General features: G+C 41.0%; 2 protein-coding genes across 3 annotated transcripts; one reads left to right on the top strand and one right to left on the bottom strand.

Annotated features, from left to right (window-relative positions):
- Positions 1–13,485: 13,485 nt before the first annotated feature.
- On the top strand, positions 13,486–88,991 carry LOC142138576 (blood group Rh(D) polypeptide-like). 2 transcript variants are annotated; one of them, XM_075195348.1, is made up of 10 exons: positions 13,486–13,857; positions 50,624–50,810; positions 51,258–51,408; positions 54,120–54,273; positions 71,944–72,110; positions 75,930–76,067; positions 79,021–79,151; positions 79,381–79,460; positions 81,298–81,371; positions 86,166–88,991. In XM_075195348.1, exons 1-10 carry the CDS (start codon positions 13,719–13,721, stop codon positions 86,190–86,192), a joined length of 1,248 nt encoding a protein of 415 aa, XP_075051449.1. In that variant the 5' UTR covers positions 13,486–13,718; the 3' UTR covers positions 86,193–88,991. The 2 variants fall into 2 exon arrangements, with proteins under 2 accessions (XP_075051449.1, XP_075051450.1); XM_075195349.1 differs by lacking the exon at positions 50,624–50,810 and having other exon boundaries at positions 13,487–13,857.
- A 9,474-nt stretch (positions 88,992–98,465) lies between these two features.
- Positions 98,466–105,729, bottom strand: TMEM50A (transmembrane protein 50A). The gene is made up of 7 exons (XM_075195350.1): positions 105,602–105,729; positions 104,192–104,295; positions 103,834–103,946; positions 103,472–103,539; positions 102,550–102,642; positions 102,101–102,161; positions 98,466–98,753 (listed from the first exon to the last, which is right to left on the bottom strand). The coding sequence occupies exons 2-7, from the start codon at positions 104,282–104,284 to the stop codon at positions 98,708–98,710; spliced, it is 474 nt and encodes a 157-aa protein (XP_075051451.1). The 5' UTR covers positions 104,285–104,295; positions 105,602–105,729; the 3' UTR covers positions 98,466–98,707.
- Positions 105,730–144,179: the final 38,450 nt, after the last annotated feature.

Below are 144,179 nucleotides of genomic sequence, written 5' to 3' on the forward strand. Positions count from 1 at the left end.
GATTGCTACTCTGTCGAAACCAGGTTAATGCTGGTAAAATAAGCTTCAAAATGAGACTAAACTTTTTACCTTTTAGGGGACCTGAATCATTAATACCTTTACTATAGTTTTATCTATGTATAAATACTTTCTAAAACATTTTACTAATAAATAAATGTGGATTGGAACCTTAATAAATGTATGTTATTTACAAGTGTAAGTGCAAATGTAATTGTGTGTTATTAATCCGTGTGACTGCATCATAACACGTGGTGTACTAATCAGAATCGCACAGTAAAACAATATTAATTAATTTGGTTTACTTCATCCAATTATTTGACTTTCACAAGCATTTAACCTTTGTGCTTTTTTATTATAACATCTTTCTGGCGGAGTTAATTTTGCCTCTCTGCAATGGTGTGGTGGAAGTGAAGAAGAAATAATGCGCAAGAGTCTAATGCAGAAGCCGTACTATTACAAGGTACCACCTGACCTCTGTTTATCTGTCATACACTAACACCCTACTTATACCGGGGTGCCACATCTGTCTTGGCATCACAAACAGGATAAAGCAGAGACCAAAGCAAGCCAAGAAAGCCCAGATAATATGTATCACCAGCAGACAATGTAAGGCAACATGCAGAAAGAAACTTACCAACTGTGAAGGAAAATCCAGTTATGACTGCCACTAAATCAATCACTATGCCATACTAATTTGAGGTCACTTGGCTCCCAAGCTACTCAGGTGGTGTTTACAGTCCTGAGACTGGTTCCTTTAGTGAATTTCAGGCCAAAATGCAATCTATGTTCCGCATGTATCCATTAATTGAACAGTAAATAGCAGAGATCAACATCAGTCAATTGAAAGACTTGTACTTAGAGTAGTCAATTTGTGGCCTGCTGCACAGAAAGAGACTGCCGACTGTATATTTCAAAAACTAGCTATCATCTACTAAAACCGCATCATAATTATGGATGCTCTTCTACAGCAGATACCAGGAGAGCCACTCCGCAAATTTGCGCTCAGTTTACTGGAGACGCTTGTCATTCAGGCCCGCAACCTCAATGATGTTCACCATGAGTATGAGACCCTGGTCAACCAGTTCAATTAAGGAGCCCACAGACATGCCGTGAAAACACAGCTGACATTCTCCTGCTACCTCTTTTTTAGAATTCAAAGAAATTGCTATTATAATAGTGGGGACCAGTCAAGTCCAATAAAGCTTTTTCCCTGAACTGCTGGGATATCAGGACAAAGTATACCTTTCAGAAGCAAATTCAAAAGGGGAGATGAACACCCTTGTACCGAAGGAAGCAGCCATTCAAGATGTGCAAACTCACGTGTCCGATCGAAGGTATGTGGTAAAGTAACTAGTTGCCGAGTTGACTCCGGGCCTAAAGGAGTTATGCCAAAAATTACTAAGTCTCAAGAAGCAGCAGGCACAGGAACAAGAACAAACAAAATGACATTTTGAGAGAAGGCAGCAAAATTATGCTTGGCAGGAGCTGCCACAAACACTGGTAAACACTACTCTGAACAGTTTGATTCATAAGGGCGACCTAACTGCCAACATTGTAATAGTAGTGGTCATGTTGAGCGTACATTCAGACAACTGGAGCCTTTAAACTTTGAGACCCCAAGGCCAAGGACAGACTTTTTGGAGGATCACCACCAATAGGTCTGCTCCCAGGATAGTCTTGGCCTTAATACGTAGGGAGATGCCCCACTATAAAATTCAGATTAATGAGATTTCCATATCAACCCCACTTGATACGGGCACATAAGTCACCAACTAGCAAGTTCAAGTAGAAATGTAGCATACTGGGGTACACTTACTTGCCCATAATGGACTATACATCACGTACCAAGACTATTGGGAAGCTGAACTAAAAGTTGGCCAAGCAGTGTTACCGAAACAAAACTGTATCATTACTGATGTTAAAGATGAAAATGTGCCTCCGATAATAGTTGGAATGAATGTTCTACGGAACAGTCCGGAAGATCTGCAGTTTTTTAGAGAGTGATGGAATATTGTCTGGGTCACAAGGATTTTGAAATGGTGCTCCTGTATCTCGATGACATCATAATTTTCTCCAGAACATACCAAGACCACTTGAAGCACTTGGGAGAAGTGTTCAAGCACCTTGCCAAGTATTGGCATGTCCTGAAAACAGTGAAGGTAAGTAGATTCCTTGGATTCATAGAATATTACAGGAGATTTGTGGAGAACTTTGCAAAGGTAGCTGCCCCTTTGCATTAACTGTTGCATGGAGAGCCTGGGAAATGGTAGCGAAAGAATGCTTCCATAAAGTGGACAGAGCACCATCGAGTCTCATTTGAGCAGACAAAGACTCTTCTATTGAAGCCTCATAATTAGTTTACCCTACTACGAGAAACCTTTCCATGTGTATACTGATTTCAGTAGAAGAAGCTTAGGAGCAATTTTAATGCAAGTCCAGGAAGGACATGAAAGAGTAATTGCTTATGGCCATAGAGGCCTCAGAAAGACTGAGAGAAATGATGAAAATTACAGTGACTTTAAGTTGGATCTCTTGGCGTTGGTGTAGGCTATCACAGAAAAATGCAAAGACAAACTGCCACTTCTTTTTGTAGTCTTCACAGATAATAATGTGTTGGCACACCTGCATTGACGCACCTCAATTTCTCGATGAGCAGTCTGACTTCTTAGCCTCTGTATTTGTCTCAGGACAACTGCGCACCACTGGTGCACCCCCCAGATGCAGAGATATGAGGCTTACAGGCCCATAAACACTCCATTTGAAGCCTTATCACACTACTGACAATGTGGAAGCTGCCATTATATAATGGGGAAGCACTCCACTATTCACCCCACGGAGTGATCCTGCTACACCAGCCACCAAGCACCAAGGCGGGAAACTTGGTCGCTTGCCAAAACTGAGTCCCTGTTAAGGGAGCTCTTCACTGTTCTCAAACAGTATCTTGTCTCACATTTACACTTACCTACAAGCTTCCTACATGGCAGTCCTTTTTTTTTTTTTTAACAAATGTTTATTGACGGACAGATAATATTCACAGTGAGAATCAAATACATTTTACATCATGTAGAGTGCATTAGTTATTATCATTATTATTATTAGTCACAAAATTTCCGCAGCGCCGTACAGAAAACAGACAGTGGACCATACAGGGTAGTACAATACAGAACAGTAAACAAAGATACCAGTACTTCAAAAGCTCCTAACTACATAGTGGAGTTGGAGGAGAAGAAAAAGGTAGAGAGACAGGAGGGAAGAAGGCCCTGCTCATAAAAGCTTACATCCTAAAGGCAGGGAAACAGACGGAGGCACAATAGGGACAATTAGCCTGAGAGGACAGAAATCAGATTATTTCTGTCATCTCCGTAAACCGGAGAGGACAGAAATCAGATTTTTTTAAAGGTATGGAAAAAGGGCGACTTGTGGTTTTCTTGAATTAAGAAAGAAACAGAGCAACAAAAGGAAGAGAGAAAGAGAGGAGTAAAGAAGTAGGAAATAAGAAAATAGATAGGAGGGTGGTGTGGCAGGAACCACCCCGGGGATAAGAGGGGTAGGAAGTAGGATTGAAGGGGGAAGGGGTGGATGAGAGGAGGGTGGGACCTAAGTAAAAGGGGAGTGGTACTGGAAGTAGGACATCCAGGGACCCCAGACTTTGTTAAAGGTTTTGGAGGAGTTACGTATAATACTGGTCATGTACTCCATACGGTGAGTTTGTCATATTTTGTCACAGCGGTGAGGGAGGGGGGAACAACCTGCCTCCACTCAATGGTGATGTGACATGTGGCAGCAGAAATAATGTGGCGAGCTAGTTTATATTAATGTTTAGTGGCTGAGGGGAACCCAAGGGGTAGAAGAAAAAATTTCGGATCAATGGGAAGGTAAATTTGAATCACAGATTCTATCAGAGATTTAACCTCATGCCAAAAAAGGATCAATTTTGGGCAGTCCCACTATATGTGTAGAAATGAGCTAACACCAAAGCATAAATGCCAACATCTGTCAGAGGATTCGGGTAATATCTTATGGAGGCGGGTAGGGGCATAGTACCAGCGAAAGAGGAGTTTATATATGTGTTCTTTTATTCAAACACAAATTGAGCAAGAGGTGGCATTGTCCCATATTTTCGACCAATCCTCGTCAAGGGGGTAGCTCAGGTCCCGCTCCCATGCTATTTTGTGAGGGTCACGAGGAGGAGTAGAAGGGGAGGTCAGTTTAGATAGTGAAGATGACACCTGGCATTGATGTTCAGCGTAGACACAATGTCTCAATGGTAGTGAGTGGACGAGAGGTAAAACGAGATTTGACGGTAGAGTGGAGGTTGCAAATTTGTAAGTATTGCTAAAACTTCTGTATAGGCAGACCAAATTTCATTTGGATAGTGGCAAATTGGAGGAATAATGCGCTGCGAGTGATGTTGTTTAAGAACCGTATCCCTCGGGTGCGCCAGGGAGAGAACGAGGAGTGGAGCAGTCCTGGAGGGAACTCAGGATAGTTGAAAAGGGGGACTAATGGGGAGGGATGTGGGAAGAAACCATGCAGTCTGGAGGATGAATCCCATATAGCCAGAGAGAGGGAGACTGTGGGATGAGTCAGGGCTTTTTGGGGGCGACGTGCCCTTGGGAGCCATAGAAGCGAAGCAGGTGTGAACAGCCCCAGACTCTCAGCCTTGAGAGTCACCCAAACTCTAACAGATGTAGGACCATTCCATAAGACACATTGAGCGAGTTGGGCAGAAAGGTAGTATCTATTGAACTCCAGGATGACCAGTTAGGGGTAGGGGTTGGAGTAAGGGTTAGAACTTCAGGTTAAGACCCCTATCCCTACTCCTAACCCTACCTCTAACTGGTAATGTAAAGCTAATACTTACCTGGTTCTGTGCGTTCCCGCTCGAAATTCGGAACTGTAAGTGACGTCATTTACAACAGTCACGATCTCCTGTCTTCGGATTTAATCTCTGTCTTTTTACTAGTAAGTAGTTATTTTTTCTTCGTCGCTCTGCTCAGTATAGGAATAATTGTGGAGGATTAAAGAGTGTCAGTGTTTACAGCACCAATCACTCGATTACCACCGACAAGTGCGGATCCGGAGTACATGAAGGCAGAGTGTCTGCACTCTGTCTGCCCCACAGTCCATGCCTCAACCATTGTCATTAACTGCTGTTAATGGTAATCGTGTCACCGATGGTTCTGTCACCAGCATTACCGGCCCTGTGTGGCTGCAGATAGGAGTTCTACACTCAGAGTGGATTAGGTTCCTGATTATACCCCAATCTATAAATCCCATCATCCTGGGGTTACCTTGGTTGAGAACCCATTCCCTGCAGTTCAATTGGCATAATGCTCAAGTCACCTCCTGGGGACCTCTCTGTAGCAAGCATTGCCTCTCTCCAGTACTTTGAAATCCGGGTACCATGCCTCACCCTCTTTTCTAAACTGGCTCTTTCTGACCCTTACTCCTCCTTCTGCAATGTATTCAGCAAGGCCGCCTAAGAGAAGCTTAAAATACCCCTAGTCCCTGTCGGAGACACAAGCCATGTCCTAAAACATCTCTAAAAACCTACAGCAGGGATTCATTCAATAATAATCTGCTACAGCGGGAGCATTAAGAAGAAAGATGGTTCTTTGACCCTGCATTGATTTTTGCCAATTAAATGCTATCATGGTTAAGAACTGCTATTCGCTACCCCTCATTTCAGAGTTGTTTGACCAAATCCAGGCAGCAAAGATCTTCACCAAACTTGACTAAAGGGGCGCATATAACTTCATTCGCATCCCTCAAGATGATGAGTGGAAAACTATGGGAAATAGTAACGGCGCTGGAAGAGTAATAACTCCCAAGTAAAATAAATATAAATGCAAATTTAATAAATCACAAATGACAAATACAAAAAATATATAAAAAAATATCTCAACACAGATCAGATGATTGATGACGCAATCCCTCAATATTTGCTATACTTGAGGAATAAAGAGTATAGTATAAGCATAAACTTCTGGATCCAGATGGTAAAAATATATATACACACACGGACTGTCCAGAAAGGCACATATGCCAAGATCCCAATCACGGGGAATAGGCACAATATTCCTGAAGGGTTAAATATAGGCAATTCCTACTAGGCAGATGACAAGAAGGTAGTGAAGCTTGTCCACACAGTAGGTATAGGTATTAGAAAGTTCCTCCGGCAGAAATAAATAAATAATGCGGCTCCTTACCAGGTCTGTTGGATGTCCTTGGACCCCTCAAGGGGTAGAGCGACTAAGTCCACTAGGTGTGAGTTTTGTACGGAGTAATCCGCTGTGTAGACAAAGTATACTCACTGGTCACCTCCGTGGGAACTTTTCTCTGGCTGTACGTTCACGCAGGTGCACCTGCTAACTCCGTCGGGTCGGAACTGAGTGTAAGATGGAAAGTTCCTACTGTCAGCATTCCTAGCTTCACTAGAAATTACAATCCGGACACTAGTGCCACATCATTGGATTCCTGCTGACGCGTTTCGTCTCCTGGATGGGATGAGTGGAAAGCTGCCTTCAATACACGGGATGGTCATTATGAATACTCGGTGATGCCCTTCAGTTTGTGTCGTTTTTTAGGAATTCATCAATGAGATTTTCCTAGACTTACTTTATCATTCCGTGGTGGTTTACCTTGACGACATCTTAATCTTCTCCCGGGACTTGTCCTTCCACCGAACATGTTAAAGATGGGCTCTCGATTATGGCTAAACCATTTTTAATGCAAGCTTGAGAAATGTCTCTTTGAGTGCACCTAAGTGCCCTTCCTAGGTTACCTAGAGTCTGGCTTTGGGCTGCAGATGGAGATGGAAAAAGTTGAGGCAATACTCAAATGGCCTCTACCTACAAGTCTGAAAGCCATCCAACAATTTAATGGCTTTACCAACTACTACAGCCAGTTCATTATAGACCAATTCACTTCTCACACAGGAAAAAGGGCTCAAGCCAGAGTCTGGCCTCCTGACACCATCAATGCCTTCAATTCCTTGAAGAAAGCCTTCACCACAGCCCCGATGGTAGTACAGCCTGACCAGCACAAGCCCTTTTTTCTGGAAGTAGATGCTTCCTCAGTGGGAATTTGAGCTATTCTATCTCAAAAAAGATATTCTGGTACCCATATTCCATATGGATTCTTCTCTAAAACGTTTTTTCTCCCAGCGAGAGGAATTACGGCATTGGGGACAAGGAACTTCTAGCGACCAAACCTGTTCTGGAGGTCACAAGAACCTCAATTAACTGCAAACTGCACAGTGCCTTAACCCTCACCAGTCCTGTTGGTCCTTATCCTTTTCTTGGTTCCGATTACTCCAAACCTTTCATCTGGGCTCCAAGAATTCAAAGGCTAACATTCTCTCTAGACATTTTGATAATTCCAATAATCCCCCCCACACCCAGGGTTATTATAAAACCACCAACATTGTGGCTTGAACAAGTGAAGATACCACCTGTTGGTCGCTCTTTCTTGGCTCCTCACCTCCACAGTACAATCCTACAATTGGCACATAACTCCAAATTTGCAGGACATGCCGGTACCAAGAAGACCATATTGCTTCCTTTTGCATTATTACTGGTTGCCAGGGCCGCTGAGAGGAGGGGGGGAGCGGGTACTAATTACCCGGGCCCGGCATGTCAGGGGGCCTGGCCCGGGCCCTTGCGCTGCTGATTTCTTTTTAAAAAAAAATAAAAAAAATTCAAAACGTTTTTTTTTCCTTTTCTTTCTTTTTTGCGGCGGGGGGGATGCTCGGTCGTTGGTGGGGGGAGCAGGCTAGTTTAAAAAAAGAAAAAACATACTCTACTGATCGCGGAGCCGGCATCCCTCCTCTCTGCTGCTCTGTGCTCTATTCAGACTGTCTGAATGCCGGGTGTGATGTCATCATGTCATGCCCAGCATTCAGTCAGTCTGGAGCAATGGAGCACAGAGCAGCAGAGAAGACCAAGAAAGGAGAAAAGGTAAGTGAAGGGAGGAAAACGAGGGGGGCACAGAGGGGTTAAAAAACGGGGGAGGGGGGCAGCATGTCAGAGGGGTTAAAAAATGAGGGGGGCATAGAGGGGATAAAAAACGGGGGAGCAGCATGTCAGAGGGGTTAAAAACTGAGGGGTAGCACAGAGGGGTTAAAAAACGGAAAAGCAGCATGTCAGAGGGGTTAAAAAATGAGGGGGGCACAGAGGAGTTAAAGACAGGGAGGCAGCATGACAGAGGGGTTAAAAAATGAGGGGGCCACAGAGGGGTTAAAAAACGGGGCAGCATGGCACAGTGGGGTTAATAAACAGGGGTCAGCATGGGACAGTGGGGTTAAAAAATAGTGGACAGAATGGCACAGTGGGGTTAAAAAGGGGGGAGGCATGGCACAGTGGGATTGAAAAAGGGGGGGGAGCAGCATAGTATAGTGTGATGAAGGGGAGCCAGATGAAGGGGGCAAAAGCAGCATGGAGGGCGCAGTGTGATCATAAGGCATGGTGATGATGAAGGGGCACATTATTGTAATATTGGAGCTGGAGAAAGGCCTAATTATTAATCGTGGATGGTATTGATTTAACGCCAGGGTTGTTTGGAATTATCTAAATGTAGCTCTTTTTTTCCAAATAGGGCCCCCAGCATTCCAGGATCCAGACAAGCCTCAACTAGAGAAACATGCAGCAACAGGTGGTGAAAGTGAGAAGAACAGGTAGGAGAGAGCAGGACAGTATGTGAAATGTTGTGATTCTAGTAGGGACAATGTCAATTTTTGGTGAGTGTTGTGCCCAATGTAAGGTGGAGGCCAAGACTGAACTCTTTGTGTACACACTGCATTTTTTCTATACTACATTTTGGTGCTAGATGTCCTGAAAGTCAGGAGTGCTTGGACATATGTGACGCTCGGGTGAATTGAGAGCCTAGTGATTTTGATGTGTTAGCCACACCCCAATGGCGCATTTTGCCACACCCCCAAATGCATGACCACACATGCATTTTTTTTTTACTATACTCAACTATGAGGGGGGCCCCATGAATTTATTGTATCGGGGCCCTGAAATCCTCTTGGCAGCCCCGCTTGTTGCCCATTCTTAACTCAGCCATACTCAAATTTCAATTTCAAGCTTGTAACATCTACACCCGGCACAAGACCCCTCGACAATCTCCTTCTGGTCTTCTTCTCCCTCTCTCTGTGCCAGATTCCCCCTGGTCCAGTATATCTATGGACTTTATCACAGAACTATCTGTGAGTCAGGGAAACAACACCATCTGGATTGTGGTGGACTATTTCACAAAAATGGTATACTTTATTCCTTTGAAGGGACTACTATCTGCATCCGAATTTTCTTCTCTGTTTATTAAAAACTTCTTTCGTCTCCCCTCGTGAGATCATCTCAGACAGTGTGCAGTTCGTTGCCAAGTTCTGTAGAAGCTTGGGAATTGTTACACTCGGGGGTACACTCAGTCTAGAGTTGTGCAGGCCTAGCAAGGCGCGGAGTCTAACAGCCCCCTGGTCTTCACCAAGTACCACTGCAAGGTGGGATGGGCTAGGCTGCAAAGGGACTGCAGGTCGCGGCCCCTGGTTTGGCCCCTAGACGTGAGCGGGACAGGTGAATGTGACAATGTGAATAGAAATCAGAGGTACTTTGAGGGGTGCGATGCAAAATCACTGCTCAGATGACAGATGGCACACTGGACTGAGCAGGAGAGTAGTCTGGTCACAAGCCGGGTTCGGTACATGGGTCAGATGCCAGCGTTACACAGGACTGAGCAGGAGAGTAGTCTGGTCACAAGCTGGGTTCGGTACACAGGTCAGATGGCAGCGGTACACAGGGAAATCCACGGGAGCAACTAACAAGGAAACCAAGTCTGGTACACGGGATAAACAGCCAAGAGTGAGATGCTGGAACACACATGCACAGAGTCAGGAGGACTAACCTGTTGATCTGACACAGATGGACGTGAGATCCTCCTTTTTATTTGAAATCCCCGCTGAGAAGTCACGTGATCCTCTTCACTGCGAACCCGGAAGTACGGTTGACATCGTTGGATCACGGGCAGGTAAGAGCTCTTACAGGGATAAACCTGAAATTCTCTTTGGGACACCATCCACAGACCAAGAGCCAAACCGAGTGGGTCAATCAAGACTTGGAATTATTCCTTGACTACTACTGTTCTGAGCACCAATCCTCTTGGAGTGATCTCTTCCCCTGGACAGAATTCGCCCATAACAACCACCTCCATAAGTTTACAGGTATGCTGGTATTTCGCCATTCTTCACAGTTTTTGGTAAACATTTGCTCCTACCTACTTTCACTCCTATTTCTGACTCTTCGGTCTTTGCTGTAGATGTGGTGACACATGTTTTTTCTTGTATCTGGACTCAGACTCAAACCAGACTCTCCAGGACTTCCCTGCGGTATAAACAGTCTGCCGATCAGCGACCTAGGTATCTTCCTGTGCTGTCTACTTGGAACCTGAAACTCCATGTACCTTCCATGAAACTGGCTCCATTCTTCATTGGTCTCATTCACATCACCCAGGACATTAATCCAGTCTCCTATAAACTACAGTTACCCCTTCACCCAAATTCCATAACTTCTTCCATCTCTCCTTATTAAAACCCCTAGTCCTTAATGAGTTCTTCAAGGAACCCTCTGGGCTATCTTCTATCAAGATTGTTTCTGGAGATAAATATGAAATGAAACATATCTTGGACTCTTGAAACTCCCAAGGAAAGGTTCAGTATCTGGTTCATTGGAAAGGTCACAAAGAGATCCTGGGTTTATGAAGAAGATCTCCATGCTTCTTGTCTCTTGGTTAGATTAAAAGAAAAATTCATAGAAAGAGGCGCTTGAGGCTCTCTTCCGATGAGTAGGAAGGGAGGGAGTACTGTCAGACTCCATCTCTGCACTCCACCCACTGCTCAGGGATAGCTGCCTTCTGTCCCTGGCCCGGCTGGCCCAGGAACCTTCACGAATGAGTGCCCCATTGCCAGACAATAGGATGTGATTCTCCTGTCCTCGGTGGCAGTTAATGATATCCCTGACCACTGGGTCTGTAATTGAGATCCCTATATAAGGAGTACTCTGGCACCATTAGGGTGCTAAAGTATTGGAAATTAAAGCTCATCGAACCCTCAGAGGCCTCCACTTTCTCCTCGTTATCCTCCTGGAAAGGGCCCCCAAACGCGGAGTGGTCCATCACTTGATTATCTTTTATTGCAATCATTGGCTTTTAGACTACGAAACCCTTTTTGTTATCCACTTGCTTATTCAATGCTTTGCTGCTCTTCACTACCCGATTAGATGGCTTACATTTAGAATTTGCATAGTTTATATGTTATAATTTCTGGGTTTCTAACCATTTAAGGACATTAGGCCTCTCCTTGACCATTTATATGTTTTGACTCTGTGCAAGTTTATTTAACTCCCCTTAAAAAAATAGTTTTAGCTCTTTTTGTACATGTGAAATTCCTGTCTTTTGCTCTTTATGTGATTATTTGCCTGTTAGATTTTCTTGGGGTGGTTGCTTTGCAGGATACCAGGAGATAGGATGTTTTGTTCTCATATGATTCTCTGAGATCTCGGACTCTCACACTCTCCCTAAAGGTCTACAACTGATATGTTCATACTTCTTAAGAGAGGCACTTTGTTCCCTGGATAGATTATTTCTTTCTTTGCTCCCCCTGGTGGCCTTGCACAGCAGAGACACCTGCACCCCTTTCCATTATCAATAAGATCTGGTAAGTCTACCACATGGATATTATTTCTAGCATCATATATATAACACTCCAACTAATGTGGCCATTAGAATGAGTAATACGAGGCCTCTCCTCCATTACATGATTAACCTATTCTCTCTAATCTTTTTGTAACAGCAGTGACTTCCACCTTTTCCTCTACCCCTTTTTCTCTTTTTAGATTTCACCCCCTCTTATTACCAGTGGCAGTCAATACTGTGACGACTGAAAATCCAACAACAGTTACAGCGAAATTAATATGTCGATTGCTGTAATTCCAACATCAGGGAAATCCAGACTTTATGCAAAAGTGACAGAGAAGAATTTCCAGGAAGGCTGCTTTAATCCGCGACAGGAGAACATGTCGGCACTTACAGTCCTGTCACTTAAAATGGTGACAGTTACATATTAAGGGGACAATGCGAGGACCCAACGGCTCTACAATGTTTTTTAACAAGGGTTGGACATAATACAGACGCCGGGTCCTCGCATTGCCCCCTTAATAGCAGCAATGTAACTGGCGCCATTTTAAGTGACAGCATGTTCTCCTGTCATGGATTATAGCAGCCTTGCCAAAATTCTTCTCTGTCACTTTTGCATGAAGTCTGGATTTCCTAGATGCCAGAATTACAGCAAACGACATGTTACTGTCGCTGTAACTGTTGTAAGAATGTCCATCATCGGCAACTAGTACCACACCCTTTATTACTTCCTGATTATCACAATGCTTAAAGTTTTATGTATTGCAAATGTATGGAAGAATCCAGTGACATGTCCATTTTAAGAGGTATTTTGTATTTTGAATTAACCCTCCCCCCTTTCTCTTTCCTGTATCCTCCCCCTGGTTTTTTCTGTTTATAAAATATTTGAAAACTAAAAAAAAAAAAAAGTCATATATTCATTTATTCGTCATACACTTTGTTGAAGGTTATGTGAAATTAGCGAAATAATTATTTGCCATTTTATTCTTGTTGTAACATTTTAATCAAATAATTATGTTTTAAAAATCTGAGTGTGGTTCACCATGATCACATCAAGTTGTGCACTTCGCAATCAAGAGAAGACTCAGAGGAGAGAAGGTTCACCCATGGCAGAGGGCGTCTCCATTACTAAATCATCAAAATCCTTTTGACCTTGTAATACCCAGGTTTTGGCCTGTTGTATCTGACTTATTGTGAAGTATGAATCGTCTTAAATTTAATTACTTTAAATTCTTCTACATGCTGTTATGACTCCTGTGTCAATTAGTTGCTATGTTGACAGGAAGGAGAAAGGGAGGGAATGGAAGGAAAAGGAAAGTGAAGGAAAGGGGAAGAGAAGTAAGGAAGACATTTTGACTGACAGAGTTGCAAAGGCACAAGGCTGAAGGTATGAGGGGCTTCTGCCTCCTTTTGCAGATACTATTATAACTTTATTAATGTAGAATGATATTTACTCACTGATTCAAGACCTAGCAAGGTGAGTTGAGGTGGTACCGATGCCCAGAAACCCCCCTAAGAGCATAACTAGGACAACTGAATTTTAGTTGATTTTTTGCAAAATGTGCAAAATAGATCATAGGGCGACCTGTGTTCTTTATATTGTCACAGAACTCATCAGTGACTTTTAATATCCTTATTATTTACAGTAGGGGTTACATTATCCTAAATATATAAAAAGGCCTTTTTTTCCCTATAAAGTTAATGATAGTTTCATGAAATTAGGCGTTTCTATTATGAATTTCTACACATTTTCTCTTTCATTTACTACAGACATTGAAAAGACAAAAAGGCAACTACAAGAACCAATTGCTGGGTTATACAGGAGCCTTACTTCAATTACTTTTCTTCCTTTCCAAGTTTATCTGAAAAGTCAGTTGTTGACAAAATATGGCACACAGATAATTCTAAAGCCTGCAACAAGATAAGACCTCTCATCATTTGGTTACACCCATCAGCCTCACTCCTTCTCATATGCGTTTGGTAGTTGCAGAGCAAAGAATTTTTTTTTTTCCCCTGTGACACATTGAAAAATGCCACCAAGATATTCAGACACCTTGAGAGGACGCCTACCATGGGTGCTTCTTTTATTGGAAACAATATTTATACTAGTTTTTTTGTTCCTTTTTCCGCAAGACTACAAATTCCAGGGAAGTCTTCAGTTGTATCCAGGTAAGATTGTGTTCTCATATTGTCTTAAAAGTAACTAAACAGCAGGAAGAAAGTGCGTTTGTATTTCTTAGTTTTATTAGAGTTTTTCATGTCTTGTTATGTTTTGAAAGTAGTAAGGTTCATTTTATGAGTACATAATTCTGTTGAGGCATCTATATATTTTTATGTTAAATTAGAAAACAGAAGTAAATTTGCCTTGTGTATCAATGCATTGTTATTTGCCATTCACATTTCCATTAAAGGCACATTTACTGAGGCATTACATGTTTTAAAAGGTTATGTTTGTACAGCCCTTTTTTCTGCATAAGACAAGGCATATTACCCTTGTCTGAGCATGTAGAGAATACGGTTATACTTGTATGGTTCGGTGAAGATTTATAGAAGAATTATGTGAATAAATATATATAATTTATATCTTTTTCCAGCTAAAGGGCTAGACTAAGTCCTGATCGGTAGTGATGACAGTCTCTTATGCATGCTATAACATGTGTTTACAATCACGAGCAACTGTAAAAATTTATTTTATTTTCAGTAGACATTGACAACATGCTAATAAATGTTATTCATGGAAAACAGTTTTTTAACAGTTTTATCATTAATGCCTATATTATTAACAGGTGACATTAATTCAATATTTGTTTTTCCTGTGTGTTCTTTGGCAAATTTATGATCCACATAGGTATTGGACGTATCCTGCAGCCTTTTGTGTAGTAGAGCACAACAGACCTGCCTCTAATTTTAGAAGCACACATATCTTGAGATCCGTGCCTTGATGAATTTTGGAGTGCGCAAAAAGCCTAAATCCGTGCTTATAATACTAAATGCGGGTTGCGCTCAGAATGCAAGCCTTGATGAATCAGGCCCCTCCTCTCACCTCCCTGTAACAGCTCATTCACCCCTCTCCCCTCCATAGCTAATGCAGCCACTAAAATCTCCAAGCTATTAAAATGTATTTATTTTTAATTCAGGTAATTTTGGGATATCTTATTCTGCTGAGGAAAGTCAGTTTTTCCCATTCATGTTTTTTTAAAAAAAGCATTTCAATGGGTGCAGAAAGCTCACTGAAAAGCATTGCCCATAGAAACTATTGGGAATAGCTCAGCCAATCACAAGCATTGTTTTCATTCTAGCGGCTTGTAATTCACTGAGCTGATAATGACCTCCAGCCCCATTGAAAAAAACAGGGATAGCACCAAAGCAACTAAATACTATTGCGGAATTGCTCTAGCGTTGTCTGGACTAGTAGTTCCACAATAGTATTTAATCTTTTTTGAAAAAAAATATTTAGTGCTGCGTTTTCCTATTTATTTCTATTGGGTTTTTGCGCCCATTGAAATGTATTGTCCATTGAAATAAGTGGGAAATCTTGTTTGTCTGAAACAAGTAAAATTATTATTAAGGATTTCCACTTCAATTTTTCAAATCACCCTTTAATAGATCGCCCCTGGTTTACACTTCACAATGCAAAACTCAATGATTTATATCATTGTGAGATGTATAAAGACATTTTTTTAGAAGTTTGAAAAAGTGGAGATTTACATGTTGATTTGCATTCAATAGTTTAGATGAATTGCAAGTCGCCAATAAATTAGTTGAAATGCAATTCGCCATGTAAATCACTAAAAAATAGGAGACTTGGTCAAAACTGACCTTTGATGGATCTCATCTTAGGGGCCTATTTATCATTGAGAGACCAATTTCAGCTGTAAGTACACACTGAAGAATGTTCCGACCAATGTGTTATCTACAAGGATTGTACCTACGACTGAAGGTTCGATCGCTCGGTCAATTTATGTGTACATACTATATACGTTTTAAACAATTTATGCACGACCATCCGTCCGGGCAGAGATTTTTGGCAGGCAAATCATTGCGATTCCATACACACTGAAACAATATATAGTTTGTCTGCAGCGATATGCCAAATAAATTTAAATAAAGGACTAAACATCACCGAAAACCCCCAGAAACTCAGATTCAGGAATAGGTAATACGTCATTGTCATTCATTCTTGTGTATAGCAGTGGTTCCCAAACTGTGCGCCGCGGCTCCCTGTGGTGCCTCAGCGATCTCACAGAGATGCCTCCGCCAGGGCTTGTGGTAAGCAAAGCAGGGAACTATTTGGTAATTATTTTGGCTTAGGGGTACCTTGAAAAAATTATGACAACCCCAAGGGTGCGTTGAACTGTGAAACTTTGGGATCCACTGGTGTATAGTGTACGTTCGTTCGCTACTGTACTTTAACAATTTTTTTTAATATATTGGGTACTGTTGAACTACAGTAAGCTCGTGGTCTTTTGCTACTTGTCAAGAAGACTGCAAGCACAGGTCCTGGAGGGAAAGTAGAAGAAAGAATCGGTCTTGTTGGACCAAACAGTGGTTCCAGAGGAGCGACTCCTTTTCTCATATGCCCCTGCTACAGGAAATACAGGGCAACAAACCTGATGATTTCAGGAATTTCCTGAGGATGAATGAGACCACATTACAGGAGCTGCTCCAACTAGTCACCACTCTCATCCAATAGGAGGACACCCATTCAAGGAAACTGATAGAAACTGGTTGCTACTCTGTGATTTTTGGCCACAGGAAGGACACTGGCAGATCTCAAATATGGCACAGGAATCTCACTGCAAGATCTGGGTTTGATCATACCTGAGACCTGTGATGCAATAGTTCAACTTCTGCATGGTCAGCATATGAAGGTTGGTAAAAGAAATATTCTGGGGTTTTTTTAATTAAAAAAATAAATAAAATATATATATATATATATATATATATATATATATATATATATATATATATATATATATATATATTTATTAAAATAGTAAGTATACAGATTATATACAAATGGTGCAATACAATAAAAACAATTAAGTGGTTCACAGCTGTTCATAGTGCAAAATGTCACTGTTTTCCATTGGGGATGGACTCCCTGTATACTCTTGCATACTTGTGCCCATAGGTGTGGAAGTCATGTAGAGTTGCGGGGTAAATGATTGTCTTCCCATAATTGGATGTTGCATGTGGAGTGGCCGAAATGTAAATGATGGTGCATGTCTGAAATGTCCTTGCTCCTGTGTGTTGTTGGATGTTGCTAAAACAGTGTCTGGTGGCAGATCCTCCCTGGCTGCCATACAAATTTACGCCATACACCAACCGTTCCATCTGTATGCGCATTAGTCTGCTAGCACTTCTCATTTTGCTTGCAAGCGTTGCTCTTAGCAGATCGAAGTCACCTTGTCGAGGTATTTGGAACAGCACTCTACAATTTAATCTGTTAGCACATCACTATGCTTGAGATCACATACTCTTTTTTTTTTTCCTCCTTTGACCACCTTGTGGCTGTGTTGGCACATCTATCATGTCCTGGCTGTCTAGTGTCAGCTGGCTGGCATGCATAGGTGTATCATGTGTGATAAAGTACGGCAAACACTGCACTGCTGAAACAATCTTGCTGTTTATTTGCGAAATGTCAGGATATCATAAACAGCATTTTTATAACAATTTCTCCCGAAACCCTACATCTGGCTATAGAGTAGTTCCCTCACTATTAACCAACCACTAACTGGCATCGGTGACCCAGCCCACAAATACAAACAGTGTTTTTATCCTCCACCCCAGCACTACAAATCAACCACAGCAAACAACACATCAATTACAAACACCTGTGTATTTATGTGCTGAAAGAGGAGACCAGGGAAAATGTTACCCTGTCTGTAGCCTGCTCCTGTAGACTAGCTGGGTTTTTGTACCTATTTCCCTATAGGAGAAGTATGACTTATAAGTCTCTTCGCCACACATTTTACTCTGCCATATCAGAGATTACTGTTTCAGATAGGACAACGGGCTGTGTAATGAAAACAAATTGTAAAGTAACGAGTATAACATTACATGCATGTGCCAATTTAACATTTAAACAATCTTTGTCTTTTAGTTTCCTGCAACGGTAGAGCAATGGCAAGTTATTGCAGAAGATTTTGAAAATCTTTAGAATTTTATAAACTGTTGTGGTGCTATTGATGGCAAACATGTATGAATGATGCCACCCTCAAACATAGATCCTATTATTACAACTATAAGGGATTCTTCAGCATTATTTAATAGCTATAGTGGATGCCAACTATGAATTCCTATTTGTGGACATTGGAAAAATGGGAAGGTGTCAGATGTTGGCACATCTGCTCTAGCAGACTCCTTTACATGAGAAACTTTGTTTTTATGGCAGATGAAGTGTTTGCGTTACACAATAATGTATTGAAACCTTACACACAATGCAATCTCTCAACAGAAAGAAAGAACTTTAATTATAGGTTGTCAAGTGCTAGGTGCATTGTGGAAAATGTGTTTAGTATTTTGAGCAACAGGTTCAGAATTTTTCATTCAGCTATAAATCTACGCCAAGACAAGTTGGACAAAGTAGTGATGGCTAGTTGTGTCCTACACAACTTTCTTAGACGTAAAAGCCACACTATGTGCAGTCTACATACCAATATGGACAACAATATAGAAGTAGCGGAAGTTGTTGTGTTGACACTAGAGTCAGTATTATCAAAAAAGAATAGAAAAAGGATTGTGCTAATTGGGGCACTCAGCAATCTAGTTATAATAAAATCAAAATCTTTATTGATACATATAAAAGTATATTACTTCCCTACCCATTCGAATAGCAAAATATTTAAAATACAATAACAGTGATTAAAGTGCAATAGTGAATTAAAATAGCAAAATTTGCTATGCCTCGCTACTTGATATATATCAATTAATTCTTATATTGAGTTCCATGATAATCAAAATTATATATATTGTCAATAAGCTACTCCAATAAAAACTCACTTCCTTGTTATAATAAAAATAACAACTTGTCTAGCTTGATTGTTGTTGTGGTGTCCTTATTATAACTTGCCTCCTTACTATGATAAAGAGAACAGATTGTCTGGCTTTCTTATTATAATGGCTTCCTTGTTAGCGGTCCTATTACTATGAGGAACAGGATAGCTGTATACTGAATAATTATTATGGGGTCATGCTCATGACTGAGAGCATAGATGCAATCCCTACATAATTGACTCAGTATAAACCCAGTCTTACTAATCAAATACAAAGTCACATTTATATGCTTATATATATTGTCTCTCCTTAACAGATATTACTGAGGATTTATAAGTAGGAGTATATTCTTAAGACAATCATAATCTTTATACACTTGATACAAAATGACTCGATATTAATTGATTGTCAATTAAGGAGTCTTCCCTTTGTAAAGAGCAATTCAACTATTCACACTCATAGAGACTAGGTTAATATGTGATAAAAGCACTAAGAGGCAAACTAACAGCTTTCGTTATTGTATAGCTGTTCAGGGGCAAACGCAGGATCTGTAGAGGGGAGTTTCCACACCATGCCACCAGTGGGCATGACCAGCATGCATGGGGGAGTGGCTATAATTATAGACAGTGCTTGGCTGCTCTCCAACTCTTCCTATCCCTATAATATACATGGGCAATGCTGCGTGCACTACTGTTAGGTGCACGCAGCTCTCCCTTTTCAAGCAGAGCTGTGCGAAGCGGGGCCAGGGGCCAGCCACCTCAATTATACAGTGCCCCAGGCTTGGAGGGGGTTTCCAGGCACTAAGAAACCCCCCACCCCTCAGTTTGCCTATGCTGTTTGATAGTATATTCTGAGTAATTTTGCCCTATTTTTATAGAGAATCCTGTCTTTTAAATTCATTCATACAAGGTAATTCATTCATACAAGGTAACCCTGCCACACAATCATATACGCTAGCATGGAAGCCCTTTTCCGTTAGGAGTCTTGGTAAAAAATATGATTTGTTTGGAAATCAATAATTATTTGAGTAGATCGTTTCAGTAGCGCGTTACGCTACTCACTTTGTCAAGGAAACCAGATATACATCAAGTAGCAAATTTTGCTATTTTATTTCACTATTGCACTTTAATCACTGTTATTGTATTTTAAATATTTCACTAATCGAATGGGTAGGGAAGTAATACACTTTTACATGTATCAATAAATATTTTGATTTTATTATAACTAGATTGCTGAGTGCCCCAATTAGCACAATTCTTTTTCTTTTCTTTCTTTTTTCTTCTCTTCTTTTTTGATAATATGTATATTTATGTGTGGGTGTACCATCTGATCGAAATACTATTGGGGAGATAATTATCCTTCAAAGAGAATTAATTAATTGGAATAGCGATTACCTGCTGCGGTGGTAATTTTCTATTTTCTACCACTAGAGTCAGGCCAGATGAGAAATGGCAGTCACATGGCAAAATTAAAGAGGGAGGCCTATATACAATATTTTAATAGTGAGGGTGCTGTGCCATGGCAGAATTATATTATGTGATGTTTGGACAGCAGCATTGTATGCTTGCAATCTCTATTGTGTGGTTCATTTAAGAGAATAAAAAATGTAAGCATTTACAATGTTTTATGTTTCATTTACTTTTCCACTTGGCGGTATGTCATCTGTTTGCAGTTCTTCAGATGGGGAACTACTGTCCGTCTCCATGTTGCAGGTAGACTGTCTAGCAATTTCCTCATCGTGGGCAAAGGGAAGAAGGTGATTTTGTTCTAGACAGGATGGAGACAGGTGCCCAGGTTCGGACTTGCCCATCGGGGGACCGGGCTATCCACCGGTAGGCCCCGACCCTGAATCGCTCCCCTCTTCGTTGGTGGGGGAGTGAGAAACTTTAAAAAAAAAACGTGACCGCGGCGCTGGCTCCGTTTGCACTGAATGTCGGGCGTGACGTCATCACGCCCGACGTTCAGTGAGGAGCACCGGCAAGACAGAAGACAAGAAAAGGAAGAAGCAAATAGAAAAGGTAAGTGGCAGAGTGAAGGGGGGAGCATGGCAGAGAAGGGGGAGCATGGCATAGAAGGAGGAGCATGGCAGAGAAGGGGGAGCATGGTACAGAGAAGGGGGGCATGGCACAGAAGGGGGAGCATGGCACAGAGAAGGGGGAGCATGGCACAGAAGGATGAGCATGGCAGAGAAGCGGGCGCATGGCACAGAAGGAGGAGCATGGCACAGAAGGGGGAGCATGGCACAGAGAAGGGGGAGCATGGCACAGAAGGGGGAGCATGGCAGAGAAGGGGGAGCATGGCAGAGAAGGGGGAGCATGGCACAGAGAAGGGGGAGCATTGCACAGAAGGGGGCGCATGGCACAGAGAAGGGGGCGCATGGTACAGAAGAGGAAGCATGGCAGAGTGAAGGGGGAGCATGGCAGAGAGAAGGGGAGCATGGCAGAGTGAAGGGGGAGCATGGCAGAGAGAAGGGGGAGCACAGACAGCATGGCAGAGTGTGAAGGGGGGCCAGGAGAAGGGGGGAGCAAAAGCAGCAAGGCACAGGGTGATGAAGGGGGGCCAGGAGAAGGGGGGAGCAAAAGCAGCATGGAGGGCGTAGTGTGATCATAAGGAGGGGCACGGTGATGAAGGGGCACAGTAATGTGTGTGTGATGGCACAACGGGCTTGTGGAAATGTAATGTGTGTGTGGTAGGTGGTGGCTAAATAATGGGTGCTATTTTCTTTGTAGGGTAAAGATGGGGCAATTTAATTTTATAGTGAGGACTATTAATTTAAGATGGGGTGGTTTGGACGCTATTAATTGAATGCAGGGCTGAGTTTGAGGAGCATGAAGTCTATTTATTAAATGTGAATATGAATTATTGAATCGCAGTGACGGTTGCTGGAAATAGGCATATTATACGTAAATGTGATTAATTTATTGCAGGGGCTGTCTGGAGGGAGGGAAAAAGGTTTATTAAATGGGAATACTATTACTTTTATGTTGGGGCTGGAGGAAGGCCTGAGTATTAATTGTGTATTTTAATATGCAATAAAAAATTTGTGGCAAACACCAATGTATACTTAGTATTATTCCCAAATGGCACTAATGACAAATGGAGGCAAACAAATATTTTTTGTTAATGCGCTGTAAAAAGTACACCAGTTGAGATAGCAAGCAAATGTATTGTCTATGGATTTTAACACATACTTTATATGGTAAATGACATGTGTAGAAATATTGAGTTTAGTTTATGTACGCTTTATCTGTCATTATATTATTTATTATACTCATGTTTGTTATATCTGTATGCAACCCCTGGGGATGCTGCAGTTGGACTTGAGCACCCAGGGGCTAATAATCACAATTGCATCAGTAAGAAAAGAGATGCATATAGCTATTTACCAGTCAAGGAGAAGGAACTACATCTCCCAGAAAGCTGTTATGAAGAGGGGGCGGAGCCTAAGAAGACTGAGAAACCAGAGGGCGGAGAGAGAGAGGGAGAGAGGAGCATCCTGGGAGAGACTGAGCTGTGTGACCAGTTCAGATAGGTGACCCTAGGCAGAAGGGCACTGGATGAGTGATCTGAGCAGAGAGAGCAGTCTGCAGAGATATCAAAGCTCGGTGCAGTTCTGAACAGAACCTGCTGGAAGCCACAGTTTGAAGCTGTAGGAGGAGGTTTGCATGCATCTCTGAAGAAGGACATTTTACAAGTCAGCCATCTTGGAGTATAATCAAGTTCAGACCTGTGACACACTGGTGCAGATAAGTTACTGGTTATTTTTATCTATCTGTTGTTGTTCAAGTGGGGTTTGGACTATATCTGGCCACAAGGGCTGAAGAGTTAGGGATAGATGGGTGGGCAGGTAAATATGCACCAAGTGTGTGTCTAATCAGCACTTGTGGAACTACAAGTCCCAGGATACAAATTAGAAAGGATTTTACAGTTGTTGCTAGAGGAGGGTCTGCATACTGTGACTGCTGTACCTCACTGCAAGTGATTTAAAGATCTCCAAAATCTGCAAACTGGACACATGATGTTTCCATGCCATGCTGCATACATACAGAAGGGCCCCAACTTGCAGTGCACTGCTCTATTTGTGTGGTGTGTTTGAATACTGCTGTGTGTGTTTGGCAGTACATTGTAGGGCTATAAGGGAAAATATATAAATTCACCCTGCAAGATATTCACAGTATCAGGAGCAAGTAAGATATCTGATATATTTTTTCATGTGTATAAAGCTGTGACAGTTAATGGTTATATTGTTATATATTATATTATATTGTATGCTGTTATTGATTTATTGCGAGTTTTTGTGTTAACTTGGTGTGCATAGTAAGAAGTGGTGCGCCACTTTCATCCACACTTGTTTTATTACTGTATTGTATTGTTTGCACTATTATTTCAAATTATACCAAAGTATATTTTTCTATAAAATTACAAAGCTGCATTTAGGATTTCCATTTAAATAAATGTGCCTGGCTGGCTTTTGCAGCACACATTTTGTCACAGAGTGTTAATACTGGGCAGGGGGTTTCCCGAATCTTCCCCTGGTGTATCTTTTGAACACCCCCCAGAAGAGAAAGCAGAGATTCGGGTGGAGGCACTGAAAACCAAGTACCAAGGTGAGAAGCATCTGCGTGGTTCAATATATATATATATACCCTCACAACGCTTAATACACAAGGGGGTGTTACATGTAAGATGACTGTCTGGCGCTACTGATGTGTGGCGCCTTACAAATAAACCATGATGACGATGAAGGGGGAGATGTAAACAAGTGTGCAATTTGCACGATGGAAAAAGCCTATGCAAATCTATTGGACTCAGAAGATTGTGATAAGGCTATAAGAATAACTAAGAATGATGTATATTAACCATGTGTGCACTGAATAGAAGTGAAGATTAGTATAGTCAGAGGCCAGGCTACTGATATGTCATCGCTCACGTCACAAGTCACAATCACAAATAGTAGCATTCACAGATGCTTTTCCCTAGAACATTGATGGGCGACAGGCAGACCTGTGGCTGCATATGGCCCGTTGAACCTTCACTTGTAGCACGCAGCTCCTTCCTGCTTTATTGTTAGATTTGTTTTTTATAACTGTTAACACTTATTTAAAATGCCTGCTGATTTATTATTACAGATAGGTGTCTCTTTCTTTGATAAAATGTATAGTTTTAACTTATTACTAAAATTAAGGGTAAAATGCGTCCCTTTTGAAGGTTGAAGGCCATGCGGCCCCTGAAGTGTTTAACATTGCCCTAGAACAATCCAGGAAGAATGCCTTATGTGTATGAATGTGCTATGTCCATTGAGATAGATGTTTGCCCCTTCATGATCAGGCTATACTGCACTTTTTAAGATGTATCAATTTACAAGGTGTCGTGAACATAGAGAGCTTGCAGTTATTTATAAGGGATAATTCATAACTGCAGTGTAAATAGGTTGTATCAAATGAATCCATTGATAAGTTAGTGTAACAGTTAAAGACACAGGGGTAAATGTATGAACCTCCGGATTCTTCAACTCCAGCGAGTTCAGCGTCTTCAGCGCTTAATTTTAAAGTGGCGCTGCCTTGTAAAGGGAGACTTCCCTTTACAAGGCAGCACCGCTTTAAATTTAAGCGCTGAAGATGCTGAACTCGCCGGAGTTGAAGAATACGGAGGTTCATACATTTACCCCACAGAATCTGATGTAATTGTGTTTGATGGCTTTGCACACCCCAGTGTGAACAGATAGAAGTGTCACCTGAGGGCAGTTCAAAGGACTCCCGGGGTGAGATCTAGACTATTTGTGACACTTGAATAGACTTTTAGGTACTGCTCAGCATATGGTCTGGCTCAATGAGGCCATGTGCTAACATAGCCTATATGTAATACTGTATAGACAAAAAGAATTCAGTTTTAAAATATGCCACTTAAAATCAATAAAAGTAGTGATCAACCACATATTCCTCAATAGCATGATGAAGGGCAGCTCATATGTTAAATTAAGAATTCTGCCCCACAGAGAAATGAAGAAAAGGAGTGTAAGCTCTGCGAATGCCCTGTACTTAGGCATGTTTGATATGAAAAGATGGACAAAGTCATAGGGAATTTATTAATGATAAAATTGGATCCATGTAACGCTGTCCAGGAAAAATATATCACATAGTAGAATTGGTAAGTAAATCAGGCAACATGTAAATTTGGTTTGAAAAAGTGTCCTAGGACACAACCCCCGATTAGCATTAAACACTGCCCCCGTGAATACCGTCCCATTTGAGTTTGCTTAAAAACCTGTGTCTGGAGGGATAAAGTGTCAGACTTCTGGGGAAATCAAGTTACATTGATAAGCTGTCCATCTTCCTAGCCAAATTCCCCTTGGCCAGATGCAATTCATGTAAGTGCAAATCTGAATGTAATCCTTTTTATTTTAAACAGTTTTTGCTTGTTATGTCAAATTTATTAATTGTTATTCCTTATTTTTGTTATCTGTATGCCCTGTACTTTTTGTATATTAAATCTACAATTTAATAAGTTGCGTCCTTGATACTCCAAAGAATCCATAGCCTGTTTAGAAGAGATTGCTTGTCCAGGTTACCCTGTGTTAGATTTGTTGATACATTTGTTTAACAAGCTGTGTGTGCTTGTAGTTACATTTGTGTAACAGTCTGGAGGTGTGAAGAGTTAACCCTGTGTGTGCTGGTGTGAGTCTTGCTAGTTTGTGGAACTAGAAGCCTGTGTGCCAGTGTGGGACAATATATTGTGGTCCTATTGCCCGTACCCAATAGGTGGTGGCTGAACCTTGAAGTGTCTGGGGGTGTGAGAGCGCTGTGTTTGGGGGCGATTCCGTAGGTCTAGAACCTGTGTGATATGTGAGAGAGACTGCGGGCTGAAATCGTGTGTGACCTCATACAGCAAACACCCCAAAGTCACGGCAGCTGGGAGCATGTTCGTGACACAAGGGAATATCATTTTTTGCTTCCTAGTCTGTCTGAACAAGTTTTATGTTGTTTTTTTTTTTTACTTTTTTTGGTAGCACATTTGAACAAATTTTATTTTCTATGCATTACTTAGGGGACAGTAGGGAATTTGGTAAAACATACCGTTTTTCATGTTTGTTCTAATAGCTACTTTTATGTAATTAATACAGAGCCTTAAATGTACCCCACAATGCAATTAGCTAGTTTTAGTGAATACAGTGATACCAAATGGATATTTTTTTTTTTAATGTAGCTGAGGGATGAAGTAATAAAATTACAAGTACAAGAGTCTTCAAAGACTCTTTATTTATTACATTATAATTTTGTGTTACTACAGAGCTTTTCTGACTGCTTAAGATGTGTTTCACTGTGATTTCTTTGTTGTATTGCTTAAGTGGTCATCAATATGGGCAGCACAGTGGCTAAGTGGTTAGCACGTCTGCCTTACAGTACTGGAGTTCAATTCCTGACCATGGCGTTATCTGTGAGGAGTTTCTATGTTCTCACCGTGTTTGCGTGGGTTTCCTCCGGGTGCTGCGGTTTCCTCCCACACTCCAAAAATTGTCTGCTAACAAAATTGACCCTAGTCTGTGTGTCTGTCTGTTTGTCTGTATCTATCTATCTGTATGTTAGGGAATGTAGACTGTAAGTCCCAATGGGGCAGGGACTGATTTGAGTGAGTTCTCTGTACAGCGATGCGGAATCAGTGGCTCTATATAAATAAATGATGGTAATAATAATAATAATAATAATAATACTAATAATAATCCTCACAAATGAATTATTTGATAAGGTGGGTATATTCAAACATCAATGAATTAATTCAGCCTGGGTTACTACAATGGTAAGTTAGGTGGAAAGTTCAGGAGCAGAGTTTTTTTCTAAAGGGTGAAAGCAGTCATGTTGACAGAAGGCCTGGTCCCTGTTTTTTTATTTAAGAAGTATGGGAGGCGGACATAGTATTTTCTGATGTGGTCATTATATAGTTTTCTGTTTACGTTATTTGCCTGACAACTATATAGATTTTAATTATCTAACCCATTCAGTCCCCATCACCCGCTCTCACCTGTGTTTCGGCTGTCATGGCAACGGTCAGGATGCTATTACAGGCAGTGCCACATCTCGGGATATGGGACAGCCTGGCCTAAATTAATTAGGCGGCCTCCTGGGGCTTATTAGGTACTTGGCCCTTATTGGACAGTCTGATTATTTAAGGCAGGGAGGGCTTAGCTTCCCTGCCGGTTATAGTGTTCATGTTGTGGATTGCTGACCTGATCTGTGGTTACTCTGCTGAACTTCTGTTTGACCTTTGTTGTGACCCCTAGCTTGACTATGGACTCTGCTTCAACTCCCGTGCCCTTTGATCTCGGCATGTTTTTGGATTACTTGTGTTTGTTACTTGCTCTGACTTCTCCTGGCTATCCTGCTTACCTCGACCCTTGGACTGTCTCTGGTATCCACCTTTAGTATTCCGGTAATATCTACCCGGCGCTACGGTTTGCCCTGATAAGCTTCTACTACTATAGAGCTAAGTCCTGGGGGCATCCGAGTACCTCTGAACGTATTAGTTCTTGGGGAAAGGTGGCTGCTATAGGAGAAGATCTCTACCAGTCTTGTTCTAGAAGGTGCGGCTCATAACACCAGGTTAAAGTGGTACATACTTTACCTGAGTCCCCCTGCACTCACACAAAGCTTGAATATACTTAATCTTTATAGCATTGTTAACATAATATTGTTTTATCCTTTAAATATTCAGTGGAATATATTTTCGTTACATGCATAAGAATGTGTACAAGTGAATAAAATCATTTGAGACGACAGCCAAGGACAAATAAGGCCAATGTGTTTGTGCAAACAAAAGAAAAATGTTGTCCGGCGCTCAGAAAGAAACTATGTATAAATCACTATGTGTCTGCATATACATAAAGGAGAATTTTGTGCACAGTATAGCTATATTGGGATATAAGCTCACCTGCCACGTTAAGGCAAATCATGTAGGTGAGACCCTAGCCAGTGAAATAAATATATATTCCGGGTGTCACATTTAAAACCTTTCCTGAATCTCCATTTTCTAAAGCATGCAGCACCTGCTTACACTTACACATTGATCTTAATTGTCCTTGGCTGCCGTCTCAATCGATTTTATTCACTTGTACACATTTCATTAATTTAAAGAGGCGCGCCTTCTTCTTTTTCACTAATTTCTACAGGTACTGCATGCTTTAGAAAATGGCATTTCAGGGAAGGTTTTAAATGTGACACCCTGAATATATATTTGTTTCACTGGTTAGGGACTCACTTACAGGAGATGCATTGGTTGTTTGATAGCAATGAATGAGCTGCAAAAATTGATAAAAGCTTTTTATTGGAATCGAGAGTCCTTCTTTTTGGAGTTCCAAAAATTGTGGGAAAGTACAAGTTCACTCTAGGAATTTAGAAATTGCATTCTAAATGAAAAAAGGGACTGGAGGGATGAGTACTGCAACCTGAAGGGAAATGGGTTATACCAGAGTGAAGAAGCATTCTATTGTACACAATGGAAAAGCTGTATTGTCAAATAGTAACTTTTAAAGTGTGGGATGCCAGACTCCTCTTGCCTTGGGTCAGCTTTTGTAAGAGAGTTTTATCTGAGGTCATTTTCCCTTCCAAATGAAATGCGACGTGAAATGTTGAAGGAACTTGAAGGCGTTTGGAGGGACCTGAACTAATAGCATTTGAAATAAGTAGAGGAGCCTGGGTAGCATATTCATTTTAATAGAGTTGATTATTCCAAACCAGGAGATCAGTAAGCCCCTTCTACCCAAGAATGGAGGTCTGTTTTCATTTTGGCCTATAAAGCCAATAAGTTTGTTAAAGCTGGTAATAGTGTTCTATTGTATATATATGTTGTGGTACTGTAGCTTTTGGGTTTGCCAGTCAAAAGAACAGTTTAATTTAGAGCGGATTTTATGTCTTGCAGGATATAGAAATTGAGGAATCTAATGCTTTCCAGAGATTTTGGAAGGATGATTGGGGATTTGCGACTGAGAACATTCATTGAGTGGGATTTTGTGCTCCGAGTGGCCAGAGTTGATTCTTGAGATGACAGAGTTATAAGAGGTTTTTACAGGAAGGGGTTCCATGAGCAATGCAAATATTTATGGTGAGAGATGGCAGCCTTGCCTTGTGCCATTGGAATTGCGAAAGAAGATATTATGCCTATTGCCATAATTTTTGCAGAAGGCATGCCACTGATGATAAAAATTAACACATTTAAATGTCCATGAAATACGCTTGAATGCTTTTTTGGTGTCAGTCAACAGAAGGGCAGGGCACATCTGAATATGCCACCGAGGTAGCACGGTGGCTTAGTGGTTAGCACTACTGCCTTTCAGCACTGGGGTAATGAGTTTGATTCCCAACCATGGCCTTATCTGTGTGGCGTTTGTATGTTCCCCCCTTGTTTGTGTGGGTTTTCTCCGGTTTCCTCCCACACTCCAAAAACATACTGGTAGGTTAATTGGCTGCTATCAAATTGACCTTAGTCTCTCTCGGTCTGTGTGTGTGTATTTTAGAAAATTTAGACTGTAAGCTCCACTGGGGCAGGGGACTGATGTGAGTGAGTTCTCTGTACAGCGCTGCGGAATTAGTAGTGCTATATAAATAGCTGATCATGATGATGATATGGATATTGTGGATAAAACTGATCATGCTTCTTGTGTTGTCTGATACCTGTAGTCTGGAATAAATCTGGCCTGGTCCATTTGGATCAGGTGGGAAAAAAGTTTAGACCAGTAGCCAAAATTTTATCATGCATTTTAAAATCAACATTCAGCAGTGAGATGGGTCTGTAGTTTCTGCATAAACGTGCCTGCATTTGGGAATGGTGATGATGTTGACGTTCATGGTGGTGGAGTCAAAATCTGACCCCTTTAGGATAGTAATACATTTATAATATTGGGAGATGAAACCGTGAGGGCCAGGTGCCATATCTGATATCATAGACTTAATAGCTTGGAGAGTCTCTTCTATGGAGATTTCATTGTTAAGGAGGACTAAGCTGTTGGAGGTAACTTTAGAAAGATTCCCTGTGGATAAGTGTCTACTGTGTTATTGAGGACTTTGCATGACTGGGGAGGTTTGGGAAAGTTAGAGAATCAATGAAACACTTCTATTATCTAAAAAAGGTCATAGGTGGATGAGTTTTAATTTATTTTAAATACTGTTTGTTGAATGCATCAGGCACAATATAAATAAAGGTTACAATGATATGAGAAAAGTAACAAGACTTAACTCAACAATCAATCAATCCAACTTGTAACCAGAATATGTAAAGATTGTCACGATCTGCCTGCAGCATACTGCTTTGCCTGGCAGCTCCTGCCTCCTGGACTATCAGACTTTATTATTTGTGTTCATTTTATGTGTTAGCAACAGTACCTCTGATCACCAGAGGTGCTGCTATTGTGCCTGCTCCTAGTTCCTTAGGAGTTAACAATGCTTCACTCATTATCCCATTCACCTGGGTGTGTTCCATTTATACCTGTCTCTCCCAGCATTCGGGGCTGGTTATTGTTGTCCCATCCTGTTTTTGCATTCTGTTGCTCCTACTGTCTGCTGTGCTTGTGGTTTCATGCTGCCTGGATCTCTCCATATCACTGCTTACCTGCTATCTGGGATCTCTCCATATTACCACTTACCTACATCAGCCACCTACATCAGCCATCTACCCAGTATTTATTCCTGCATTTTCCTGTATATTCAGTATTACACCATCAGATTGTTATTCCAGCAATAAACTTTGTGTGTTTTCACCTCATTATTGGCTCCTGAGCTGCACTTTGTATTTGAACCGTGACAGTATAACCAGTCTAAAAAAAAAACAGCTTAGGAGTCGTGTGGAAGATATTTATTCTGGGACCTTTTTCTGCAATTCTTTTTTCATTTGTTTTTTGCAACATGCCTGTTTCACCAATCTTGGAAATGCCACTGCTACAAACTTTACAGATGGACATTATCTTGCTACGTTCTCAGCTTTCTAGATTTTCCGCTTTACTTGTGGACCCTCTCAGGAGACTCTCTGATTATGTCTCTCCTAATACAGAAGCTGCTGGTCTGTCTCAATCCACCTTTACTGCTGCTGAACCTGTGCAAACAGCACCTCTTATTTGTGCTTCTACAAATTTGCTGTTTAATAAGAACTATGGGGTAACTAATTCCCAGTTCACAGGTGGTCCACGCCCCCATCTGACCGAAGAGGAGCGACGGAGCAGAATAACAAACAAGTTGTGTCTCTACTGTGCCAGCAATGTACACTTCTTACAGGACTGTCCTCTCCGCAGACCACGACAATTTACTGATCCATCCTCTGTTGTTTCCTCTCTGCATTCCAAAATTGTTAATGCTCCCTCATTTCTGTTCTCGGGGATGAGAACCAATCTGCCAGCTCCAGCCGCATGTCCTGAGGCGCCGGCTCCAGCCGCCTGTCCTGAGGCTCCAGCTGCCTATATCTCCTGTTGCGAGGTCCCAGCCTCTGTCTCCTGTTGCGAGGTCCCAGCCTCTGTCTCCTGTTGCGAGGTCCCAGCCTCTGTCTCCTGTTGCGAGGTCCCAGCCTCTGTCTCCTGTTGCGAGGTCCCAGCCTCTGTCTCCTGTTGCGAGGTCCCAGCCTCTGTCTCCTGTTGCGAGGTCCCAGCCTCTATCTCCTGTTGCGAGGTCCCAGCCTCTGTCTCCTGTTGCGAGGTCCCAGCCTCTGTCTCCTGTTGCGAGGTCCCAGCCTCTGTCTCCTGTTGCGAGGTCCCAGCCTCTGTCTCCTGTTGCGAGGTCCCAGCCTCTGTCTCCTGTTGCGAGGTCCCAGCCTCTGTCTCCTGTTGCGAGGTCCCAGCATCTGCCTCCAGCTCCGAGTCTCCTGCCGTTGTGTCCAGTTCCGAGTCTCCTGCCGCTGTGTCCAGTTCCAAGTCTCCTGCCGCTGTGTCAAGTTCCGAGTCTCCTGCTGCTGTGTCCAGTTCCGAGTCTCCCGCCGCTGTGTCCAGTTCCGAGTCTCCCGCCGCTGTGTCCAGTTCCGAGTCTCCCGCCGCTGTGTCCAGTTCCGAGTCTCCTGCAGCTGTGTCCAGTTCCGAGTCTCCTGCCGCTGTGTCCAGTTCCGAGTCTCCTGCCGCTGTGTCCAGTTCCGAGTCTCCTGCCGCTGTGTCCAGTTCCGAGTCTCCTGCCGCTGTGTCCAGTTCCGAGTCTCCTGCCGCTGTGTCCAGTTCCGAGTCTCCTGCCGCTGTGTCCAGTTCCGAGTCTCCTGCCGCTGTGTCCAGTTCCGAGTCTCCTGCCGCTGTGTCCAGTTCCGAGTCTCCTGCCGCTGTGTCCAGTTCCGAGTCTCCTGCAGCTGTGTCCAGTTCCGAGTCTCCTGCCGCTGTGTCCAGTTCCGAGTCTCCTGCCGCTGTGTCCAGTTCCGAGTCTCCTGCCGCTGTGTCCAGTTCCGAGTCTCCTGCCGCTGTGTCCAGTTCCGAGTCTCCTGCCGCTGTGTCCAGTTCCGAGTCTCCTGCCGCTGTGTCCAGTTCCGAGTCTCCTGCCGCTGTGTCCAGTTCCGAGTCTCCTGCCGCTGTGTCCAGTTCCGAGTCTCCTGCCGCTGTGTCCAGTTCCGAGTCTCCTGCCGCTGTGTCCAGTTCCGAGTCTCCTGCCGCTGTCTCCAGTTCCGAGTCTTCAGTCGCTGTCTCTGTTCCTGAGCTACAACCTTCTCCAGAGGGGGCGCTGCACTTGAAGCTCGCTCTAGAGGGGGTCCTGTCCCTCCAGTCTGCTCCAGAAGAGTTGCCTGTCCATGCGGTTCAGCCCGAGTTGCCTGTCCATGCGGTTCAGCCCGAGTTGCCTGTCCATGCGGTTCAGCCCGAGTTGCCTGTCCATGCGGTTCAGCCCGAGTTGCCTGTCCATGCGGTTCAGCCCGAGTTGCCTGTCCATGCGGTTCAGCCCGAGTTGCCTGTCCATGCGGTTCAGCCCGAGTTGCCTGTCCATGCGGTTCAGCCCGAGTTGCCTGTCCATGCGGTTCAGCCCGAGTTGCCTGTCCATGCGGTTCAGCCCGAGTTGCCTGTCCATGCGGTTCAGCCCGAGTTGCCTGTCCATGCGGTTCAGCCCGAGTTACCACTTGGTGCTGTCTGCTCTGAGGCTTCTCACAGCGCTGTCTGCTCTGAAGCTTCTCACAGCGCTGTCTGCTCTGAGTCTGCCCAGTCCGGGCCTGCTGCCAAGTCTGCCGCCCAGTCCGGGCCTGCTGCCAAGTCTGCCGCCCAGTCCGGGCCTGCTGCCAAGTCTGCTGCCCAGTCCGGGCCTGCTACCAAGTCTGCCGCCCAGTCCGGGCCTGCTGCCAAGTCGTCTGCCAAGTCCGAGCCATCTGTTACCGAGGGTGCCCAGTCTGAACCGTCACCTTTCTTTGAGGGGTATCCTTCCCAATTTAATGCCCTTCTGAGGTTTTTTGCTTCACAGATCCTCTCCGTACCAAGCCTTGTTAGTAGCCCTAAGAGACGGGTACTATTCCTAATATCCCATTTAGGGGAGAGGCCTTGGAATGGGCAAACCCATTTATTGAGATGGATCATCCCATCTTATTGGACTTACAATCCTTACTGAGGCCGTAATTAGAAAGTTTGTAACATCTCCCGCTTGTCACTCACCGGACTGTGAGTGCCATTTCTCCTGTGTTCAGGAACCGTGGCCGTCCGCCATCCTGAGGGTCTGCGCATGTGCAGCCCTTATGAAACCTTCAGTACCTGTTGCTTTTAATTAATTGGATGATCAGGCAACCCTCCCTATTTAAAGCACATGTGGTCAATACCTCGTTGCCTGTGCTTGGAGTCTCATTCCCCATGAGCCTCTGAAGGTGTTCCTGTGTTTCTTCGTGTATTCAGCTCCAGCTGATTCCTGTCTTCTACGATTGTGGTTTCCAGACCACTTCAACTCTCCTGTGTTCATCGTGTCTGCACTCAGCTGATTCCTATCTGCTACTACTGCCGGATTCCAGACCGCCTCAACTCTCCTGTGTTCAGCGTGTCTGCTCTCCGTTGCCTCCGTTACTACTGCTGGGTTCCAGACCGTCTCTACTCTCCTGTGTTCAGCGTGTCTGCTCTCCGTTGCCTCCGTTACTACTGCCGGGTTCCAGACCGTCTCTACTCTCCTGTGTTCATCGTGTCAGCTCTCCACTGATTCCTATCTGCTACTGCTGCCGGATTCCAGACCGTCTCTACTCTCCTGTGTTCAGCGTGTCTCCCCTCCTCTGCCTCCGCTACTTCTGCCGGATACCAGACAGCCTCAACTCTCCCGTGTTCATTATGTTTCCAGTTTTACTTACTACTGCTTCCTGAGTATTGCTCCTTTGATTACCGGTCACCTTTCGTGCGCTGCACCAACCTGATTACTGCTTCCATCCTCCAGTGGTCTCTCCTCCTGCCGGCGTTCAGCCTTTCAGGTATCCCTGCACTTCTCCTTGACAGCCTGCTCTCCTGAACCGCGTATGCATACTTTCCATTGACTTTGCTACTGTATTGCATATCCGTCTGGACTGTGTTGTGTTCATCTCCGGAGTCTTCCATCTATTGAAGCTATTGTTACTATTGACTTTGTTTCCTATTACCTGGATCTCTATAGTGACTTTGTATACTTCAAGCAGCGCTTGTCAGTTATTATTGTATTGTGGTTATCATCGTGGGATCAAGTTCCGTGTGCCGCCCTCTGTATTCCATTCATCTCCTCGTGCCCCTCCTCACATATATATAGCAGTGGTACAACTTGCTGAACACAGACCACTGACTTCTGTTTCCCATTGGCACCAGTTTCAAGTATCCTCTCACATAAGCAGTGGTACAACTTGCTGTACGCAGACCACTGACTTCCCCGTTACCTACTTGCACCTGGAACCCATTCCTTCACTATAGACAGTGGTACAACTTGCTATACGCAGACCACTGAATTTCACTACCTCTTCTCTACTCCTGGACATTCCTCCTCACTATAGCAGTGGTACAACTTGCTGTACGCAGACCACTGACTCTCCTCACATTTACTTGTCCATCTGGTTCCTTGTGTTCATACATCTAAGTCATTACCAGTTGCTGCTAGTCATAGACTTTCATTGAGCATTCTCTCACCATCTGCTGATTCTCCTGTTCCGTTGTCATCCTGCTACCAGAAGACCATAGTACCAGCTACATACATTACTCTGGTAAGAACATCATCTGGTGATATCCTGGGCAAAGACTCCTAGTGCCCGTGACACCGCTATACCATCTTGCGGGGCCTCTGCATTGTCAGCAATACCACCTATCTCTTCTGGCCAAGAGATACCATTGTGCTCCTCCCAGTTGGCTCAGGTCCCAATCCCGAGAAGTCCCGTAAAAGGGGAAGACGTAAAAAGAAAGGAGGTTCTGCAGTGCTTCAGCTTCCAACTGGCATGGTCTCCATTGCCTCTCCGCCCATGGACGAGGACTTTTCTGCCGGGCCCCCAATTCTGGACTATGATTCAGATGAACTCACATTTTTGGTAATTGAGCGTCTGGAATCCGCCCGTAAGGGAGGGGGTACTGTCACGATCTGCCTGGCAGCTCCTGCCTCCTGGACTATCAGACTTTATTATTTGTGTTCATTTTATGGGTTAGCAGCAGTACCTCTGATCACCAGAGGTGCTGTTATTATGCCTGCTCCTAGTTCCTTAGGAGTTAACAATGCTTTACTCGTTATCCCATGCACCTGGGTGTGTTCCATTTATACCTGTCTCTCCCAGCATTCAGGGCTGGTTATTGTTGTCCCATCCTGTTGTTGCATTCTGTTGCTCCTACCATCTGCTGTGCTTGTGGTTTCATGCTGCCTGGATCTCTCCATATCACTGCTTACCTGCTATCTGGGATCTCTCCATATTACCACTTACCTACATCAGCCATCTACCCAGTATTTATTCCTGCATTTTCCTGTATATTCAGTATTACACCATCAGATTGTTATTCCAGAAATAAACTTTGTGTGTTTTCACCTCATTCTTGGCTCCTGAGCTGCACTTTGTATTTGAACCATGACAAAGATAAACTGGTGATGCAAATTTAATTGAAAATAACAGGGATGACTTGGGGACAGGATGAAGGAGTGGGGGCAGAGCTGGATTAAAGGGGAGCGGTGTTGGGTGGAAAGTGCCCCAAGCCCACCTTTGTCAGATCTCTTAAGGGGTGCGAGTGGGGGACAATGTGGTACTTGGTGGCTGGCCTCTCCTCCGGGACAAGCCTCCTTCCTTCATTTGGCCATGGATCTTATGATCTATTCCTGCAGTCCTTCCCTCACTTCCCCTAAATGTGGTCTGCTCGTGGGAAAAGGGACAGATGTCACTTTGGATGTCCCCCACCTAACAGGTGCTATCCCATATCTGCAGAGTAGCAAGAGAGGCAGGCAGAAGAGTCTGCCTCTCCTACACAGTGTGGGTGGAACAAGATAAGTGTGAGGGAAAGGTGGGGGGCATCCTGTTATAATTTGTGAGGGAAGGGAGTGGGTATCTTAATATAATGTGTGATGGATGGGAGGGGGGCATCTTATTATAATTTGTGAGGGAAGGGAGTGGATATCCAAGTATACTGTGTGAGGCAAGGGAGAGTGTATCTTTATATAATGTGTGTGGGAAGGGGGGTCTTAATATAATGTGTGAGGAAAGTGAGTTGGAGTCTTAATATAATGTGTGAGAGAAGGGGGATCTTAATATAAAGTAGGCTATTAATTTAATTTATTGGTGGAATGTGGGTCAAAGCTAATTTTTTAATGGTGGGTGCTATTAATTTATTTGTGGGGTGATGGTGGCGCTATTTAATTTAATAGTGCGGCCTATTAATTTAAGGTGAGGTGATGGGACCTTTAATGATGGTGGGGTTTGGGACTATTAATTATATGTGAGGAGGAGGGTTATTTATTAAATGTAATTATGAATTATTCAATGCCGGGGATGGTTGTGGGTAATAGTGATATTTATTAAATGTAAATGCTATTAATTTATTGCTGGGGCTGTTTGGAGTGAGGAAAATAGGTTTAAATAGTAAATGTGAATATTATTAATTTAATGTTTGGACTGGTTGGAGGGAAATAGGTATATTTATTAAATGTGTATGCTATTAATTTAATGTCAGGTCTGGTGGGAGGGAAATAGATCTATTTATCAAATGTTAATACTATTATTTTAATGTTGGGGCTGAAGGGAGGCCTATTAAATGTGGGTGCTATTGATTTAGCACCAGGACTCGTTGGAATTTTCTAGATTCCATATATTCCTTTTTTTCCAAATAGGGATCCCAACATTCCATGATTCAGACAAGCAGCATCTGTGCTAAAGACACCAGCAGCCACAGGTAGATAATGAAAAAAGAAAAGGTAGGAGAGAGCAGGACAGTCTGTCAAATGTTGTGAATCTGGTGGGGCAGTCCCAAATTTTGGTGACTGTCCCGTTTAGTCAGTATTTGGTTTGACTGTAAAGACAGTTGGAAGGTATGTCCAGCTTGACACTGTAGTGCTTGTGAAGGCATAACTGCACCAAACAGTAGTGCACACAGAATTGCCTGTATATTTGTCTAAAATCTGTCTAAAATGATAACCATATTACATTATAGGAACCCCCCTGTCTTAAGTGCCTAGGGCCCCCAGAGCCTTAATTCAGCTCTGGATGGGGGCAGTCCCATGTGGGTGAGTGCTTAGAGGGGAAACACTAGGATGAAGGGGTGCCAGATAACATCCTAACAAAGCTGTTATACTTTTCACCAAGATAGGACATACCCACTAAGATTGTCACAAATGAACTCCAGCACAGAGTCTAACATCCCCCTTTGTTCACCAGAGACCCCCACAAGGATATATGGGCTTGGATGCATGTAGAGGACAGGTTTGTGCCCTTGCAGACAGTCGTTAAACAGGGAACTGGTGAGAAAATTTAGAGAAGTAGAAACCAGATCAATACCAGTGCGGGCAGAGCAGGTATTAAAGAAGAAAAAAAAAAGAATCATCAGGAATAGTCAAAGTTATACCTGAATACATATTGTGGTAAAGAGGCCACAACTCTACTGCATAGGGACAGGTGAGGTCCCGAGGAATCTGCAGGGGAAAGCTACATACAGGGACAAGCTCTTACAGACCAAGAACCCTAGGTTTAATACACACATGTGGAGAATAAGGGTGTCAGTGGTGCAAGGTGTCAGAGGTTTTACATTCATGTTGGAATTGGGATCACAAAGGACAGCCAAAGTACAGCTGTCCACCCAGCCTCTAGATGAAAAGTGTTTATAAAGCTGTCAGTTTCAGAGAAAGCAAATATTATGCCTGTGGAGTGACAGAGAGGATCAGTATAACTGTGAACTGTCAGCACCTGTTTTTTTCCAAAGAAAGAAAAGGTTTTGAAATTTGTTGGGCATTGTAGTGCCACACCAGTTGATTAACTGAGCTGTGAGTTGGGTGTGGTCCATAAAAGTTTGTTATATGTCTGTGTGGAAAGCTAAAGCAATTGTTTGTTTTTCAAAGAAAGCAAAAGTTTTAAAAATTGCTAGGAACAGTAGTGCCACACCTTGGTTATTCACTGAGCTGCGAGTTGGGTGTGGTCCAAAGCAGTCTGCTGTTTACCTGTGTGGCAGGCTAAAGCACCTGTTTGTTTTGCTAATTGCCTGTGGAAAGTGCTGGATGTCTGTAAAGACCACAGTTGATGTTTAAAGCTGCAAGAAAATAAAGAGAAATTGTTGCCAGTACAAATTTTCTTTTTTTCAGCCAATATAGTTTACAAACAGGTGTGTCTGAAATTGAGTTCCAGCAGGGTGATTTGGAAAAATTGCAAGAGTTTGCAGCTTGGAAATTAAGTTGTAAAATCTCATGCTCTCTGTGTAAGCCTGGCATTATATCAGATTATGTGGCCAGGGAAGAGTATGATTGCTTAGAGAAAACTTTCATAGAAAATTATGTGGGCATGGCAGAGTATGATCGTATGGAGAAAACCTTTAGAAATCTCCTGGGTAGAAAAAAAAAGTTGAGGGAATCAAAGCAGCAGTATGTTGAAAAGATAAAAGAACCAAAAGCTGTTTCTGAGTCCTTGAGAAATTAATTGTGATAGTCGTATTTAGCAAAAAGAAAACCAGTAGAGACTCTTAAAGACAATCCAGAGAAATTGCAGCAGAGAGAGCAAGAAAATGTGGCCTTGTATATCTAAAAGAGGAGTTAAAAGAGTTGCGGACATTGTATGAAGAAAGAGAAAAAACAGTGGTAGCTCTTAAAGAGATAGCAGTGGAGAAAGACCAGCAAGAGGTGCACAAGAGAGTCTATAAAGGAACTTGTGGAGTGTTAGTTAGAGAGGCTTTATCTGGTTGCGAAGCCTAAAAAGCCTGAACGGTTTCTCCATGAAGAAAAGACTCTTATTGATAAGCATACCGAGGAATGTGACAGAGCTGTGGTGTTGGCATCCTCACTGAGGGTCGTAGTAAACACTATGGAAAAGAGCATCCAATTGTGTAAACCTGTGGTCCCAGTACCCAAGGAGGTGTCTCCCAGCACTGTTCAGTCTGAGCAATCTCCCAGTACTGTTCAGCCTGAGCCGTCTCCTAGCACTGTTCAGCCCAAGTTGTCTACCAACACTGTTCAGATGGTGGAGTCACATAACACTGATTGTTTAGAGATGCTTTGTGGTGTTGCTGTTAGTCGAGGTCCAGCTGTGAAGTTTTCGGACCGGAAGTAGTTCAAGTCCAGACAGCTTGAACACCTTAAAGACAAGTGCATTAGTCCCCATAAACTCATTTGGAAAAAGGTCTGCTGTAAGAGAGTCCAGCTGGACATGCGGGCAACTAAATCACTGTTCGGAAGTCCAGTCTTAAAGAATGTGCCATAAAGGGCAGCCTAATGGTCACCAGATACCAGAAATGTCTTCCTTCAGCCTTATTTTGGTGGCAAAGAGCTCAATAGTCAGGGCGAAGATATCATCCTTGCCTAGTTCCATTACTTACCAGGATGGAAGGGGAAGAACCCGCATTTCACGAGGACCAAGGTTGTGGGATTATGATATAGAGCTCATACTCCTGTGAGTAATATGTTTCGGAGCCCATAGGAGGCAAGAGCTCCCATCATGTTGGGCCATTCAGTCAAAGGCCTTCTCAGCATCAAATAGTGACTGTAACTTGCACTCATTTACATGATCAATCTGGTTTATAATTCATCTTGTGTTGTCCACAGCCTGCCAGTTAGGGACAGAGCACACCTGGTCCAAATGGATGAAGGATGGTAGGATCATGTTCAGCCTGTTAGTGAGGACTTTAGCGAAAATCTTAATGTCTACATATAATTAGTAAAGAGATGGAGTGGTAGCTACAGCAAAGGGATTGATCTTTCCTCTCTTTAGGGATGTCTGAGATCTTAGCTCTAGTTGTGGCAGGATCAAAGGTCCCAACTTCCAAGATTGAACTGAAGAGAAAGGTTAATTTGAGAGCAGAATGTCAATAATTTCTTGTAATAAGAGGCGGAAAGGCCATCAGGACCCGGAGAGTGTAAGGTGTCTATACTCTCCCCATGAGATTTCAGAACTGAGAAGTTTGACAGCTTCCAGGGAGCATTTTGGGTGCTAATTGGGTCCTAATTGTTTTAATTAATTGCTCAGTTGTTTTTTTCTGGTGGTTATTCACTAAGATGGTGTCACACTTATCCACCATCTGCTTTGCATTCTGCTTGCTGCTTAGATCTGCTATGAAGATCAGGTGTGTCTCCCTTTGACTGCTAGTTGGAAGGTTTCACTTTATGAGCTCTCACCAGTCCTGCACTCATTGGCAGTGATAGCGTTACATGCTTGCATCCTGGTTCCTGTATCTGTATTCTGTGTGATTCTGACCTTTCATCAAGCACTTCTGGCTCTGCATTCAGCAGTCTCCTAGTCACTGATACCTGGCTGTGCAGCTTATTGTCTCCTGGTTGCAGGAGTCAAGTCTGCTGATTCCTGATATCTGGTATTGTATCTGAATGCTATTCATTCATATAGCTCTACACAGTATCCTCAGGCATGGACTGCAGTAGTTATCATTGCTCACTCTGCTGGGCATTCGCAGTAAAGACTGTGTATATTTCTGAACTGCTGTAAAGACTGTTATATATACATCACCACTGCTACAGATACAGGGCCTGAGTCATTAAGGAGAGTAAAGCATAAAAAAGGAGTAACTTTGTATCTGGGCAAAACCATGTTGCATTGGAGTGGGAGGTAAATGTAAAATGTGGGGGCCAGATTTATAGTTCCAGTAGGGCATGTCCTAGATCAACTTTAAATTTCAGTGTCCAAATAAAGCTATTAAGTATTTGTGTGCTAGATTAAAAAACAGCTAGTATTTAACTTATGTGCAAAATAATAAACTACTTTGCACCCCTAGCATCGTAACATGGTTTGTCCCAGAGAACATTTACTCCTTTTATTGCCTTACTTTCTTTAATGACTCAGGCCCACAATGTTATGTATCTGCATTCCCATATTTCTGGATTGCTACAAAGACTGTAGTATACCAGCATTTCAGCATAGACAGTGTTATATACCTACATTACTACAAAGATTGTGTTTTATTCATGCATTGTCATTTGTCTGTTTTCTACTGGCAACACCTGATTACTGCAATATCCAGTGTGATTGTGTTCATACAATCATTATATGCACTGCACTGCTATAAACTCCATTATGTTTTTTTGCTATAACTATTTCTATGGATTCCTAACACTTATTGTAAGGTTAATTTGAGATTTGTTAATAAGGCAATTAATAAGTAATTAAATTTTAGCTTCTAAATTAGAAATTTCCTGCTAACATTTTTTTTTATAGAGATCAGAGGTCGCGCTAATTGGAAAGTGTCACAAAACGTGTCAGGAGTGACTTTGTGGGGTGCTCCTTGATGAGCAATGCCATAATGCAGGTGCCGGGGTGCATCCCTGCAGCTATAGGAACTAGTCAGTACAAAACTACCTTGCCAGATCATTGGCCCTATCAGACTAGTATCCGGCATACCTATTCCTATGTGGATCGGAAACAGACTCCATTTGACTACAGTTTGATCGCTGCCTGACAGACTGTTGCAGCTTTTGGTGTTGACCATTGCTTGTCTACAGTGACTGCTGCTCCAGCTTTCAGTCTTGATTATTAGCATCATTGCATAGTTGCTTCTTACTCTGAAGCCCGTTGGTGACTCTACTACTGAAGGAACTGTTTTACTGACTCCTGACCCTCGCTTGCACCATGGTGTTCTTGGATGATGCTGTACCCTGGCTGAGGATTCGGTTTCAACTCTATTACTCCGAGTTATCATTGCTGCTTCAAGGTTCTGTAATCTGATGATGTATATATTGCTTGAGACTGTATTAAATATTGAAGCAAGTTCCCATTTGTTTACAATGCGGTTGATCCTGCGCTGTACTCTGGCTGATTAGATGTTCAGTGAGACCCTGTGCTCAATGCTGTGATCATTTTCAGTGGATTCTACATATATGATGATTCTCAGAACTTTGATTTATGCCTGAACATTATTAGTATTATTAATCTGGAAAACCAGGATTGCTACGTTAGTTTGTATACTGGGCCTCAAATAGAGATTCTCCCATAATTATCTGCGTACTGTGGCTAAAAGTTGCTTGCTGTTTTTTGTTTCTCTCTCTGAATAGTCTGGTCATTTTAGATTTATCTTAAAGAGTATATTATATATTATTACTGCATGTCCTTATCAACTTTAGTCATCAAACCAGATTTGGTGTTCCTGTTATATTTGGAATAGATAGTGAAAGCTATAGCTGTATTTACAGAGACTGCTAATGGGTAATAGAATAGATACCAACCACTGGGGTCTGATCCTGTATGTATCTTTTAACAACGTCCTGACAGAGCCTCTAATAGTGGCTTTGTAAGCCTCCCATATTTTTCTGGGTGCAATATTGTCTGTTGTGTTACGTTTTAAATATTCAGAGGTAGTATCCCTATTCTCCTGGATTACATAATTATTCAAAAGCAATGAGTCATTTAATTATCAGTGAAAATGGTGTGGAGAAAGCTTCAAGCAAATGAGGAGCAAAAGTTCTCTGGAGCGGTCCTTCCAGGATAATGGCATTATCTTTGTGGTATTGATATTTCTGTTTGAACAAAGCAGAGACAAACAGCAGCTCAATATGAGAATACATGTGGTGCAGCGCTGAATAATGAGTATAGTCTCTAGCAGGAGAATTTTTGAGATGCCAGGTGTCATGCAAATAATAAACTGCGAGCTGGGTAGCCAAATTCCTGGATTCCCTAGAGGGTGTCTAAGCATGAGAAAGAGGTTTAGATTTATCTAACTTACGGTACAGAGTAACATTGAAATCCCCACCAAGGATCAAATGGCAATGTGCAATTTGTCTGGTGTCATTTAATAGTATCTTAAAGAATGGTTATTGACTGATTTGGGGCATTGGCAGAGAGTGCCTATTAGAATAATGTTGGGCCAGCTATAGTTCTAAGGTGAGAGAAAGGAACATTTCTGTATATTAAACCCTTCGTCACTGAGTCTAATTTGGCACCTTTTGGGTTGGTCAAATTCCAACATTAATATCAGTAATTTGTACCCACATAAATTATACCTTGTTTTTTTTCCGAATTTTGATATATCAGAAAATACTATTAGTTATAGCTTCTGTCACTGCAAAAAAATCAACCTAAATGGCCTAGAAAGTGTAATTGAAATTGCAAGAAAGTGAACGAAAAGCTAATTTGTGTACTTTTTGATTCTAAACACAACCAAGAAATACCTTTTGGTTTTTGGTATCGCATCAATCAGGGGCGGGCTGGGCCGGGGGGCAGGAGGGCAGCGGCCGCTCAGTCCAACCGTTGTTAGGGCCGCCCCCCCCCCCGATGCAATTTTACCGATGTATTACCTTCGCCCACATCACATGACATGCGATGCGACTGCGTCAGCCCACAGGCGGCCGCATCACGTGACACGCGATACAGCCGCGTCGTCAATTACGCAGCCGCATCGCGTGTCACGTGATGCGACCGCCTGTGCGCCCCCCGGGCTTAAACTTGCCAGCCCGCGCCTGGCATCAATCCACCTTTCCAAAAAAGCAAAAGACAGAATTCTACACACAGTTTTTCATAATAATATCTGTACTTGAAAATTATAATGCATTTTTGTACTAGTTTGCATAAACTTGATTAAAATACATAATATGTATAGGAAGAATATGGGTACAACCTACTGAATCAAATAAAGGAACCCCATAGTTTATTGAAGCCCAGATAGGGCAATTATGGGCATTAATCCCCCCACACATCCCCAGGACTTTTTTTTAACGCTTTTGGTAGTGTTAAGTATTAATGCCTCGTGATCTCCAGAAAATAACTACTACTAATTTAAAAGTGGGGACTCCCCTCTTTCAAATGCAGGTTCCCCTAAGTCTTTAAGTGTCAGGGTGGCAAAAATCTGTGCATTACAATACCCTTTACCACCCTGGACTCCTTAATGTTTTTTGTTGTGTAGGCAGTTATTGTCTGGTGATCACAAGTGCCCCCAAGTTTCTAGATGCCAGGATGCACTTTTAGCACCTTTGTCACTGTCACGGTCATCTGTATTTATCGATTCAATTCAGAACTCTTGGGGCTGGCTGAAGCAGGACTGAAATGGAACCTGGAGGCCTTGATGACCTCTCTGCTCATCTAGAGTACTCTGAGTAGGACAAGCAGCATAGAAGTCTAGGACCAGAGTCTGTGTCTGAGTACGGAACTGGAATCCAGCACAATTACGTTCTGGAACTCTTCGTGGGAACTCAATTGTGGCACCTGTAACCAGACACACTCGACTGGAACCCAGTAATAAGAACTCAGATTGTAAACACACGGAAACTCAGAATAGAACAAATTGTAACTGGAGACAGGAACTCAGAACTGTGAATGGCAAACTCAGGACTGCAGGAGAGCCATAGACCTGGAACCCGCACACAGATAAATGGAACTGAAAATAAGCCCTAGAGACTCAGAATCAGCCACAGCAACAGAACTGGTGATACCGCTAAAGCCACAGGTACTGCAGAATAAACACTGGATAGTGCAAAGTTTTTATTGAGATAAGCACTTTTGATGAATGCAGAATATTGTAGGAAGATGAGCCGCATTGAAGTGCAGAGTACTTGCAGAATGACGAACTCTGGGTAATACAGAATACTTGAAGGAAGATATGCACTTTGGAATTGCAGGAAATTGTAAAGAGATGTGTAATGAGGAACAGTGCAGGAACAACCAAAATCTGGAGCCAAGAACTGCCCTCAGGAGAGAAGTGTGTTGTTCTGGCAATGAACAGATCTCAGCAGCAGGTTTAAATAGGGTGTTCCAAACATCTATTGGCTGTGCAGTTCATGTGATCACAGCTGCTAAATCTGGTTGGTCTGGAATGATCACCTGACTGCATCAAAGATGGCCACGCCCATGTAGCGGAACAAATAGTATGGGCTATATTTACTAAACTGTGGGTTTGAAAAAGTGGAGATGTTGTCTATAGCAACCAATCAGATTCTAGTTATCATTTATTTACTACATTCTACAAAATGACAGCTAGAATCTGATTGGTTGCTATAGGCAACATCTAAACTTTTTCAAACCCACACTTTAGTAAATATACCCCTATGTGTTTGTTTACAAACTAAGATGTGATGGACAGGAATGCTGCAGGCGACCAGGAGGATATGACAGCAGTGGATGTGGAAGTGCTGCTAAAACCCGATGTGTGACAGTCCCATTCCATGACTATTTTTTTGTAGGCAGTGTGTGAGGAAGTGGGGCTAAATGATGTCATAGCAACTACCTCCCCTATCAACCACCAACAGAAAATAGCTGTGGGGGTAGGCAAGTATAATTTTAATTTCTTTGAACCCCCTGTGTGCCAAGGATGAGTACAGCAATTACAACGCCTCTCTTTTTACAATTTGCAATGGCTAAAAAGGATTGGGAAAATTGCTTGCCCCAAGAGGTGTGTTTCCTGCAGGAATGCTATGTCTGCTTTCTTCAGGCACCCAAGACATTTTTATGGAACTTTAAACCATTTACTTTTATGCTGCTGCCCAATAGTAGCACTTTCCCCACCATCTGTCACAACTGTTATTCCACTACCTTATGTATCAATTGTTAAACACACATGCTAGATTGTAAGCTCATCTTTACCTTCAGTTACCTTCAGATTCATGTCTTTGCATATATGTTTGTGCCATGATCCCCACAATCTAGAGTGCTATATAATGTGGAAGCGCTTTATAAATAGAAGATAATAATAATAGATAGAACCTTCAAAGCCATGTTAGTATGAGGGTGTATAGTGCCTCAGTTACTCCATATGATAGTGAGTAATAGCATTGAGTGGGGAGGTAGCACACCCCTGAAGGGGTAAAAAGGAGGTTTAATAAAAAATATGTTAGTAAAAAAAAGGCAGTATCCAAAAGGGTAAAGCCTGATCATGGCCCGACAAACTGATTGATAGTGCTTATGTTGATGTAAGGGTGCTTGGGGGATGGATATGCAAACTGTTTAACCTATACCAGAGGTTGTTCACAGGAGGGTCTGAAACTTCCATATGTAAAGAGTAAGTTGCCAATACTTTGAGTGGGGAGAGATGGAGAACGAGGGGTTGGGGGGATTAAAAAAACAGGAGTGTTAAGTATGTGTAGAGGGCATAGAAAGTAGAGTGGGGAGGAGGGTAGAGAGAGCAGAAGTATAGGTTTTAAGAGCATATACCCATGTGAAAAAATATTAGAGAAAGGAGAGGGGGAATGAGAAGATGGGAATAAACAAGTTAATTGATTAGAGGCAAAATAAACAATAAATGCCATATGCAACCAGTAAAACATACACATTTACAGTTCACACTAAAGGAAGTGAGACCTATCTTCTTTGTATGCAAACATTTAACCTATAATAATGAAAAGCAAACACTAGAACACAACAGGTTCAGTAACTGAAGCAACATTTAAACTGAAAGATGCTAAGTTCCGCAAAAGGTTGCAAAGTGTACTAAAGCATGTATCTTCAAATCCTTGAATCCCAGGTTTCTTGTTATGTCTCAGTAGTTGTGCTTCCAATGATGTAATTTAGACTACAAATATTAGTTCAATTTCCTGTTAGAGTATAGTTGATTCTCACAATAAAAAAAGCAAAAAAATATTAAGAATGTATCTTAAATGTAGAGTAAGATACATCATGTATGAAGAGATCATAAAAAGTGTTGAAGGAATCCAAAAAAATACTTTAGGGGAAGTTTCATCAGTAAGCGGTTCTCTCAATCAGGCTGGAGAGCCTTCTCATGAGGATTTGCAATCATCTTTTTCCCAATCAGGTTGTTGAGTTCTCTGGGGTTTAATGGAAGCAGGTTCTTGTTTAGGGTTGTTGGACCGGGATTTATAAAGGATTCCTAATTTGCATATGATATTGTGCCCTTGATCTGCTGATTTATAGAAGCTGTTTTTCTTTTTGTACTTGTAGTTGAAGTGGGAAACCCCATTTCTATTTATAATTGTGTGCTCTCAGGATTTTGGTCATTCCTTGCATTTTGCAACTCTTTGGAATCATTGGTAGTATCAAGTCTGGAAAAACTTGTATACAGGCGTCCTTGCAGTTGATGAAGCTGCAGTCTCTAACAGCCATCGGGATCTATTGTTTTGTTTTGTAACAATGCAATAAAACTATAATTTTTCTGGGAGTTTGATCTTGAATTGGCTTTGCTTTCAAAGCCCTGTGTGCTCTGTCGAGAGCACAATCTTAGTCAAAGAGATTTGGAATATGCCTGAAGAGACTTAATAAGAATCCTGGAAGTGCCTGAGCATAAATGAATCCTGAGGATACTCTGATTTGGAAATTATTTCTACTGGATAAAATTCTAAAATCCTCCTGTTTTTCTTTAATTAACTTAATTTTCTGCAAACAACAAAGCTCATCCATATTTTGATTTCAACATCATTAGTTCTAGGTCCAAGTGAGGCAGTTTTGCAGTGATGTGTTTACTAAACACGCAGCTAGGATCCACAGGAGAGTGTGCTAAACACGGGAGAGTTAGCTAAACATGGGAATGTTTGCAATCCCAGCAAATCGCTAGAGATGATCAGCGATTTTGAAATATCAGAGAAAAATTGGCAGATTAATACATCTGCAGACTTAGGGACTAAAATTGCTGGCAATCACCTGTGATTTCCTGCGATTTTTAAACAATGAAAAAATTGGACCTTGATAAATTTACCCTCAGGAGATCCTGTCAAATGTATTAACAGCATCTAGAGAGAGCATAATAGTTGGGGATCTCCTGGAGTAGGCAATACGGATGATGTTGATGGCTTGTCTAGTGTTGTCCCTCTCCTGGCGTCCATCAATAAACTGAATCTAGTAGTAATGAATCAGGGAGGGAAGTAAGGCATTCAAATTGTTAATCAAGATTTTGGCATATATTTTCAGGACGAGGTTGAGTAGGGAGATGGGTCTGTAGCTTGCACAATGGAGTGGGGCCTTACCTTCTTTAGGGACGACTACAATCCTGACTTCTAGCATTTCAGGTGGGAAGAGGTCTCCTTTGAGAACATTGTTGTAAAAGGATTGCAGGCGGGAGGCAAGCAAGTCCGAGAATTTCTTATAGTACGCGGCTGTGAATCCGCCAGGGCCTTAATAGTTTGTTGAATTTCTTCTATCGAGATTTCCTCATTGAGGAGTGCAAGCACATGGCAAGAGAGCTTGGGAAGTTTAGATTTGGTAAGAAATTCAAAGATCACCATGGAGTGAGACCAGTACATGGGGGAGCTGGAGGGGGTCATTGTAGAGAGTGGTATAATAATGTTGAAATTCTGCTCTGATAGCTTCGGGGTCCTAGGTTAATTGATTATGGGAGTCACGGATCGAGATAATGTTCCTGTGGGTCCTGGCCGATTGTAGGCGTGACGCGAGTATTTTATGTGTCTTGTCTCCTTTCTTGTAAAACGTTTTCTGGAGCCATTGTAGGCATTTGGTCACCTGTTTAGACAGGAGGAGATCAATCTTTGGTCTTGCGAGGTCCGATGCTGCTTTGTATTGGGCTTCTAAGGTTTGAAGTTTGAGCGACAGCTCATTAGTCTGGGCTAAGGATTCCTTTTTTTTTTCCTGAGGCCATGCTGAGCAATGTGCGCCTTCCAGAGTGTGGGCTTGGAGATGTCCGGGTGATCATTTAGTTCAAAGTATTCATCTAGTCTCGCTCTGAGCTGGGATTATACATCTGCGCTGTGAAGTAAAGAGTCATTTAGAAGCCAAGTCATGGGGCTGGGTCAGGGCAGGAAACAGTGGAATTATTATTATGGTGTTAATCCATAATAATATTCACCCCCATTCATGTTGGAGGTTAAAATATTCAATAAAATATATCAATATGATTACAGAGAGATAAATCTGTGGTATAATCTCAAGAGTTATGATTATATACACTAGTGAAATAGGGCAATGAAAATACAGATTCAAATTATTTGAGATTGAATTAATTAAATACATTGTTTTTCCCTATCAAAGCTTTTTTTTCAGTTGGCTATGGGGAACATTCAGGAACACATCCTTCTTGCAGCGCAGTTAATCCACTCCACTTGTTTACAGACTGAAATGCATATTGTACTCGGAAAAGGAGAACAATTATGCATTTAAACCTGTTTTTCTCCTTTATTTCTATTCTGGTTTATTTTGCCATCACAAAATGGTATGTTATCCGTCTAATGGACCATATGAAAATCAACCCATTCAAGAATTGTATTAAGCAAATAATTAATCACATATATTGTTTCATATTTATTGTGCTATTTGTTTTTAGAAACTGGAGTCAATCTCCTGGATGCAGTTTGCACTTGAATCTTTATCTTCACCACCATATATATTTTAATCTGGACCTACCATACTGTGAAGGGTGGCATGGAATGTGGATTTACACATATTTATTCACTAGGCAGCAAATAGGTGCATGACAAGTGCTGCATCTTAATGGCACCATAGTCACTTTTTGGAAATTGAAAAGATTGGAAAGTGAAAAGGAGAACTGCAGTTCCCCTTTCCTATGATGAAAATATATATCATGATAAGACATCATATCAACCTTACCAACAATGTGAGGATATACGGGTAACTATAGAGAATGGTTTAATGTTTAACAGGGATCCTTCAAACCACTGGAAAAATTGTATGACAGAAACACGGCATTGTATGTGTGAACATCTGATTATTAGTTGCAAATTAAAATTTGCATATTGATAATAAAACACTGCTTAATACGTCTGTGATATAATGGAGTCATGCTGAGTTGGGTGCATAAGCATCCAAAAAGGAAGCTCTAAAAAGCAGCACATAAAAATTGCGTATTTACGCCCATATAAGGAGCTCTGCATCAGTTGCATATACACTAGTAGGGGGTAAATGTATCAAGCTGAGAGTTTTCCGGCGGGTTTGAAAAACCAATGAGATTCCAGCAATCATTTATTTAGTACATTCTACAAAATGATAGCTAGAATCTAATTGGTTGCTATAGGCAACATCTCCACTTTTCAATCCCGTCGGAAAACGCTCAGCTTGATACATTTACCCCTAGATCTACCATCAAGATTTCTAGAATATAAAGTATAAAATAAGAGAGGTTCAAACTGTACTAGTGTTCCACATTAATATGATGTGTAGTGAAGGAGCAAGGTGTTATACTTACTTGGAGACATTTATGAAAACAGATGTCCAGGTGAAAAAAGAGATGATGGAGATATTTTCTTATTGGTCTCAGCATCTTTACCTATGCTCCTCACCACTGTCCATCAGTTGTCATAAATGTCCCTGTTCTGAGATATGAGAAATAAGTAATTCTAAATCCAAGAAATCATTTCTGCATTCTCTGTTACAATGTCTAATCAATAATGACATAATATCCGTTTAACCAGTGTATTTTTCACATTATTCATTAGAAAATACATTTACAATGAGGATATTGCTTTAGTGTTTTAAGATATTTTGTGTTTTTTGTATCTTCAATTTATAGCTTTTCAAGATGTGAATGTTATGATTATCTTTGGAGTTGGATTCCTGTTTGCATTCTTACAAAAGTTTGGGTTTAGTGGAGTCGCTTTTAATTTTCTGATCACAGTGGTTGGAGTGCAATGGGCTATCATTTTGGAGTCTTTACTATTTAATAAATCAACCGACATTCAAGTGATTGGCATAACAAGGTATGGTCATTTTTCCAATTAGTCCTCTTATCTCAGAGTCTTTACTATTGTTCCAGTGACTTCAAATGTATTGTTTCTAATGTAGTGCATGAGCTGTAATAGTTTACTCAATACAAAACTTGACAGCACGTATGTCGAATTACAATAATATAATCCACCTATGTATTACTTACTGTTTATGTTAACATGAGTATTACAATTTTGATTAGGACCACTTGCTCTATAATAATATATGTCATAAAATAGCCAAACTATTAATTTGATGTAGTAAAGATTGATAGATATGCTTCTCTAAATGTATAAGGATACTATTTACATCTGTAGGCACTTAAAGTTCTGGTAGACCAAGAAGTAGATTATCAGCAGAAAACAGATATGCCTGTATAGTTTCTGCTATCATGAGATTAATAAATTGAAATTGCACTTACACCTGCGTCTAATTTTCAGCTTGAGAACAGGACTAATGAGCGTCTTTCCAGTCTTAATCTCATCCGGCGTTGTCCTAGGAAAAGTGAATCCTGTACAGTTGGTTATGATGACTGCCATGGAATTGCCTGTATTTGCAGCAAACAGATATATTATGACAACGTATCTTATGGTAAGGGAAAAATATATGGTGAAAACTATGGCAAACTATGTCTTTGTCTTCACTGACACGTTATACATTCCACTGTACTGCTAAGTAAAATTCTTGAATTTGATGGACACAAGGGCAAACACAGGATTTGTAGAGAGGGGTTTCCAAGCCACACTGCCAGTGGGCGTAGCCAGCATGTATGGGGGTGTAGCTCTAATTTTAGACAGTGCTTGGCTGCTCTCCAATTCTTCCTATCCCCATCATATACACGGGCAATGCTGAGTGCACTACTGTTAGCTGTATGCAGCTCTCCCTTTTCGTGCAGAACCGTGTGAAGCAGGACATACCTCTCAACTGTCCCTACAGTTAGGACAAAGTCCTATTGGCAGACTGTCCTGCTCTCTCCTAGCTGTTCTTGCTGCTTTCACTACTTGTTGCTGCTGCTCATGTCCTAAGCTCAGTTGCTGCTTGTCTGGATCCTGGAATGTTGGGTCCCTGTTTGGAAAATGTACAGGTACATGATATAGAAATCCCAGCAATGAGTGAACACAGTAGGCCTCCCTTCCCCAAAGCAGCCTGATATTAAATCAAAAGTACCCACGTTCAATAGTTAAGCCTCCCATCAACCAACCCGGACAGTAAATTAATGTCATTCACCGTTTAATAAAAGATCCATTTCCCCCCAAACAATCTCAACATTAAATTAATAGTATTTACATTTAATAAATAAACCTATTTCCTCCCAAACATTAAATAATTAGCATTTAATTTTAGGAAATAGCTCTCATTCTCCCAAAACTCAGCCACACATTCAATTAATAGCACCCAAACTACCCCAGCATTAAATGAATAGTCATATCATCCTACCCTCAATAGGTCCGCCATAGCCACACTTTTAAATTAGATATCCCCAACCTTCACCCCACCAATAAATTAAAAGCTCCCACTCTCAACCTACTATGAAATTAATATTTTACACCCCATCCACATCACATAAAATAACCCCTACACTTACATTAAAATCCCTTTTTCCCCCACCACCGCACTTATATTAAAAGTCCCTCCAAGCCTATGTTTACAAAGGAACTATTGTACTTATACATTAAATCCTCCACTTACATTAAAAGCACATGAGAACCACCTCCCCACATTCACAAACTCACCCTCTTCATCTAGAGCTGTGTCTTGTGTCCTCCTGCTGCACACATGAGACATGCAGGCAGTGGGAGAGAAAGTGTCGGAGACACAGCAGGGGAGAGATGGCTGTGAACAGTGCAGACAGAAACAATCTGCACATAAGCTGCAAAGTGGCTGGTCCCGGGGGCAGGGTCCAGCCACCTCAAGCATTCAGTGCCCAAGCAGGAAGGGGGGGGGGGGTTCCAGGCATTAGGAAACCCCCCTCCATTAGCTTATGGGACACTGTATATTAAGTACACATATACAGATCAGATAAAATATAACTAATTGTGCCGAGATATTTAATTGTGATTTGACAAAACTTTGATTAGAAAGCAGTAGTAGTGCAAATGGTTCTTTTTGTGTCATGAAGCTACTTTTGCACAAATACACCCCTTTGCAGATAGGCACATTGAATTCTGGTAAAAATAACAGTGTCTGTGTAGGGGCAAAAGTTTGCACCATCAGATGGTAGGAGCTAGGCAAATTCCTTGTTAAATGTAGATTAGGTGCATGAATGCACCAAGTTTTTAGGCCTAGATTTTTGGAAAGGCCGCATAGGCACAGGATGACTGTGGTAGATTTACAGTGGCGACAGAGTTCATCTTACCCCTTTTCTTTCTTAACAATGTCAGCATAAAAAAATCAATGATCATTTAAATTACTAGAATGTTTTATTCACATATTTTATGGGATATGGTATAATAGGACCATAGAAGTCTGCAGAGATGAATAGTTTGGAGAAGGACTGGCACAACAAATAATGCCAACATCAATTATTTTGTAGTATGGTATTTTTTGAATGAGCTGGTGGTGGGGGGAGGGGCGCGGACAACTCCCTTTTTACAGGTAAGTGCACAGCATTTTCCTCCCCACAAAATGACTTCTCCTGGAGAATTGTCCTCGGGGGCTGGGCTGGAGATTATTAATTTTCATATTGGGATATTGACAGGGCTGTAACTAAGGCTGTGCGAGAGGGGGGGCCACCCAGGGTGCAATGCTGAAGGGGGGTGCAGTTTATGAATATTTTAGGTTAATTTGGTTAAAAATGAAGGCTACGGGGGCAGTAGTTTTCCTTCTAGCCCTTGGCGCTAAAATTGTACGTTTCGGCTCTGGTATTGTTTCTGGGAATGCTATCATGCTGAATTTATCTATTATGTTTTACTATCCAAATCCTATGTCTCAGTAATTGAAATGAGGACTTTTTTGTTTTGTTTTACTGATGGGTTCTAAAAGCTACAATTGTTAAAATATTATAGTCTTCTTACAGAGCCTTAAGCATATCAAAATAAACATATAATAGAAAACAGAAGAGTTATGTGGTAACATTTCTTCATTTATACCCTGCTGAGGAAGGATATTTTGTTTATTTTCATTTTGGTCAAAAGCATCCACATATTTGTTATGGTGACCAAGCATTTTATTCCCAAGATGTATTATATTTTCTGAGTGAAATATCGGTATTCTAAAATAAGTGGTGAAAATATTGCTGTGATCCCTGATGTACATGTGTTTGAATAGATGCTCAGTTTAGGATTTTCTTTTGTACTTTACAGATGAATGATCATATTAGCATGATGCATGCTAGTATGTTTGGGGCATATTTCGGACTGGCAGTATCGTGGGCAGCAATTCCAACTTTATTAGGTAACAAGGCTAGCCAGGAGAACGAGAAATCCGGAGTTACCGCAGAGCTTTTTGCCATGTTGGGTAAGTGACAGCATAAATATCATCATCATCATCCCCATTTATTTATATAGCGCCACTAATTCCGCAGCGCTGTACAAAGAACTCATTCACATCAGTCCCTGCCCCATTGGAGCTTACAGTCTAAATTTCCTAACACACACAACCAGACAGACAGACATAGAGAGATAGACTAGGGTAAATTTGATAGCAGCCAATTAACCTACTAGTATGTTTTTGGAGTGCGTGAGGAAACCGGAGCACCCGGAGGAAACCCACGCAAACACGAGGAGAACATACAAACTCCACACAGATAAGGCCATGGTCGGGATTTAAACTCATGACCCCAGTGCTGTGAGGCAGAAGTGCTAACCACTGAGCCATCGTGCTGCCCCTAATATAGGAATGAGCATAAATATAACAATAGCCATAAGTTTATGCAGCTGCTAAAGGTTCTGTAAGCACAAGGGGCCCAGTAAATACAGGCCCATAAAGTTAATGAGATATGTATAATAGCCTAGGGATTGCTGTGCTATTACACTCTGTTTATCTGCATATACCAGACAAAATTCCTGACACACAAGCACTGTATGTTCTGTGAATGACACAGACATATATATAAAATATGTTTTAGTAAACACAGTAGAGTGGGCCTCCAGTACATCCCAATATAGTTCATCTCCCATTATGTGATACAGAGGTAAACTAGGTTTTTGGGCGCGTGGAGGTTATGTATAACTGTGGTAGTGGTGTGAAGCAAAATTGGTTGTTTAAAATAAGTGGTTGATCTTTATTAACAATCATTCAAAGTTAGGTCATGATAAATACATGCACCAGTTCTGGCCAGAACATGAATAAAAGTTAAATTAGGCTGAAAAATTGGAAACTGTGGCTGATTAACAAACAAGGTTCTCAGCCTATATGAAAATAGAGGATGAATGATATGTCACACAAAGATAAATTATTTGAATGTTCAAAGTGGAAGGTCTCAATATGATAATATCCAGTGGTTCAAGACCATATCAAAGTTAAAAATTAAATTTGTTCGATATTTGTAAACACAGTTTGAAGTACTATATAATAGATGTTTCCAGATACCAGATATTGAAAGAACTTGGCTGTTCAAGTTCATAAAAAGTCCAGATATAAATGCAGGAAATGTTTCCAAAAAAACCTCACATTTGTGTAGCACGATGAGGCTTTTGAGAGCTGTAATGTCTCCCTTCTGTAGTTCGGACACTCCTTTCCTCCCCAGATATGGGTGGTTGCTTTTGCTCCTGACCCTGAATAAAATGTGTAGTAATGGAGGGCGCGCATGAGCAGACCGCCTTGATGTTAGCCAGCATGTTCGGAGATAGTGCGGCTAGTGCTGTATAACCATTTGGCTTACGGGCAGCTGTATGATGGAGTATAGCAGCCTCTCAATGGAGATATGTGGCTGATATCGGGTTCATGAATGTTCCAAAAGTATAATAGTTTTTTGTTTTACCAACGCGTTTTGCCCCTCACAGATGAGTATGGGCTTCCTCAGGGATGTTTGTGCATACAGGTAGTCCATGATGATGTTTACATAAGACAGCCACTGATTGCTGGTGTAGGTAGTCCAAGGCTAATTAATGTAATATGTGGCAAGGTAAAGCAGCTGGATCATGTAAAGACTTAATTGTAATTGCAAACTGCAGGTTCAATGAAAAGTTCTCAATAGTACAAATAGCACAATTAAACAATTTTAATACTGATCCAAATACAATTTCCACAGAGTATGGTGGAATAATGTAATTGTCTCTGCTAATAGACATAAAACAGTGACATAGAAAGTTCATTCATCAAACAATGAATCATGGTGTAATGAATTACATTTCATTGTAAACAGAAAAATATTGCCAAACCATCATGGATGTAAAAGCAGGGGATAATTGAGATTTTGAATAAATAGTGTGTCGCAGGATGATATCATATAAGCATCCATATGGATGGAAATGGTTAGTCCATCCCCTAAAAGCCGAAATAATACGTTATTGTGCATTTTAGGTTATTCTGCATTTTAAAAAATGTTCTGCTAATACTTACAATAAAATTGGGCATGTTCACGGGCATTTGTTGTAAAAATCGCTACATGGATTTTTTTATTTTGGACAATATATATATTCAGACACTTATGGTATGTGACAGTTAGTGCATACAGAGTGCATCCAGTGGTCATATAATACATGGGCTGAAATGGATACTAAAACTGGCAAATTGATATACTTCAGGTATTAAGAAAATAGCCCAGATAAAAGTCTACATTGAGGCCTTTAGGGGTCAGCGTCTTAAGGTTAAAAACCCACCTGGCCTCCTCTTTTGAAATGTGTGCAATGAAGTCTCCCCCTCTCCATGGCTTATGGAATTTGCAGATTCCCAGGAACTTAAGGGTAGATGGATTATGATCATGATATTTAGAAAGGTGGTCAGACACACTATGGTTTTCTAATTGGTTTCTAATGTTCCGCAGATGCTCTGCGATCCTTACGTGTAATATGTGGATAGTCCGGCCAACATACTGGCGCCCACATGGGCACTCTAGCAAATAGACAAACCCTGTGGTGTCACATGTTAGCCTGCCTCTGATCTTATGGGACTCTCCTGTTACATTAAATTGAAAACTAGTAATGGGTTTTGTTCCGCTTTGCCCAGTGATTTTACAGGCCTGGCATCTAGTACAGAAAAAAAAGCCTTCGCTATTTTCTTTCAGCCAGGTTTCTTGTTTGTTATTTCTAGTGTTGGTGGGGATGCATCATTTTACAAGTTGAGGGAGTTTGGCTTCCTATAAATAATTTTCTGGGTTTTTTGGAAAAATTTCTCTCAATGAGTCATCCATCAGTAATATATTCCAGTGCTTCAGGATAGACTTCTCTAGTTCCTTGTGATTTTGGCTAAATTGTGTGATAAAGGCGGATTCAAGTTGCCCCCTGTTTTTTTTTTTTGGCCATGGGTTCAAGAAGAGTTTTTCTGTCTGTCTCCCTGACTTCCTCACATGCCTTTTCTACCACCTCCCTGTTGTAATCCCTTTCTGAGAATCTGGCCTGTTCATCATATAATGTAAGGTTAGTACAGTTGCGCCTGACCTGGGTAAACTGTTCCTTGGGAATGTTATCAAGCCATCTCTTGAAATGGTTACTGGAGGCCGGTATAAAGGAATTGCAATCCACATACTTGAGGTATGTTTTGGTCTGAATTTGGTTTTTGATAATGGAGATGTCGAGATCTAGAAATTCAACCCTTTCTTTGCTAATCTGGGCAGTGAACCTTAGGTTGAGGTTATTAATGTTGCCGTAGTTCAAAAAATCTAGGAGTACTTCTCTGGTCCCGGTTCACAGATACCGGAATAAGCCCAAGATAAACAACAAACTATTATATGTTTTGGAACATTCACTTACCAGATATCAGCCACATATCTACATTGAGAGGCTGCTATACTCACTCATACAGCTGCCCCTATGCCTAATGGTTATACAGCACTAGCCGCACTATCACCGAATGAGCGCCCTCCGTTACTACACATCTCTTTCGGGGCCAGGACTGAAAGCAACCACCCATATCTGGGGAGGCAAGGAGCGCCCAGACTACAGAAGGGAGACATTACAGTTCTCACAAGCCGAATCGCGCTACACAAATGTGAGTTTTTGAAACATTTCTTGCATTTATATCTGGACTTTTTATGAACTCGAATGGCCAATTTCTTTCAATATCTGGAAACATCTATTATTGAATTGCCACTTCAAACTGTGTTTAAAATATATCGAACAAATTGACTTTTTCACTTTGGTATAGAATATCTTGAACCACTGGATATTATCATATTGAGACCTTCCACTTGGATCATTCAAATAATTTATCTTTGTGTGACATATCATTCATCCTCTATTTTCATAAAGGCTGAGAGACCTTGGGGCACATTTATCAAGCATCGGCAAAACTGAAAAATAGTTATCAATCCTTATCCCATGGATAAGGATAAGGATAGTTGCAGAGCGAGCGGTGAGTGACAGGGAGGGATCATGTGATCCCTCCACACATGCGCTGTGCAGCTCTGCTCTTCGGAGCAGAGCTGTCAGCACTGAAAACTTTCAATTATGATAATGTACTCCAGCTTACATTATCAAGACAAGTTTCCGAAAAAAATGTTTTGTCGAGACTAGTTAGATTGCGGCCAGAGCAGTCACCATACTGTTGAATGGTGACTGCTCGCAAAAACGAAGAGGAGTGCAAAGCAGCAGATATCCGATGCACCTTTAATAAATTTGCGGAGGACACATCGGGACCTGATTTCCACGGTAAGTGCACGACAGTGCACTACCGTGCTTTCTTAAATATGCCCCCTTGTCTGTTAATCAGCCACACTTTTCTATTTTTTCTAAAACTTTTATTCATGTTCTGGCCAGAATTGGTGCATGTATTTATCATGACCTAACTTTTCATGATTATAAATAAAGATCAACTACTTATTTTTAACAACCAATTTTGCTTCACACCACTACCACACTTATACATAACCTCCATGCGCCCAAGAACCTAGTTTACCTCTGTATCACATTTATCTTTGGAGGGTGGGGACTCCCCCTCATTACCACATAGGTTCTTCCAAGTGGCTGCATACACATTTGCAAGGAAGCGCGGACTCACCCACAACCTCTGTCTATCATCTCCCATTATGTTCTATCACCTTTCATTATAAAATAGCTCCACCACATGTCACTCCCTTTCCATGCCCTGCAGACAGTGTCGGACTGGCCTGCCGGGGAGCCGGGGTATCCCCCGGGAGGCCCTGTTGCCTGATAACCCCGCCCTCTTTGTTGGTGAGGCAGAGCAGAGAATTACCGAGTTGCGGTCAGTCTACATATGAAACGGAGACTGTCAAACTAATCCCTGCCTACAGCCAGCACGTGAGAACACTTCCTGCTCCTGAGACAGAGAGAGGCAGAAATGCTTCACAGTGACACAGATCTCAGATTACTCCTTCTGTTGTAGTTGCAGGCGTCCTGTAGTCATAAAGTTGCCATCCTAACTGCAGTGTGAGTCCGTGTAATCAGTAAGTAATAAATCGTGCAAACTTCTCTAGAGCTCTCCACTGTGTGACCTCGGAGGGAGGGAGATAAATTAGAATGGCTTCATTGCAATATACGTCTTCAGTGCCTCTATAAAAGGATCCTATTGCAGCTGACCAATGAATGGATTCCTAATAAACTAGTAACCAAATTCACTGTTTATATCATGTACCATGTTTATTTGTTTTCAATCAATTGTGGGACTCTATTCCCTATAGAAGCATATCTTAATCAGAATAAAACACATTCAGACAGTTAGGTCCTTATAGGATTGCATCTGCTATATGCTTTAATATTAATGTTTTGCTTTTGTCCTTTGTAGTGGCATTGGATTATTATTGAGTGTACATTTTGTGGGTAGATCATTTTTTAGAGTCCTGTTTTTATTTGCCAGTGTCTAGAGTGTAATTAGATTTATGTAATATTTTAAATGTGCATATATTTTTATGCTAATAATTTTGTGGTCTCCATAGTGCTTCATGGATATATTAATTTTTAGCATACTTGCCAACATTTTTTTTTTTTCTTCCGGGAGATGCCGGCTGGGACGTGGGCGTGCAGGGGGCGGGGCTGCGAAATCGCGTCATTTTGGCCCCGCCCCCGTGACGGAATGACGCAAATCGCGTCATTTTACAGTGGGGGCGGGGCTAAACGCCGCGATTCCGGGTGAATCGCGGCGTTTAAACTAAATTTTTCCCCCTTCCTATCAGGGAGATTGCCACACTCGTCCGGGAGACTCTCGCAAAATGCGGGAGTCTCCCGGACAATGCGGGAGAGTTGGCAAGTATGATTTTTAGTCTATACCCTTATATTGTGATTTTCATATGATGAATGGTTGATCTCTAGTACTGTAGTATAGCATTTGTTTTCTGTGTACACTATGAGGGGAGAGAACACTAACCACAAAGAATGGACAGCACACAAATAGCTGATGATGATTGATTGTATTCAATTCATCCCTCCCCTTTCCCTGTCTCCCCTGTTTCACACAGTGCCCTCCATGCTGCATTTGCTCCCCTTCACTTACTTTCCTATTGACTTCTTTCTTCTCTTCTGTCTTTTCCTTCGCGGCTCCTCACTGCAAATGTCCTCTTTTTCTTTATGGACCATACTAAGGTGCTATACGTTGTCCTCCATGGCCTGACCCCATCCCCTTTAATGACTGACCACAACCCCTCTTACAGTTGGCCACACCCCATTGTAGTGGGCCCCTACCGCTGCATTTCCCCCGGTGGGCCCTTCATGTCCCAGTCCGACACTGCCTGCAGACACCACTAAAAAGAACCAGATCTGCTTTAACTACATTTCTAGTAATATGCACCAGGTCACTAATAGGCATTAAAGTGCCTTGCCTCTGCTAACTCCTATTGCTTGCCAGAGTTCACAGAGAGGAGTTCACATCAGGTGCCTTATTGCATCGTGCTAGATTCTCCATGGTATGCCCCAAACCACCCATGTCCAGCCAGCTAATCCCAGCCTAATAAGTAAACATCCACTCCCTTCACAGACACCACCATGAAGCACTACCCTGGTGTTGTAAAAAGATGTCCTACTAAAAATCTTAAGCATAATGTTATCATAGAAGAAACAGCATTTGCTCCTCATGGCTGTCCCCAAAGGCTGATCGAAGAGAAGATAGGTTTCAATGTGCATAAGGTTGATTGACATGAAGTTGGTAGGCTGATAAGTAGAGGACTGGCAACAAGTAGAGATGAGATAAGAGTGTTGGTGTATTTTTTATTATAATTGTATTAAATCCCTAACAATTTCACACTACTCCATTTATTTTGTTATGTATTTTCTGCCTTTTTATTGTTTACTTTGAACAGGAAATTAAAAGAGCAATTTCTATTGCATTTGAATTAAAATGACTAGTTTTAATCAGTACATATTTGATTTCCATGCTATTTTATATAAATAGCATGCAGTTTTTTGCAGGGCAGTAAACAGAATTGTTAGAGATCAGTTTTCCAGCGTAGTTGAATCTACAATTTCAGTTTTTGGTAGGATCTTGTCCAATGTCAGAGGAAGCTGGTTCAGAATTTGAATCAGGGACTCCAGCTAGTTTATTGGTAGTTTATTAGTATTATTATTTATTTGTATTATTATAATGTGAGCAGTGTCCTTCGCTGCTGAGCTACTCCTTCTCCCTAACTTTCCTTTACCTTTGCTGTTCATTGATAACCTTATCAATGGAAGCAATTTACTAATGTGGTGCCACTGCAATACAATTGAAACCTTTTTTTAATAAGCATTAATGCCCAATGACCTCAATCGCTAGTTAGAAAAGCCCCATTTTACTGTTATTGGCTAGATTAACCATTGTACTGGTACTAGTAGGATTTCAATGAAGCATAATTAATAATGGTTTTCTTGGCCAATGAGCAGATATTGTTCCGATCTAAAAGATGGTTTACATTCTTTAAATAATCATTTATACAAGATTGGACATTTCTAAGTTATCTAATAGAGAAGCAAATGCTATGTCTAGGGTACTGAGCTGTTAAGACATTTGGGTGGAATTTACTAAAGGGCAGTTTGGTAACAGTATAGAAAATTGACACACATCAGGGGGTAAATGTATCAAGCTGAGAGTTTTCCGGCGGGTTTGAAAAACCAAACAGATTCTAGCTATCATTTATTTAGTGCATTCTACAAAATGACAGCTAGAATCTGATTGGTTGCTATAGGCAACATCTCCACTTTTCAAACCCGCCGGCAAACTCTCAGCTTGATACATTTACCCCCAGGTGTGGTTTTCAGCGCAATCCACAGGATTTGCTACTCTGAGGTTTGGAAGGTGAAACCTCCAACCCTCATCCGATGTGTGATTATTGGCAAGCCCCTACACTGCATGCAGTTTAGGCTAAACCACCTGGTAATACTGTTTGTGAAACATCTGGTTTTACCCCTTACGTTATTTAAGAGTACAATGCTAATCGGCATCGGGCCCGAGCGACTAGGGGGTGCCCAAACAAACAATTGGGCCCCTACACCTAGAGATTTGAGGCCCAATGCTGAGTAGTTCTTGGCCCCTCCTGGTACCCCTTGCTGGTGGTTACCAGGATAATAATGTTAAAATACAGTGCATGCAGTTTAGACACTACAAGTGCCAGTATGCTCCAACAGCCCATGACTGTTCTTGGACTCTGGAGCTTGTAAAACTACAAGCACCAGCATGCACATGGGTACCTGTGTATACTATGACTTGCAGTGCTTAAAAGTAATTGCACTACAAGTGTTGGCCCCATAATAAATTAAATAAAGAATTGTGAAATAATAAAAGAATTGACTGCTAACATGGAGCACCAATGCAAAATTAGTTAATCTCCAGTAAGCTCGTCTACTTAATAGCTGGGCAGCCAATCAGGAGCAGTTTCTTATCCATAAGGGACAGCTTCTGATTGGCTGTCCTGCTATTATCACCCGGGTACCCACCAGCCAGAGGTACCAGGGGGTAGGGCAGAGTTGGTAAGTAATGAGACGGGACTCTTTAGGTGGGAGAGGGGCGATTGTTTGAGTTCCTCTAGAGGGCCCGGCCCGATGTTGAGTAGTCTAGGCTTGTAGAAAATGGAAGGGAGTTTTTTTTTAATTACATTGGATTTTATATTTTTAAACATTCTAACAGGTAAGATAGGTTAAACAACATGCAATTTAATCACATGTTATTTTCACACCCGTCCTCAGGAGACTGTGATAGCCAAATGTTTGAAGGATCTAAATCTGCCTGTACTTGGCTCAGACAATAAATTAGCTCTCAAAGCCCCTTGGTCACAATGAGAGATTCAGATGATTATTCAATAGATAAAGCTCCTGGCCCTGACAGCTACACAAACACATTTTTTACTACATTCCACAGGTCTTGAACAATTATATAACACAGGTCACAAATTGTAGTTATTCCCAAATTGGAAAAATATTCTATGGATTGTGTATAGCAAATAGGCTTAACCCCATTATACCGAATTTGAGGTGAGTTTGTGTCTGGACGCCAACCGTCAGATAATGCGAGGAGTTATACATATCATTGAACATTTAACAAAAGACCAGGGGGAACTGTTGATGCTTCCTCTCAATGCAGAGAAGGCATTCAGCAGACTACACTGAACCTTTATGAGACAGGTTGCTCTTTATGATACCCCTTCTGCTAGGGTGTTCAGTAAAAACATTTGGCAGATAGATTTGAGATCACTAATGGTACTAGGCAGGGGTGTTCCCTCTCCCCTATCTTTTTTGTCTTGGTTAGAAAACCATTGGCTGAAGAAATTAGACTTTCTCAATCTTTTCAGGCTATCACTGTGAGAAATACTTTGCACAAATTCTGCTTATTTTTGCTTATGATGAATTGCTTTTCATCATTGACCCGGAGATATTGCTACTGTCCCTGCATGAGTTGTTAGAGCAATAATGTAATGCTTCTTTCTATAGATTAAATACTTCAACATTTTGCTATCCTGTTCCTAAACATGAATTAAAATGCCCTAGAAACAAGTTTAATGATTTTTGGAAGATATCCTCTCTATCCTATTAAAGCATACAAATTACTCTTAAATTTAATGAAATACTTGACATAAAATTTTCACCCTGAAGTCTTCAACTAACTAATCTTACTAAATCATGGATGTGTTATGAGATTTCAAGTTAGGTAGAATAGCAGCTTTCAAGATGATATTACTCCCGAGGATGATGTACCTCTCCCGTACACTACACTTCCTTGTCCCAAAGAAATTTTTAGACAAACGCCACAAAAGTATGAGTTCATGCATCTGGAAAAACAAGCCTCCATGTATGCTCTATAAGTGAAAGACTCTTAACAAAAAGTTAACTGGCCTTGTGCTAGCAAACCATGCCAAATACCAAGATACATGCCTAAAATCACAGCTTAGAGACTGGTCCCTGTCATCCTATCAGAAACCTTGGGTAGATCTGGAGAGCGCTCATAATCCATACATCATCATTGCAGATCTACTGTGGATTCCTAAATCCTAAAGACCAACTAATGACAGATTACCCACCTTAACTAAGGATTCATTGGTAGTTTGGGATAGAGTTACTGAAACAACCATCTCTCTGTCCAACCATCTCCCTTAAAGCAAGTCTATTCCCCGACCTCAGCCTTTCCTCCTGGCACGCCAGGGGTATTGTTGCTTTAGCCGATTTATTTAACACAGAGGGACTTCTATCCTTTGTGCAGCTTAGAGATAAATTTCACCTATCTTCCCACAATTTGTATAAATACCTTTAAATTAGACACTGGATAACATCCTTACGTAAACAACACTTCTCTTTAAACCGACCCCCTAGTCTGCTCTTAACGAGACTGAACAAGGGAGATGGTAAAGCGGGCTTCACCTTCTGGTACAAGGTTATAATTCTGAGTGACCTTCAGAAATAAACTGAAATAGAAATCAGACCTACATAAAGAATTTTCTTTAGTTGAGTGGGAATCCATATTTATGAATGCTTACCGCATGTACAAGTGCCTCAGCCACATGGAAATGCTGATACAATTGATCAATAGGCTTTATTTAACCACCAGAAAGCTCCATAAAATGTGACCCCTCACGCTAGGATTTGCTGGCACAATTATAATGTGATGGGGGACATTGTCCATATATTTTGAAACTGCCCTGCAATTCAAAACCTCTGGAGGGAAGTTTTCATCATGGCAAGTAAAGTAACTAATAAGCCAATATCTCCCTACCTGAATTAGCACTTCTTCTGCACTACCCCCCGCAAGTCCTATAATGTGATAGCTAAGTTAATGGTCACATTCTAATAGCCAACAGCAATTGTTCAATACTGGAAGAATTTGATACCACCAACAATAAATAAAATAATTTCAAAGGTGCAAGACACCTTTGAGATGGAAACACTAGGTGTGGCATATTCCACTGCGGGCTCCTCACCTGTAATGAAATGGTTCAGTTGCCATGAATATGTCAGGGTTGGTGAAGGATCCCCTCAATCTCAACCTAAAAACCTGATAACTCTGCACCACCTCAATCAGTCAGAAGCACCACAATCATCACAAAACTAGACCTCTATAAGTCTTTTTTATGTCCATAAAATGTTTTGGGCATTGTTGCCTGTAGTAATGCAATTGTCGTAGCCGATTTGACTTTGAAATTGTGTTCACTCTCACTATGTACCCTTCCTCTTTTCTTATGCATCATTTAAGCACTCTTTTATTACTTTTTGCATCCCTTAACTTAGTTAAAAATGTAATAAAATATTGATGTTAAAACAAAAAAAATACTAGTTTATATAAGATATGACCATTAGTAAATCTGTTTCCAAATGAATTCACCAAAAACATCAAGTTTTTCTGAACTGCACTTTAATAAATCTCACCTTCTATTGCTCATTTTAAGCATTTTATGTATTTGTGTGTCTTTTAAAAGCTGTTTAAAATGTATAGAACAAAAAGTTATATATTAAATATATGATCTACAACATAAATAACAATAAAAATAAAATATCCAATTTACTGTACTTTACTGTACTCATTACTGATAATGCAACAAGCATTTCGTGTATTTTATATAACCAATGTGTAAATAATGTCTGACTGTGACACCCAGACTCACTCTGAAAGAAGACCACCCAAAGTTAAAATAATGCTGGTAATGTTCTAATGCTCTGCTCTGTACTCTAACTGCTTGGCTGTTTCATAAAATGCTGAACAAGCTTCAATGGCCCCACCACCATTAAGTTCTTATTCCCAGAAATGTTCGTAAATATGACTTTATATTAACTCAATGAACTCCTCCAATTACAACATGTTAACCTTTTGGTGGCATTATCTTTTCACCAGAGATTTACCCAGTGTAGCACCCTCTTGTCCCTTGTACAAACTATCATATACATTTGTACATGAGTTGTGTGCACTTTAAAAGACAAATATTGTCTAATATTGTTTTGGTTAAGCATCAATAGACTTGCCAATAATGTAAATTACAGCAATTTAGACTTCTGCAGCAAGAAAATTGTTTAAATGGATTGCCAAGTATTGCTACCCCCCCCCCTCCAATATTTGCTGCCTGACAAATGCCTTAAGCCCTTGCCCTTTAATAATAACAACCAATAAATGAATAATGTACACACATAAAATACACAATAACTATGCCTTTAGCTGTTTCTTCCATGCTGCCTTAGTGTATATATACCTCAATTATAAATGAACTTTCACATTTTAATACTTGTAATTTTATCTATTCTCTTTTTTACTGTATTTCCTTCCCCAATTCTTTTTCTGTACCACTTGTTTGCCCCTGTTGTGTTCTCCCGTTGTTTGTATCTTTTGTCTGCCTTCCTTTTGTCTATCCCTTTGTCTGCTCCCCTCATCTTTGCCATCATTGTTGTGTCTGCATACATTGCTCTTCTCATTGCTACCATTGTCTGTGCTTGAGTCCAATGTAATTCTTACACTCCCTGTTCCCATTGTCTTTCTCAGACTCACTACTTCCCATTATAACTTTTTTAATTGTCTGTCCCTTATGCTCCCAATTTTGTTGCATCTGGCTTCACTAGTATTTTGTCCCTGCTGCTCACATTTAGAACCAGTGTGGCGTGGATGTGATACATCACTACATGGATGTCCCACAAGATAATGTAACACCCCCAGAGGCGGTAGTTGAGAGGATCATTCCTCGGTGTAAATGTATTAACCAGCAGTTTTTGCAAATCACCGTAATTTGGCGACTTTGCTGGGAAATTTAAAACGACAGTGGCTTTCAAGGCAAACTTTTTTTTTTTTTTAAATCCAGTATTTTTTATTGGAAATTTTCAAGGTACATACATACCAACAACAAAACAAAAAATAAACAAATACAGAAGAAAGAAAATACAGTCGCAAATATGTCAATATTGAATATAAAATATTGGTTAAATTGTAAGACACCAGTATCGCATAATGATAAGATTTGTACAATACTTAATTAGGAATATACATCGTAAATACTCTTGCATACGTACTCTGCAGAGGCGGGGCTCTGCTTTTTGTTATCAACTTTATTGTTGTTATTATGTAATCCAGGGGAACCAGACCCTCATGTATTCGGGACATCATGACTAGAGGATACAAAATAAAATGGAGACTCCACCCACCTGTACCATATATTCTCAAACTTTGGCAATGCCTGCCTGCTCGTGTAAACAAATCTTTCATGCCCTATAGTGGCATTTACCAGGATTTTCCAACTCTTAATTGTGGGGCTCGTCGAGGCTAACCATAAGCGGGCTATGCTAACCTTAGCCACCATAAACAACTGGGAAATATAAATTTTTGTCAGCTTGTTGACCTTTCCCTTCAGACGGAGCCCAAATAAACAAGTGGCCGATGACCTAAGTGGGACTTCAATTCCCGTTTTTTGAACACATCGTATGACTCTTCGCCAGAAGTTTTGTATACAGGGACATTCCCAAATGAGATGCCAGAAATTGCCATTTTCCGAACTACATTTTGGACATTTAGAAGTGCTATCAGGGCGGAACTTAGCCAGCCTAATAGGAGTCAAGTAGGCCCTATGCAGAATGAACACCTGTATTTGCTGGAATTTTAATGATGCTGTGTAGCCACTAGTGCTATCCATGACCATCCCCCATTCTTTGTCTGTTAAGGGACCAATATCTATTTCCCATTGATTTCTCAGGTCATTCAAGTCATTTACAGTGGATTCATACAAAAGACAGGAGTACATACATGAAATCAGACCCCTGTTGCTCAAAGCCTGTAACTGCTTTCTCAGTGGGGCTATGGCAACCACTGGTGGCTCCCCTTTGAATTGTGTGTACATGGCATGTCTCAGTTGGAGGTAGGAAAAGAACATTGTTCTAGGCACAGAAAATTCCCTGGACAACTGTTCAAAAGATTTAAGAACATTTACTTCATACAGTTGACCTACAGCCACCACACCATACCGGGACCACCGCCTGGACCCCACCACTGTGTCCAACTCCCTCAATCTCCTCGCCCCCCAAATAGGAGTACATGGATCTATATCTGTGAATCCCACCATTTTATTACTGACTGCCCAAATCTTAATTGCCTGAATCAGGAGCGGAGAAGCCTGTGGGCCGAGCCTCCCGGACAACAGTGCCTGCAAGGGCGTATGATTGGCATTGAATTGATGAACTAATATCCAGTGTAGATCCTGGTAACCCGGATCGGAAATCCATGCCTTGAGGTGGGTCAGTTGAGAAGCAATATAGTACAATTTTAAATTTGGAAACGCAAGACCACCACTGGCCCTGGACCTGCACAACGAGCTGAGCTTAACCTTAGCACTCCCCCCTCCCCAGACCAGAGAGGTCAAATAACGGTCAACACTGCGAAAGAAAGAGGGTGGGATATATATAGGTGATTGCTGAAGTATATATAAAAACCTTGGCTGCACCACCATCTTAATTAAGTTTATCCTGCCAGACACAGAAAGAGGGAGCTTCCTCCACACATGTATTTTTGATTTAAGATATTCAACCTGAGGCTGTAAATTTAGTTCCATAAATTCTGAGGGGGTGTTAGTGATCCACAATCCCAGGTACTTAAATTTTGGTGTCCACCTCAGTTGGAGATCTTTTAGTGGAGTAATTGGACATTTCCAACCCACTGGGAACACACTGGACTTATCCCAATTGATTTTCAAACCAGAGAATACCCCAAAATAATCTTCAAGGCAAACTTTTACCTTGAAAGCCATTGCTGTTTTAAATTTTCCCTGCAAAGTCACTGATATTGGGCGACTTGCAAAAAACACGGTTGAAAGCATTTACTCCCTGGATGCGCTTTTTTCGGTCAGGCACGGAAGTGGGACAGAGAACTCCCGAGTCCCCAATACAGATAGGATACCAAATGAATGAAGTGACGTCAAAATTATTATGCAGGAACAATACGTCACGAAGACTGTCTGGACATAGAATTATTAACAAGTACAATCTGAATAAGTTCTTCACAGGCCAGAGCTAATAGAGGTGTCAGTTACTGTACTTTATAGTGCATTTAACTTGGCTGTTGCTATGAGCAACACCACCGGGCCTTACTTCCAGAATAACAAAGATGTCAGGATGAGAGCATAAATCTGATATGATGAAATAGAATATTGAATGTCAGGGCCCAAATATAATATTGCATTGATACATAAATGAACCTGATTTTTAACTCAAATAAATGGTTGACCAAATGTTTTTAAATAGAAAACAATTAGCCCAGTAGGAGGTAATTAGGTTGAGCAAACCATTTTGTGAGGAGACCTGCTTATGATATGCAGATCACAGACATCCGATGTTTTTGATTATGTATTCCACTTCCTAATTGAATTCTTTTCAATAGGTAGTGTAAACACAAAAAAACACTAAATGTAAATGAGAGAGCCATATGTCTAGGTGAAAATCTTAAAGACAAAGGCCACATTTGAAAGCATGTACAGGTATATAGAAATATGGGCTTCAAAGGAAAATGTCTTCATAGTTCATATTTTGGGAAATCCGGGTGCCACTCCATACCAAGGAGCAGAACAGTTATCAAATATCTTTGGAAAAGGTATGTCACCTTGTCATAATCCCATCATGATTGGCATCAAAAGATGGACAAATTCATGGAGGATTTATTAATAACGAAATTGGGTCTGTGTGACGCTCCACAGAAACGTTAGGTCACATCTTCCTTGCCAATTTTCCATGACACAGAATATGCAATTCTTGTAAGTGACACTCTGAATGTAACCCCTTTTATTTTAAACTGTTTTGCTTGTGTATGTTATCTCAATCTACTAATTGTTTATTCATTATTTTTTATATCTGAATGCCCTGTACTTTTGTATATTAAATCTATAATTTAATATGCTGCGTCCTTGATACTCTAACGATTCCATTAGCCTGTTAAGAAGAATATAGTTTGTCCAAGTTAACCCTTTGAATGCCAGTGTCTGATTTGTTGATACATTTGATTAACAAGCTGTGCGTGCTTGTAACAGTCTGGAGGTGTGAGGAGTTAACCCTTTGCTTGCTGGTGTGGGTTTTGCTAGTCTGTGGATAGCTAGAAGCCTTGTGTGCCAGTGTGGGACAGTATATTGGGGTCCTATTGCCAGTATTCAATAGGTGGTGGCAAACCTGAAGTGTGTCCGGATGTGAGCGCTGTTTGGGGCGATTCAGTTGGTCTATAACTTGTGAGATAGGTAAAGAGAGACTGCGGGCTGGAATCATGTGACCTCATACAGCAAACACCCCAAAGTCACGGTAGCTGGGAGCGTGTTCGTGACAAATGACAATAACAAAATTCTCATGTCAATACTTCTATAATGTAAACAGTTTGGTTACAACTATGCTTCACAGTACTCTGAGTACTTTTTGACGTGGCCAGAGACTCAACAGCATTCTGAGCTGCAACCATAATACTCTAACCCTGGATTATGTTAGGTCACATAAACTGTCTAAAATACAATAATACAGTTCTAGTCTCTAATACAATAAAGAACATTCATTTTAAACAATACATTGCATGCAAATTATATCACAGTCAATGAATCCTCCTTAAAGAAGTACATCCTCAACAAAGCTTATTTGCATAAATGTCTTCACTGGCCAGACTTTTGTAAGTGTACACATTAGAACCGGGCAGGAGGCACTTGCAATTATGAGACTCGGTTTTGGTTGAGTGCCCCTGCGAATAATTATAATGACAGTAACTTCTGTATAGTGATCAAAAACAGTCATTACTGTCTCAGGTATAACACAATGCAGTGTGTTACCATATTCAGGTTATGATGGGTTAAAGGATGCTCCCCACTCCAGGGGCTACTTCAGAGTAGTCAGTAGTGATTCAGTTTGTAATTCAGTAATAACTGGGGTCATACTTCAGGTATTTACTGGGAGATTGGGTAATGTACCCCACATTTTAAGCAAATGTCAATGTAAACCTAGCTTCCGGCTCCTAAAATGTAGAGTAAGTGAGTGCGAAAACACAGTCAGTTTGAATACACAGTCCTGTTTCCTGTTGTGTAGATAGGTAGTTTTCAGCTCCAATCTGACTTACTTGTGTCAGCTCTTGTCTTCAGGTCTTTGCACCTACAGTGTTCTGGCTGGCAACACACCTCAGCTCTATGTAGTAGTCAGACTCACAGCAGCAACACTGGCCTCACTTTTCCTCACAACAGCATCCAGTAAAACTTTTCACAATTTCTCCTCAGCAGTCACTCACTCTTTGAGGCTCCTCCTCTCAAAAGTTTCTGTCTCAAAAACCTGGGAACTTTTCAGCAGCCTCACAGCTTGGGTTTTCCCTATGTCCTTTTGTTTCTCCTGTATCACGCTGTAACACAGTCCTGTTCCACAGGGTTCTAGTGCCCAGAAGTTTACGGATATCACAATTTCATAACGTGAAAGTTTCTCTTTGATACTGAACATTTTATCAATGACAAGACTAATGCTAATAAAATGCAATCCATACTGAGGTCACAGTCCAGGCCCTATGTGGATGCATGGGCCAGGTTGTAAATTTGAGATGAAAATCACCGTTAAAATTTAAACAGTAAAATAACTATGTTACACAAACTTTATGGACTGAATTCACACTAACATTTTGTTGCATAATACTGTGTTATTTAATCTTCAGGAACACTATTCATGTGGACATTTTGGCCTTCATATAACTCTGTATTGCTGAGTGATCATAAACAGTTAAGAAACGCCATTTACAACACTTATTTTGCACTGGCTGCTAGCACTGTTACTGTGTTTTCTGCATCAGCTCTCCTCAACCAGAAGGGGAAATTTAAAATGGTAAGTAGTATTTTCTTATATTGACATGCTTCAAGGTTAGGTACTTAGACTTTGCAAAATAGTAAAAGATTTCACATAGGACTCATTAGTAACGTATTTGATAATAGTTATATTAAAAATTCTTCAAACTAGATCAGCTTAATATACACATGTGTACATAAAACATGTTTCAGAGGAAATCACCTTGATACATTGTATACAATCAGTTTGCTGCAAGTGCTGGGAGATAATACAAGGGTGTTAAAATAGTAAAGCTGCAGACAATACATGTTGCATAAAAAAAATAATATAAGCAGTCACAGACAGAAAGAAATCTTATTTTAAATGACAATTTTCTTGTATGATCACAATGACCATTACTCTGATCAGCCTGGGTGAGCTTTCAAACTGTTCAAGCATTCCTGGAAGACAGAAATAATACCATTGGACTGCGGACAGTTATGTGTCCAGATCATTTATCTAGGAATGGAGTTAAGGTTCCCCAATGACAACCAGTACTGAATAACTAAACAGTTTGAAAAGTCTCTCATTTTGATCAAAGAAACTGCTATTAATCATTTACATTTATTTATATAGCGCCAGCAATTTCCATACAATTGGGAACAAACACAGTAATAAAATAATACTGGGTAATACAGACAGACAGAGAGGTAAGAGGGCCCTGCTCGCAAGCTTATTGCATAATGGTCCAGCCAGATTTCAAAAGTATAAAGTGCTTAGTGGGCTGTATGATCCAGTCACACAACTATGTTGGTCAAAGAGTTGTTGTATTGTGTGAACTGTGTAAACGGTGGTAGTGCGGTAACTGAGGGAAGTTAAGCGATGGTAGTCATGTTTGCGACCACGATAATCCCGACAGCACTTACATCGGCAATAAAATTCCGAATGGTGTTTTTCAGACCTGCACTCAATTCCGACTTGCTAAAAAAGTGACTGTGAACAATTCCTGCATTATAACATAGCGTCAGTGAGATTCACATCACTTGGAAGCGCAACTGTTACATTTATGCTATTAAGGGTGCAATGCGAGGACCCAGCGGGTGTTTAATGTGTTTTATGAAGGGCTGGATAATAGACACCCGCCTGGTCCTCACATTGCCCCCTTAATAGCATGTTTTGCCTTTATAGCTATTGCTACTTTAAATTTCCTCTGTAAAGTCATCGAATATCGGCGACTTGCAAAAAGTGATGTTAATAATGTCTACTGTACATAAAATGCATTTTTACAGTTGGGAATCAGAGAAACACCACCAGAGCACATGCATGCTCTGGCTATAGATGTATGTCATTTAATGCTTACACCTACGTATATATTAAGCCTTTAATACCAAGGACAAATGGGACACGTCCTCCACATATACACCTAAAGTGCTCAGAATGAGTCCCACTCATCCTTAGCACTTATGATGTAAAAATAATGCTCACTTGGTTGACAAGTATGAGAAAATATGATATAGGTGGAGGACCTCTCCTCATGTAGTGGAGGTGTCGAGGGAGGTGGACCCCCTCTAGGTAATATATCCTGGGCAGGCACCAGCCAATATTTGTATAATACTTCCCAACGACACCCGAGTTGCCAGATCCTTCCCTGTTGGCTGACGTAAGAGCTATGCTATATATGTTTGCTACTTGGTGAAGTGCCATTGCTGACCAGAAGCCACTCTCAGTGGCCACTGGTTAATTATACTTTGACTGTTCCGGTTTTCTCTTTGATTATGTACTGCATTTCTGATTGCTAATGTTTTCTGTCATTATTCTGTTTTTTGTTGATCTTCATGACACTGTTGCCACCCTTTTGAGGGTTTAACTTAGTTTTGTAAATGTTAGTATAAGAAAAGATGTAAAACTTTCAATAAAATTTTATTAATTTAAATAGAAAACAAATAATGCTTATACGTCCCCCACTACTGTTTCTTGTCAGTGGACATGTGGAAAATACTCGACTAATGATAATGTATGCATGATGATGTCACTAAGCAAGTGGCATTCAGCCACAACACACTGAACTAAATCTCAAAAGCATGGGATAGTTAAAAAAAGTGCTCGATATATCCATACTTAGAGACGTGGTTAGTCCCCTCTTTCAAACAATGTGTCCCCCTAGTAGTTATTGTTTGTTGATCACACGTGATCATTATACAATAACACCCTACACTACAAAAAGCATTAAGTAGTCCATGGATAGGATAAGGGAGCTGTAATGCCCAGATCTCCTCCATCCGGGCTCCAATAAACTATGGATGCACCTCATTTGAAAAAGTGTAGTTACCTCTTTCAAATGATTTCCCCCCTTACTAGTTATTGCCTGGTGATCACCAGATATTAGCCCCCTACACTACAGAAAGCATCCAGAAGTTCAGAGATGGAGGTATTTGATGCAGTAGGTTGTCTAGTTTTCAAAATGGTATTTCTTGCCGCACTACCCATATAATACCTTCACATGTTGAGCCTGATTCATTAAGGAAAGTTAAACAAAAAAATGAGTAAGTTTTCCTACTCAAGTTTTCTGGACAAAACCATCTTGCAGTGCAAGGGGTGCAAATTAGTTTATTATTTTGCACATAAAAAAAATACTGACTTTTTTCATGTAGCACACAAATACTTGATAGCTTATTTGTACACTGGAATTTAAAGTTGATCTAGGACATGTCCTACCCCAAATATAAATCTGCCATCACATTTTAAATTTACCGCCCCCTCCAATGTAACATGGTTTTCCTTACTTGCTTACCTTTCCTTAATGAATCAGGTCCGTTATGCTTGTCACCCAAGACACACGCAAGTGCAATTATTGTCAAGTGCAGATTTTATTATGAAAACATATGTGTAGAATGGTCCTTTTTGCGGTTTTGGAAAGGTGGATTGATGCCAAAGCAAGAACCACAAAGTATTTCTTGGTGGCGCTTAGAAAAAATACACACATTTGCTCTTAGTTCACTTTCTAGCAAATTCAATAAAAAACAAACACTTGTTTGGCCGTATTGAGTAGACTTTCTTTACTGTGTCAAAGGGTATAAGCAAACTAATGACATTCTCAGCCATTTTGGATAGAAAGAACAATATACAACACGCACGGCAAGTTCGTCTGTCTTTTTCATTATTGCAAGGTTTTTTGCACTTTATTTAAGAAGCTTATTAAATCATCTCCCTTCTCTATAGTACTACTTTGTTGGAGTCTTTCCTATGGGAAAATAAAGTGGGAAAACCCTTTAATCAGAGGTTCACAGCACATCTAAGGCATTTCTGTAACACCCTAAACTCTATAAAGTATTAAGAAAGTTAATCAGAGAAGGCACAAAAGAAACTGTGAGTGATAAACAAATGGTACGCAGGGGAAATACAGCAGTTGCTAAGACTATTACATGAGTTTAGATTTTGACACTAAATAACTACCTTAGTAGGTTGTCAGTGTAATGTTTCAGCGGAAAATCTTTGTGACGACACCTGACAATGACTGATCTGATCTTTTCCTAATATAAGAGCTTGCAGCTCTGAAAACACCTAGTATATCCAATTGAAGGGAACCTTCAATTCAGCATTTCACTTTCAAATGAATAATTTCTGTTTTTAGTCTATAGTACTAAACCCAGTATTTGCAAACAGTGAGCACATTATTTTTTTACAGTACATATCTATTTGTAGATGTACTACAATATGATAGAGTTTTCTTGTCATCTCTTTTGTTCCATTTACATTTCATGACAGGTGTCAGACTCAATTATCAGCGTTAAAACTGACGTGATTTTGCGGATTAATTATGATGAGGCCTAAAACGGACACTATCCAAATTTTCTATGTAATTCTGTGCTTCCTTTTCAGATACATGCCCGTAATGCTGTGCTGGCTGGGGGTGTTTCAGTTGGATTTACAGCTTACATGCTTCTGAATCCATGGATTGCTTTGACACTAGGACTACTGGCTGGATTAATTTCCACATTTGGTTTTGCATACGGGCAGGTAATGTCTCTGTTGATCCTGCGTACATTAGCGCATATGTTAATAATATTGTTCAACATAAACTCTCTCAACATAAACTGTAATAAGTTCAATTCTTTGGAGCTATTGAACACTAAATTGAAGACTAATACACTGACTCTAAGACCCATATAAAAGAAATAACATAGGCACATTGGATGCATGAGCACCAAGGGCAGGCTGGGCTAGGGGGCAGGGGGGCATCTACCCCCAGGGCCGGTCGCATAATGGGCTCTGACTAGGTACAGGGTGGTTTAACCCATAACTGTTCTAATGCTCTGATTGAATAAAGGTCAGTCAAGCCATGTAAATATGCTAATGCATTGGTTGGGTCTAACATAACAAACTTAAATTTTGCTTACAAACAAATGTTGATGTTAAAAAAAAAAGTGAGTAAACCCCAACCTTGGGAGGATAGAAACATTTTTAGTTTCAGGGGTCTATTTATTATTGCACAGCGGTACCAATCATTATCTATCACTACAAACCCAGTGATACATAATGCAGTACTGCTGCTATTTACTATGCCAGGGCTGCTATCGAAGGCCCAGCGAAGACTGCCCTATACACCGAAGTAACTTTACTCTTCAACGGCAGCCTAATGTTGCCGATAAATTGTAGAAGAGAAATACATATGCGCGGCTAATGTCCGTGCACTCGCATAGTGACCTGACCTGGAGGGGACCAAGCAAAGCCTTTCCGGCTCCGCTGGACCCCATAGGAACAGGTAATGTAATGCCATGCAGAAATGAATTCGCAACATCACAGTCCCCATAGAGGACTGCAGTAACAATCCAAAGTAGGTTAATGCAGGAGAAATCTCCTGTGTTAACCCCTTCATAAATTAAGTGAAGTCCTGCGATAGAATTATCTGGCAAAAACAGCTGTTTTATCTGGATTTTTGAACTATCGCAGTTAATTAAATAGATCCCTTAATGTTGAGTGGCAATCGAATATATACCACTTTGGGAAATATATGCCCGTATATAAAATAATGTGTTTGTTTTTTGTTTTGAAAGAGATGATCAGAAAATTGCTTTATTCCTTAACAAGATGATGTTTCAGTGAGACCAGGAAAATTTTATTTCCCTTAACTATACATAATCAATTTTTTATAAAACATAATTATAATGTTACAAATCTGCATATGGTAATATAAAGGTATATGTCTTATTTTTCATCTATCTTTTATTGTGTTATTTATTTATCTATTATTTCCTTAAAATTTTACAATGGTAGGTACATCATATACACAAGTTTAACATCATTAGTAGACTGAAAACAAAACCATTATTATTAAGAACAAAAAATCATTGCGGAACTGAGAGCATAAGTAAAAAGAGTTACAACTCAACTCACATGTGGGCATTCTATTCCCATCTAAATTGTCCTCTAATTTATGTATGATTAATTACATTGCCACTGTTTCACATATCATTGTTGCAGAGGAGGGGGCACTCTCTGTTACTTTTTCTTTTTACACTTCACATATTTTTAATGAAACTGAGGTCTCACATTTTTAATTTGCCCTTGCAAAGCCATTTTTTACAATGGGGCTTTAATCAGCTGAGGGTTGTGTATTATAAATAAAAGGCAAGTAACTCACTTGGGATCATTTCTATGATAGTGTATCAGATGGCTTACATTATTTAGACAAGGTCAGAACACTGTTGACTTCTGCTATATTTATGTTAGTCAACCCAACCAGTAGGTGGTAGTCCTGCTTTAAAGGACCATGATTGCACAAAACAATCAAATAGTTGTGTCCATGACTTGCATGCTTATGGAGAAAATGTGAATCGGTTCCCCAGTCTATGGGAAAAACAAGTAGACACTAAGTTGAAAGGTTTGTATACTTGCTGCATATATTGTCCCAAAATACAGTTGCTCTTGTTTAAATATAATTATTTTAACTAATATGGATAGTTTCCAGCTCAGCTAGATTGTGCCTGGGTAAATGATGTATCGCTCTTTAATACATGTTGTCACAAAATGTAAAAATTTTCCTATATGGTGTATGAAGGTAAAATAAATATGTTTAAAGCACTGAAATAGTACCAGAAGTACTGCTGCCATTACTGTGCCCTTAATGGCCCCTTAAGGGACCATATGATGGCATTCTTTGTAGACACTGAATAATGTTTTGAAAAATATACATTTAGCAGGAAAGATGCGAAGAAGAGATATGAAGAGTAAGGTGATTGTGGCCACATATGGGTTGATCCAGCAGTCTATCTCAAGAGTCGAGGGACAGGATCATCAGATGAGATCCTGTCATTCACATCTCACTCCACTGCTGCCTGTTAGAGTGATCAGAAAATGACAGTATACACAGACATATAGTCGTTCTTGTCTACTCTCCTGGAACATCCTGGAGATCACATGGACTCCTGAGAGAGGAGGCCTCCCTGCCAGATCCAGCCTATCCTACTTGTAAAGACTTGCATCATCCGGCCACGCCGGGTGGGTCTTGATGACACTATTTGTGTTATTGTTTCTGTTTCTTACGGGGTGTGGGGGTGACAGGAGCAAGTTTGCTGCATGAAGGGGCATAGGGAGCCCCAGGATAAGATTTAGCATCAGGACCCACACATTTCAGGTGTTAAGATTCTGTGACATCACTGGCACTAACCCGTTGTATGAATCCTCCAATCTACACTGCATAATACTATAGCACCAGTCTACAGCCTGTTACTCACTGTGCTAGCTCCGATAGAGAAGTACCTCCCTCCTCAAATAGAAACCTGAGAGTAGGACGGACAACTATAACTATAATGATGACTATTGTTTATTTATTTCAGGTATTTTATTCATTAACACATATCCTTTCATATATTAATGCCAAATAGTGAATTTACTTACTCTGAATCCAAAACCTTCTCACAGCTACTGAAAGAAACGCATTGTAACTAAAATACATGATACTATTTTGCAGGGCACTTTGAATGTAATTACACTTGTGCATGACACATGTGGAGTTCATTATACTTTTGGGTTGCCAGGTCTTCTCGGTGGCATAGCCTATTCAATCATAATCCTTGTGGCAGATTACAGAAGCATTGAAATGTAAGTATCGGTTCTAAGAAGTAGGCACCTCCATAACATTTGTACCAATGTGTTATGTGTTTGTCACTATGTAGATATCCCACCATATATTATAAAGATTTATATATAGATGACAATAAGCAGCAATGGTGCTATCTAATCTGTAAATCGAAGTTCTCACTCTTGTATGATTGGTCACAGTCACAGCTACAATAGTAAATGTGGATCTTTTCTTTCATGTTTTGCGTAGACTGAAATACCAAGCAGTTGTTGTTTTTGGATGCGTTGTTCTAACATTGACACTGAGTCTAGTTGGTGGACTTCTGACAGGTTAGTACAATTTACAGCAGTGAAAATATCTAAATGCATTACAAATTCTTAATAAACAAATGATACATTGATTGAGTTACACAAAAGTATATAGATGTCTTCAGAGATAGAATTCCTAGCACAATAATTTTCCTTGTCTCCATAATTTAAGTATAAGTGTTTGTGGTCTAAAGGGGTAATTTAAGATACCTGCTATTCCCGTGTGTCCTATCGGCTAGAATTGTCATGAAATCTTGTGACAGCTTACACATGGTTACACATGTCACCATGCAGGGAGAATTTGATACTAATGTGACCCATAACCGACCTGGATACAAAATCGAAGTGATTGATTGTTCCCTTTTTTGACCAATCCTAAGTATTAATTTGTTGTTTGTTGCAGTTATCGCTCCTAGGGATGTGCAGAATGTTAGTATACACCAGGCCAATTGGTCAATATCCCACTGTGTTTGGGTAGCATTAGATAAGGTTGTTTTCAGTCAGGGATGAGATAATGTTTCATTTGTAAATATGTTAATGCAGGCAGTTATTTTTCTATTTTGGATAATCCTGAATGTTAATATTAAAAAGAAGGCTGACCAGCACGGAGTATAAATGTTCTAAAGCTGGAATGCAGTGTTTTGGGTGTATGGCCTCTGCCCTCTACATACGTTGTGAGTCTAGGGAGGTGGCAGGTAAAGCATCTAAAATATTATTTAAGGTCTAACCACTAACTGGGGATCTGTAAAAAAGGGGGTCCATCATTTTGAGAGGTAATGTGGAGCTCCATTATCCAAAACTCTCCTTTAAAATTTACAAGTAAAGACAATTGAAATGTATTGATATGAAAACTTTCATCACACACATAATAAGGGGCTACTGAACCAAAACACTCATTGCTTTTCATAAAGAAGCTATTAATAACATTGTCAGTTATACATAGAAAAGCTCCCATACATAGATATAAATTGAGATATTTGACATTGTAATACTGTTTTCTATGTAGCAGCTGGCTGAAGTGCTTTTCAATGTGTTTAATGTATGAAAATATGTTGCTTCACAACTAAAACTGCATTTCAGATGTCCTCAATTCTGATAAGCTCCTACATCTTTTACATACATTTGTGAATGTTATCTTTAGTCTTTTTACATAACTCAACATGTGTTCTCGATTTCAAGGTCCTTTATCATCGCCGGTGGGTCTTGCATGGTAAATTCACTAATAAAAACACCCTTTGCACTCCCAAATGCCAGCTCTAGGCACAAGAATTTCAATTTCCTCAGAGCCCAACCATCTTGAGAAATCCAAAGCACTTTTTTTTTTTTAACTCCATTGCTTACCCACTCATTTCTAGGAAAATTACCTGTGAGCTGTAATTAACATCTACTAGACAGCTCCTTACACTGAGCCAAAGCTATACTGGAATCTGGCAACCACTCAGAGTTCAATTTACAGCTTCCTGTATTATATAATATGCCAGGGTTTCCCAAACCCAGTCATCAGGGCTCCCTAACAGTTAGGTTTTCCATATCTCCTTGCTGGAGCACAGGTGTATTCATTACTGACTGACACATTGTAACAGATCCACAGGTGGTCCTAATTATGTCACATGTGATCCGGAAAACCTGCACTGTTGGGGAGCCCTGAGGACTGGGTTTGGGAAACCCTGTAATATGCACAATAATTGGGGTATCCATGCATTATATCTACAAGAATTGGTACTTGCTTTGTATACTAGCCACCAGCATTGGGGTATGTATAGTATGCTAGTCATTAGCCATATTCAGCCATATGATTGTTTTATTAGCAGACTATGGTAACAATAGCACACATTAACCTTGCATTCTTCTCAAACAGGTTTTCTGTTGAAATGTAAATTATTGAGGCCCCCCAAAGAATGGCATTTGTTCCATGATCAGCCATACTGGGAGGTAAGATATAAAATACCCTGATTGTATATGACTCATTAAAAGATAATTTGTTAATGTTCAGTCCACTCAAAACATACATTAACTCAAACTGATGTGAGATACCACTGAAACAGGGCCACAGAGTTTGTTTACGCTCAATTCATAAGTAAATTACTAATGAATGTGGGTGAGCACTATAAAACCTGTGTAATGGTTCCAGTCATGAAGGTGAAATGTAGAAATTTGTTTGACATTGATTTAGTTAAGTAGGGAAGTGGAACAGGTAGAGAAGTGAATAGGAAGTAGAGTGTTAGGCAATTTGTGCATTTAATATCGGTCCCTGTTAGAGATGTTCACTGACCCCCGTGTTTTGGTTTTGGATCTGGGTTAACTTTGTGTTTTGGTTTTTGTTTTGGCAAAATTGCCCTTGTGTGTTTTGGCTTTGATTTGGATCTGTATATTTTAAAAAAATAGGTAAAATATGCTAAAATCACATAATTTTGTTCTTTTTTTTGTTCCTACATTATTTTTAACCTCAATTACACTAATTTCCAGTCATTTCCAGTCAATTTTGACCACCTCACAGGTCACAATATTATTTTCATCCACTCTCGGACAAAGACTGCAGCGAGCTGGCTGGATGCTAAGTGAAAAAGTAACGACACAAACACACGGCAGTTCATAGTACATCTAGGAAACATTGCCACACAGCAGTGGCAGAAAAGAAAAGTGGTGAAAGATGGAATTCTCATTGGGCCTCCCTCCCACCCTCCCTTTTGTAAGATATTGAAAAGTACATGTACAGTTTAACAAATCAAGCACTCCAGTGACAAGCAGTGCCACTTTTGTGGCTCAAATGCTTGGTTTGTTTGGGCTCCCACAAAACAAGCAACCAATAGCTTAGCTGCCTTAAGTCTAACAGTGCTGTCAATGAACTCTACATTATTTAACCATGTCTGCTCGTGCTGCATCTTTAATCTCCTTCTCCTCTGTAGATACCTCCCTCTCATCCCTGAAGAACTGCCAAACTTATGTAGACACAGGAATGGATATTACAACTGGAGTGGCATTAGATCTGCTTCAGACAGACTGTCACATGGAACATGTGGACAGCATGGAATCTGTCATGTTGGAATATAGTGCATTGAACCAATATATAGATACAGCTGAGGAGATCGTACTTAAGTTAAAACGTGACCCACCGGATGAGATCCCGGATTTAAGAGAGCTTGTACACGAAAGATACACTGCACTTCACAAGAATAATACAGAGGATGACCTGAGGCAGGACGATAAATATGTCCAGTTTAAAGAACAGCTAAGAGACCTCAGAAAACAAATGGGTGTGTCACCGGCCTGGCAGACTAAGCTTTGGAAGATGAAGACGAGGAGATTGCCGTCACCCTGAGCACACAGCCAGTACAGTGAAACTGAGAATGGCTCATGAAATCAGTTATGGTTTATTTGATCGCTTCACCCGTTCCTTGGATAACTGTGGTAATTCTACAGCTAATACATTGCAGCGAGCACTAAATGAAAGAATAACAACACAAACACATGGCAGTTCATAGCACATCTAGGAAACATTGGCACACAGTGATAGCTGAAAGGAAAAGTGGTGCAAAATGGAATTGTCCATGGGCTCTCCCACCCACCCTTATGTTGGATCTTAAAAAGGACATGCACACTTTAACAGACCACGCACTTCAGCGACAAGGAGTGCCACATTTGTGGCTGATGTGCTTGGTTTGTTTGGTCACCACAAAACAAACTAACACCTTTGTGTCTCTCTCTCTCTCTTTACCCCTCAATTTAGATTATACACTCCTTTGAGCAGGGCCATCTCTCCTCCTGTTTCCACCACTTTTAACTCTGCTCTCCAGCTACTCAGCCCTCCTCCTCAAGGACTTTCAGCCCTTCGACCCCTCTCGCCGTCCCTCTTGGGCTCAGGCTATCAGCATATGCGGATTCTCCCTCTCACTCACCATTCCTGCCTCTCTCTCTAGCTGTGCTTTGAGCTTCCTGAGTTACTGTGCTTATTGTTAATTGTACTGTGCTCTCACCTTGTACTGTGATATTGTTTGTCACTGTACGGCGCTACGGACACCTTGTGGTGCCCTATAAATAAAAATGAATAATAATAACAATGGACTTAAGGCACATAAGGTAACAGTGCTGTTAATGAACTCTACTGTGGCAAGATGTTGTTGTTATCATCCTCAGCCTCATCCTCACCCTCATCAGTGTGTACATCATCCTCACGCAATATGAATTCATCACCGCTGGAATCCACCATTACAGAAGTCTCTGTATTTTGATGTAATTGGCGGGAAAGGCCTTACTCTTGGAAATTGTAGTTCATGTTTATGAACATCATCTTTTCCACATTTTGAGGAAGTAGCCTTCTACGCCGATCACTGACAAGGTTCCCGGCTGTGCTGAAAATTCTTTCCGAGTACACACTGGATTGTGGGCACCTTAGGCAGTGCAAAGCGAATTGGTACATGCGTCTCCAAATTCCCTTTTCATCCTCCCAGTATGTAAAGGGACTATCTGAAGTGTCTATTTCTATGCTGTTGTTAAAATAATCCTCCACCACGCTTTGGATGTTGATAGTAGGATCAAATGGAGTTACGACAGAGGTGTCACGTTTTTTGGTCAATTCTTTCAGACCAAACCAGATGTCAAAATGTTGTGCTGAGTCCTCTGCATCATCCTTGGGTCTCTTGAGAAAGCTAAGTTTTCTCCTAGCAGCAATTGACTGAGAAACTGAAGGAGGAGATGCCGTCCTGTCACGTAACACTTGAGCTGTCATCTTGCTCACCAGGAGCTCCTTGCAACTCTGCAAATCTGGGTCAGTTGGAAACAAAGAGAAGACATAGCTCTTGGATCCTGGTGAAACGAATAAAGTACTTGATCTACAAATCCGACATACTTAGCATAATTGCTTCGTTTAATCTCCCTTTTCAGTTTCTCAAGCTGTGACGGTGGGCTGTCACAGTCAAATAATCTTTAGTTTGCCCACTTCCGCTTGTCCACATATCTGTGGTTAAGTGTACAATGGCGTTTTCTAGTCCAATAATTAAATTTTTACGAACCTTCTGGTAGAGGTGAGGAATAACTTTTCTAGTAAAATGGTGTTGTGATGGAATTTGGTAATGGGGACACAAGACCTCAAGTAACTGTCTAAAACCAGCTGCAATAATAGTGGATATTGGACGCAGATCTAATACTAGCATAGTCACCATGGCGTCTGTGATCCGCTTTGCGACTGGGTGACAGCTTTCATACTTGCTTCCTCTTGCAAAGGATTGTTTAACAGTCAATTGTTGTAAACTACTAGTAGTCTTCTTGGTCTGCTTCTGGGTTGAAGATCCACCCCCAGCAGCAGCAGCAGTGGAACTAACGCTCAAGAATTCTTCTGAGGAATCCAGGATATTGGAGGAGTCATCTAGCTTTAGCAACTTGGTTGCATGACTAACTTCGATCACTACTGAGGATATTGATCAGAAAGGTGTTGTGGGTGTAGATTGCAGGTGTCGGGATCTAATTGAGAGAAGGGACCTAGCTTATCCTGGACTGCTTGCTAGTATTTTTTTAGCATAAATTTCTGATTTTCCCAATAGCGTGCCATGAACATGCTTCAAATGGCGTAACATGGATGAGGTTCCTAGATGGTTAAGGTCCCTACCTCTATTGACTGTGGCTTTCCAAACGCTACAAATGGCTAGACAACTGTTGTCAGGATTTGGGTAGAAATAATTCCACACACATTATGGGCTTGATTCATTAAGGAAACTAAATGCTGATACGTACCGCATTTTGTGTAAAAAATTGCTCTGTGCATGCTCAGAAACAGACTATATGCCAGTGAATTGCAACCTGTTAATTTTCGAACAACACTTCCGCCAACCTAAGATTTCAGGGACGGAAGGGGAAGGAACGGAGCATATACACGTAGGCAATGCTATATACAGTAAGGGGTGTGCCACGGTCGAGCGCACCACATCCGTCAGATTCAAGATCTGGGCATCTCTCAGGTACGTGATTTTTAGCCATATCACTTGCACCAGCTGCATGTCAGGTGTAGGTGCTGAGTGATGGAGATGACAGACGCATATGCAAGCTAAAACATGTGTTTGCTATCAAGAGCAACTGTAATAATGCATTTTATGTACAGTAGGCATTACTAACATCCTGACAAATATATTTCATGTTGAAAAAAACACACTATTTTTAATGTTTTTTACTTAATGATTTTATTATTAACAGGTGTTAATGTATTTAATAATTGTATTTTATTTCTGTGCGTTCTGATGTGACTTTATATATACATATGCATTGTGCGTATCCTGTGGTGTATTCTGTCTGTCTGAATACGGCAAATGTGCGTATAGGCAGAGCGTACTTACACCCATATTCAATTAGAAACGTTTCTCGAGATCCTCTTCTTGTTTAATACAGGCGTCCCTGCATGCAATTTCTGTTCATTTAAAAAAACGAAAAAACAAAAACAAACTGTGTTCACTTTGTGTTCATTAATGAGTGAGGCCCTATATAATCATACCATCATCCTCTGGTAAACTTAAGGCTGGCTGCACGTCCATCCATAGGATGAGACTATGACAACCCATTATCATTCCCAATCTCAGTCCCGTGAATAATATGATTTTGGAGACAAGAGAACACTTGTTTGACTATCACAAGGAGATTTACTTTAGTAATATAGAGGTATTCCATGTTTGTAGATATTTTAAGGAAATGTGTTCATTGCCAGTTTCACCATATGTAGTTATCTCTTTCTTTTGATTGCAGTTTCCTCATTTGGCCTCTCATATCTAACAAAGGACAACAAACCGATTTCGAACTGGTTATGTTACCCCTGAAATTATTCCTGTTCTTCATTTAAATCATGTCAACATATATCCATGTGCTGGACTTAAGTAATAAACCCTGAAGAGCAGTTCATTATAGCCTTGGAGATTTAACACATCCAGGGCTTTATTACCCAGTAATGCCATGTTCTGAGTGGATTATTGCTAATATAGGTTAAGTATATATTTGGTTGGCTATATCTGTTTCAGAAGTTGGTGGGGTGTCAGTTGAGGATGGAGGCATCCTGGTAGGATGTCTGAGGTATTATCATACATTCTGGCATTATCTATTATATAATTCATATATATATGTTATCTATGAGGATACTGGCAATTTAAATGGCTTCTGACAAAATGGACCCTAGTCAAATCAACCAATAAGCTTTCAGAGCTGCATACAATGTAATTTGTTTAGTCTATAATAAAACACACATTGAAAGACAGAATGCACTCTAGAGTCTTAGGATATTTTTCAATTTTCTACAATTTTTTTGCTTCCAACATATAAATGAAATTCAAATTTTTATCCAAAATGACACAAAATATTTACAACGTAAGTTATTATTATCGTTTATTTATATAGGGCCAATCATTATGCACTGTGTACAGAGAATATGTAATTATTCCCTAGCCAATTGGAGCTTACATTCTACATTTCTTTCTTTTCTTTTATTCTAAATTTCCTACCACTTTTGTCAGAAGCCATTTAAACTGCCTGTATGATCATAGATAATATCATATCTATGAATTATATGATAGATAATGCCAGAATGTATGATATTATCTCAGACATTCTATTGGGATGTAATTCCCATTGTCTTCATCCTCAATTGACACCCCACCAAATTCTGAAAAAGATATAGCCAACCAAAGTTCCTCTATTCCTAACCTGAGAGGGTTAGCTTGTGTGATTTCTTTGGCCAGAAAAAGATAGAAGAATGTTAGTGTGCATACAGTTTAGTGAGTTCCTGTTTAGTTGCAGTAGGTAGTAAGTAATATGTAATACAGGGATTAAATAGTATTTCTCAGGCAATATACTTGCCGTCACATAGTTCTCACTGGACTGGTATACAATGCTTTGAGCTAACGGGCTGCTAAAATTTCCAGCCCATACTACTAGAACAATGCCTAGAAATCAGCCAATCAGCTTTCAGCGCTACATACAATGTCATCTATTTAGTCTATAATAAAACACACATTGAAAGTCAGAATGCACTCTAGAGTCTTAAGGTATTCTTCTATTTTCTAGAATTTTTTTGGTACCAACATATAAATTAAATCGATTTCTATCCAAAATGACACAAAATGTTTCCAACATAAGTTATTATTATTGTTTATTTATATTATGCAGTCACTACAGATAATATGTAGTTATTCCCTGCCCCATTGGAGCTTACATTCTAAATTTCCTAACACACACACTAGTGTCCATTGTCAGAAGGCATTTAAACTGCCAGTATGTTTTTGTACTATGGAGGGAAGCCGGAGCACCAATGGGAAACCCACACAGACATGGGAGAAAATAAAACTCCACACAAATAGGACCTTGGTTGGAACCAATCCCATGACCACAGCGATGTGACTCAGCAAATGCTAACCACTGTCCCACAATGCTTCCACTGCTCAAGACTCAAGATGCACCAAATGTAAACCTTAAGATAGGAATAGGTCATTGAAACTGTTATACAATGAAAAATGGGGTATATTTTATAGCCTGAGGAAACGTCAGGTCATATGGCTGTCATTGGTTATAGTCACGACATCCAATAGTTATTACATCTGTTTGTATTAAACACCCAGGATAAAATTACACAATATGCTCAGGATTTACCAAAATTATTTGGAATGATGTGTTAATATTTTACAGTAATAAAAGTCATGGGGGTAGATTTACTAAAACTTCTAAAAAGTAAAAGTGAAGTTGTTGCCCCTAGCAACCAATCAGATTGAAGCATTCGTTTATCTAGTACAGTGATGGGTAACAGGCCTCCACCTGCAGTCCCCAGCTCCTTCTTACTTTATTGTAAGATTTGTTTGTTATACCTTGTAACACTTGTTTAAAACACCTGCGGATATGTTATTACAAATAGGTGTCTGTTTCTTTGATTAAATGTATTGTTCTAATTACTGAGATTAAAGATAATGTGTATCAGTTGCCTATCACTGATCTTGTACATTCTAGAAAATAATCGCTAGAATCTAATTGGTTGCTATGGGCAACACCTTCACTTTTTCCGTTTAGAGGTTTTAGTAACCTACCGATAATTATTGTTATTATGTAGCAATATTGTAGTAGTGTTCAACAATATTTTGAAAGGGACTGCTAATCACACAGACCAACAAATAATTGAGATTATAGGCATCCACAGTATTTTTAGGATAAATTTGTCTATTTGTTAGTATGAAGATTCATTTAAAAACTACTTTGAAAAATATGTGCTTACAGGTTGTTAATCTTGCCAGACTGTCTTGTGTTTTAAAGTTCTAGTTCTAAGTAAAGCATTTCAGTGTGATTCTTTTTCACTTTACTCTGAAATTATATACTTTTGTGTCTCATTTTTTTTCTTTTTACATTTATCTGCACGAGTATACATTTCAGTGTATTTTGTCTAATATATAAAAAAAATATGTTTTTTCCAGGCATGTAATTATTAAAATATATGGATGGTCATTTTAACTATTGCTCAGTTGTGTAATTTACAAATATCTGGCTGAATAAATTAAATTGAATTGATAAATAGAATTCTGTTGCTAGTTTCTATAGGGATCAGGGTATGTGGTGGAAAGTTATTAACTAAATGATCGCCAAAGAAATGGATTTAGGGACACATATTGTCAGATGGTATAAACTGTAAACCCTGCATAATACACTTCAGTAGTTAACAGCCTAACTTTACAAAATCTATTAATTTATGTGTATGTCAAATGTACGGTTTCTCTGGAGTGGATTTGAATTGCTTTAACGCTTCAGATAAGCGCTTTGATCGACCCCTCCATCACCATTAAAAAGAAAAGAAAAAAATAAAACAATCATAAATGCTTTTAAAATGTATTTTTAAGAACATGCCTGACATGACAAATGATGACCTCATCTTTAAAGCAAAAAATAAATTGTCCATCTGGACATAACCTACAGCTATAGTTTTGTTTCTAGGCCTCAAAGTTCATTTAAAAAAAACCCACATAATTTTATTAAATAGTATTACAACCATGATAATTAACAAAAAAATGCAAAAGTAACTAAATATATGCAGCACGCAGTCAAATAATTGCAATGTAACAATGTAAGTAGCCACCTCAGCTAACCTGTGTAAAGGGAGCTGTAAGTCTGAAAAAAGGTACTTATATATCCAAACATCATAAGCAGTAGCAACAAAATCCTCAGCAATAAGTCAACATACAAAGGGCATAATTCAATAGGGAATGTAAATGCCAATACGTGCTGTATTTTGCGTAAAATTACTATGAGCATGCCCTGAACCGGACTATACGCCAGTGAATGCAGGAACATCCAATTCATCTTTGAGCGAAAAGGCCACTTACAACAGGCTGCAGTTTGAAGGGAAGAACGCGGAGGGGAAGGAGTATATGCAAGTAGTCAATGAACAGTAAGAGTGTGCCAAGCTGTAGCGCATGCAGCAATGTCCGATTCAAGCTTTGGACATCTCTAAGGTACGTGTTTTCCTGCCATATCACTTGTACCAACTACAGGTCAGGTATAAGTGCCAAGTGGTACAGTGGCATATGCATGCTAGAACATGTGTTTGCAATCAGGATCAACTATAAAAAATTTATGTACAGTATACATTAATAACATCCAAATTAATTTTATGGGGGGGGGGGGTGTAAAAAAAAAAAGCCCTTGTTTTAATGTTTTTTCAACTCTCTAGCTTTTGATTCACATAGGCAGCTGTGGACTCCCCCTTGTGATTAAACTTATACCAAAACCACTTGAGTTCATGCAGGAAAATGTTCTTTATTAATCCCCATCCAGTAACAGAAGCCTCTATATGTAATGAACTCATAAGACGTCTTCTTTAGATTTCCACCTATTATTAACCTTTAGAATTTTTCCAATTGCAGTTCCACATCAGGAAGAATTGGGAAAATTAACTCATCCCAATCAATAATTCATCAGCATTAAAAAAAAAAAAAAAAAAAAAAAAAATGTAGTGCAGTATCTTAACCAAATGAAAAGTATTTTATTCATAAACTAGACATATACACATAAAAAATATTAATTCAAAGTACTGATAACGGAAGCTGAGAATTACAGGTACCCCAACCAGAAATAGAGGGTGGTCACACATGTACTAGATAGATGTCGCAAGCCAAGGTATAGTACAGATTACCTCTCATGCAAATGTTCATCATTGTATTATACCGACTAGTGTGTAGTCATTTGAGGAATCTCCATGCTGCAATCGAAAGTGAAGCCGGGACGAAAGACATTTTTCTTATATTAACAGGTGACAATAATCGAATACTTTTCTTTTTACTCTCTCTATTCTTTGGGACTTTATATTCCTCATATATGTTGGGCATACCCTACAGAGTATAGTCTTCAATAGTAGAGTGCACCTAGACCTGTATTCTACAAGAGATGTTTCTTCAGACCCACTTCTGGTTGAATACGGATATGCGTATGTGCGAGTTACGCGTTTTTAAAGAAAACTCTCAATTTACATTTGTTTTAGAAACAGCCAGATTGGTGCCATCCACCAGGCATTTCAGTGTATTAGTTATAGGGATGTCATTTCCCTGCTCTGTTGTCCCACTGCAAGAGGGCATAGGAGCACGACGGCAGACAACAGCTGGGGACTCAGTAGGTTAGTTATAATCTATTGCAATCAAAAACATTTACATTCATGTAGATACATACATCATAGTCATTAATGTAAATATCTAATCAACCAATCATGTGACATCAATTCAACCATGCAGGCAATGTCAAGAGGTCCATTGTTGTTGTTCAGACCAAACACCAGAATGGAGAAAAAAAGTGTGATCTAACTGACTTTGACCGTGGAATGACTTTTGGTGCCAGACAGGGTAGTTTGAGTGCTGCTAATTTCTTGGGATTTTCATGCACAACAGTTTCTAGAGTTTACAGATAAAAACATCCGGTGAACCGCAGTTCTGACAGTGCAACAACACCTTGTTAATGAGAGAAATCAGAGGGGAATGGCCAGACTGGTTCACGTTGACAGGAAGGTGACAGTAATTCAAATAACCATGTGTTACAACTAGAGATGGGCGGGTCCGGTTCCCCGAGAACCGAACCCACCCGAACTTTGGGTATCCGAGTACCGAGCTGAGCAGCTCGGTACTCTCCCGCCCGTTCCGAATCCAAATCAAGGCCGAACGTCATCGTGACGTCATCGGATCTCGGGGCTCGGTTCTCGCGATACTTCAACATTATAAATACACGCCTCCACAGCAATCCATCGCCATTTGACAGAGGGAGAGAGCAGGGTGTAGTCACAGGCTGATTAGAGCAGGGACAGAGAATCAAATATTCTTCTTGCAATTGCTCTAACAAAAATCGCTAGAGAAGAGAGGAGGATAGAGGTTTATTATTTTTTGTTAATTTTTAGCACTCCCCAGTGCTTTGCGCTCAGAATGGATTCAAAGCAGTCCACATATGATCAGAATGAGCAACCAGGTTCTGTCACCAGTCCTGATGTTAGTGTTCCCAGTACGTCATCTGGCCAAGGCGATGTCAAACAACAGAGTGTTTCCAAATTAGTGCAAAAAACAAAAACCCCAAAAAAATTTACTATATTGAAGCTAAAAAGAAGTGTAACTGAGCAAAAGTTAAGTGACGATAAAAAAAAAAATTGCAAGCATGCCATTCTACACACGCAGTGGCAAAGAGAGAATGAGGCCTTCACCTTTGACTATTAGTGGCAGATCCCAAAAAGTTACCCAGCCTACAATTGGTGAACAACTACTGTTACGCGTCAAAGCCGAGCTGCAAGATAACAGTAAGGCATTAGAGGAGAATGTTTGCTCTGATTCACAAATGACAACAATCCCTGTGGAGAGTCCATCCAACAGTGGGATGTCTAATCGTGAGCATTCTGCTGATGTGTGCCTTAATAGCCCGAGTGTAGCCGGTGATACCCAAATTGAGGATGCCACTTTGGAATTAGAAGAGGATGAGGGGGAGATTTGTGTAGGCGACGAGGGCGCTAATGAGGATGAGGTTATTTGTGTAAGTCCTGCACCAGTGGCAGCAGTTCTGGCACGTGACAAGAAAAAGGCCATTGTCATGCCTGGGCATAAAACAAAAAAATCCACTTCTTATGTGTGGAATTATTTCTACCCAAATCCAGACAACAATTGTATAGCCATTTGTAGTGTATGTGAAGCCACAGTCAGTCGAGGGAGGGACCTTAACCATCTTGGAACCTCGTCTATGTTACGCCATTTAACGAGAGTTCATGGCAAAGTGTTGGGAAAAGCTGAAAGTTCTTCCCAAACAAATACAAGCACTCCCTCATCAGCTAAGACCCTCCGCTCACCGACATCCCGACGGCTACAAAATACACCCACCACACCATCCTCATCAATATCCTCAGTAGCGCTCGGAGTTAGCCCGGCATCCCACTTAAGGCTGGATGACTCCTGCACTATTATTGATTCCTCTGAAGAAAGCGTTAGTCCCACTGCTGCTGCTGTTGCTGGGGGTGAATCGTCATCCCAGAGGCAGGTCAAGAAAATGAGCAGTCCTACATTTCAGCAATTAACTGTGAAACAATCATTTGCGAGGGGAAGCAAATATGACAGCAGTCACCCAGTCGCCAAGCGAATCACAGACGACATGGCTGCAATGTTAGTGTTAGATCTGCGTCCAATCTCCACAATAAACGCAGCTGGTTTTTCAGTTAATTGAGGTTTTGTGTCCGTGTTACAGAATTCCATCGCGACACCATTTCTCCCGTAAAGCAATTCCACAACTATACCAAAAAGTGTGTAAAAATGTAGAGATTGCGCTGAAAAATGCCATTCTGCCCACTGTTCACTTAACCACAGATATGTGGACAAGTGGAAGTGGCCACACCAAAGACTATATGACTGTGACAGCCCACTGGGTTGGTCATTCACCTTCACCAGCAGGAACAGCAGCAGCATGTACACCACTACGTAACATTTGTCACAGGCAGGCCATTCTTTGTATCACCGGCTTCACTAACAGGCATACGGCTGACAATTTGTTACGCAAACTGAGAGATGTGATTGATGCATGGCTTATATCACTCAGACTCTCCCCAGGATATGTCATTTCAGATAACGCCAACAATATAGTGCGAGCATTACAGCTGGGTGATTTCCAACACATTCCCTGTTTTGCTCCCACCATCAACTTGGTGGTGCAGAGCTTCCTACGAAATAACCGTGAGGTGCAGGAGATGCTTTCGGTGGCCCGTAAAATTGCAGGCCATTTCAGGCATTCAGCCACAGCAGGTAGGAGATTATAGCAGCTCCAAGAGCAGTCTAACTTGCCCTGCCACCAACTTAAGCAAGAGGTGGTAACTAGGTGAAATTCCACCCTGTACATGCTTCAGAGGATGGAGGTACAGCGCAAAGCCATCCAAGCATATTGCACAAGCCATGACATTGGGAAAGGAGGGGGGATGTATTTCACTCTTGCACAGTGGGGAATCCTTTCAGTGCTGTGCAAGGTGCTGAAACCATTTGAAGTTGTGACGTGTGAGGCGAGTGCAGACTCTGCTAGTTTGAGCCAAGTCATTCCTTTAATTAGACTATTGGAAAAGCAGCTTGAGAAAATGAAGGAGGAGCTGAAAGCAAGCAATTCAGCAAAGTATGTTGGCCTTGTCGATCAAGTACTTAATTCGCTTCACAATGATCCTCGAGTTATTAAGATCTTGAACTCGGATCAGTACGTTTTGGCCACTGTGCTTGATCCAAGGTTTAAAACCTACATTGAGTCTTTACTTGTAAATGAGCGAGATGTGAACTTTTGCAAGGAGCTATTGCTCAGCAAGTTGGCCGCTGAACTGGGCCTCGGCTTGACGACGTGTCCGCCTTCACTTTCTCAAGCTACTGCTGCTCGTAAAAAATTAAATTTCCCAAAAAGAAGCAGGGAAGACGCAGGGGGCAGACCAGAACAATTTAACATCTGGGCTGGTTTGAAGGATTTTTCAAAAAAATGTGTCACTTTGCCCATAACTCCATCCAATACGAGTATAAACATGCAAAGGATGGTGGAGGATTACTTTCAAGAGGTAGTTGATATGGAAATGTCAGACAGTCCCTTTCTTTACTGGGAAAAAAAGCAGGCTATTTGGAAACCCATGTACAAAACTTGCTTTGCAATACCTAAGCTGCCCACCCTCCAGTGTGTACTCTGAACGAGTGTTCAGCACAGCAGGGAACTTAGTCAGTGATCGCCATAGAAGGTTACTTCCCAAAAATGTGGAGAAAATGATGTTTATAAAAATGAACTACATCTTCCACGAGGAAGGCCTTCACCATCCAAGACATCCAAGCACTGACTGTTCTCTAATGGTGGATTCAAGCGGCGATGAATTGATAGTCTGTGATGACGTACACACTGATGAGGGTGAGGATGAAGCTGAAAATGATGACGATAACATCTTTTTAAAACTTTCTAAGTAAGTGTAGGGTGCAATCTACCCCCAAAGAGGAAAGGGACTTGTGGCATTTCCATATCACGTACCGTCTTGAAAGGCTGCTCTTTGGGCAATTTATCCTTAAGGGTAGGGTGTCATAGACAGAGTGACCCCAAACTGGCTTTGTCCATTTCTCATAATATTGTACAGTCTATAATGGCTAAATTTTTTGTTTTTTTTAAACAAGTCAAGGGGGACCTATAGAGACAGAAAGCAAACTGCCTTTTTCCATTTCTTTACATATTTAACTATAAGTGTAGGGTGTAATATACATCCAAAGATGATGGCTGCATTGCCAATATGCATAGATGGAGAGGAAGACAATCTGTTTTGTGTGTAGAATAAATGAAGGCCTACCAACAAAGAATTAAACTGTATTTTTGGATGATTTATTACCTCAACAATTAGATTACTTATCTCTAAAACAGTTGGAGCACTAAATTGGGTTATTTTAGGCCCAAAAACATTGATTTTCCAACAAAATAGCAAAACAAAACCAAACAAAACCAAAACCAAAACACGCAATGGCGGTTTTGCAAAACCAAAACCAAAAACATGACGGTAATCCAGATCCAAAAATAAAACACGGGGGTCAGTGACCATCTCTAGTTACAACACTGGTGCTCTGTTACAACACTGGTGCTCTGTTACAACACTGGTACACAGAAGAGCATTGTAGAGCACATAGTACGTTGAACCTTGAAGTGGATGGGTTACAGCAGCAAAGACCACACCGGGGTTCTCTCCTGTCAGCTAAGAACAGGAAATTTAGGCTACAGTGGGCACAGGCCCTCTAAAACTGGACAGTTGAAGATTGGAAAAATATTGCCTGGTATATCAAATCTTGATTTCTGCTGCGAAATGCAGATGTTAAATTCAGAATTTGGCATAAACAACATGAATCCATCTGCCTTCTGTCAATGGTGCAGGCTGGTGGTGGTATGTTTTATTGGCACACAATATGCCCCTTAATAGCAATTGAGCATTGTTTAAATGCCACAGCATACCCGAGTATTGTTGCGGACCATGTCCCTCCCTTTATGGCCACAGTCTATCCAACTTCTAATGGCTAATTACAGCAATATAATACACAATGTCACTGTCACGACTACCGGTTATAATCATAAGCTTATAGAACAGGTGGCAGAGGCCTTTAGCAGCCGCCTTTCCCGTAGAGCTTGATGTGCTCACAGGTACTCATATGGCCCCAGGTCTTATGCTCTGCATAGTACAAGCTTATAGTTTAAACCGTAGCGTAGCAAGGAAATGGCAGCACGAGGTCAAGGGGCACGGGCAATCAGCAAAGTGGGGTCCATGAAAAGGGTCAGGTCCGGTAGGTCAGGGTCACCAGCAGAGAATCACAATCCAATAACACGCAAAAGGTCATACACAGAAAGGTCAATCCAGAGTTACAGCAGTACAGGAACACAGAACAATTAGCAAGTCAGCAGCCAGGAAACTGAACACTATAACCGGCAGGGAGTCTAAGCCCTCCCTGCCTTAAATACAGATAATGACCACTCAGGAGCAAGCTCCATAAACAAACAACGGCCCCAGCTGGTGAGAGTGCAAACTGCGCATGTGCACAAGCAACAGCTTGCCTGGTCGCATTGCTAACTATCTAAATTACTTGTACATGCGCCTGGCTGTGTTTACCTGCCGGGACGTGTCAGGGGATAAGAAGCATCCGACCATTGTCCTGGCAACGGCTTGGTAAAGGCGGAAGTGACGTCCCTTCCCAATATTATAAAGGTTTACCTAACAACATTTGTATTTGTATTTCGCTTTTCTTCAATTTTCTCTCGACTCTTAGTATGGTGAGCAGAATCAGGTACATAAACAAACAAAAAAAAACACAAACTCCATTGCCCACTTGAGAAAGTAACACGTTCAATAAATAGACCTTTTCACGCCCACCCTATACTTTGCATAGGGAAATAATTTGGATACGAAAATAATTGAATGGGGTGAAGCTAAAAAATTTCCTGACATTTTGTGTGTGAAACATCAACATGAGAAAAAAGGGGAATTGAATAGTACCATAAATTATGCAGCCTGAGTAAAAGTCTGATTACAATGTAATATTCTGAGAAATTCGCTACATAAAGGTTCCATCATTTCCTTAGGCATTATTTAAATAAAATTTTTACTTTATTGTTGGAGAGGGCAGGAGCTCCTGTGATACTTCTGTCATGCGATCATTCAGAGCTGAACTGATAGTTGGCATCTTTATGATGTCACAGGGACCATGTTCCTGCAAGTACATGGGCTGAGCCCCCAGATGGTTAATTTAATGCACACTAAAAAGTGAATACAGAAGACATAAAGGGCCTGATTCATTAAGTCACGTATCTGCCGATTTTGAGTGCATTGTACTCAAAATCCCTCCACGCATGCCCGGAACCAGACCATATACACCCTGTCTGCTATGTCTTCATATGCAAAGGACACACACTTCAACCTACAATTTCGGGAAGTGAATGGGGCAGGGAAGTGTTGTTTTACCATTGTCAATGTACAGCAACAGTATGCAGCCACGTCAGAATCAAGCTCTGGGCATCTCAAAGTTAATTGCTTTTCTGCCAGCTCCAGGGATCGTCTAAGTAATAATCAGTAGCGATGACTGTCTCGTATGCATGCTATAACATGTGTTTGCAATCAGGGGCAACTGTGTTTCTTTTAAATTAAAATAACAGAATTTAATTTGTATAGAACGTAAACAAAATTCATCTTTAGTTCAAAATGGAACAACTTACTTGAAAAGCACTGTTATAAGTACTAAAAAAAAAAAAAAAAAAAAAAGAGAAATCTCATGTATTTGCATATAGGCAAATAAGTAATAAAACTACCAACAAAAACAAAAGAAAGAACCCACAGACACGCACTTATGACACATTGTTAATGAACAACATGAAAATGGGTTTTTATTTTGCTACTTTTATTTTCAGTATGCTTTCCTTGTAATTTTCTCTTTTTACCATTGCCTAGTTTCCCAATAAAAAAATGGCAGAAAGCTTGTTGCTGGGTGCAGAAATCATTTAGCACGTATTCACTCACAATGTCAAGGGCACCACCGACTCTAAATGCAGCCTTGACCCCATGACTCTGACATGCATGTAGTCTTGTGCCAACCTGTGCCATACAAAACATAAAAGCAGAAGAGCTTGCACAAAAGGTAAATCTCTGAAGATAGTGGGTAAAGAACTAATGAACTTCTATCCATCTGTGTCAGCAACGAAAGTATCTAAACATGGAAACTGGAATTAGAAAACGATTATCATTCCAAAGTTTATTGGTGCACAAACACATAGAAGGTGTGAGTCTGGGACTCACATGTTTACCGATGCAGATAAAGCTGAAGTATACACAGACACTTAATATAATCAGTAGTAGTAGCAGAGTTATTTTCTACATTGTTACTATAAATCTAAACAGCAAATATGAGTTCTAATATGATAAAACTCAGCAGCAGTAAATTTAAATTGTATATAAAAAAATAGACAGCAATGTGTTTGCCCCATTCATACCAAATTAAATGCAGTAGTATAGGTCTATAAACAAAAAATAAATGTCAAAACACATTTTACCACCAATATTGATTTTTATTAAATGCATAATAATTTTACTTATAAAATCCACACATAGAAATCCGAAAACATTTGCTTTAAAACAAAAAGTGCAAGAGCCTGAATTTTTTTAACGTTTTTACTGTCGTATTTATCCAACGTCCATGAATATCAAAGAGATTTTGGTCTTAGAATTGTGTTATATATTGTTACTAGGAATGTGCGTCAGAAAAGGAGATATAGTATGCTGGAATAATCTATTGCCATAAATCTTCAGTCCGACCAAACTTGAAAACCAGTCCCCTATGGAACAAAATAAAACCAATCAGCAATATCAAATTTATGTAATATTATAAAATACAATCTGAATCACAAGAAGGACAACAGGTTTTCTGGGCCCCAGCATGTCATTTACTCCTTGTATGGTTCATAACAGTTTATAAGTTGGCCTAGTGGTTAGCACTTCTGCCTCACAGCACTGGGGTCATGAGTTCAATTCCCAACCATGGCCTTATCTGTGTGGAGTTTGTATGTTCTCCCTGTGTTTGCGTGGGTTTCCTCCGGGTGCTCCGGTTTCCTCCCACACTCCAAAAACAATGGGGCAGGGACTGATGATGATGATGATGATAAACAGTAACAATGGTCATTATACATTGGCTGGAGTTTTGGATTCTTGAAATTGGGACACTACTGCGATCAGGGCCATATTAACAACATTATGGGCCCCCGGGCAAAGCAGTGCACCAGGGCCCCTAGATATAGATATATACAGATATAGATATATAGAGATAGAGATAGATAGATGTACTTGCTCAGTGACCCTTTTAGGTTTTTTTTGCAGGTTTTTTTGTTTTGCAGGATTATTTATTCTCATTAAGAGCCGTGCCTATGGGGCCCCCGGGCAGCTGCCCATCGTGCCCAATGGAAAAAATGGCCCTGACTGCGATGTAAAGTGATTTGATCACTTTGTGACGGTCATGTATGGCATAATTATTTGGGGGACATATAGGGAGGAATTCAATTCCCCCCGAAGTACCGCAGCACTAAAACTACCGTAATAACGGTAATAGTTTTAACTCGGCTTTCTGCTCGCAGCTCAGGGAGCAAAAAGCCGGCGTTAGAACTACCGTAATAACGGTAATTACGCTCACTATTACCGTAATAACAGTAATAATGCGCAGGCCATGTTACTTTTAACAGTAACGCGCCCAATTGAATTCCCCCATATAGTACGGTAAACGATGGAAATATCATACTTATTCTATTAATCTAGATGCAGCTGGGAGAATTAGGTATTTCATGTTTAATAAGCAGAGTTCTGGGAATGCCACATATTTTTCTTTAACTTCATATCACAAATCAATAACACCTTTTTGTTTATGATATTTTTTCCTTAGCAAGACATTTCAGAGGCCATGTATCAAGTGACTGAAGATAGTCTGAACTTTCACAGTCCTTCCTCATTCAATATTGCTTGGCAGGCAGCCATAACTAGTTACATTTTTACATTCTTGCAATGGTCTACAGAGCAGTCACAGCTACACACAGGCCAAGCAACATGATCAGTTATTTTACACACAGGAAGAGCAGCAACTATGGTCATATCATGGCCGGATACATAGGCCAATAGCAGTTTCTTCCTACTACATGTATAATAACAAAATTAAATCTAAATCTTGCTACTTAGCTGTAAGACAGTAGAATGATGATAAGATGTTCTGATAACATTTTTAGCCAATTGGGCAATATTCACTAACCTCAGATATCATTTCAGCTTCGACTGATAGTGTAAGTAAAATATATTTCCTTTTGGATAAAATGCCACTACCAGCAATAAAATATAATATAACCATCAATCCTGTTCCAAACTTACTATTATTATGATCTAGAAAAAAAGTGAATTTCTGGGCACACTATGGATGCTGCCGAATTTTCTGGTTACCCTCTGCTTACTAAAGTCGTATAGTAAGCGCTTAATTGCCACTATTGAAATGGAATATCCTAGATGTGATATGGTGCTCTAGTATAATATAAATGCTCTATTAGTTCTATCAAAGATAGAGTGATGATGGTAATGTTCTCACAGAGCGGTATAACTGATTGTAGACCAAATAGTAAGTAATTGTATAATATCAAATTGAAAATATCACGTATTTAATATCCTAAAAACATCGAGAAATACATTACAATGTTTGCAGCTGCAAATAAAATATAATAAAAGGGAGGACAAATATATTACTAAACAATAACTGACCGTATGAATGATCAAATTTGTATTGACAACCAAGTCCACATGATGCCAAGACCAAAACAAAAATAAAATGTCCGAGAAAAACTCAGTAGTAAATGAAAAATGAGTCCATCAATCCAATATGGTAAGAGTTTTATAACCAACCTTGATGGGCTGCAATAACGAAGTATGTACATCCAGAGATGACCTATTGGTAAGTTTTGGTGATAAAAGGTGTTCCAGATGACCATATGTGCTTATAAAACTCTTACCATACAGAGACAGACATATAGACTAGGGTCAATTTTGTTAGCAGCCAATTAACCTACCAGTATGTTTTTTTGAAGTGTGGGAGGAAACCGGAGCACCCGGAGAAAACCCACGCAAACACGGGGACAACATACAAACTCCTCACAGATAAGGCCATGGTTGGGAATTGAACTCATGACCCCAGTGCTGTAAGGCAGAAGTGCTAACCACATAGCCACCGTGCTATGTACCCTCTGCTTACTGCCTAATCATGTACTTAAGTAAAAAGAAAACCTCAAGTTAGTCCTGATTAATAAAGAAACAAAAGGGCAATTTAATAAGGTATTGTTATCTTCACTATAAAAACTACTATGCTTTCATTAGAATAAAACAGAACCATTCAATCTACAATTTAGATGGCAAAAACTATGTAAATTGATGGCATATGTGTAAATGAGTGGACTGGTGAATTAGTACAGGTTAGTGGAGGTTTTATCCGGAATACTTGGAACTTAAATGTCCATATAAGGTATTTTCCATAAACATTATCCCTCTATTTCCACAGACGATTCCTGGCATTAAATAGCAGCGCTCTTCAGGAAGACTATAGACTGAAACACTCAGAAATCTCGTCTCTGTATATGACATTATTGAAAATCTGCAATTATTTACTTTTTGCTGTTCTTTAGAACTTGCTGGATAAACTGGTTTTCAGCTAAAAGATCCCATTCATAATGTATGTTTTCCTTTGAGAGGCAAGCTATGGGGGTTATGAGCTTAATTTGTGTATAGACTATGAATAACGTTCAATGCTGTCAGACATGGCATATTAGAAAGGGAAAGTCTTTGCGTGCACCCCCCCACACACACACACACACACACACACACACACACACACACACACACACACACACAGCTATTAAAGGCTGCAGCATTATAGAGTCAATATCATAAGTTTGAGAAAAGGGCAAGAGAAGAAATAATGTCATAGGTGTACAGTAGTGGTCAGACAAAGCTAGATCTGATTACCCAGAAACAGTATACCCCTTTTGAAATACTTGGTGCAAAACTGGTAGTAAAGCCGGGAAGACAACTAAATTGAAGTAACACAAGGAAAATAATAAGAATGTACAACTCACTTGAATTTGTACAGAGAGGAATATTTACTTACCCAAAAAAAATAAAAGCATTTTGAAAAAATACAGCAAGCCCAGGATACACCACTGGACCACCTGCAAAAACACAAACAGCATTATTTCTTTTGCAAAAGCATTATCTGTAATATAAGAAATACCCTGCACACAAAATAAAAATGATATGGCTATATACTTAAGTTATACTGGTGTTAGCAACAGTGCAGAACTACTATGCACTGCTTACATAAAACTGGGAATTCACAATGAAACATTACCATTTGCTAACATATCCCCAGACCTGCTCCCCAGGATATGCAAGTGAGAAGAAAGACACAGTATTATGGCGAGGTGTCCTTTTGGAATAAATGATGATGGGTAAGGTAAAATAGGAGAGGAAATAAATGTGAATTATTTGTCAAGATTGGCATTATACTGCTATATTAGGTGCAGTCAGCCAGCAAGTACGAGAAGAAATACATCCTACCTTTTGCCACATAACCGCCAAACAATATCCACATGGATGCAATCAGAGAACCAAAAGACAACATGAAACCGATGAACAGCCAAATACGAGCTCCTGGAAAATGAAAACATGTATCCTCACTACATGTATTCCGCACAAGGAGATTAATTCACATTTACTGTCATCTAACATAGGATAGTGACACATTGGGTTTATAATATACATTTCTTTTAATTCTGCCATTTATCGTAATGAATGGATGTTATGAATCCATGTCACACCAGCATGCATACATTGTACAAATACTTTATGTACAGTGTATAAATGCTAGTATAACATGGAAACTTCATTCACCATGATGCAGATGGATTAAATGCTGCATTCAGAAAGCAGGTGGACAGAGAGATAGTGTAATCCAATAATTAAGAGACACCACTCTTGTCTTTTTCAATTTACACTGCAGTTATTAATAACATCATGAGCACCATTGCAAAAATATAATTAGCTTTTCAGCAGTCTGCAGGAGATGACTGCATACAGGGTAAAGTCCTTACATAGTAAAACTCCTAGGCTGGATACACACGTGTTCTAATGAGCCACTTATATCAAAGGAAGGGGATTTGTGTATATAATCCTGTACTGTGTAGAGCGGCCGATGCCAGACAGAGGCCGGTGTCTAGACTGGGGGACTATATCTAATTTGTGTCAGGTTGTCTGGTGTCATCCTGATGGAAAGTACACTCCTCATTTCTTTATTGTGATGTAACAATAAAAGAACCGTTTATACAGCAATAAGTTGTCTGTGTGTGCATCACCAGAGGGGTGCCGGTGTCACAATATATATTAGTATAAATATCTACATATATTTACATACCCTCTCAGATCCTTTAGAACAGGTAATTGTGGTTACCTAGTACAGCTTACATACATTACTTTGTATTACCTGTTTGTCCCAAACATCCTTCACTATAGCCGTCGCCACGAACCTGTCCATTGGACACTGCATTTATCCTGCAAATGTGAATGTTAATCTCTTTTAATTTACATGGTTATAACTGGAGAGCTGTAATGTCATTAAAGTTCTATCTATTTTGTAAGCTAATATACTCGCAAGCATCGTAGTTATGTGTCATGTATAAAAGCTTTTAACATATAGCTGTATATTTAAATAATAGAATATACTTGTAAGTGTTTAATATATACATTATATAACATATTATACCTATATTTAAATAGGCCTACTATTGAATTCAACTTTAACATTGAGAGGTGTATGCGGAAAAGGAAAATGCTGAACATACTTACATTAAAAAAGCTACAGTGGCTATCACCCCACAGGCATGATATGAGTGATTCAGCTCTGCCTGAGTGGGATACTTAACAGCAGCATCGATGATGATCCACCAGCCTGTGAAGAACTGAACAAACAATAAAGTTTTACCATCAACATAATCTCTGCTGGACCATCCACCCTTCATTAACAATTGATAAATAACACAGTAGTATAAAGTCATGTCTACCTACAAGTTGACACACAGCAAACATGGTCAATCAGAAAAGCAGAAATGGAGCAGCTGTATACATGATATACTGTCAAAACAAACAATATAAGTTACTCGACAAAGTAGGCGCACACACACACACACAAAACTCGACAACTTACAAGAACTCCAGAAGCAATGGATGCTATTGTGTTCCTCTTCTCGCCCCAGTCTATGCACTCTGAGCAGCGTAACGTGTCAAAAAATCCAGACATTCCGACGAGTCCTACAAATAGAACCACAGAACATAAGGTAATAGTGCACATAACAGATAGCAATGCAGCTATGTATGTAGCATGGTAATAAACCATATGTCCAAGTATCTTTTTCTTTTTTTGCTTACTTGTCCATGTAATGGTGAGGTGCACAGTTCAATTTATTATACAATACATAGTAAAATCCTTTCAGTGAGCAGTGGTTTTTGCAGGTTTCAAGGTAAGACCATGTTAATAGTACTAAACAATAATAGTTTAAAGAAGCCATCACATTTAACATCTTGTACATATAAAGTTTCCTAGGAAGGCTGCAAGCTCTAATTATGACTGCAATGTCCATCGAATGATGTATTCTATGCTGTTCACATACATCATTAAATACTGCCTAAAACACTTATTTTGTCATTTTCACTGCATCTGCAAAGTAAAACCGTTTTCTAAGAAATGTCTCAACAGGCAATCCTGGGGTCTATATGCACATTTTTAAGTTGATATGGTGACACCCAGATAAATGGAGTACCACTGTTTTGGACAGGAAAAGGAGGGGGCATAGACACCTAGTTGAAAAATGGGTTACACTGGATTTACTTTTAGAATAAATGTATATAAATAATACTATATTAAAAAAATACACATTCATCTAGCGCAAACAGACATTTAATGAAAATAACTAAAAAAAGGAAAGAAAACACCAAAGGAAACCAATAAATTATGTTTACTACAATATGAACAGTTAAAGCTGGTGGGTATTACAAAATTCCTATTACAGTATATATTGGTGAAGGCGCTGAGTCTAATCATGTGAAATCATTCACATGATTTCACAGATGACTAGGACTACAACAGGGATGGCTAGTTGGAATTTCATAACTCTGAAAATACTTTAAGGTTACAAAAAGGAATGATGACAAATATGTTGTAGTACTTTCTGGATTATTAAAGCTCATTATTGATATACTGTATAGTTGTAATACATATGCACTTCGGATACACCTTAAAAACGTTACATGCAAAATGTATCATTGTTAGGGAATAATACTAATAGGGCCACTATAAAGGATTCTTTATAATTCAGTATATGACAGCAGCATACATTGTAATACTAATACTGTACATGTGTGCGATGCCCATAACAAAACAAATCAACACGAACGAGCTGTCCTTTGTGCTATCGTTCCTTTTACTGTGACGCGTTATGTAGGAGCTGTACGGTTCCCCTACACCGCTCACAACCACAGTTAGTGGGTTGTTTACTGATAGCAGAGGATACAGTATTTCAATCCAACTCAATACAATAAATACAAATTCCTAACAAACCTTTGCGATCCAGCCGAGTGAAAAACAATGTTCACGGTGCCAGTGACGCAGACGCAGTACGTGCCAATCCCCAATAGAGGAAACTGAGAACTGAAGTCACTGGGCGGCCATGTTGGTTAAGGAAGGGGGATGGAACAGCTGTGTCTGGACTAGGCGGATACACCGCAATATGAATGTGTGACCATTGACCCATCACAGCCTGCTTCTGTTAATATTTGGGAAAGCCGATTTAACCAGAAATAAAACCATACATTTTGTCGTTACAACAGCCGTCCATCTTGGTAAAGGACAGAAGGGGGAAGTGTAATAGTGTAACTACAACGGAGAAGTTTATCTCACACGTTTTGAGAGAGGAAGGGACATTAAAGGGACATTGAAGTAGAACTACTAAATATAAACAAAATCTGTATTGGGAAGGAGGATAACAAATTTTAGTTATTTTTTATCCTAGTCACTGATTTGCTTAAAAATACATGTGCTGTTAGCAGCAATTATGCTGTTGTAGACTTTTTAACCTTTTACCTTTTTGCCTGTGTTTGTTTTGCCCCTTAGGCCAAATGCCTTTTGGTGGACTTTGTCTGTAATTGAGATGAGTAATTGGAGGTACTGTCTATAAATAAAAGATAATAAAATACTGTCCTAAAGACGAATAAGTGACAGGATTGGCGGATTTAAAAATTGGCCTCAAAGGTAATGTGTTAGGTTTAAGTGTTCTATCCTGGGAAGTTCTGGAGATGCTAAAGATGTTAGAGGTTTGGGTTTAAGTAATCTGATGCCTTACACTAACCTAACTGCGTACTAAGTGGTCTGTTTGACTATGACTAGTGTCCGAGTTGAATGTTCCAAGTCCTCATGATAGCCTTGACCTTTTTTAGTAGTTGAATGGAGGTACACTGAGCTTAAGGCTGAGACAACAAGACAGCTGCAGTTGAGAGATAGGCATGGCAGAGTTTTGAGTGGCAGACTATCAATAATCATCCAGAGCTGCAAAGATGTTGAGTACATTTGCAGGCATGTTGGGATTGATTGTGTGCCAAGCCCTAAAATGCTGAGTCAACCTGTTTAGTGAGTGTACATCATCGGTAAAACACTGTCATTTATTTGTAACTACCAATAGCTGGAGGTGTTCTATAAAGGATACACTGTATAGCGAGATAATGTCATGCCCATTATGTTAACAACTTTGATGTGAACTGTCCTTTATGCCTGTGTCATCAGCAAAGACTGGTTTTCAAACATTCATATGCAAGGTTGCATCTATCCTTTCTACCCAAAGAGCCTAGGGATATGGAGAGACAGAACTAGCCTGGAGGGAGGTAAGTGCACTTGTAACGGGCACCTACATCACAATCCAGTGAGAAAGTGACTATAACTGTTTACGTATCACACTTTTGTCTAACATAATCCTTTACAAACAGTATAAATGTTCTGCTTCCAATTTCCCCACTTAGGGGGGATTCAGTTAGCCGCCCGGTGTCTCCGGAAGATCCGCGAGACACCTTGTGGCAGACATTTGACAGAAATCACCTGTCATTTTTCCTCGCACTCCAAAATGAGCGGGGGTTTCTACCGTAATTGCAGCCAATGTGCCACATCGCTGCAGATTATACTCCTCCCTTAATTTGTTATTGCATTTATCTGTGCCAAATAAATTAACTGATCTTCTAACAAATAAACTTACACTAACATTAATTAATTCAACACAAGAAGGTGGTCATTTTAGATGGTTCACGAAATTGTAGTGCAAATATCATTTTGTGACATCATTTACTCATTTTTGTGCATAGTTTTCTAGGAGACACCCAAATTTGAGGAAGAACTCCCCTAACATCCGAGCGAGCAGGCACATACCTGCCTGCAAGATGAGTGGAGACATGCCATGATAACATAAACCTCATCATCAAGCAATGCCCATATCTATGACCTCTACGTGGGCAGGGGTATGATGTCGCATTTAGTTTAATTGTACGCCTTCTCAGACATCTACAGGAGGTATGAAAAGTAGGCAAGTATGGCCTATTGAGCCATTTGTAGTATTTAGTATCTTCTGATAGGAATAGTTTTGCAGGTCTTGGCATTTCTTGGCAAGTGAGGGCTAGGCTTATAAATGTGCCTACTTATCCACCTACATGCAAAAATTAGATTTCATTTTGCAGGACAAGATTATTTAAATGAAATTCAAGGGGTGATAAAGGCTAATTCCCTGTTTAGCAGGGCATGTTCTTCCCTGGAAATTACTTAAATTTTATGGGTATATCACTTTCAAATAATAGTAAACAAAAGGCAAGTTGCTCAATCAATTCTATAGGTAGCAAAGTTGGTCAAAAAAAACAAATTGGAAGTGGCATATGGCTTACCATATATATGCAAATGTATGCAATTGAGACTTCTGCATTTTATTAATTCTTTAGAAGCAAGTTTAAATAATTAATTTTGTTGCTAGTAAGTGTGTGTTGGGGTATTCTATTTCTTTTTTTGTTTGTATTTAGCCACTTCCTTACAAGCGCCTTTGCTGCCTATGAATTTATTGAGCAACTTAGCCTTTGTATACTACTATTTATGAGGCTTGAGGCTGTCGCTAGGGATGTTGCTTCTGTGCCTAGTGACACAACAATTGGTGATGCTGACTCTGTTGACCTAGCACTGTCTGGTGTTGCAGAACTGGATGAAGCACCAATTCCCTGTCATTGCCCCATTAGCACCGAAGGATGCATGTCATTATAAAGCTGGCCTTGCTAAAGAAAAAGATTGCAATCTCGTAATACTTCGTTCTGCTCTGGGCCCTACTCTCTTTTGTCATCGCATAGCTCAAAGCAGAATAACAGAGTTTAAATGAATGTGCTATCCATTTCTGCTTAGTAGTCAGCAGCTCTACAAGGAAAACGAGATCTGAAGATAAAAAACTAAAAATACTGTGTCCGTGAATAATAATAGCAATTTTTAACAAAACATGGAAAAGCAAATGCTAAAAGCAAACATAAAATAAGTGCTGAAATAAACAGTACTTTACGATGAAAAGTTGTAAAGTTAAACAGATAATGGGGTTGATGCAGAATAGGACATTATGCAAACTGGGTATGCTAGGTTGCATAATGTAATAATCTTGTGTGAAATCGATCTACGCATACCCAGAAAGGGGGCACACGCATATGCGCTTAAGTAGAAATGTGCGTTTCTGGTACTTGGATACATGTGGCGAAGGGGCATTCAATCATATAGTATAGTAACAAGTATAGTAAAGGCATGTTAACACAAATGCATCTCATGCAGGCCTGTTGAAACAAACATATTTGCCTGTTAAGATGTATATCTTTTACACCTGCTATTGGGCAGGTGAAAAACTTGCTGATGATGACTTGTTGGAAACCAGACATATTTGAAACTGAAGTAGACGCATCTGGAGATGTGTACAGCTCTGTATATGGGCAGAAATATGCTGTTTTTCTGTACTGTTTTTTTTAAGAGTAATTTACTCCTGTTTCGTGTCCTGCTCTGCATCAGCCCCAATGTCCAGAACTGAGAAACTGGGGAGCAGGAGTAGAAGCCCAGAAGCAAAGACTACTGATGAAATCCTGAGGCTAGGTAGAACCTATAATTAGGAATACAGATAGATAAGATGGTCTACAGCTGTTGTTGCTGATGAAATCCTGTGGAGCTGGGTTAGCACCGTTGAATCAGAAACACAAATGGATAATATGGTCTGCAGCAGCGGTTGGTGGTGAAATCCTGTGGAGCTGGGTAGCACCGTTGAATCAGGAACACAAGTAGATAAGCAGGTATACAAAAGCCAGTACTGGGACATGTCTAACCAAGAGGAGAGACCTGAAGATCTGGTAACTTGGTAGAGAAGCAGGTGCTTTAAATAGACAGAGCTTACAGGGAATTAGCCAATCAAGAGAATGCAGGAAGTATTGAGCAGACCAGGTGTGTGCTTGCTCAGTTCAGCCCAGCAAGTGAATGCAGAAAGTGGGAAACAGGTGAGAACAGTCCATAATGCAGGTTTAGCTGGTGCAATGTGTGACAATTTTCCTATATGACATACTCTTTATGAAGAGTTTTGTTCAATCACCTGACCACTTTCAGCAGAGCTTTTTTTAGGATATTAATACAACCAAGATGATTATGATATGACTGTTGTAGTGAAAAGGGAGGAAGTACAATTATAGGATCAACCCATATTATAACTGTGGTTAATAAAGCATAACCATAAGGGACTGCATTGTAAATACTGTATATCAAATGAAACTGTCAGGTTTGCCATGGAATGGGTTGGATCCCTCTTGATTCTGCTGGGATTGGTACTACTCCCAGAGGCGCGGAGTCTAACAGTGCAGATGGTTTTCGCCAGGGATCCCCGCAAGGGAATTTGTACTTTGCGGCTTCTGCACTGCAGGTAGCGGCCCTCTAGGGAAGTACCCAACGAGACCTGAGAGAATAGAATAACTGTGATGCACTTTGAAGTAATGCAACAGCAGAGCGATAACTCTGTGAATAGATTAACTTGACAGTAGTTGAAAGAGGATGGTCTGCGGAGAGTGACTACTAGGCAGTGGAGACAGTACCAACATGCAATAGTCTGCGGACCAAAACACAGGAGATGCTGAAGACAGGATGCAATGGTCTGCGGAGTGTTGCCACTGGACAGTGAAGGTAGCACACAGGATGCGATAGTCTGCGGACCGATTCATCGGGGGTGCTGGAGACGCAGGGAGCCAAGTCCTACAGAGACAGGAAACTGACTAAAGGAACTGGCAGCTAGACGAGGAGGGAGGTGCTAGTTATAGTGCCGGCAATGAATGAGCAGCAAAAAGGAGAGGGACAGAAGGCTAGAAAGGCAAACGGTTCTGTGCGTGCGCAGAACCGCCGAAGACATGGCCGCCAGGAGCAGCTGCACGGAGTGGGGACAGGAGAGCAGGTAGGCGCATCAGACCTCGGGCGGTGAACCCAAGGGTCCAGCGTGTGACAGAATCCATTTAGTAAGAGGGTAATGCAAATTACTTCAAAGCAAAGCCTGCTCACAGGGCTAATGGCGTAACTCAATGTGTAAAATGGGAGGCCAGAAATACTGGCCTGTGTTTATTTGGTGGCTCTGCAGACCTAAGGACTACAAGATAACATTGTCACCGTTAGGGGGGAATGAACAGCTTCTGATGTCCTGGTACTGGAGTGGTTTTTGGCACCTTAAGAGATTTTAAGGAATCGAGCTAGCAGGGGATCTTACTCCATGGGCTATGACCACATGATGGCTTGCTATATTTTATATAAGCAAATATAATTATATTTCCAAAATGCCACTTAAAATTAATATAATTATCGATCAACCACATATTCGTAATTAGTATGATGAAGGCCAGCCCATACGTCAAATAAAGCTGTCTGTCATGTAGGGCAAGAGAGGAAATGAGTATCAGCTCAACTAATACTGTTGACCTATCTCTGTTTGGAATCTAGATTGGTAAATTTGTATTGGATTTATTAATGATAAAATTGGGTCTGTGTGACACTCTCCAGGAAAGATATGTTACATTTTAGCATTGGGTATTAAACAGGGAAGATGTAAATTGAGGTTGTAACATTATGTCACATGTCTCCCCTGGAGACCAACCTCTGTAGGAGGAGAAAGGTGACAAACTGTCTTTAAAAGAGGAGACCACTTACAAGAGATTGTCAGACTTTTGGAAATCAATCAAAATTGATAAGCTGTCCATCTATCAAGCCAATTTCCCTTGGTACAGATTATACAACTCATATGTAAGTTTATACTCTGAAACTTTATCCTTTTATTTTACATGTTTTGCTTATGTTATGTCATCTTTTATTAATTGTTTTTATAACCTGTTAGCATTGTACTTTTTTGTGTACAAAATCTGAAATGTAATAAGTACTCTAAATAAATGTATAACTATTGTAAATAAATAAATAAATGTAATTATTGCTCTAAATGAATTCACTGCCTATATAGAATAGGTTGTTTGCTTGGCTGTGTTAACCCTTTAAATACCAGTGTGGAAATTGTTAACTATTTTAGCTAACAGAGCGTAGAGTTTGCACAATTGGGTAATTAAGTTATATGCGTTCTATGGGCCTTATACGTAAATGGTGGCAGTTGAGGAGAGGTGTGGAAGTGTGTGCCTGTGTTGGGGAATGGACGAGTTAAATTTTAGGCAAGATTTAGGCTGGAATCCTGTGTGTAAAGTAAAATCATGAGGGCGCAGAGTATGGTTAGTGACAGGTAAAGATAGTTAGCAGCGGTTTCCTGACAAAATTGAGGAAAGAAATGCATAAAGGTTATGTATTAAACATTGGATATTTTCGCTGGAAGACTAAGGGCCAGATTTACTAAGCTGCGGGTTTGAAAAAGTGGGGATGTTGCCTATAGCAACCAATCAGATTCTAGCTGTCATTTTGTAGAATGTACTAAATACATGAAAGCTAGAATCTGATTGGTTGCTATAGGCAACATCCCCACTTTTTCAAACCCGCAGCTTAGTAAATTTAGCCCTAAGTGTTATTGGCTTTTTTGTACGCGTCCATAGGAGGGATCCTGGCACCTGTTTCTCTTCTCCGGCAGTCATTTAGGACGAACGGCGTGCCAGTATACCGACCCCTGTACTATAGGATCCTGCTTCTCTAGGGCCAAGACCTTTTTAACCCTCACCACTTCTCAAACCCTCCTCTTATCTATGGGAACTAGCTCCGTATTTGGTTGGAGACTGGAGAGAGTAGCCAAACTATGAGGAACTGCGCCATCAGTTTATATTAGAAAAGCATCCATACAATCGCATTCAATCACATCAAAGTCTAGATTTATTCCCAGTGTTAAATAACTGAGGCATTACATGCAAGAAACTTATTTTATTAACCACCAGGATCAAAAATTGAGTTATAGGGGGGTATTCAATTAGGATTTGCGGCCGCAATTACACGCGGCCGCACTGGTCCCGGTACCGCAAAATTGCAGCTCTGTGATGCTGTGGTACCGTAATTGTACTTTATAGGCGCAGCAGGACGTAATCGCGACCGTGAATCCTAATTAAATACCCCCCATAGTGTTCTGTTAGCAAATATCATTCAAATTCTGAAAGTATACCACAACAGATTGACCACAACATTACCATATATGCATATTTAGTCGGAATACATTATACTAGAAGTGAATGAGCTGTATTTTTTCTATTAAATATCCTAGCTGGGAACTGTTAGTGGTAGCTTTAGTTGATAGTATACGTTGTTGAAAGCTAACCCTGTTTTAGATAGACTTTATTTCACTGCATTGTGTTAATGTTTTATCCTGCAATTTCACTGTGATTACTGTATCACCTTCACCAACTACTTCGCTATTTTTATTCACACACCCCTATCAAAAACATTGTTTCCTCAAATGATTGTGCCATGTTAGCTTGTCCCCCTCTACCATATGTCTATGGGTATTATCTGTTTTTCAAGTCAAACAGAGATTCTTCCAGGATGACACCTTCTGGAATGGAGATATCGCCAACAACCTGCTGCAAGCCTACTGAAAAGACCCAAATGGAGACACTGCAACACCACTGGTGAGTGACATTTCAAGCCTTGTTTACATACACCTGGAGCAGGCCTGTTTATGGTTTACAACAGGTGGGTTTTAAAGAAGGAAATAGAAGACACATTCAATTTATATTTTAAAAATCCGAAAGATCAAGTTAAAGGAAGCTAAAAACTAAAATTGCACCCAAAATTGTTTTAAGTGGTGCTTTGAGTATGCTAGGACTGCACAAGAAAGACGAAAAAAAGCTCTTATTTTATATTTAACAAAGTGTTTTTATTTTTACTCTTTTGGTATAATGGGTGGGGTCTTAGAGACACCTATCTATTATACTGGACCAATGGGTAGCAACGTTGCTGCTTGAGGGGTCCCAGTCTTGTTTATTATGCCAGTTCCCACAGCTTGGGAAGGCCCAGCACTTTTGTGAGACTGGGCTGGTAGCATCTGGGAGAAGGGAATTCCCTTTCATACAAACACCAGTCCTGTGCTGAATCAATTCACCCATCTCTACTAATGACAGCACATGTCGCTCACTAGTGCGATGTTCAGCTGAGGGGTGGGGCCTGAACATTTTATGGGAATAGCAGCTTATAGGGATCAGAATTGATTATTTGTTTGTAAAACTATCAGTAAAAATTATTTCAACAGTTTATGCATACCTAAACATTACTGATCTTGCATCTGTTCCTATAACTCCTCTTTTAACATAGGAAATATATATGGTAATGCCAAGTATTTCTTGGCATGCCATTGCGTAGCATGTAAAGGAGTCAAAAATTCAGACATTGATTCAACAGTTTGATTTTAGCTAATTAGCTATTTCTGATTGGCGTAACATAACATGTAAAGTTTGCTCAACCCAGAGAACATTTAAATCTGGGCAGTATTATTATGGCCAGTGGAGAATTTTCTTCTAGGCTGGATGGAGACATTTTATGCTTGGTCCTACCAAGCATTTCATTTGCTGACTTGCAAAATTAATATTTCCATAGGCACATCAAGTGTCATAGTAAAAGATACAATATTACATAGTGAATTTATCCAACTGAATATTCAATCAATATATATAACACCTTGCATGTCAACATGCAGGGAATATTCAATTAGCAGCGGAGTGCCTCCGGGATAGGTTGCAAAGTAACACCACAGATTTCTTGGAGTGCGAGGAGAATCTGCGATGTTGAGGTACCGTAGTACTGGAAAACATGGTACCATAGAACCGGAAAACAAGGCGATTAGGAAATGGTACATGTACTGAAGCAATTACTATAGACTTCTAGGTGTAAATGTATCAAACTACGAGTTTTCTGTGGGTATGAAAAGTGGAGATGTTGCCTTTAGCAACTAATCAGATCTAGGGGTAAATGTATGAAAGTCCGATTTTTTTAACTCGCCGGAAATCGGCGACTTTGCAGTGAAAATTTAAGGCGATGGCTTGTAAAGGCAAACTTGCCTTTACAAGCCATCTCCGCTTTAAATTTTCAATTTCCGGCGAGTTGAAAGAATCGGAGGATGATACATTTACCGCCTAGTTATAATTTATTTAGTACATTCTGCAAAATAATAGCTAGAATCTGATTGGTTGCTGCAGGCAACATCTCCACTTTACAAACCCGCTGGAAACTCTCAGCTTGATACATTTACCCCTAGACTACTAGAATATATAATATAATGTATATGTATTGTCTCTAGGCTGTTAGTTCCAGCATAGCTCCCATTTAATTTTTGTAATTTAGGACAGCCTCTAAAAAGCCCACCCTCTGCCCCCACCCCTTTCCCTATACACACACTGCACATGCTCTCTGTTGCGAGTGGGAAGCACCTCCCAACAACTCTAGCAGTACTGTCAGGACGGTGGGACAGTACCCACTGTCTGTCAGTATCTGTTCTGTCCCGCTTAGAATAGGACCGTTAGGAAGTATGACTTCCACTAAGGTACTAAGTGTATACCTATGTGAATCATGGACCTTCCCCAGTAGAAGATGTTGCATAAGACAAGATATCATTGCTTAAAGTTTTAACCCAGGAAACCCTATATTTTCTTTGCTAAATAAGTTATAGTAGACATGAGCAAAATCGCAACAAAATGTAGTGCAAATCAAGATTCTCTGCAGCACAGGCCATTTCGCAGAAGTGCCAAAATTCCGAAAAATATATTCTTCAAGTTCCTTTTTTCCTTTGCCATTGCGCCAATTGTAAATTCACATATTGCAGAATGTATTGTATCTATGAATAGTTCATTTATTCTGCTGAGTGGTGTGGTTCGGATAGGACTTACAACACTTAAATTCTACTGGTGAAATGTGGCAATTTCACGGCCAGTTGCAGAATGAGGCAAATATTTCACAGCAGTTTTGAAAATTTTGCTCATCTCAAAATCCTTTTTACCTCAAATATAGTGAGCAATATCTTAGCTGTATAAATGGTTTCCATGTAAACAAAGTATGTTGCAAATGCACATCAGAGTGATGTCATAAAGCCTAGAATGTTATATTGTCTGTCTTATCCTCTTGACCACAAGCAATCTCTTTTCTGTTATAAAGGTCCTTACATCCCTATTACAGAAAAAAGTAGCCGGTATTTCTAAAAAAAAACCTATGGCTGGTCTGACGGTAAGTAGAAATGTTTTATTAACTTTATATATAATAATAAAACTCCAAAGTTCCCTTCACTTCTAGAGTCCCGGACTGCCTATCTCTCCTAGTTACTGTTCCATTTCCTAACCTACAATCAACATAGCTTCCAACCTTCAAATTACTTTTGCTCTGTCTGCTTAGAGGCGATTCTAATCCCTCTACCAAATTATCGTTTGTACAATTCTGTGGAGAATAATAATGCTAATGCACAGGTCACATTCTACATCATCCATTCTCTATGTAGCAATACATTGATGAAAAATTGCCTGATATAGTACATTTAGTCTGACACTTGCTTAATAAAATACTTACATTGACATAAGGGCATAGCACACTCTTGTTTTTACTATACTATATCTAGAATCTTCCATATTTATTCACTATAAATGTTCTTACATTTTACAGATAACTGATCTAGATGATGTGCCGACCCACATGGTAGAAACAAGCATGGATCCCAAAGTTTCGGAGAAAAATCTTAGGCCACGCATTGCCTGGGAACCTAGAGATGAAGAAGAACAAAAGGTTAAGGATCATTACTATACATAAAAAGGAAAATAAACCCTATTGATTAGTAGGGATTATTTTAATTTTGTACTTTTATATATATACACTTAACATATACCTGCTTGACAAAACATTATCCATACCAGTGGCACCTATTTTCCTTTAATTTTCATTTAAATGCCTGTCACCTAGTTACCTACCACCACCACCGCCTCATTCGGACTGTCTGCCACTACCCTTCAGGAACACTGTTCAAAGGTGTTTCACCAAGTCAGCACCTCTTTTGCATACAGATAAACAATAATGATTTTTTTTTATATTGTTAGGTCCCATTTGTTACCAATGTGGGGATAATACCAAAAATTACTTATTTGTGACCCAGTTATATGGTCTATTTGTTTTTTTTATGTAAAATAAGGGTAAATGCATGTTTGAGAAGTTAATGTTTGTTAATGACAAGCGACCATAATAAATCCATGTATGCATATTTCTTTTTACTTCAATAATGACCCAGTATTTGTCTGGTAGGGACCTTAATAGAATAATAGTTTGTTTAATGTTATTATTTGCTGAGCTATTGAGGAGGGTTGAGGGAAGTAGGGTCAAAACACATAATTTTAATAGGGGGATCAAACTTTGACTTTTACTAGAATATATATAAGCTACGCACAGTATATGCTCACTCTATGGAAACTACACCCAGTATACATAACATTTTATATATATATATATATATATATATATATATATACATATATATATATATATATAATATATATATATATATATATATATATATATATATATATATATATATATATATATAATTACTCTAGAAATTATCCTAGAGCCTAGAAATCACCCTGAAAAAGGAAGCCAGTGCTTGCATAATACTAAATATGACAATGAAACAGCCTGACTTCATATTTTAAGCAGTGGGTTTGGTGCAGAGGGGGGATTATTACTACCTGTAACACCCCCAGCACTTCCCTATGAACATTGGAGACAGTGATTTTGTTGACTGGCACAAAACATGCTATTAAACAATCTGCCTATTTCTTACACAACTGTCTAGTAACTGTGCTTAGGCAACCGGTTTCACATACAGTTTGTGTTTTGGCTCCGCAGATAACAAAACATGATGGTGTTTCTTATACGTTGGTAGAGGAATATGTGTCAACAGACACCCCTGAAGAGAACCCGAACTCAAGAATTGCAAGGGAAGAGAAAAAAGTGATGCATTGGAAATCTGCCATAAAGGTAAATGGAAAGTGATTTTTATTTCAGTTGCATCTTTAACACTAAGCCTGGCCTAAGGCTAAATTCACATTTTATCTTATTACATATCGGAGCTGGTAAAAGCCTGACAAATTATGTTTGCATATATTTAGCTCTTATTTTTATGCTCCTGCATGGCTCTCGGCCAGATTGTTTCTTGCTCAGGTACTGGCACCAGCAAACAGTGCTGAGGAGTTTCAAATCCTTATCTGGACTTTGGTCCCGAACCAATGAGACCATCGCGCCTGTACACAAGCAGACATATCTATATATCTATACATATATATATATATATATATATATATATATATATATATATATATATATCAGACATATTTATACCTCCAATATTAAATTCTGCTTCGAAAGGAGGGGAAGTCAACTGTAATGTAGCCTCACTTTCTGAAAAGGAGGTGCAGAGCAGGGCACAGCGGAGCCGCAGGCAGCAAGAGGAGGCAGACGGATGGCCTGCTATGGAAGCGAGGGGTGGGTTATTCTCCCAAGAAAGTTAAGGGATCCTATCAAAATTATGTTATGTGGCTTGTAAGTTTTCATTTATACCTCTACAGGTAGATGTTGTAGTATCTTTCAAAGTTACTGAGACCTCCCTTATAGGATGCAACCATTCTAGGCATTAAGTACAGGCAAGTTGGCTTCAGAACTATTTTTCCTCTTCAATCCTCCATGGCTGCCATAACAATGGGTAAGTTCCTTTCTAGTTTAGGTAGAGACAGGTTCAGTAAAAACGCCACAGAAAGTATACAATGCAGCTCCTACTCTTCCCCTGCATCTTTTCTGTCTCTAGTTAGGTTATATTCTGTAGTGCTGGGGCGCACCCTCCGAGTCATAAGCTGAGGACTGTGCTGGTTACCCAGGAAACTCCAGTCTGCTACCTGGTCTGGTGTATAGTTTGTGCACCTCACTTGCTGTCCAGCTTCAAAATTCCTGTGGATATTCTGCCCGAATTTTGACTGATCTTTGTTATAACCTTTGGCTTGTTCTGGAACCTGCTTGTTTTCTGATTTCCCCTGACCTCTGCCTGTCTTCTGGATTCTCCTTGCTTGCAACTTGAACTGACCTTTGACCTATCCCTGGATAACCTGAATGCTACGGACCCATGACCCTTGGACTGTTCCTGGATATTGTCTCCTGTGTTCCGGTTACTTCTCCTACCTTCGCGCTATGGTATTTGCACATAAACCTTTACTAAACAAGTGTTAAGACCTAGAGGCATCTGAGTACCTGTAAGCATGACTAACTCTATCGGAAAGTCAGCTGCTATAGGCCAAGACCTCTCACTATCTGATCTACAAGTTTATGTCAGTGGCCGTTAGCCATAACAGATATATCTGATAATCTGTGAATGTGCTGTAAATTCAACTTTCAGATTATTATGGGACAGTCAGGCAAAGATTCAGCATGACATTGCAATATTGCAATATATGACATATTTGACACTTACAAGTAGCTCCTTTATATAAGGCAGTATTGTATTGCCTGAAAAACATTTAATCATTTTAAAACACATTGGACTAAAAATGGTTGTATTTTTTGTTTAATATGTTAGGTGCTTTCATCATTTGCACAAAACCTGTTTACTTATGCATTGGTTAAGGATGGTACATTTTATTATTATGCTTCTGTTTTTAGTATGTTGGATTGTGCAGGTCTCACTTTTTCATATTATATCCAGGAACATGTTCACCCTTTGACAAAAAGCTCCCAACAGTCATTAAACACATTAGAAGTGATTACATGACTTCCGGTGGGCGGTTAACCAAGCTGGCAGCATTTTAACTTCTTTCCAAGCGCTCCTCTCAAATCCATCGGCATCACCCATCTCAAAACCCAGAATTTCTGTGTTCTGAATCTTCATCGGTGCAGTACACCAACAACAGAGTGGTTCTGAGATGTTGATTGCCCGAGAGAAGTGCTCCGATATTGCTGCGGAGTCTGGCCGTGTCTTCGGGCCCGTCCTCATTCGTCTATCACTCATGTGACATAATACCTCCGCTGCAGCAGTACTGGAGCTTAATATCTCTCCTTGCTTGTACCCAAAAGAAAACTGGTAGTAAATTCGGGAATCGCCTCGGAACTATGAGTCTGCCGCAACATACATAGGCATACAAACATACGCAAAACCACTGATAGCAAGGCACTTTATCTGGACTACTACTAACAAATACCCAGTGGGCCGTGTTGACCAGTGGTCATCTAGTCGAATTCAAGCCGGAGCTCTGGTGACACGTGCGATGTTGGCCGTATCATATTCGGAGCCTGTCCAGACTGCCGACATTTGTTAACAACACCTGATGGCTCTGCTGTGACCCGCCGCCTATGTCATTGCTACAAATCTGGCCAGCGATCCTGAGTGCTTGTGCCCGAGAGAAGTGCTCCGATACTATCCCGGAATCTGGCCTTATCTTAGGACTCACCCTACATTGCCTATCACTCACGTGATATCAGACCGCTACTGCAGCAGCACTAAAACTCAAAAAACCTCCTCCCTGTCACTCACCGGACTGTGAGTGCTACTTCTAAGGTAGCTAGGAACCGTGTCCGTCCATTATAATGAGGTACTGCGCATGTGCAGTCCCTTCTAACCTTCAGTTCTGTTCCTTTAACTTAATTGGCTGATCAGGCAACACTCCCTATATTAAGCACCTGTGGTCAATACCACGTTGCCTGATCTTGGAGTCTCATTCCTCATGAGTCTCTGAAGGTGTTCCAGTGCCTCCTCGTGTGTTCGGCTTATGCTGATTCCTGTTTGCCGTTTGTGGTTTCCAGACCATTTCTACTCCTCGTGTTCCTAGTGACTTCAGCAGCTGATTCCTATCCGCTGCCTCCGTATATCTACAGTTACAGATTACTGCAAACTCTCCTGTGTTTCATCGTCACTCCAGCAGCTGATTCCTATCCGCTGCCTCCGTATATCTACAGTTACAGATTACTGCAAACTCTCCTGTGTTTCATCGTCACTCCAGCAGCTGATTCCTATCCGCTGCCTCCGTATATCTACAGTTACAGATTACTGCAAACTCTCCTGTGTTTCATCGTCACTCCAGCAGCTGATTCCTATCCGCTGCCTCCGTATATCTACAATTACAGATTACTTCAAACTCTCCTGTGTTTCATCGTGACTCCAGCAGCTGATTCCTATCCGCTGCCTCCGTGTGTCTAACAAGTTACAGATCTCTCCAACTTTCCTGTGTTACATCGCTACTGTTCCAGCTGATTCCTGTTAGCTACTTCAGCGTGTCTACAGAGTCCTGCTCATCTCAGCGATCCAGTCTGCATTCTACCTGCCGTCAGCTGACCCGCTGCCTACTGCTTCTACAGTGTGTCCATTTGTGTCAACTTGCCTGTTAGCATCGAGTCTACGCTCCTCGGCTTCCAGCTCTGCTACATCGCTTCAGCTCTCCCGTGGTCTCCTGCTGTTCAATTCGATATACTACTGCTTCCTGAGTATTTTGTCGTCCTTGCTGGCCTACGTACAGTGCGCTGCACCTACCTGCCGCCTCCATTCTGCAAGGACTTCTCATCTCGTCAGTTCCCTGCCGCTCAGGTATCCCTGCAGCTATCTCTAACAGCCTGCTCATCTGAACCACGGTATGCATACTTCTCATTGACTGTGCTGGTGTATTGCATATCCATCTGGACTGAGTTGTTCTCCTCCGGAGTTTCCATCCTCTGAGACTATTGCTATTATTGACTGTGTTTCCTTTTGCTGGACTATTCTAGTGACTTTGTTTATCTGTGCAGTGCTGTTCATTCATTATTATTATTGTGTGCAGTTCAACGTGGGATCAAGTTCAGTGTACCCGTGTAGACTCTGCATTGCATTTATCTCCTCGTGTCCTTCCTCACATATATATTCAGTGGTACAACTTGCTAGAGGCAGACCACTGATTCCTGTTTCCCTGTGTCACCGGTTGCATATATCCTCTCACATAAGCAGTGGTACAACTTGCTACACGCAGACCACTGACTTCCCCGTTACCTTCACCTGGATTCCATTCCTTCACTACAGACAGCGGTACAACTTGCTATACACAGACCGCTGACTTCCACCTCCTTATTACTCCTGGACATTCCTTCTCACTATAGCAGTGGTACAACTTGCCGTGCGCAGACCACTGACTGCCCTCACGTGTCCTTGTCCATCCGGATCCTCGTGTTCAGTTACCTGTTGTTTACCAGTGCTGCTAGTCATAGACTTTCTGAGCATTCTCTAACCATCTGCTGTTTCCAGTTCCATTATCACCCTGCCACCAGAGTATCATATACCAACTCTACTGCTCTGATAAGACCATCAGCGGGTGATACTGGGTAAAGACTCCTAGTGCCCGTGACAGTAAGATCAGGCCATGACAGACCCAGATTCGGAACCCACAGCTAAAGAGATGCTGCAGCATCTGGTCACCCGTGTGGAACAACAGGATGTTCGTCAACAACTATTACTACAATGTTACCAGACGTTAGTCTCCCAAGGAACGTCTGGGCAGAATATTACAGCTTCTGTTGATGCTCCTGTGCTTTCCTCCGTTTCCCCAGTGCCATCCCAGGTGTCTACGGCTTCCACGCTTCACCTGCCAACTCCGTCAAAGTATGATGGAGATCCCAAAACATGTAGAGGTTTCCTCAACCAATGCTCAGTACATTTTGAGCTCCAACCTCAAAACTTTTCTACTCATCGTTCCAGAGTGGCCTATCTCATCTCATTATTTTCCGAACAAGCTCTCGCATGGGCTTCCCCTCTGTGGGAAAGAAATGATCCATTGTTACAGGATAGTGCCAAATTTATTTCCATGTTTCGTAATGTATTCGATGAACCAGGTCGTGTTATTTCCGCTGCCTCCAGCATTCTTCGTTTACGACAGGGTTCTCGTACAGTAGGACAGTACGTCATTCAATTTAGGATCTTAGCCTCTGAGCTTCAGTGGAACACTGAAGCGTTAATTGCCGCCTTCTGGCAGGGGCTCTCGGATAAAATTAAAGATGCACTGACTACTCAAAAACTCCCTACGTCTTTAGAAGATTTGATTTCTCTTTGTCATCGTGTGGATTTCAGATTTCGTGAGAGGGACTCTGAGAGAACTACTTCAGCTAAAACATCTCTTCGTTCCACTTCTCAAATTCGTCCTGCTTCACCTCCGGTAATACCGATGGAGATTGGACGTTCCAAACTTACCTCTGCAGAGAGGAATCGAAGAATTAAGAATAGACTTTGTATCTATTGTGCTGATGCCACACATATGCTCCAGTCATGCCCCAAAAAATTGGGAAATGCCAGGCCCTAACTAATTCTGGAGAGGTGAAGTTAGGGTCCCTGGAGTCCTCTCCATCTTCTATGAAATCAAAAATCTGTGCATTTGACGTTACCATTTCATTTGCTACTAAGTCTTTTGAGTCCCAAGCTCTGATTGATTCAGGAGCTGCGGGAAATTTCATTTCTGAATCCCTTGTAAATCAATGGTTCCTACCAGTGATTACCCTGAAGACTCCTATTACGGTGACTGCTATCGATGGATCACGTATTATCAACGGTCTCATCACCCAAAGTCAGTGACCCTTCAGATTGGTGTTCTACACCGCGAAGAAATTTCGTTTTTAATCCTTCCTGTTACTACAAGTCCGATTGTTTTAGGCCTTCCATGGCTTCAATGTCATTCTCCCCAGATTGACTGGCGCACTCCTCAAGTTACGTCTTGGGGACCTGAATGTCACCAACATTGTCTTTCTCGTGTTGTTCCTTGTAAAATACAGCAAACCTCCATTTCACCTTCCTCACCGGGACTTCCTCCTCAGTATGCTTCATTTGCCGACGTCTTTGATAAAGCTCAGTCTGAACGTCTTCCCCCTCATCGTCCATGGGATTGTCCGATTGACCTGTTACCTGGCAAGACTCCACCTAGGGGTCGTGTGTATCCACTTTCATTACCTGAGACTCAGGCTACTGCTGAATACATCCAAGAGAATCTCCAGCGAGGATTTATTCAACCTTCTACTTCTCCCGCTGGAGCTGGGTTCTTCTTCGTGAAGAAGAAAGATGGATCATTACGCCCTTGCATAGATTTTCGTGGACTTAATGCTATCACTATCAAAAATCGGTATCCCATTCCTCTGATTACTGAGTTGTTTGATCGGATCAAGGGAGCCCGGATTTTTACTAAGTTGGATCTTCGTGGTGCCTACAATTTGATTAGAATCAGGTCCGGTGACGAATGGAAAACAGCTTTTAACACCAGAGATGGGCATTATGAATACTTAGTAATGCCCTTCGGGTTATGTAATGCCCCTGCTGTTTTCCAGGGCTTCATTAACGAGATCTTTCGGGACTTGTTATATGTATGTGTCGTAGTATATCTGGACGACATACTCATCTTTTCCCAAGACCTGCCTTCACATCACCAACAAGTGGCCGAAGTTCTTTCCAGACTCCGGAAAAATTAATTATTCTGTAAATTAGAAAAATGTTCATTTGAGTTGCCCCAGATTCCATTTTTGGGTTATATTGTTTCCGGAGTTGATCTGCAAATGGATCCAGAAAAGGTGAATGCTGTGTTACTTTGGCCTCAGCCAACTACTTTTCGTGCCATTCAGCGTTTTTTAGGCTTTGCCAACTACTATAGACGCTTCATTCAAGACTTCTCTTCAATTGCATCTCCCATTGTGGCTCTAACTCGCAAAGGGGCCAATACTAAGCAATGGTCATCTGAGGCTCTCCAAGCCTTTCAATTTCTTAAAGAGTCCTTCTCCTCTGCTCCCATCCTTCGACAGCCTGATGTGACGCTTCCCTTCTTCCTAGAAGTAGACGCCTCTAATGTTGGTTTAGGAGCCATTCTCTCCCAGAAATCAGAGCAACAAAACTTCCATCCTTGTGCCTTTTACTCTCGGGGTCTTCTGCCTGCGGAGAAGAATTACACCATCGGGGACAAGGAGTTGCTGGCTATTAAAGTAGCATTGGAGGAGTGGAGATATTTGTTAGAGGGAGCTCGTCATCCGGTGACAATTTTTACGGATCATAAAAATTTGTCATACCTACAGTCTGCTCAATGTTTAAATCCTCGTCAGGCAAGATGGTCTCTTTTCTTTTCCCGTTTTGATCTAATCATAACCTTCAAACCAGCCGCAAAGAATAAAAAAGCAGACGCTCTATCTCGAGCCTTTGTGGCGTCCTCAGACGTTGAAGAGATTCCTAACCACTTTATATTAGACCCCAAATGTGTTTCTCTGGCTACTTCTTCCACTAAAGTGCTACCATTTGGGAAGACCCTCGTGCCTCCTGCTCTTAGGAAAAAAATCCTTTCATGGTTTCACTCTTCTCGTTTCTCTGGACACGCTGGTGAACGCAAGACCTTTGAAATCCTCTCTCGAAGTTATTGGTGGCTTTCTATGAGGAGAGATGTCAAAGAGTTTATCGCGGCATGCGATTTATGCTCCCAGTTCAAGACCCCCCGCAGAACTCCAGCGGGGTTGCTTCAGCCACTACCCATTCCATCTAAGCCTTGGACCCATATTAGTATGGACTTTGTTACTGAGCTTCCTCCTAGTAAGAATTGCAACACCATTTGGGTAGTGGTGGATAGATTTTCGAAGATGGCGCATTTCGTTCCCTTGTCTGGTTTACCTTCTTCTTCTACCCTGGCTGAACATTTCATTAGAGAAATTTTCCGTATTCATGGATGTCCGTCCGAGATCGTGTCAGATAGAGGAGTACAATTCGTTTCCAGATTCTGGTGGGCCCTTTGCAAGACCTTGGGCATACGATTAGCACTCTCATCTTCCTACCATCCTCAATCGAACGGACAAACTGAAAGAGTCAACCAAGATCTTGAGACTTTCTTAAGGATGTTCTCATCAGCCAATCAAGACAACTGGGTAGAATTACTTCCTTGGGCTGAATTCGCTCATAACAACATGTACCATGAGTCATCGTCTAAAACTCCATTCTTTGTGGTTTACGGTCACCATCCCTCTTTCCCGGAATTTCCTGCCCTCCCGCCCACCCAAGTTCCTGCTGTTGAGACTTTGTGTCAAACCTTCAAAAATATTTGGGCTCAGGTTAAAACCTGTTTAAAGAAGACATCTGCCAGATATAAGTCTTTTGCGGACAAAAAGAGACGGGCTATTCCACCATTGAAAGTCGGAGACCGGGTGTGGCTATCTACTAAGAATATTCGTTTGAAGGTTCCATCCATGAAATTTGCTCCCCGTTTTATTGGTCCATATAGGATCATTCAAGTTATAAATCCAGTTTGCTTCAAACTTTTACTTCCCAAGAGTCTTCGTATTTCCAACGCCTTCCATGTTTCCTTGCTCAAACCTCTCATCATCAACCGTTTCTCGGTCCCTCCTTCAGCACCTCGGCCACTTCAAGTTCATCAGGAGGAAGACTTTGAGGTTACTCAGGTTTTGGATGCTAAAATTTCGCGAGGAGTTCTTCGTTTCCTCGTGCATTGGAAAGGCTTTGGTCCTGAGGAGCGTTCATGGATCAAAGCTGAAGATCTCAACGCTCCAGCCCACATGAAAAAGTTCTATACCAAATTTCCGGACAAACCCGGTTCCAGGTGTTCTGTGCCCACCTTTAAAAGGGGGGGTACTGTCACTCACCGGACTGTGAGTGCTACTTCTAAGGTAGCTAGGAACCGTGTCCGTCCATTATAATGAGGTACTGCGCATGTGCAGTCCCTTCTAACCTTCAGTTCTGTTCCTTTAACTTAATTGGCTGATCAGGCAACACTCCCTATATTAAGCACCTGTGGTCAATACCACGTTGCCTGATCTTGGAGTCTCATTCCTCATGAGTCTCTGAAGGTGTTCCAGTGCCTCCTCGTGTGTTCGGCTTATGCTGATTCCTGTTTGCCGTTTGTGGTTTCCAGACCACTTCTACTCCTCGTGTTCCTAGTGACTTCAGCAGCTGATTCCTATCCCCTGCCTCCGTATATCTACAGTTACAGATTACTGCAAACTCTCCTGTGTTTCATCGTGACTCCAGCAGCTGATTCCTATCCGCTGCCTCCGTATATCTACAGTTACAGATTACTTCAAACTCTCCTGTGTTTCATCGTGACTCCAGCAGCTGATTCCTATCCGCTGCCTCCGTGTGTCTAACAAGTTACAGATCTCTCCAACTCTCCTGTGTTACATCGCTACTGTTCCAGCTGATTCCTGTTAGCTACTTCAGCGTGTCTACAGAGTCCTGCTCATCTCAGCGATCCAGTCTGCATTCTACCTGCCGTCAGCTGACCCGCTGCCTACTGCTTCTACAGTGTGTCCATTTGTGTCAACTTGCCTGTTAGCATCGAGTCTACGCTCCTCTGCTTCCAGCTCTGCTACATCGCTTCAGCTCTCCCGTGGTCTCCTGCTGTTCAATTCGATATACTACTGCTTCCTGAGTATTTTGTCGTCCTTGCTGGCCTACCTACAGTGAGCTGCACCTACCTGCCGCTTCCATTCTGCAAGGACTTCTCATCTCGTCAGTTCCCTGCCGCTCAGGTATCCCTGCAGCTATCTCTAACAGCCTGCTCATCTGAACCACGGTATGCATACTTCTCATTGACTGTGCTGGTGTATTGCATATCCATCTGGACTGAGTTGTTCTCCTCCGGAGTTTCCATCCTCTGAGACTATTGCTATTATTGACTGTGTTTCCTTTTGCTGGACTATTCTAGTGACTTTGTTTATCTGTGCAGTGCTGTTCATTCATTATTATTATTGTGTGCAGTTCAACGTGGGATCAAGTTCAGTGTACCCGTGTAGACTCTGCATTGCATTTATCTCCTCGTGTCCTTCCTCACATATATATTCAGTGGTACAACTTGCTAGAGGCAGACCACTGATTCCTGTTTCCCTGTGTCATCAGTTGCATATATCCTCTCACATAAGCAGTGGTACAACTTGCTACACGCAGACCACTGACTTCCCCGTTACCTTCACCTGGATTCCATTCCTTGCCACCAGAGTATCATATACCAACTCTACTGCTCTGATAAGACCATCAGCGGGTGATACTGGGTAAAGACTCCTAGTGCCCGTGACACTCCCCTAAACCCAAAAGAATCTCAGAAGCGAATTTGGGAGCCACTTTTGAACTAGGAGCCTGCTGTAATATCTATAACCCACGAGGACAGCCTCCTGACAGTGGTCGCCTTGTTATCTTGTCGGGCTTATGCCGGAGCTCCTGTGATACGTGAGAAATTAGTTCACTACTTCCAGAGCCGGTTGGGTGTGCAGACACCTGGCTACAACACTAGACAAATTTGCTGTGCTGTGCTCCACTGTCTATTTCATAGCCTCACCTCACATTCGGCCAGCAATCTTGGGAGCCTGCCTCACAAGCCCCTTCTTAACTCAGGAGAACTTGAAGCCTTTTTGTCTAACTTCGCTCCGCTGCCCATTGGACTTGGTGGAGCCCCTTGTCTGGAGAAAAGGACTGACCGATTACACACGGAAGGATACATAAACTACCATCTACCACTCCTAACTACTGAACGTGGTTATATCTTCGAAGCCCTGACAAGTTGTATATCGGAGGTGGTGAGTAGTTTAACAAGACTGATATAACTCTATACACCATTGATTCCCCTCCAATCCTTCTGCAACAAAAGACTACTCAGCAGAAATCTTGTTTGGACACTCAGCTATTGGGACACTAACACCAGGTCATTATACTGAGCTGACTACTTGAGCAGGACATTGACACCTAGTCCACATCTCCTTCCCTTGTGGCTGGACATTCTAGCTATCACCAGAAGTCTTATTTGCAACAGGTTATTCTGAAAATATTTAATACTTTTCCTAAATTGCATTCTGTTGATGTCTTTACCAATACTGCACCTAAGGTTATATAATCTTCTGTCTCACTGCTATCAGTGTTCATATGTTGTGTCCATATTCACACATAAAGATGGTTACCCAATTCATTAGATAGCTAAACACACTATTAGTTAACTTCTTCCCACGCCCGATACTCATTTTACTTATTAGATTCAGTCCCTCCTTCCTCACTAAGCCATAACACTCCTTTGGCTTTTAGATTTGGTACTGGTACCTCAAAATTATTGTTGTCAGTACATCTCATATTCCATAAACTGTGACCCACATCACACTCTATTAGCTCAACGAGACTTGTAAGTACTTAAGCTCTCTGACCGGTTCTAGAACTGCGTACCATTTCTGCTTTCCCTAGCTCAACACCAAAAATGTAAAACCTACGTTTTTATCCCCCTTTCTTTCCTCTTCCTCATATCTCATGTGAGAGAGTTCAGCACAGTCACAGCAGCTTGAGATCAATAGTTTATTGTGTTTCCCATGCACAGACGCAGCACATCACCTCCAGGCTTAGTTGGTGTTACCGACATGGGAAAATTTTGCAATAAAACCACATCCAAATACACAGCTGGTAAGGTTGAACAAACCAAATCAAATAAACACAAATTTGGTTCAAATAAATCAACCTCCTCTCCCTTCTCTGTAGGAGAGGTGGAAGAGACGGATCTGGCCCTGTTTTCAACTTCTTCCCCTACCCCGAAAGCAGAAACAGCCCAAGACATACTCAATATTTTGTTGCCTATCATAGACAAAAAATTTGAGGCCTTACAAACCTCGCTAGATGCTGCCATAGCTAAGATTTCTGACAACAGAACTAGAATATCTACACTCGAACAACGCACTAGTGATGTTGAAGATGGTGTGCTAACTTTACAAAATGATTCAGAGCGTTACTCCCGACAACTTTCTCAACTTCAAGAAAAGTTTGACGATTTGGAAAACCATAGCTGCAGAAATAATCTTCGGTTTATTGGTGTTCCAGAATCCATAAAAGGCCCTGACCTGTTTTCTTTCATTAGCCAGGATTTGATAGTGGCCCTAAACCTACATAATGAGCTTGAATCCCCACATATTGAACATGCTCATCGCTTGGGCCCTGTCAAGGAGGACAATGTTGGCAGACCCCGCCCTGTCCTGGCAAGGTTTCTAGATTTCAGGGATAAAGAAAAAATCCTGATATCCTATATGCGTCTGAAAAACTTAGAGGTGAATGACAATAGGATACTGATCTTTCAAGATTATTCAGCCATGCTCACGCAAAAATGCAAAGAATTTGCACCGGTCTGTAAGTACCTGGCAGATAATAACAAGTGCTTTGTGCTCTTATCTCCGGCCAAACTCAGACTGATTGAGAATGGCCGAACATATATTTTTGATGATCCAGCTGAAGCTAGACGACATCTACAAACATCTAACTCGCCCGCTAGTTTCTCAGTTGGACTTGGACAATCTCCTCGCACACCACCCTGATTTAGCAAATTACCCTAGAAGGTGACTTTAGAGTGCTATATTCATTGCCTAAATGACTGCATATATGTTTACCTAAAATATTGTGAACTCTCTCTCTACACTTTGCTTTCCAGTTTGTTATCCAATGTTACTACTTGTTTATTACGGGATCTCTGGTCTCAGCTCCAGTGAACCTTGATTACTTGATTTGGTTAGGAAAATGTTAGAAAATTATTTGAGGTTAAAAAACAGTTATGTAAAGCTCAATGTATGTTCCTCATCAATGTTTTTCAATGTTCAAACTTATGCACGACACACATGTCCAGATGTGTTCCCTTCTCCACTCCTTAAACACTTTAGGATGGCAGGACAGATGGCCTATACGGCTGTCCCTTCCCACATCGAACACTCCATATTTCACCCACTGATGGGTATAGGCTAGTCATGCAGTCCACTTATATGAATATGCCACTAAATCCGTGGAGCTTACTGAATCCTATGGACAGAACATACTCTTTGTTTTCTAGCGTACATGGCTCTTTCTCAAGAATAGACTATATGCTGATCGCAGACTCCATGATGCCACAGATCCGTAAGACATAAATAGCTTACATAGTAATATTGGACCACGCTGTGGTCTCGATTTCTCTCCACCTGCCATGTGCAGGTAAGAGGACTCGATACTGTTGATTTTCTTCCCATCTGTTCTACTCTGAGCATTTTCAGGAACATCTGAGAGTCAAATGGGTGGAATTTGTCGATGATAACGCCGATCATTGGGATGATAGAATGCATCTATGGGAAACCTCAAAAGCTGTGATGAGAGGGCACATAAAAGCATATGTGTCCAACCATAACAGACAATCTAGGATACTTATAAAACTCGCAAAACATCGTCCGACACCTGTGCCTCTTACGCAGCCACTCAATCGGAAGCCTCGTTAACCGCTCATAAAGAGGCACGATAACTACTTGAAAGCTACCTAACTTCTAAAGCAAAGCGACAAATTGATTACACAAAAACAAGTTCTTCATGTGGAGGAGGGGGGCGGATAGACTCCTAGCGAATATGACGAGACCCCAAAAACGGAGGGGTCATATTTTTACCGCTAGGTCACATCCTTCCAAATTTCTCATTGACTCAGAGCCTTCTCACAGCCTTCCAGGCATATTACTCTAACTTATACACAGGTAGCCCTCCCGACCATCAATTAATGTCGAGACTCCTGGCGAAAGCTAGACTACCTTCTTTGACACCGGACCAGCGGGAATTTCTTTCTGGCGATATTACATCTCAAGAAATGAATTCAGCAATAACTCATTTAAAACTAAACAAGGCACTGGGCCCTGATGGGTTCACAGCTGAATATTTTAAAATTTTAAAAAAGGGGGAACTGGTGCCTCAGACTTGTTTCAGAAGATCCATAGAGACTGTCCTCTATACCCATCTTTTAATAACTCACACACAATTCTCCTTCCTAAACCGGGCAAAGATCCTCAACTGGAAGGTTCTTATCGCCCGATTACACTCCTTAACTTAGCTTAGATGCTGAGATAGCATTCTACTCTGTCGCTTCACCCTATCTGCATTAAATTCTCTCTCATAGACGTTTTGATACTGATTTTAGAGCTCTAATTAGCTTTTTCCATACGTCCCCTTCTACATCACTATTGGTCAATGGTATTATGGGTTCACCTCTGCAGATGTCTAGAGGAACGAGACAAGGCTGCCCCCTTTCCCCCCTTCTTTTTAATTTGGTGCTGGATCCTATGCTCTGAGTTCTACAGAGTTGGACTCTCCTGGAGGGAATACGGATTGGTAGCAACTAACATAAATTGACTGCCCTCGCTGGTGATGTACTACTGTACATATCTAACTCGGAGACTTCTCTAAGCCCTTTAATGGACCTTATCAGGGAGTTCTGTCTCTGGATTCACTGTCAATTTTGACAAATCAACAGCGCTATACTTAAAGAATAAAACCACACGTCCTTATTGGGCAAGGAATATAGCACTTAACTGGGCTGGGTCCGCCATCACGTACTTGGGCACCCACCTACCAAAGGGTATTCATTCTTTGTAAAAAGCGAAATATTACTAAGATGATAACGGCGGCTGAGCAGGAATTGCGTGGACAGGGTTGTCTGTGTTTCTCTTGTGGGGATAGAATAAATCTAATTAAGATGATCACATTCCCTAGACTCCTATACCCCCTCCGAGTTTTACCCTTATTGCTCACATGATCACATTCAGCCAGGATAAACTCGGATTTTTGCCGATTCTTCTGGAATTCCAAAAAACGTCACATAGGCTTGATAAGATTGCAGCAAACTAGAGCGCAAAGTGGCCTCAGTTTACCAAACGTCACTTGTTATAATCAGTCAGCTCAATTAAGACACCTCAGGGACTGGTTGCACAACACACATACCTACACCTCCACCACACTAGACGCAAGTGCCCTACAAGGCGCCAACTATGCTTTAGATTTCACCTAAACCCCTATGCCTCGGTTTACCTTCCCTTACTTAATAACCCAGAATTTCAGGACTGCATGGCAGCCTATCCATTCAAAGAGTCGGAACAGCTAATAATAAAAAAAACTACTAATCGATTAAACCACATGCAAGCCAATGACTCACACACAAGTCTCAACACTCTACCCCTTCCTTAGGCCCCACTATTTAGCATTCTTCCAAAGTCAACACTACATCAGCACTGTCCTACGCAAATTTTCATCACATAATTGGGACAGCCCACTGGAATGGATATTTTCTCAGCCTGTCCCACTTCATAGAGCCATTTCAAAAAATTATTCTTTGCTTCGTCACCACTTTGACTATGAGAAATCTAAAACGGGCATATCTCAGTGACAGGAAAGATTTCCCGCCCTAACACCAACGGATCTCCTGAAAGCTTTAGATATCTTGACCAGGACGCTTCCAGCTATGACGTATACAGAAATATACATGAACATCTACCATAGGGCTTATTTGTCTCCCTCCCGTCGGTTCCGAATTAGTTCATCAGACTCACACCACTGTCCGAAATGTGGTTTCCCTAGAGTGGACCTGACACACTGCCTTTGGGATTGCCCTCTAATTAAATGGTTCTGGACCCAGGTTTGGAGGTTCTCGATTACTCATTTGGTGAATTTTGTCCCCCTATATCCGGAGTGGGCTATCTTTGGGATTCCTCCTACAGAATGTAGGATGGAAAAAGGATGCAAAAAATTGTTATTAGCAATCTCGGCAGCTGCCAGGAAAAGTATACTCCAGGTCAGGGCACAAGCCTTACCTCATAGAGAAATGCTTTACAACATATTCCGCATGGACTGGGTTGAAACAACTTTACAAAAAGAATATAAGGTAGAACAATTCTTCACCACTTGGGAGAGTTTGATTGACACCCTCCCCCTCAGTCTTAGAACACAACTTTGGAAAAGCTTTCACCACACATATTGGTATTAGCTGAGAATATGCGCTAGAGATCCTCCAATAATACTCCCCTCTCCTCAATAAATGGTTTGAGACGCCTCTTCCAATTTCACCATATCTATTGTGCTGCAACAGTTGATTACTACTCCCTCAATATATCCTTTTTCAGGTTCTAATATGGATATAAGGTTTACTTGCTGAGTATACATACCTTTATTCAGGGGCAGCCTGGGCTAGAGGCAGGGGGACATCTGCCCCCAGTCCAGGGCCAGTCCCATTGTTGGCTACCTTGGGCTGGGTCACATGGCCGCCTACATTTTTTTTTTTAAAAATGTTCCTAAAATGTGCTGAGTCGAGTCTTGCCCCCCAGGCTAAAATTTGCCAGCCCTCCCCTGCCTTTATTACAGAATGGCCAGATATGCACACATTATTTATTGGACATGTTTTTGTTTTGTTTATGGATATGCTTTATGTGACCGTGATAGTTTGTATTATGTAACATGCTGCTTTACTAATGTAACCTAAATAAAAATTATATATTGCAAAAAAAAATAAATGATTACATCCATCATTATCTGTTGAAAAGTGGGGACAAAATGAGCCATGCAGTGCCCTGATCTGCTAATTACATAGCTCTTCACCATAGGACATGTCCTTTTTCCATTATGGTTTGTCCCTTTTAACCACCGTAAGCCGTGACTGTTGGTGATTATTTAATCACAATGGAAAACATATTACATAAAGCACAATAAACTATACATTCTTTGTGAACCTGACTATTAGATTGCTCTCTTTTTGATACAGCTAGCAAACATGCCACTTGTGACCACACAGCAAAATAACATCTAAAACATCTATATATGTGAACAAAGGTGCCCTATGCATGTTTTGGATTATTGTGTGAAAGTCAGACAAAGATTCAGTATGCCAATGCAATGAATATAAGAATGTAATTTACGGAACATTATAGAAGTGTAAGGATTAGTTGTGTACAATAATAGTAATCATTATTTGCATTTGTTTTAGCAATACTTCAGAGGAGAGAAACTTATCAAACCTCAGCCATTCACTAATACAGCCAGTCCTCTAGAAGAAGACATGGAAGCAAAATTTTGGCAAAACCAGTAGGTTAAAAGCAATGCAAATGAAAAGCAGAACACATGAATGTAAACAAATTATTGTATTGTTTCAATAATAACATACACAACATTGAACTAACATTGTATGCTATTTGTACTGTTTTATTTTCTACATATAATTCTCACAATCAGCATGCTTATTTCCCAAGGGTATATTGATGTGGCTGCTGGTGTTTAATTTAAAGGATCACTAAACAGCAATTAGAAGCTGATCCAATAAAAAGGCATCTTATGGATTTCACAAATATATATGCACATTATTTACCATGATATGACTTTGAAGTGTTCTATAAAATTGTGTCTTTATACCGAACTGACCACAGTGCGTTGAAAACACAGCAGGCTTCTGGATCATTAATTGCACATCCTCCATTCATGCTATAATGAGCAATGTAAATGGAGGAGGTCAGCTGTCAGTGCCAGCTCTGTGAACAAACCTTTGAGGTAAGGTAGGACATTTGAGATGTTGAAATGTGTATTCAGATGTAGCCCACTTTTCATAGGTGTTAGTGGTATAGGTCCACATTTGGTCTTTGGGTTCTGACTTCATGCCAAATCTTTTATGGTGCACCTACCTTCTGCTAACAGAACTTGTGGGCTAGCTGAGACTCTTTAGTTCTCTGGTCTCTGGTTGGATGTGTTGCAAGTTTCAATCCTAGGTGAATATGGGGAATGTACTCAGTGCACCAATTTACAGGGTAGTTTGTATAATAATGGGCCATTGCTCACAGTCCATAGCTCTATAAAATTCACAGTTTATCAAACAATTCCTGCACAAACTTGTCAGTTGCAATAAAATAAGAGACAGTACATCAATGTGGTTACCGAAAAGTTGACACTTTATGCTTTGGGGACAACCACTCTCACTCCTATCCTATGTATTGTCCACTCTAGCACCAACTGCTACTATCAAGAAGGAGTGGTGTGTAACACCAGACTTCTCTGCATCGTACTGCATACTGACACTACAAATATTTACAGTAGAGCCCACACTACTGCAGGTTACTGTCGCTGTTCCCAATCAGCTGTCAGCCAGGGATGCTTGTGGTGATGATTGAAGTCACATACAGCCAGAGTACATTCCACCGTAGCTTCAACTACATAGCTGTTAGTTTATCTGTATCAATCTGCAATTAGAGTAGCCTGAACTACACAGCTGTTATTGAGTTAGTATTGTCATTCCTTTATATTTTACATAGTGATGCAATTTTGATGCTATATTACAAATAACAGTATCCACACAAGCAAATGTTTCTAGTCAGCCTGGCATACAGGGGAGCCTATTCAATTTTATTTATGGGTTTTATACCTCATCTTGTTTCATAATTAGTACACTTTTTTTTTTTTTTAAAAACATTTTTATTGAAGAAGTTCAGACATGAATCATACATTAAAGTTTGCTTCATAAAAAAAAGAAAAGCTTTCAATTGTAAATACAATCAACATACATGTACATAGATATTGTTACATTTTTTAATGGTTTTTACTTGAGGGGGTTTGACAACACCTCGCTACATATATTCCAGGATATATATATCTGATATTAATTAGTATGTTATAGGACTGTAACATGGAGAAGGACAATACCACAATGTGATAACACTTGTAATGAGAGCAAATATATCGCCCTCCCTTAATGAGAGGAGTGTTCGCAATATTACAGATACCCCTCCCCAACCTATCATCAAGGTGCGGAGGGACCAGAGGGAGAGGACAGGCTCGCCCCATCATCTCATACAATAATTGGAGGTCTCGGAGAAGCATCCTTGTTTCATACCACAGTGTCTGGTGAAAGCATTCATAAAGTTGATTTCGTATTTGGGAGGGTAGGATATCAATGTAGCTTTCCCAAGTCTCAAAAAATTTGCGAGTTAAAATACTCTTCTGGAGAGAAGCCTCCAGCCAGTCCATTCTCAGGAGAAAGTACATCTTTTCTTTAAATAAATTGAGTGTTGGAGGGGCGTTCTGGATCCACATATGGAGGATCGATTTCCTAGCCGCTGCAGATATTGCCATAATTAACCTTCTCCCTCCTACAGAGGTTCGTGCATCGGAAGGCAAAATACCCAACACTGACCATTCGGGAGTAAGTGGCAAATAATTAACCAGATCTGCAGTTGCAAACCTCCACACCTGGGTCCAGAAGGCCCTGATTATAGGACATGCCCATAAACAATGGTATAGGTCTGCTTGGGTTTCACCACATTTAGGACATTTAGAATCAGCTGAAAGACCAATAATGTTTCGACGATGTGGTGAGAGGTAACCCCTGTGGAATACGTTAAGAAACATCTCTGCGTATATAGAAGCTGGGAAGAGCTTCATCGAAGTGGCCAGTCCCTTCAACAACACCTGTTCTGTTAATTGTGGAAAATGGCGCAGCCATCCACTCAGGCCCGAATTTATTTTAGTGTGATCTATTATAGTTCTCAGAAAAGCATAGTTGGACGAGATCGCTCCCCTCTTGGAGGAAACGGCTAATAATAGAGTATCAAGAGGGTTATCCCAATCCACTGCTGAGAAGAGCGATATCACCTCTCGGGCATAATGCTGGGCCTGAATGAAAGAAAGACCACATGGACCTAAAAATGGGAACAACTCCAGTGCCTCCGCGTGACGGAGTGGCTTTCTTCTAGTCCTATTCAACAACCGTCCCACTGTCTGCAGCCCCTCCCTCTCCCACATAGTAAAGGGACGAGCCGCCATGCCGTTCTGAAACGCGGGGTTTTTGATAAGCGGTAAATGTATAGATTTATAGGGATTAAGATGAAGTTTATGTCTCAGTATATGCCAAATTTTCCTAACCGAAATAATAAGGGGGTTTTCAAGAGTATGAGGGGGCAACTCCTGGTCATGTAGGTGAAGAAAAGCCTTTTTCTACTGCTAAATTGGTAAAGGTACTTTGATCCATTAACCAATCTTTCAGGTATCGTAAATGAGTTGCATGACTATATTGTACTATGTCCGGGAAATTTATGCCTCCATTAGACTTGGGTTGTTGAAGTTTAATAAGACTAATCCTGGGGCGCTTCTTTTTCCAAATAAATTTACGGAAAAGGTAATTCATTTTTTGAGTGTCTTTTTGTGTTAGAAGGATTGGCAATGTTTGCAGTGGATATAGTAATCGTGGGAATGATATCATCTTCAGGAGGTTTGCTCTGCCTAAGTAGGATACATTGAGTCGTTCCCAAACCTCCAACTCCCTTTGCATGTCCGTTATGACTTTGCTGATATTAAGATTGTAGAGAGTGGCCATGTTCTTCGGGAGTCGGACCCCCAAGTATGGTATTGACCCATTCGCCCACTGCAGCCCAAGTGACCGAGCCCACTGAGGCTCCGCCGGGCCTCTCCCCAGATATATTGCTGTTGATTTTTCAAGATTAACTTCGAATCCTGAAACAGACCCTATTTCCATGATTTTCTCCATCAGCGGACCCAGGCTAGATTGTGGGTTTGAGATATGAAGCAGAATATCGTCTGCAAATGCTGTAATTTTTGTGCACTCTGTGCCAACCGAGATACCTTCCATCTGGGGCCACTGCTGAATCAACCTCAGCATTGGATCTAGTGATAAATTGAATAACAGCGGGGACATCGGGCACCCTTGTCGAGTGCCTCTCGTCATCACCAGTGGATCTCCCAATAATGTATTAATGATTAGAGATGTCGATGGGGTATCATAGAAATAATTTATCATTGCTATGAAATCTTGGCCGAATTCCCTCTCATTCAACACAGCTGATAGGAAAGACCAGGACACTGTATCAAATGCCTTATGAGCATCTAAGCTGAGAAGCATGTTGGGTGAGCGGGAGTCCTGAGAAGAGGTAATTATTGAAGCTATTGCAGTACGAATACCACGCACCGAATGACGTCCGTGTACAAAGCCTAGTTGGTGTGAAGTTAACAGGGAGGGCAGTATCGTTTGGAGGCGCTTGGCCATTATACGGGAAAGAATTTTAAAATCCAGGTTTAGCAGAGTTATAGGGCGGTATGAAGACATTGACGTAGGGTCCTTGTTTGGCTTAGGTATTAAAGTAGTGTATGCCTGGTTAAAAGATGGGTAATTGGGGCGATGACGGTGGATAGTCCGATATAGTTCCAGTAGAGTCGGTACTATCTCCACTTTCAGTAGTTTATAATATTGCCCTGTAAATTCATCTGGGCCAGGGGATTTATGGAGCTTCAGATCCGAAATAGTGTCCAAGATCTCTTGAGATGAAATTTCTGTATTTAGTAATTCCTGTTGTTCAAGAGACAGCTTTGGCAAATTAGCTTCCTGCATTATTTCACTCAGGAGTGCATCATTAGATGGAGTAGCTGTATATAGCGTCTGATAGTATTTTAGGAAGGCTCCCGCTATTTCTTTAATCAGCTAATAGTATGTAATCAAGCCTGGAAAAAGAATTATGCACTCCCGAGTGAAATGTGAAATATCTATCGGAGGGATTTAATAGTCTCCATGGGTCTGTGAGATTATGCGTCATTTTTAGAGTACAAATTTGGTTCCATATTTCGGATCTGAGGTTTTGGGGAACAGGATTTTTGTCCACAGTTGGATCATCTACCACATTAAAAACACCTCCTATTATTAAATTTGGTGTTTCTATTGGGGAGACCAATTGGGATATAAAATGGAAAAATACTTTTTGATTTACATTGGGGGCGTATATGTTTAGGAGCGTATATTTATAATCATGGATTTGGACATCAAGTAGTATATATCTGCCATTTGGATCAATTATCTTATCTGAAACGGTATAGGACACATTCCTCCCGAACAACACGGCCACTCCCCTAGACTTATTTTTGTATGGAGCTGATATGCACTCCGCAATCCAAGTGTCTTTAAGACTAGAGTCATCCCCCGCCTTCCAATGCGTTTCCTGCAAGAAGATGATATCGGGCTTGTGGCGCTTAAGGTGTGTTATAACTTTTTTTCTCTTTATAGGGGTGTTTAAACCGTCTACATTCCATGATATTAACAGAGGTAAGTAGAGGGTAGAAAACGTGTATATTAGGGGCACTCTATGATTGTTTATTTATATAAAACATACATTTAGATAGTAGAGTCCCAAATTAGTACCTTAGTACCACTAGTAGAAATAAAACCAAAATAATAACCAAAATAAATGTATTAAAAAGGCAGAACCAACTGCCTAGCCTCGCTGTGTAATTTGTATTACAATTTCCCTAATTATATTATATCTGGGTAATATCGATCATCATGCTGTCCAGGTGTCTGGCATAATAAGCAGATTAACCAAGTCAGTGTAGACACTATTTCAAAATGCAAGAGAGATAAGCTATACCGTTACAAACAGTTCCTATTTGCATACATATGATGTCATAAATCTAATGCAAATAGATAATATCCTCTCAATACTTTATTGATAGGGAGAGAGTCAATTTTATAAAGTTGAAATACATAACGTTTAGGACAGAATCAAGACCATAATATTTTCTTCACCCGTTTATATGATAGTTAGGTCTAGATTTGTCTAATATGATGGGAGGTAAAAGTGTAATTATATTGTGTCCCGTTTTACAAGTCTATAAACTCCTTTTTTGCAGAGAGTACCAAATTAGCTGCTATCTAGTACCACTTCCTATTGATATGAGTCTGGTGCCCCTCTCAAGGACTACAAACAGATCCCTACGTGCTAACTATAGCCACGCTCCCCTATAGACAAAGCTGTGGGGTTTGTTAGAGTTATCATATAGTATCAAACCCCCTCTGATCTATTATAGCCCCTTAGTGTATTTGAGCATATCTCCCTAGCTTATACAAATAGCGGCAGCATGAGTCACACATGTAAACAACACAGCGAGGCAAAAGCCGACGCGCGTTTAGCTTACTCGCTTTAACAAGGCAAAAAAAAAACATGATATTACCTTCAAGGGTGGGGGAGGACGGGGGGATGAATCTATATCAGAATGTGTAAACGGCATGGTCAGCTCGCCTCCCCCACCCGGGGATTGGTTACTTACGAACTGCAGTCCTTGGTGTGTTTTTAAGGTGACGGGAAGCAGACGTGTCTCCAGCCCCTCAAAAAGATTCTGGTCTCCTCTGCACCCCCCATACATTTGCAAATTTAAGATCCCTGTACATGTTTAAAATAAATAAAAGCATTATTGTCTGAACAATCTTCATCCACCATTTTCTATTTTTCCTATTTTCCAATAATAAGCTAGGGTGAATCCCGGACATGTAGTCGGGACTCAACCTTACAGACATGAACATTTTAATAACTTTGTTATTCATCTTCAAAATGAGAAGAAATGTAACTATTATATTAATGTAAAACATAACACAACCTATTAACATAGAAGAGGCACAATATGGATTAGAATGGCCACAAGTCTAGAGTATTAACTGTGTATATAATGTCTCAACGGTGAGGGGACACTCTGAGTCATTAAGGAGAGCAAAGCATAAAAAAGGAGTAACATTTGCACCTAGGCTGTCACGAGCCACGGCGGTACTCAGCCGCCGCAGCTCGCTTCCCATGCTCCCTGGCGTCTCGGCCGTCACCATGACGACAGGGATGTCATTTCCTCTTCCTGCCCGGCCGTCACCAAGGCAACGGCCGGACGCCTCTACAATAGCGCTGCGTCCCGGTGGTAGGCGGGCGCATGCGCATGACAGGCAGGCTGTGGGCTGATATTACAGGCATTAGCCTGCATCTGTGTATTTCAGGGACAAGCCCTGATTGGCCTGCTCTGTATGAGTAATTAGCCTGCAGCAGTGTATCCAACTACTGATTGGTCTGTATTGGTATTTAAGGCAATGAGGTCTGCTGCCTCATTGCCGGTTATAGCGTTCTGTCCTCAGTTCTGCTGCCTGCTTGTGCTATCCATTTTGGTTCCTGCTACCTTGGATTTGACTACCCATGTTTTGACCCCTGCTTGTTACTGGACCTGTGACCCTTCTCTTCTGACCTTGACCTTTTGCCTGGAATTCGGATTTTGCTTCTCTGCCTGTGAGTTTGACCCTTTGCTTGCCCTTGGATATTGCATCTGTGCCTGTGACCTTTTGACCTAGGATTCTTCTTATACTACAGTCCACCAATCACTCCACTTCTGGGAACTCCTTTAAGTCAGTATATGTTACTCGACCCTCGGTCGGCCCGCAGCCCAGTCTGTCCTCACCACTAGGGGCTCCAGCGAACACCTGGCCTTCAGAGTAGTTCCCGAGTTTCACTGTACTGACTTGGGAGTTCCTAACATTATAACCGGCCAAGGAAGATTGGTATCATACGGCCATGGATGGAGAAGAGTCGAATCTGTCCCCAGCCCAGATTCTGGCCAACCAGATACAGGCTGTTTCCCAAGTGGTGCAGACTTTATCCCAGCGTCTGGCAGTCCAAGAAGGGGTTTCCAGAGACCGGCAGCTCCAGCAAGTTCCCGCTGGTGACACACCGGAGCCTAAGATGAATTTGCCTGACCGATTCTCTGGAAGCAGGCCAGCCTTCCGTAATTTCAAAGAGAGCTGCAAGTTGTACTTTCGTCTGAAACCACGTTCCTCTGGTTCCGAACAGCAGAGGGTAGGGATCATCTTCTCATTACTCCAGGGCGACCCTCAGTCTTGGGCCTTCTCCTTGCCTTCCACAAGTCCAGCCTTACAGTCTGTGGATGCCTTTTTTCAAGCTCTGGGGTTATTGTACGATGACCCGGACAGGGTAGCCTCAGCTGAGGCTCATCTCCGTACGCTAAGGCAAGGACGTTGCTCAGCGGAAGAGTATTGTGCGGAATTTCGGCGATGGTCCACTGATAGCGCCTGGAACGACCCAGCATTGCGAAGCCAATTTCGCTTAGGACTTACTGAGCAGATTAAGGATTCCTTAGTTCAGTATCCGATATCCGACACGCTGGAGAACTTGATGCAACTTGTCATAAAAATTGATCGTCGGATCAGAGAGAGAAAGGCTGAACGGGAGTCCGTTGCTCCGATGGACGTTTTCACAAGCTCCGTTAACACTTTGCCCGATTCCTCTGAACCTATGCAATTGGGCGCTTATCGCTTGCCTCCAGAGGAACGCTCCAGAAGACGCTCACTAGGTTTGTGTATGTATTGTGGTCAACCAGGCCACTTAGTCCGTTCATGTCCCAGCAAGCCGGGAAACTCCAGAGCCTAAGTGCAGGTGAAGAGGTGCGCTTGGGTCTTCCGATTACCTCTTCAGACAGTTCCTTATTAGTCCCGGGACGCCTAACTTTCCGTGAGAGATCCATGGACCTGAAAGCTTTTCTTGACAGTGGTGCGGCTGGTAATTTTCTGGATATACATTTGGCTCAGACACTTGACATTCCACATATCAGGTTAGGATCAAGCATCACCACATGTGGTTTGGATGGTAACCCCTTGCCTGGGGGAAGGATTCTCGCCAGGACTCCAATGGTTCGGTTGTCTGTAGGAGGAGCTCTCCTTTTATCTCATCTCTTGTCCCTCTGCTCCTTTGATATTGGGGTATCCATGGCTTCGCAGTCATAACCCCCTTATTGATTGGAAAACAGGGGAGATTGTCCGTTGGAGTCCCGGGTGCTCTACGTCCTGCTTGACCTTGCCTCTTAGAATTATACAGCCTAGTCCAGAATTGTTGCCAGTAACCTACCAGGACTTCAGTGATGTCTTTTGCAAGAAGAAAGCTGATTCACTTCCACCACACCGGGAATACGACTGCGCCATTGAATTGGTACCCAGTTCTAAGTTGCCCAAAGGGCGTTTATATTCACTATCCCTTCCTGAAACACAGGCCATGGAATTATACGCAAAAGAAAACCTGGAGAAAGGGTTCATCCGCCCTTCTAAGTCCCCGGTTGGCGCAGGTTGTTTTTTCGTTTCTAAAAAAGATGGCAGCCTGAGGCCTTGCATCGATTTCAGTGGACTAAATAGCATCACGATTAAGAACATGTATCCGTTACCCTTGATCTCTGTTCTGTTCGATCAATTAAAAACAGCTACTGTATTCTCTAAGATTGACCTCCGAGGGGCCTACAATCTTATCCGAATCAAGAAGGGGGATGAGTGGAAGACTGCCTTTAATACCCACTCGGGACATTACGAACATCTCGTAATGCCATTCGGTTTGTGCAACGCTCCGGCAGTCTTTCAGGATCTGATCAACGATGTATTACATGAGTTCTTGGGAAAAACAGTGGTTGTTTATTTGGATGAATTCTTAATTTATTCTGAATCCCTATCTCAGCATCGTCAGCATGTCCGCCAGGTTTTATTGAGATTGCGTGAACATCATCTCTACGCAAAACGGGAGAAATGCGAATTCGAGGTGTCCACAGTGGCATTCCTGGGTTATATCATCTCCTCATCAGGATTCGCTATGGATCCCGCCAAGGTGCAGGCAATTCAGGATTGGGTCCTACCTACTAACTTGAAGGCGATCCAAAGATTCCTTGGCTTCGCCAATTATTACCGTAGGTTTATTGGCTCATTCTCCTCGTTAGTAGCTCCTATCACTGCCCTCACTCGAAAAGGAGCAAACCCAGCGGAGTGGTCTGCAGAAGCACTGGCGAGTTTTTCAGCTCTCAAAGCTGCATTCATTTCCGCCCCAGTCCTTAGACACCCTGACCCAGGACTTTCGTTTATTGTGGAGGTGGATGCTTCGGATGTCAGTGCTGGTGCCATTCTCTCTCAGAAAGACTCACAGAGTAAAAAACTACACCCTTGTGCATTTTTCTCGAGAAAATTTCTGCCAGCGGAATGTAATTATGACGTCGGAAACCGTGAACTATTGGCTGTTGAGTTGGCATTGGAGGAAT

Source organism: Mixophyes fleayi, chromosome 2, assembly GCF_038048845.1.
Source record: "Mixophyes fleayi isolate aMixFle1 chromosome 2, aMixFle1.hap1, whole genome shotgun sequence".
Classification (NCBI taxonomy): Eukaryota; Metazoa; Chordata; class Amphibia; order Anura; family Limnodynastidae; genus Mixophyes; species Mixophyes fleayi.

Excerpts from the sequence above, each read along its gene's own strand:
- LOC142138576 (XM_075195348.1), top strand. The coding sequence starts at position 13,719 with ATGCCACCAAGATATTCAGACACCTTGAGAGGACGCCTACCATGGGTG. Across the intron at positions 79,152-79,380 it reads GATTACAGAAGCATTGAAAT|ACTGAAATACCAAGCAGTTG; the intron begins GTAAGTATCGGT and ends TGTTTTGCGTAG. Across the intron at positions 81,372-86,165 it reads ATGATCAGCCATACTGGGAG|TTTCCTCATTTGGCCTCTCA; the intron begins GTAAGATATAAA and ends TTTTGATTGCAG.
- TMEM50A (XM_075195350.1), bottom strand. The coding sequence starts at position 104,284 with ATGTCTGGATTTTTTGACACGTTACGCTGCTCAGAGTGCATAGACTGG. Across the intron at positions 103,947-104,191 it reads CCATTGCTTCTGGAGTTCTT|TTCTTCACAGGCTGGTGGAT; the intron begins GTAAGTTGTCGA and ends TTGTTTGTTCAG. Across the intron at positions 98,754-102,100 it reads AATGCTTTTATTTTTTTTGG|GGGACTGGTTTTCAAGTTTG; the intron begins GTAAGTAAATAT and ends TTTGTTCCATAG.